The 144,179-nt window shown below is 39.0% G+C and overlaps 2 protein-coding genes and 1 long non-coding RNA gene across 3 annotated transcripts in view; 2 read left to right on the forward strand and 1 right to left on the reverse strand.

Moving 5' to 3' along the window:
- The window catches only part of TLX1 (T cell leukemia homeobox 1), a 111,457-nt gene extending 108,574 nt beyond the window's left edge, over positions 1-2,883 (forward strand). Inside the window, exon 4 of the mRNA XM_075216268.1 lies at positions 2,688-2,883. Coding sequence (XP_075072369.1) covers positions 2,688-2,829 — 142 coding nt within the window. The 3' untranslated portion in view covers positions 2,830-2,883. The remainder of the gene's footprint in view (positions 1-2,687) is intronic.
- Positions 2,884-32,909: 30,026 nt separating this feature from the next.
- On the reverse strand, positions 32,910-34,163 carry LBX1 (ladybird homeobox 1). Its single transcript, XM_075215167.1, has 2 exons — positions 33,801-34,163; positions 32,910-33,379 (listed from the first exon to the last, which is right to left on the reverse strand). Exons 1-2 carry the CDS (start codon positions 34,123-34,125, stop codon positions 32,910-32,912), a joined length of 795 nt encoding a protein of 264 aa, XP_075071268.1. The 5' UTR covers positions 34,126-34,163.
- A 1,437-nt stretch (positions 34,164-35,600) lies between these two features.
- Positions 35,601-99,426, forward strand: LOC142160229 (uncharacterized). The gene is made up of 3 exons (XR_012693106.1): positions 35,601-35,665; positions 37,006-37,078; positions 99,284-99,426. It is a non-coding gene; the product is annotated as an uncharacterized LOC142160229 (long non-coding RNA).
- The last annotated feature ends 44,753 nt before the right edge of the window (positions 99,427-144,179 follow it).

Genomic DNA, 144,179 nt, shown 5'->3' on the forward strand with positions numbered 1-144,179 from the left:
CAAAGGGACCAACCATTCTATCCAGTTATATCTCTTTTTATCATTTTTGCTGGATGCAAATTCTTACTTCCCTTTGTTGAAAGGAAATCCTAAACCATTCTGAAAACCATGAAGCAGTAATTCTGCCCCCATCTGTGGACCTTCTGCAGCTTAAACCACATAAATAGGAAGTGATTGTTGCCCCTTCAGTTACAACATTCAGACCTAAATTTGCAAGAAGTCCCCCACCTACACTGGATATAATTGAAAAGCCAGCATATGCCCCTCATATGGTGACAAAATTTATTAAACAGGTTGGTTGCTGTCTGAAAGAGGATAAATGACAACCTCACCAAGATTCCTCTGTTTTTATCTTTTGGAACAGACATCAACCCCATCCATAGGTCAATGTCCTTGTCATCCTTTTCAGCCAAGTGTTACCACCATAATCACTGTATGCTACCCAGATAGTATCCACATAAAAAAATTTTTTTTTCTTTTTTGCTACCAAACTACCCATCATGGTAAAGACTTAGAACCAATTGCAAAACCTATACCATAGCCTATCTTCATTTTTCTTCCTCTTATGCTCTTTCCATTTTCCTATTTCTTAATGCTAAACTTAACCAATGGCAGCAGGGTGAAAAGTCTCTGTTTGGATGGTACCACCAGCACTTGCCCCTTTGATAAATTACCAACCAGGCTCCAGACAGCTATGGCTATGATCACCCTGACCAGTTTTCTCTCCCTATTTCAATGTCCTTTAAGCCTGCTACAAATAACCATATGTCAGTGTCTGTCATAATATTTACCTTATCTAATTTACCCGTGTATGTACTAAATAAATTTATCCATGTGCTAATAAATGATCATCTGAAAGCTCTATGCAGCCCACTAACCATATAGCCATTATCCCTGTCTCCCTGCTAATCTAGTAGTCCTGTATCTTGGACTTGGACTGTTAATCCCACAGTAGCATTAATTAAAGTTCCCTTATTGTTCTGTGCATCATTATCCATGCTGACGAGCAATATAACCCAAAAACTCAAAAATAGGAGGGGTTAGGTCCACTCTAGGGAATGGACTCCTCACCTAATGTTTGCACCAAATTGTGCATTTCTACACACATTATAAGTGACATAATGTGAGGGGGTGCTCTCCCAACTAAACATACAGATACAAAAATGATCATGTGGTATTGGCCACAAGATTAAGGTTGGTTTTTGAGGCACTCCAGTCCAATGACAGTTATAAAAACCATTTTTATTATTAATCTATTAAAAAAAAACAAATCAGTTTTTATATAGGTCTCTGAAGGCAAAATATTAAACTCAAGAAGGTGAAACGAATATTAGAAAACTAGTGAAAATAAATCCTGTAAAAAACACCAACCCCTCTATTGAAGTCAGTATGGGATAGGTGTAAATGTTATTACTTAAGAATAACGTTAGTATCCTAAAAGTGGAGGAGATCGATGAATAAGCAAATCTGACAAATCTTTATTAATTTAAGCTTTCACAATTTCTTAGATCTCCTTATATTCCAGTATCACTCCCCTATTTATAACAGTAGGTTTGTGTATCCTGGAATATATACTAAACACTTCTATATCAAATTGGAGTTACTAAATAACACACATATTCCCAAACATGCATATAGAGGCTATGTGGATATCCTGGGGGCTGAGAAAGGGGATCTATGTATACCAATAATCTAAACAATTGTAAATAAACTGGATCTAGTAGCTCGCTAATTTTGTGTGCGTAAACAATTATTACAAGGAACTTTCAATCTGTCCCAATATCAGTTAGATATGGACCAATAATATTCCTTATGTTAAAATAAGACCAAGTGAAAAAATAATAATAATGAATTGTGATTCACAAATTTTAATAATATTTATATGTATTAATGATTTTATTATTTCTATTTATTTCTTTAGCTTAATTATTGTTTCAATAGTAGTACATCTATGCCCATGTAATACTAGGTCCTTTAATGAATGACACTACTTAAGTTATATATTATGCTGTCCATCGACAATGTTGATCTAGTTCACACCGTGGCCACAAACAGCAAGAAGAATCCGTTCTGGCCCTGGGCCTTTGGTTCGGTGATCCTTAATCCCCGCAACTTCCTCTGCCCGGGATCCCGTTAGAAGGATCAGCCTCTAGCAGCCTCTATCACACGGCCCCAAGATTCACCACACCCAGATCTGCATTAGATTTGCATACCACATTTTTAAGTCACTGACTTGAATTAATAAATAAACTGTACAATTATTAGTATGTTATTAGTATTATTTTAAAATAGCACATACAAATTGGACAAAAGGAACTTCAGCCTTCTCCCTATCATACAAGCTTACAGTTTTTTTACCCTCAATATACAGGATATAGCATAGAACTGTCCACTTTCAGACAGGTCATAATGATACTACTGACATAAAAAGTATAGACTTTTTCAGGTTCTACATCGCTTCCTCTGTTGGGGATCACTTGCCCTTGGAGGGATCGCAGACCACTGTAGGATGCCCAGAACATTCCCTGGTATCCCCAGAAGTCCTCTAGTTAATGCCATGATTGGTCAATCCTGCTGTGATTAAAATCAGCCTCTAATTTATATCTAGGGAGGAGGGACTATATCTTGCCTCCACCATTGACTGACCTTCACTTATTAATCTACAATTTTATTTTTATTTTTTACAGGTCACCCCAAGTCATCATAAGGTCTGCAACACCTCAAGCATCAAATTTCACCTCACCGCCTGTGAAATTCACATCATCGATCAATAACATCTTCACACCTGCGATACCAACCAAAGTTCTAAATTCCGCTGGTGCTTTTTAGAATGAACTACCAAAACAACGGATACTGCCATCCTGACATTGGCGAGATACATTTCATTTTACACGTCACGCGTATTTTAAAGTGTATAAAATATATATTCAGCATAGCCTGTGGTTTTATATTTTGTGGATTTCCATTCATTGTGTGACATACTTAGTTGTCAAATAATGTTGATAGTTTTTTTGCCCAAATTTTCAGCAGCATAATTTTAGTTATAAAACTGTAAATTCAAATTAGGTTATTGAGAGTGTACAGTATACTTCCAAAAAATACATGGGTTTGTGAAGCAAAAAGGCTGTTTTGAGATTGTAAATGTTTGTATCTTTCATGGTGGATTTTTTTGTTTATGAATTTTTAGCACCATGATGTTCAGGGGTTGCTGTAAATATATGCTAACTATGTGCTTAATAGAGAGGAGGGTCTAGCATTTTAAAATCTACACTACTTTTTAACAGTTTATAAACTTTTTGCACGTATTGAGCAAAAAAGGCCAAAACATTATTTTTTGCTTCATTTATGATAACATGGAGTATATTTACTAAGCGAGATTCCGACAAACCACCGATTCTTGGCGGCTTGCCGTCATTTTTTTTAAATGGCAATTAAATGAAAGACAAGGCTCACTGTTTTAATAAAATGACTGCAAACCGTAGAGGCGCCGCTTGGTAAATATACCCAGATGAGTTTAGACAAGGTATGAAATTTATCATCATCATCATCTTTATTTATATGGCGCAACAGAATCCACAGAGCAGTACAATCAGCAAAAAAATGAACTGAATAAAAATACAGATAAGTAAGGGACAAGAGAAACAATAAAACTCAATACCCAAAGAGAAAGCAACTACATAAGAAGACAAGACTAGAACAAAGGAAACATTACAAAGAGGATGAGGATCTAGGAGGTAGAGAGGTCCAAACTTGTGAGAATTACCATTAAGAGGATTCAGGTAGTAAATGGAGAGGAATGATTTGTCTTAGGATGGGGCCAGGTAGGCAAGTTTGAAAAAGTGAGTTTTGAGGGATTAATTCAGTTGACTTAATATAAAGCAGAACATTTTCTAAAATATACTTACACTTAGGTTCACAGTAATAATGCCGAAACTGCTGCATATCAAGATTTTGAAACTTGACCTGGGTTGCCAGATACACAAGTATTTTTAGTAGTAGTAGTAGTAGTAGTATTAATTACTCATCTTCTACTGATTTCAAAGATCCCAAATCTTCATATACTCCTGGTGCTGGCTCCGGTATGTGTTTTCTGGGGGGAGGAAGGGGCAGATTAATATAGTTAGGGGACTCATGTGTGAGGGGTATTAATGATATGTGGGAGGTATGGAGACTGTGTTTAAGAATTGCCCACAGCACCTAGTAACCGTGCACTAGTTCTGTTCCGTCCTCGTGATGGGTTTAGGTGTGTCTTAGCCTGGCTGTGATCTCTTACATGTTTTAACCTCTGTGTCTTAAACGTATGTGTCAAGGCAAAGGGTCTTGCCTCGACCCTTGATCTGCGATTGTTTCTTTCATAGTCCGATTCATCATTACTTTAGAGCACATTACCATACTATACTGTTATTTAGAAGGTGAGCCATTCTCACATTTCATAGTATCATTTTCCATATCGGGCCAAAAGTTATTTTTTAGGTAAATTGATTCATGATTTATTTTTTACTACTGGTTTAATCAAAAACAGTTGTTTGGAAGGTTGTTAAGGATTTTTTTAAAGGATTTTAAGCTTGTGTGAACCAACTTGAATGTGGTTGAGTTTAATTAGTACAGTGAACTTCCAGCAGAGTAGTGTTTGTAATTTGAATTAAAAATAAAATGACAATTCTTTTTTGTTATTTCAAAATCTTATTCAAATAGAGTTTCAAAATAAAGATATTTAAAAATAATAATTTTATCATGAACTGCAAAGGCAAACAGCACAGTACAAACGCAAACCGGTTTGATATTTTTCTAAGGTCTGTAATACAGGTGCACAGAGAACATAAAACTCTACTAAGAATATCAGAGTCACTATAAGAGAGAAACCACGTTTCCAGTTCTTAGAGCAATAGCACTATTTGCTGTAATTGTGGTTACATTCTTGGCCCAAATCAGGGTAATTCTGCCGTGTGTATTCACAAATTAAATAGTTCTTTTCTCAGCCCATACACAAACTGACATAAATATTAATACTAATTTAATGTACATTACAAAAGACAAATATTGTGAATCACTATTAGATTACTTACAAAGTAGAAGTTCCTTATATTTTTGTAGCAAGAACATTTGCATTTTGTTGTTATTAATTCCATAGAATTGTCCCAAAATTCTGCTGCCAGTGACAATTTTCACAGTTTTCCCTTATTGCTCCCCCAATTGACTTTGATATTCTGTTGGGTGTATCTGATTATTATGTACATGTTCTTATGGTGACCTTTTATAAATGTTTATTAAGTTGTTATTTATAATGATGATGCTGACTACATATGTAGTACTGTGGTAATGTTTTGTATAGTGTACGGAGTGGAGGTAATTGTTTGATGGGGTCTTGGCAATTTTTATTGGCGTAGTGCTTTGCAGTTACATCACAGTGTAGATTTGCTTTCAGTATTTTTCATAGAGTACTTTTTATAATGTTCTAAAGGTTGGCAGTCAGTGGGCAGTGGACTAGTGGTAGAGGACACAGTTATGCTCAAGTCTTTTTCCATTATTATTATTATTATTATTATTGTAGATTTGTAAGGTGCCACAGTGCTCCGCAGCACCATACAGTAGGGAAAACGGTACATACATAAAACAGGGACATACAAGGTAGACAAAATAAACAGAGACATGAAAACAAAGGGTATGAAGGACCTGCTCATTAGAGAGCTTACATTCTAAGTGAAAAAGGGCACAGCTATAACAAGAGGAGCAAATGTGGTTCAGAGTGGAGATTGGGACAGTTGTGAGGGTGTATTAATGTGAATAGTGTTATTGGGGATAAGGTCACCTCTAAAAAAGAGATGGGTTTTCAAAGAGCATCTAAAGATTTGAAGGTTGTTCATAATTATCATCAGGGGCAAACACAGGATTTGTAGGGGGGGGGGGGTTCCACATCACGCCAGTGGGCGTGACAAGCATGCATGGGGGTGTGGCTATAATTTTAGATAGTGCTTGGCTGCTCTCCAACTCTTCCTATCCCTATAATATAAATGGGCAATGCTGCGTGCACTACTGTTAGGTGCACACAACTCTCCCTTTTCAAGCAGAGCCGTGTGAAGCGGGGGCAGGTTCAAGCCATCTCAATTATACAGTACCCCAGGCTTGGTGGGGGTTTCTGGGTACTAAGAACCCCCCCTCCTCGGTTTGCCTATGATCATGATGTATGTATATGGGCAGTACTATGACTACAGGTGGCTTTGTATTTTTGCTCATTTGAAAGATAATGATGATTTTTACAACTGGGTGTATTTTTTTTAGTAACACACGGTACTCATATTCAGGGGCATAGGAACGAAAATTTTCATGTGGGGGCAGAAGGCCAATAACTACTATTGGGCTTGGAGCCCCTTTTTCTTACTTTTGGTATCTTGTTTTACAACAGTTATAACAGTGACTGTAGAGATAGAAAGACTCTCTATGCTAATTTTTGTCAGTGTTTAAGGGGTTAACCCCAGTTACATTGATTATTTTACTATAAAAATGTATTCATACATTATTAAATATTATTATTAATATTAACTACCAATTAGTACAATAGTTGTTAGAAAGGTAGATAAATTCAATTGTTCATCTTAAAAACTTACATTTTTCAGAGTCATTAACCTAGTTCTTATTCAGATTTCATTAACAGCCTAATCTCATTGATTGGAAGTGTTTTTAAATCTTTAGTTACTGCCTTCTGGTTATGGTATGTTCTATAAATTTAAATTGCTATAAATTACTATATCTCGTGTGTGTTACTGGACGCACCACACAAAATTTAGGGTAAAAGTAAAGTTAATAGCTGTTCATCATCAATACAGGTTATTTATTAAATGTTTATAAACGGAACACTTAGGGCTAGATTTACTAAGCTGTGGGTTTGAAAAAGTGGGGATGTTGCCTATAGCAACCAATCAGATTCTAGCTTTCATTAATTTAGTACCTTCAACAAAATGATAGCTAGAATCTGATTGGTTGCTATAGGCAACATCCCCACTTTTTCAAACCCGCAGCTTAGTAAATCTAGCCCTTAGAGTTTTTTAAATAGACAAATCAATCAATCTGTATTAAGTCTATATTAAGGCAATCTATATTAAAGAACATTTGGTAGTTGTAATAAGACAATCTATATTTTAAAAAACTTTCACATGTTTAGAAAAGATACCATGACTTCACCCCCATTTTCATTTCATTCATCCCCATTCGCTTTTGTGTAGAAGTTCATGGGGGGGGGGTTTAAAACACAGTCTTTGTCCACCCAAAAGAAATCAAGTGGGGGCAACTGCCCCCTTTGCCCTCTCCCCCCCCCCCCCCCCCTCCGGTTCCTGCACCCCTGCTCATTTTACAGCTATGGTCACGGGAGAGGGAAGTTGGAGGCAGGATTTTGCGTGAATCAAACAGGCCATGTCGCTGAAAATACCGGTGATGCAATTTTCACATTTTGATTTGCTGATCCACAGAATGTCCACTTTGCACTGTACAGTATTTGTATTAATGTATAAAAATATAAAATATATAAAAGAAAACTGACTCCGACTACACCATGATAGGCACATCCCTATCTTTAAGCAGAGAAAATACGGAAAGTTGCACATTAATGATGGTGTGACCATGTTCTGCTCATTAATGATTGTGTATTACATTTTTATCACCATCTTTTGACATATTCTAATTTGCTTTGCAGTAAAAATATTTTTACAGATTTACAAACACAATATTCACAGTAAATAGGCTAAAACGCGATGTGCCAGACCCAAAAGGAAGGACGGAACAAGGAATGGGAGGGGGATCTGACAAATGGCCGGGTGGGCTCTATTCAATTTTCATGTTCACATAGCTTCTGTCAATGAAATCCATTAATACAGTGTTTCCCAAATCCAGTCCTAAGGGAGACCTAACAGTGCAGGTTTTTCAAAGATACTGTGGATCTTTTACAGTGTGTCCGTCAGTGATGAACTACACCTGTGCTCCAGCAAGGAGATGCTGTAAACATGCACTGTTAGGGGTCCCTGAGGACTGGATTTAGGAAACACTGATCTAGTGTATTTATTGTGATATTAGGTGTTTATATCGGTATGCTGTCAGGAATTCCAGCTGTGTTGCCCATATGAAATAAAACCTTCCCAATGTATTTCTTTGTAAATGTGTGAGTTCTATGTACGATTTCAGGGCAGCTTCATTGTCATTTTTGTTGTATTGTCTTTGCAAAAATAACCTGAATTATAAGTACCAAAAAGTGAATAATTGGTGTACTATTGTGTATTTTTTCTAAAGTTTGAATTCTCAGTAACGAAGCAGAGTTTGTTGCAGTGACAAGCGCACCATGGCACAGAATGTGGCTCATGCCAGTTGAGAGCATAGGTGCCCAAAGTAAATCTTAAGCTGTAAAAAGTATTTACGCCCATATGCTGAGTCGGAGGGATCTGTAGATATATCCAGCTCTGTACCAGTAGCCTATGTTCCCAACATTACATCAGACGTACTTACACCCAGATACACTGACACCCAACCAGATTGTAAGCACAAGAAAAGTTTTTTAAAAAATTTGTTTTGATAGCAAAAAGCAAATCCATTTTTGGGTTTTATTTATTTTTTAAAAAATAACTCTTTTATAGAGCAGGTATAATGTTCCTTCTCATGTAGGAATGAACGTAGCAAAAACTGATGCTAAAATATGCCCACAAATTCACATAATATAGACACAAGCAATGAAGAAAGCTTCAGAGATGAATTTGCAATCAGCCAATCAGAAGCAGCTAGCTAGTGCTGACGGTCATTATTATCATCCGCGTGTATTTGCACCAGCCCCCAGGATCCTGCAATTGATATGGCTACTGACAAGCAAACATGCATCTCTATATGGGACTACCATAGTTCACAATTACACAAACACGCCCTTACTTTGGTCTCCTTTCCTCCCCCCGTCTCTTTCTCAAATTGCATACAAATGTAGGTTTTTTTTGTGAGCATGCTCATTACAAATTTGCATATTTTATGCTAAGCAAACCGTCATACGCCCTACTCAGCATGAGACACAATGTCTTTTGCACATAGTTGCCTACTCTCCCGGAGTAGCGGTGAGACTCCCGAATTTCTGGGCGTTCTCCCAGGACTCCCGGGAGAGCAGGTCAACCTCCCGGTTCCTAATAATCTAAATATTAATGAGGTAGGGGCGGGGCTTAGGATGCGAATCGAGCTCCAATGTGGTCCCATCCCCTGCTACGATTGGTCAGAACGGGTGATTGCTGTTTAGGGGGCGGGGCCAGATGAAGCGACACACCGAACATGCCTACCTCCCCCTGATCTCCCAGAGCCCTCCTTGTGATAGTTGGCAAGTGTGCTTTTGCAATTAAATCAAATTTCCTGGGCTGCTCATGGCTAAAGTATGAAAAGGTCTGTCCGAAAATGGCTTTAGTTCTTAACTTGATCCTTAGCCATGGTGCATTATTCACTGCAATAAACTCTATCCCATCTGTAGGTCAATATTACATTATCTTGGTTGGTTTCAGTGTGGTTATTTTCCTCCGGTGCTTGGATATGACTAGATTTAAGAATGTGTTATGAGAAAAGGCTTGGGACTTCCAAATCTAAAGCACAAGTCTGCATTGTTTTTACATTAACGTATTAAGACATATGTAATTATGGAAGACTTGCTGCTATTTTAACATTGTGTGCGTGAAATATTGTTGACACATCGTTATATTTCATGTTCTTGATAATTTTGTAATTAAAACAGACTTGTGTGTAATTTTCATAATTAGTGATAAGTATGTTAATTAAACTAATGTATAAATCTGTACGTTATGTTAACACAATACTATAGCAATGTAAGCATTTTAAATTCCATACCAGCAATACAAACAGACATTTGAAGGTTTACGCTCCATTAAAACGTGGCTTATAATCGTTCCTTGATTTTGGTTATATTTGCAATACATGAATATATTATTTTAGATGCTGTCACTTAAAGGGAAATATACCTTTTACATCAGTTTAGTTACTTTATATAATATATTTTTATGTGTGGTCTATAAAACATATGGGCATCAACAACTGCTCCCAATAAATCTTACTTACAAAATGAATGAAATATACCATATTGGTTGTACTGCAGTTGGGCAGCACGGTGGCTCAGTGGTTAGCACTTCTGCCTCACAGCACTGGGGTCAAGAGTTCAATTCCCAACCATGGCCTTAACTGTGTGGAGTTTGTATGTTCTTCCCGTGGTTTGCGTGGGTTTCCTCCGGGTGCTCCGGCTTCCTCCCACACTCCAAAAATATACTAGTAGGTTAATTGGCTGCTATCAAAATTGACCCTAGTCTGTCTCTCCATCTGTCTGTGTGTGTGTGTATGATCATCATCATCATCACCATTTATTTATATAGCGCCACTAATTCCGCAGCGCTGTACAGAGAACCCATTCACATCAGTCCCTGCCCCATTGGAGCTTACAGTCTAAATTCCCTAACATACACACACACACATACAGACAGAGAGATAGACTAGGGTCAGTTTTGATAGCAGCCAATTAACCTACTAGTATGCTTTTGGAGTGTGGGAGGAAACCGGAGCACCCAGAGGAAACCCACGGGAATTAAGACTGTAAGCTTCCATGGGGCAGGGACTGATGTGAATTATTTCTCTGTACAGCGCTGCGGAATTTGTGGCGCTATATAAATAGATGATTATGATGATGCAATAAAGGTCATTTATAGTGCAAAGCATTAGGGCGCAATGTGTTTTTCAATTTGCGCAAATGCCCCTATTTATCCACTGTTACATAAGTGCACGTCCACATTGATATTTTGAGAACCGAACCACCCTTGGAGAAACAATCTGCACCACCTTTTTTCGGGAAATCTGCATTGTAGAAAGAGTGAACATGTCACTTTAAAGTCCATTCTATCACTTTAGGATCACAGCTCCAATAACTTTCCCTTTTTGTCTCTAAAATGCTGCTTAGTGAGGCGATATTGAAGCTGTATTATTACATGTATCATGTTTGTGTCTTTGAATGTTTTTATGAAATGTGCCAAAAAATGTGTTCCTCTGTGAAGCGCACCTGAATGGTTTCCACCCTCTCTGGTGACATGCAAACATACGTGCCCAGGGCCTGTGTGAAGCAGTAAGTGTGGCAGGCAAGCACTCTATTTCAGGGGCACAACACCAAATGCTTGCGCAGAAAGAATATTGCTTCTTTTGAGCATGTGCATGGCTGGCACATGTGCAGTGAAGCCCTGAGCGACAAGTCAAGGAGCACGCGCTGGGCACCGAGCAGGGGTGTCGAACATTCCAGCATCGGCCCTTCTAAAAACACAACACTCCCAGAAATGCACTTTCTCCACTCCTTGAATTTAATTGAAATAATTTAATTGAAATATTTTAATCTCACAAAATATATATATATATATATATATATATATATATATATATATATATATTTACAACAAGTAATACCCCAATCCATCCAGCTTATCCTGTCAGGGGATGAATATTATTGCAACATGTACACACTATTATTGTTACACGTCAAACTATGCATGTTGCATAAAGCTGGGTGCATTTTCACAAAAACAGGTACAAAGGGCACCCAACAGAGACAGCTGTGTAAAACTAATTCTAGTAATAACCATTTAAGATATATACTCACTTTCTCTCCACCAACTCTCTACTCGACTCTCTCCAATCCGGCTTCTCTCTTTTCCAATGTGACCAATTGCCTCTCTGCCATCTGGTTGTATAGTGAAATCCCATTTGTGTACTTAAAATTTTGGCACTTTATGTGTTCTGGGATGGAATGCATATTGTTTGGCGTATCTCATAGAGAATACATGGGAGCCATTGCCTCATATATTTTGCAATGGGAATTTAGACTCTGCTCCCTTTTTTTAACTTCTAACGGTGGGCTGCCTGCGGCTGCACACTATGTGCAGATCAGTGTCACTGTCAGCACAGGCAGTCAGAGTATGCTTCCCGGCCACTCTGACTGTGTTTAAAACAGTGGAACACTGGATCCGCCACTGTACTTTAGAGTATGTAGCTACACAATGACCATATCAGAACATTTATAAAACATGTTTTTTTTAGAGATGCTTGGGCTCAGTTTGCCGAAAAATGAGCCCACCCGAACATCGCAGATCTGAGTACCGAGCTGAGCCGGCTCGGTACTTTCGCGCGCCCTCAGAACTGAAGACGAGGCAAAACATCATTGTTGCATCGTCGGATCTTGTGAGTTTTGGATTCTATAAGTACCGCCCTCCACGGAGATCCAGCCCCATTGCTCACACAGAAACCCTGGTAGCAGTGTTCTTGTCACTCTCCATTCTCCAGTGATATTGCTCAGTGCCATTGCTCACAGAGAAACAGGGGTAGCAGTGTTCTTGTCACTTTCCATTCTCCAGTGACATTGCTCAGTGCCATTGCTCACAGAGAAACAGGAGGGTAGCAGTGTTCTTGTCACTCTCCATTCTCCAGTGACATTGCTCAGTGCCATTGCTCACAGAGAAACAGGGGTAGCAGTGTTCTTGTCACTCTCCATTCTCCAGTGACATTGCTCAGTGCCATTGCTCACAGAGAAACAGGAGGGTAGCAGTGTTCTTGTCACTCTTCAGTCTCCAGTGCCATTGCTCACACAGAAGCAGGAGGGGTAGCAGTGTTCTTGTCCCTTGACAAGAATTGACTGGAAATGACTGGAAATTTATGTTATTGAGGTTAATTATAATGTCGGAACAAAAAAAGAGCCAAGTTATGTGATTTTAGAATTTTTTAGTAATTTAAAAAAAGCAAAAAAGTAAACAACCCAGATCCAAAACTAAAACCAAAACCCGTGAGAATGGTTTTGCCAAAACCAAAACCAAAACACGAAGTTAATACAGATCCCCAACCAAAACCAAAACCAAAACACGGGGGTCAGTGAACATCTCTAGCTTGTTTTTAATATCTTTCTTTTCTGTTGTTCTCTGTGGTTGTCTTGACAAAGGTCCAAGTGTAGGACAGAAATGTCGTCTTATAATGTGAGATATGGAATTGAATTAAAAGAAAATTGAAGCAGAAATGGTGATAGTGTCTTTTAGTAAACTGCCATGTATTTTTGCGGCCACTCGGTAACTAATTGTAGCCAGCCAGCTCGCTGCAGACTTTTGCCAAAATTACTGAAAATGTGGTCAGTTGTGAAGAGATCATTAGAAAATAGACTGTAAATACTGTACATGAATGTTACTGCTATAAATAGTAATACAAGAACAAAATCAGGTCAAAATCACATCATTTTAACTATTTTTAATTAAATCCAAATCCAACACCAAAACCTTTCATGTTTTTGGGGCAAAACCATAACAAAAGTAAAATACGAAGATGTTTTAGAACCACAACCACATCCAAAACACGGGGGTTAATGCACAGTTCTACTCAATACTCCCCAGCTACAAATGGATTATTAAGAGTGGCCTCCCTCCACCAAACTCCTCCCATCAGCCCCTGCAAATATTGGTGGAAAAGTAGACGCACAAGCAAACATTGATGTTTATACCATCTCTGAAAGAGGATTTTTCCCTGTACCCTTGTAGTTTTGCAAATTTAATATTTGTGGGCAGATTTAGAGTTGGGACGGGTGTCTCCTAGTTTATCTCTAAACTGCAGTGTAAAATAAAGCCATAACTATGCCCAGTATTTGTGTACTACATGCAAAACCAGGCAGTATTTCCCTGCATGCAAGAAAAAATAGCATTTGCGTCCCAGCATTGCAACAAGCAGATTTGCACCATTTAGTTGGATTTCATCATCATCATCATCACCATTTATTTATATAGCGCCACTAATTCTGCAGCGCTGTACAGAGAACTCATTCACATCACTCCCTGCCCCATTGGAGCTTACAGTCTAAATTCCCTAATATAGACACACACTCACACAGACAGACAGAGAGGGAGGATTTCTAAATGAGGCCTTTATTGTGACTGCAAAGACCCTTCTTAGATTGCCAGAAATACACTTAGAATATACCAATCTTTAAAAAGTATAGTCTGAGCCCGGTCTGGTACAGTGTAAGTAAAAGCAAGTAGCCCTTGTATGATTCGCCTGGGTCAGTGTATACTTTAATTGTGTTCACAAGCTGTCTACTCAGTATTGTGTGTACCCTGTTCATGGTCATGTGTCAGTAGATTCCCCAATTGGATTCGAAAGTCAGGCCTCCATATCCGTGTCTGTACTATTGAGGGCAGAATAGGTTAGGATAGAGTCTTTCAGTACAGTAAGCAATTGTAGGATCCCTGGTACTCTTTCCCCTGGATGCGGCTTGTCCCTTAGATCCCTGAGACATGAACGGTGGTTCAGGTACAGCAGATTGATCCCCCACTGGCAGTGCAGCATCACCCTTTTGAGTTCCAGCACTGCAAGCTACTGGTCCCAACTGGGTGTCTGGTTCTGAGTTCCAGGGGGTTTTCCTGATGGTTCCAGTTCAGGCAGTGTATGCTACAGAGCGCCGTGAGTGTTCAGCATGAGTTGCGGCAGTGACCACTGATGGTTACAGGTTGAGGCGCCTCACTCTGTAAGGTGCTGCTCCAGAAAGCCCCGGCCAGGCGTGAGTAAAGTTGGGCCTGAGTACTAAGTTCACTTCTCGTAGTCGGTGGTGCAAGGCCAGATTAATAGCAGCTGTCGTCCGCGGAGGTGACTGCTTTGTCTCCCTCCTGGTGAACAGCTGGTACAAGACTAATTTTAGTTGTATCCTGTAGGTCAGGAGTGGTTTAGTTCAGGTTCGTTCGGTAGTAGAGGCATCCCTTGGGATCAGGTGAGCACCGGGGCTGTCCAAGCAGGAGTGACTGGATGTTTTATCCCCTAGGTACCCCCAACATATATACACGGTGGCATTTGAAAATGTATGTAAACCACATTAATCTACTAGGTTAATATGCGTTTAGTCATCGATTTATATATATTTAAATCTGCAAGGATGTAGTCATGGCAGGGCTGCTAAGTCACAGAAGGGTATTGGCCAGAACCAGGGTTGATAAAAATGAGAGCAGAAAAGGATGTAGAGCCAAGTGTAAGAAATGTGGGCATGAGTTGGAAAGCCAAGTCCACAGAATGAAGAATCATTTAGAAAAATACAAAGAAGATCATGCGGTGATCATGAAGGCACGACATTAATTTTTAATATTTTGATGATATTTTAGCATTAGCAGTTTCTTGTTTTCCCCACATAAACTGTTGTTCTAAGATAAATTTTACAGTTTATATCATTCACTGCAGTTCTTGTGCATAAAAAAGAACTATAGATATTTGTTCTTGGCTTTTTTTCCAGACACTGTCTCACTTAGAAGCAGCAAATCAACCAGTGCTGGAATATTACCAGAGCACCCTCCAAGCAAGAGAAAGAAAGTTACTTAAACTTCAATTTTGTCAGATTTGTTTGTTGGGAAAACTACATCTAAAATGAAAGATTCATTACTTTTGTGTATGTTACTAATACTGCCCTCCGCAAGAACTGTACATGCGCACAAAGATCCCCTTTATGTCTCTGCAACTATCGTTGCAGAGAGAGAGCTGTGATTGACAGGGAGGGATCACATGATCCCTCCACACATGCGCTGTTCAGCTCTGCTCTTCGGAGCAGAGCTGACAGCACTGAGATTTCTCATATATGATAATGTACACCAGCTCCAGCTGGCGTACATTATCAAGACAAGTTCCCGAAAAAACTATTTTTCGGAACTTGTTAGATTGCAAAAGGGAGCAGTCACCATACTATTGAATGGTGACTGCTCCCCAAAACGAAGCAGAATGCAAAGCAGCAGATATCCACGATATCTGCTGCGATGCATCTTTAATAAATATGCGGGGGACACATCGGGGCATGAATTGTATGTTAAGTGCACGTTAGTGCACCATCACACTTTGTTAAATATACCCCTTAGTGGATTGTCTGGATGGTTACATTAACGGCTGCTCTACACTTCTAAAAGTCTGCGAAGATAATCGGAAACAAAGTTGATGGAAATGTGCATGTAAATGTCGCCAATGTCAGGCATAAGAGGAATGTCCAAGATATGATTTGCATTTTGAAACCTATCGCTGAGACTCTTGAAGAAGCACAAAAAAACTTATGTTCCGTTGCTCATGCTGTGTATCTATGGAAACAACTTAAAAAAACATATATGGGATGTGACAGAAGATATGAATATTAAGAAGAGATTTGTAAACAGATATAGCATAGCTTTAACCTCTGCTCGTTTTCTTGTTTACATGCTTAATCCAAAGCAAATCAATAACACTGAACTCTAAGTGAAGACAAGAAAAAATTGGGACTTGATGTTGTAAGCTCAAACTATGAGTCAAGTTTGCTCCTACCACTAATAGTGAAGTTCCAGGCACAAGCTCCATCGGTCCAGGAATCATTTTTCAATGTATCTGTGGTATCGCAAGTGACATTTTACGAATGGTGGAAGAGCCAAAAAGTGCAATTGAAAAAGTTAATCCTAATGTATTCCCTATTATTGAACAACTTCTGACTGCTCAAAGCATCCTGAGCTAGTGTAGAAAGAACTTTTTCTTCCTTTGGTTTAGTTCATTCGAAGATTCCAAAAAAACTGAGAACTGAAAAAGCCTCTAAACTAGTTTTTTTGCTTTCAAAATGTTTAATGCCACTAGCATGCCCAGTGCTAAGGCTTAACTCCTTTTTGTGTGTCTGTGTGTTTTGCTGAAAAGTGCTTTTGCATTTCCATTTTGTATTACTATTCAGATTTATTTAATTATAAGTAATAAGTAGGACTAATGCTTAACATTAACTTATTCTTATTTTCAATTTCATCTATCTCTGAGTGTACTTTGTATGTTTTAATAAGTTTAGTCTATCTACACATATTGCGATGTAATAGGAATAATAAATAATAAATAATAATAATAATAATAATTGTCGAAGTCGTATAATTGGATGAACAAAGGTATATTGGTTAATATTGTTTTACCGCGCGATTGCGTTCAGTATGCACGTAACACGTGGCACGGCGTCATCGCACAATAAAATACGCACGCATACACTCGCACTCTCACATTCATTTATTTATATATTTCATATTTATAATGGTTCCATTCCACAGTGATTTATGAGCAGATGGTATTTAGGTTATAGTTATATATACATTAAGATTATATGTACACTCTAGTGATATTTAAGGTTCAGGTTACGGGAAATATGTCATGTTTAGTATCATTTTAATCCCCGATTCGTCAGTAGTTGTCCGGTTCATACGCCGAAGAGATCACACAATGCATACTCTAGTTATCGATGTTAGGGAATAAATGTTTAAAGTGATGCTGACTGTATAATGCAAATAGAGTAGTTGAAACTGGATCCTTGGCGGGAAAGTCGGAGTGCATCCCCTGGAGAGATGACCCCCACCTTTGGATATTTTGGTTTGAACTGGCCTATGACCTGCAGTACACTGGACCTTCCTGAAGCCTGGACCAATAGAAGCAAGCCACATCATCTGCATTGTTTTCTCTGTAACACTGAGTGTATATAATACAGCTTTGCTGGTACTAGCCCAGTCATACTCTGACCACAGTATTTTGGAGTGAAGTACTGTAGCTGGTACCAGCGGAGCGCAGCTAGCGCAGGCGGGCGCGGCGGTATGTATGTATCTTTGGTATCTGCTGTACTGTATTATAATTATGCATTGAACTGCTAAAACATTTGCATCTGCTAAATAAATTGTTTGTGCTTTGGAAACACAAGAAATCGCTTAGACAATGCTTATTGGAAAACGATAAAATTACTTAACATAATATTTAAAATAAATAAACACAGACAGAGAGAGAGACTAAGGTCAATTTAATAGCAGCCAATTAACCTACTAGTATATTTTTGGAGTGTGGGAGGAAACCGGAGCACCCGGAGGAAACCCACACAAACACGGGAGAACATACAAACTCCACACAGATAAGGCCAGGGACAGGAATCAAACTCATGGCCCCAGTGCTGTGAGGCAGAAGTGCTAACCACTGAAACTTGCGGATACTCAATCATTAGTGATAGTGACGATGATCGACTTAAATGCATCCAACTCAACATACAAATGTAAAATGCGTCTTGTTTGTTGTATGTAATTTCCATCTATGTGTTAGATGGAAATCGCATCCAACTCTACATGAGGCCCTTAAATGATAAATACTATAGTCCTGAATCCGCAGCTACATAAACTGCTTGTAGTTCCACCACTAAATACACACTCAGGGGAAAATATAAATGAAAAGTGCGGCTGTGAAAATAATAAGTTCTTTGGCGATTTTAAGTGCGGTTTGTAAACCATTGGATCACTGACAGCCAAGCCACACTGTAACACTGAAACCAAAGGAGTTTGAAATCATCGGTCACATTTTTTAAGATGACAAGTATACAAACCATGAGATTTATGAATGGGCGGTTTGAGCTATCTACAAAATTAGCCTTTTATTTGGCGGTTTGATCAAAACCACAAATGCAATTGGGGAATTTTTAAACCGCCACACATCTCGGATGGTTTCAGCTTGCACCTTCCAAATTGCTGGTTTGTAAATGAAAACATGAAATCCTCCTGCAATGTATGGCATTTGCAAACCGACGAAAATATGCTTAGTAAAATCCCTCTTGGGGGTAAATGTATCAAGCTGAGAGTTTTCTGGCGGGTTTGAAAAGTGGAGATGTTGCCTATAGCAACCAATCATGTTCTAGCTATCATTTTGTAGAATGTACTTAATAAATGATAGCTAGAATCTGATTGGTTTTTCAAACCTGCCGGAAAACTCTCAGCTTGATACATTTACCCCTTGGACTTAATTATGATAAAACTAGACCATCATAAAGACCAAACAGTGATTTTCTATTACAGATTCACATGTATATCTCTTTACAACTGAGAATCCTAAAGTAATTATAACACTTCATCCCATTGTTATGATTTCAACTAAAAAAACAAAAACAGGTGCATATAGTTCCTTGAGTGGTCCACTTTTTTTAACCCCAATTATGTGGTTAATATGTGATAATAATAATAATAATAATAATAATAATAAAAATAATCATAATAATAGAAATAATAATAAGTGCAGGAACTTACACCCACCCATACGTACATCTATTCCAAATATTGCCCAGTAGACACATATTCTAAGTTTATTTAATCAATCGCATTACATCCTGGTGCATTAAATAGGTCTTGCCTCAATAGGTTTGTCTTTTCTTCTGTAATATTGAATGGAAAATTTCCCAAGTGTTCCCAATAATGTGTGACAGGCAAGGTTGCTATGACCAGCAATGTGATTAACATTCTACTGCATTTTGTGCCTTTACTACTAGGTGTTGTCAGGAGTGAGTTCAAAATTGAGGTGTATAAAATATGCCAACTAAACCTCTAGGCATATTAGCATACAGAAGGCAGCCTACTTTCCCATTTGAAATGCAGGTAAATATATATAGCTTTGCCACCTTAATTTGATCTTTATGTCAGTTAAGTTTCCTGAATAGGGCACAGATTTGAGGGTACCCAGTTTCACCATACTGAATACTATGTGGCCATTGAAAAGACCGTGACAGAAGTCATGTAGTGAGGCCAAATATCAGCTTTCAACTCCAGGGTATCTAAGTGTTCTGTATTTGTGTTATTAAACACAAAAGACATCAACATTTTTTGTGCAAAATATCCATTTGCATTCTGTGCATGTGAAAACAAAAATGCACGAGACTTTTGTATGTCGTAGACTTGTTTCCTCTTATGAGAAGAGAGATAGGCAAGCGTAACCTGAGTATTGCAAGGACGTGTTCACTGAAGTATAACATAATTAGAAATGGACGCATCTCCAGATACGCCTCTTATGAGAACTGGAGGTCTGGTGCAAAGGTACGGGATGACAATGATGACCATTAACGCCACTGTTTCTACTCTTCTGATTGGTTGATTCTCCAGCTAAGATATGTTTGCATTACTCATTTATGATAACAGTGTAGACTACTGTAGCAAAGAAGATTGCCATTGGATTATTAAAGGTGTAAACAATGGATGTGGAGTTGCTTGTATTCCATAAGAATGTTTTGACTTAAGCAACTGACGCACTTTTTAATTATTGTTAATTGTTATGTGATAGCATAATGCATTTACAACTCACTGTTAGTTCTTGATCTGGAGATATGTTTGACTCAACATAACTTAGTTTGATTTATTTTTGCTTACGTCTTATTCTGCGTCCATTCGAAGCACAAACGCGGCCAACTCTCTAAATGAGGTCCTAAGACTCATCATCATCATCATCATCATCTTCTATTTATTTATATAGCGCCACTAATTCCACAGTGCTGTACAGAGAACTCATTCACATCAGTTCCTGCCCCATTGGAGCTTACCCAACACACACACAGACACACAGAGACTAAGGGCAATTTAATATCAACCAATTAACCTACCAGTATGTTTTTGGAGTGTGGGAGGAAACTGAAGCACCCGGAGGAAACCCATGCAAACACGGGGAGAACATACAGGGCCTCATTTAGAGTCGGACGCAAAGTCCGTCTAAGACGTGTAGGAGTGGGAGTGTGCCATAGCTTGGTAGAGTATTATGAGTGGCATGCAACCCCAGTTGCATCCCACTGGCAGCTAGCTAACTGCTTGCGCCACCTATTTCCTGCCGCACATTTTTAGCCCTTTTTGATGTGTGTTGCGTCTCCGCCTCACTGCGTCTAGAATTTACTTACAGGGTCACACCTTCACAATTACGCGTTCCGCCCTTTCCCTCGTAGTAAGCCGCAAACTGTCGCAAGTGTAAATTGCATCCAAGATGCAGGCGGATATGGTGCTTGTTGCACATGCGTGATAGTGTTTTGTTTGGTCCACGCGCCTAAAATAGACTTTGCGTCCGACTCTAAATGAGGCCCCCAAACTCCACACATATAAGGCCATGGTCGGGAATCGAACTCATGACCCCAGTGCTCCTACAATAGTGCACTTTATTCTAATTAACTGGGCCATATGATTGTTATTAAAGATAAGGACCAGCTTGTCAGGCCATTTGAGTGTGGTTATTATAATTGTGTTATGTGAATGTCCTTTGTTTTGTACCAATACTATGAACCTGGATGTGCGATTTAATAAGGTTTAAGTTTTCATCTAGTTTGGTGGATCTGTATTTACAGTCATCCAGGCAAAAAAAACATTTTTAAAAATATTGTATTAATTTTCTCTAACCTGATTGGCTGTTGTACCATGATCACACAGGAAAGGCGATTTTAACTTCATTTGCAGAAACAGGGTTTACATTAATAGCAGTGAAAACATAGGGGGGAATTCAATTGGCCGCGCTACTTGAAAAAGTAATGCGGCCTGCGCACTATACCGTAAATACCGTTATTACGGTAGTTTTAATGACGGCTTTTTGATTGCAGCTCCCTGAGCTACGAGCAGAAAGCCGGGTTAAGATTACCGTAATAACGGTAATACGTTTAACACGGCGGGACTTCGGGCAGAATTGATTCCCCCCATTGATTCAGTTACCAGATGTTACTATTGGGGCTAAGGTAGTAGTTAAGAAGAAGAAGGGTAAGTTGTTATATAAATGTATATCCATTACAAATAGAGGAGAACACTAACAAGTTTATTATAGCCACCATCCATATACGAAAATATCTAATATACCTCATTTAAAAACAAATTTAAGGAAACAACAAAAGCAGAGATTTGTTTACATAGTTCCATAAATTCGCCAATACATGTGTAAACTATCTACCACTGTCAAGGTGCTGCTGCCAACATAAATAGCCAATGAGAGTACTAAAATGCCTGGTCCTGGTACATTAAGGAGCGTGAATGGCGATACGCTATGTATTATGCGCACACTTACTCTGCGCATGCTGAGGAACCGGACCGTACAGCGCAAAGGAACCTTACGACAGTCTGCGGTTCAAAGGACGGAACCGGGTGGGAGATGGGTAGATGCACGTAGTCAATGCACAGTAAGGACGTGCCAAGATTCAAGCTTTGGGCTTCTCAAAGTACTTGATCTTCAGTTGTAACACTTACACCAGCTACAGGTCTGCCAATTACTAGTGGTTTGTATATATGCCAGAATATGTGTTTGCAATCAGGAGCAACTGTAACATTTTATTTTATGTACAGTAGACATTAAGAACATCCTAATATTGTATTTATGGGGAAAACATATAACAAATTATATTTTTAGTTTTTTAATGTTTTGCCATTAATTACTTTATTATTAACAGATGACAATAATTGAATACTTTTTTTATCTGTGTCTTCTTTTGGGACTTTATATTCCACATATGTATTATGCATATCCTGCAGTGTCTTGTCTCTTAGAGCAGAGCAGAGTGTACCTAGACCCTTATTTATCAACAGACGAGTCTTCAGATTCCCTTATTTTTGAATACGGACGTGCCTATGCCCGATGCATGTGGGATTTTAAAAAAATAACGCACATTGCATCTGTATTGCATGCCTTAATGAAGCAGGCCCAGAGCATGTTCATGGTATTTGCAGTTGACAATGACTATAAGTCCTGTGAGAGCTACTTCTACTTAGTGAAAAATAAAGAACTAAAGGTCATGTGATATATTAAGAATCATTTGCAAAGAGACAAACATAAGACCCCCACAGTTGCATTTTTGCAATGTTATAATTACCGTTATTGTATCCATTAAAGTGGACTTAAATATACAATGGCATATATGCAAACTATGCATCCATATGTGCACCAAGTAGTGATCAGTTTGCTCTTGTAGACACTTCGGTGTTTATCGAGAACTCTGTATATGCAAGAAGAGAAGTTAGGGCCTGATTCATTAAGGTTCTTAAATGAAGAGGATTCTCATTTCAGTCTCCTGGACAAAACCATGTTACAATGGAAGGAGTGCAAATAAGTGTTCTGTTTTGCACATAAGTTAAATACTGCCTGTTTTTTCATGTAACACACAAATATCAACTTTAAATTTCAGTGTACAAATAAGCTATCAAATATTTGTGTGTTACATGAAAAAACAGGCAGTATTTAACTTATGTGCAAAACAGAACACTTATTTGCACCCCTTCCATTGTAACATGGTTTTGTCCAGGAGACTGAAATGAGAATCCTCTTCATTTAAGAACCTTAATGAATCAGGCCCTTAGTTTCAATATCAGTCAAGCAAAATATGTCATATTGGCAATAGAGCAAGTAGAAGTCTAGTCGTGGTTCCTTACCATTACTTACTATCACACTCATGGCACAACCTAGCAATGTGAAAATTCATAAATACCACTATCTTGCTCACAAAAGATCATATTACATTGGCACATATGAAAAGTGATTTGCAATGATGTAGTACTAAGTCAGTCAGTTGTAAAAAAGATATTGTCATTTACAAGCCGCAAAGCCTGCAGACGCATAATGCTTCTTTATGTGCCTAAGTGCATCTACATGTCCTCCAAGCGCATTTCAAGGTGAATGCCCACTTAGTGATCTTTGGAAACACGGAAGTAATATCAATCTGCTACTAGTTATGTAGGTTGGTGGAAGCTCCAGAAAATGTGTTTGGTGGGAACAATAAATACAACACATCAAAGTCCAAGCTACTGTCAATTTACCAACACTCCCTAGTTCATTAAAGCTTAATTTTTTCTCTAAAATAAGGATCGGCTTAGTTTCATTTAAAGCTTAAATGAATCATGAGTGTAAGAGGACATTCAGGGGTAAATTTACTAAAGTGCAGATTTGCAAAATCCTACGCGTTTGTTGGATTTTATGTACGGTGTACAAACCATGAGATTTATTAAACCACATATAAAAGTGCCGGTATGAAACCCCGATCCCGTTTTTTTCAAACTGTAAGTATATAAACCATGCGAATTATGGAGCTGCAGATTGCAAAACTGCAAGCAATGCTACCAGAAGAAAGGCATACAGCATAGACCTGCTTATGATAGGCCAGATAGTTATCATTTTATTTAGGGAGTAATATTAATATATAAGTATATGAAGGGTTCAATATTAATATATAAATATATTTAGGGACAATACTATTTGATTGATAACAGAGCAGTAAATATTTATGCTGGGGCAGCACTTAAATAAACCTATTACTATACCAGTATACAGTGAGGAAGCAGGGGTTATCTTACCATCATGTGATTTGGAGTATACAGAGATAGTGTGGCAGCACAGGCAAAAATTAATTGTCAAAGAATTGACATTTAAGTGATGAGTAATTTTTATTTACTTTTACTTAACTATTCTGTACAGAGATACAAACCAAAATAATATTTTTTTTTCCCCTTACAAATATTTTTGCTTTTGTATTTTTGGCTCAGCTGGTAGGTGGCTACTGTGACCTCTATATATGCAACCCCTGGTGCACACTCACCTTGGAGGAGTGGTGGATATTGAAATTGATGGAATGGCTGCAAGACTACTCTCTGTCTATTTGGTTGGAGCTGGTAATTGTGCCAACAGGTCACAGTGTAATTGTGAAACAGCAACTACACAATTTATGTTGAATTCCTTCACAGACTCAATTCAACAAGACAGTTGTGGATGTGCTCCTTTGTATATGCAATGCACTTGTGGGTATGTACCCACATTTTGCTGCGGCACACTCAGGCTCTTGTGTTGCCTTGATGTTCTTGTAAATAAAAACATATGTTTAATCTTTTTGTTTTCTGGGCTCACCTGCTACCTCCTCATGTGAGAATCTTGTGTCTTGCAGGTGGGAGTCCTTGTCTGCGTGAGGAACCTGTTAATTGAAACACGGGACAAGAGGGGTAGACTTCTCTCCCAGGAGGACTCCCCCAAATTCAGGACACTCCTGTTTCAGGAGAGTTAGACGTTATATTGGACACTAAACATTTTGAATGTGAGGGCTTCCGTATCTGTTAATTAAGTAAATAACATCTCTGCTTAGTCAGAGTGCTGCTCTGGTTGCCCATGCTTAGGGGTAGCATGCAAGGCCTGGTTAGGGGTTCAGGCCACCCCAAGCTGATTAGCTCATAGCACCTCCTCACCTTCCACACCAGGCTAATACACGGTAGGTAAAAATGAACCCGTCCTTAATTTAAAATCTGGCTTCCTTTATCCCCCCACCAATTTTTATGTTCCCATGTTTTCGAAACTCAATCCCCGTGGCTTTTTAAAGAAAGGTCACGTCAATCTTTGCCACTCATTTAGCTTTCATTAATATCATAAGTGTATAACAGAACGGAGACATGAACAAGCTCTGCTGAGGGTGAAGATATGAAGATGGAGGGGACTGTCACGCCTGAGCCTGTCCCCATCCTTGTCTCTCCAATTCGCTAATCCTCAAGAACCTTCCCAAGTATGACTCATTGTCTTCAGTCTTTACAAACCTTATTACATTTTGTTTTCATATTTTCTGTTTACTTTTAAGAACAGCTATGCCAGTTTATACCTCTACGTGTAACAATTTTGCTGGATAATCAGGCCCTGGTAGGATGGCTGCAAGTGGACACCTCCGCTACTATGCCAAAAAGGTGATTGCTGGAGAACATTTAACTGGGGCTTTATTAACCAAGACAGAACTACTTGCTAATGTTTTACAAGTAGCTCATGTTATTTATATTTTTTGGCATTGTCAGCCACCAGATTATAACATTGTCAAACATGTATGGAATGTTCTTGAATGATGCCTGAGACAGCATCTTCTACAATTATCAACCAGGTGTTAGTTAATACCACTTTCAGATTACCACCCCGGTTATATCCCGGGTATATGATCCTGGGATATTGCCGGGGGACAGTGCAGGACACACGGGCAAATACCTTGGTAGACTGTGTTCACACTGAACACGGTTCTGCCTGGGTCTCCATGGCAACATTACAGGAGGGGCTCTGATTGGCTCCTCTTGTGATGGTGATTTTTTTTTTTTACTTCACAATGGTGTTCGGTGAGTCTCAGGTTTTTCAACCTGGGTCTCACCGTTCACACTGGCGGTTACCCAGGTCGGACATGGGAATAACCCTCCAAAAGACCCAGGACTAATTTCTGGTTCTTCTGACCCGGGTAGATGCCTCGGTACCCATTCACACCGAGCCCGGGTTGTCTGGGTTCGCCCCGGCATAAACCCAGGTCTTTTAGGCAGTATGAATGGGGCATAAGTAAGCTTTATGTAGAGGAATGGAGCTGCATCCTTCCTGCACAGTTCCAGGTATTGGTAGACCCCCACCATGGTGCATACAGGCCATGCTGTCTGCATGTGGAATACAATGCTCTATTAAATTACTTTATATTTGTATCTCCATGTTATTTTTACAAGATAGATAGATAGAAAAATATTATTATTATTATTATTATTATTATTATTATTATTATTATTATTATTATTTATACGGTATCACAAAAGGTCTGCAGTGCCTAGTAAAGGCAAAACAGTAAAATATACAGAAAACTTAAATCTCAACCATCAGGAATTGAAGTAATAGGAATAGTTTCTTACTATGACTTGAGGATAAAGCCATGAGAAATAGGGGAGAATATTAGCAGAATCTGAAACAGTACCCAGCAATGTGGGTGCAGTAAACATGAGGGAAGAGGGCGCTGCACGTCAGAGCTTACGATATAGATGGGAGGGGGAGACAAATGGGGTGACACAGAAGGAATAGGAAAGTGTGAAGGAGGTGAGCAGTCTAGATTAGGAGGAGAGCTGGTAAGTTTTGATGATGAAATGAGTTTTGAGAGAAGTGAAAAACCTGATTATAAAAGGAAGTGAGCTTCAGAGAAGAGCAGTAAGGAACAAGTTTTGGAGGTGGGATTGAGAGGAGGTACTGAGGATGAGAGGAGGTACTGAGGATGAGAGGAGGAACTGAGGATGAGAGGAGGTACTGAGGATGAGAGGAGATACTGATGATGAGAGGAGGTACTGAGGATGAGAGGAGGTACTGAGAATGAGAGGAGGAACTGAGGATGAGAGGAGGTACTGAGGATGAGAGGAGGTACTGAGGATGAGAGGAGATACTGATGATGAGAGGAGGTACTGAGGATGAGAGGAGGTACTGAGGATGAGAGGAAGTACTGAGGATGAGAGGAGGTACTGAGGATGACAGGAGGTACTGAGGATGACAGGAGGTACTGAGGATAAGAGGAGGTACTGAGGATGAGAGGAGGTACTGAGGATGAGAGGAGGAAATGAGGATGAGAGGAGGTACTGAGGAGGAAATGAGGTACTGAGGATGACAGGAGGTACTAAGGATGAGAGGAGGTACTGAGGATGAGAGGAGGTACTGAAGATGAGAGGAGGTACTGAGGATGACAGGAGGTACTGAGAATGAGAGGAGGTACTGAGGATAAGAGTAGGTACTGAAGATGAGAGGAGGAACTGAGGATGAGAGGAGGAACTAAGGATGAGAGGAGGTGGTCATTGGAAGGACGCAGAGGGCAGGTTGGAGTGTGTAGGGAGATGGGACTGGAGATGTAGGGTGGGAGCATTGACTGAGGGCTTTATAGGTGAGGGTAAGGAGTTGGGACTGGGATAGATAGATAGATAGATAGATAGATAGATAGATAGATAGATAGATAGATAATATACATATATATATATATATATATATATATATATATATTTGTTTTTATTTATTTATTCCATAGCTATCACATTTCTATATGTAGATAATATAAACTTGCAATGATATAAACTTATTGAGAGGTTTTTGTTTTTTTTAAATATGCACAGTTTGGCAAGCATATATGTAGGAATTTTGCTGAGAGAACTTAAGGGAACATATTGATCTATAGTGTGAGATCATCGTAACAGAACAGTATGTAATGTGGGTAAGCTCTTTCCACTTGAATGAATTGGCAAAACAATTCTAAGACCTTGTGTATAAAGCCCTTCACTAGATAAAGGGGTGTGAATCTTACTAAGTATTTCTCAAACTGATATCTTATTTTAAGCAGTTTATTTACAAGATAATGTAATGCAAGCTGAGACCTTTAATCTGAAAATATGGCAATTAAATAACATCCTTTCAATCATAACATTAAATTAAAAATGCTCCACAAAGTCTCCCAACAGCCAAAGGGGGAAATATGTATTATATATTCACTTATATGGTCATGAGAAGGTCAACTATGCTGCATTAAAAGGCAAACACTAATATGATCACATCCATTTAAACATAATCTATATCAAATATAGAATCCATAGTGAATTAATATAATGTAATACATCCACTGGTGTAAGGTGTTTCTAGAGTGGCACATAATAAGCTTAATATGCCAAAGATATTTTCTACAAATAAGGGCACTTATTTAATATCAGTTATTGGAGGCTGCGCACATTACACACACATACATGCGTACACACAGTGTATATGTGCGTGTATATATACATATCTATCTATATATATATATATATATATATATATATATATATGTACATACACAGTATATCTATCTGAATTCCTGATATGAATGTGAATATGACAGATAAGTACTTCATCAGCAGCAGCAGCAACAGCTATTTATATAGCGCTACTAATTCCGCAGTGTTGTACAGAGAACTCACTCACATCAGTCCCTGCCCCATTGGAGCTTACAGTCTAAATTCTCTAACATACACACACTTGAGGTATATTTGGGTATTTTATATGGACAGAATGTCCCTGATAATAATAATAATAACATGAATAATCTCTACTGAGATAAATCTATCCAGTTTTCGATGAATCAGCAGTTGCGATCTGTCTGGGGGGAGATATATTTTTAAGCAATTAGTCCCCACTAGTGTCTTGTTATGCAATACAGATAGTACCATAACACATTTTAAATATTTACATATAAAAGGATCCATTTTGATATATGCCAGCAGATGTAAAAGTAACATCACGTAACCCCGACATCTGGTTTAATACACCAACCATATCGGTTCATGATGTCACCTTTAAGCGTGTGGTAAATGGGGGGGGCATGAATATGCAGTGGGGCTGAGTGATTGGATGTGTTGGGAAGGGATGTAGAAATGTAATGTGATCATTGCAGCCCCATCCAGGATTCAGAAGAGAGAAGAGAACTCCCCTTCCAGCAGGGACTCATGCATCAAACTTCAATTTTCCGGACGATTGAATTAGTGATTTTTTTTCTCCTGAACTAAAATACACTTAAGTCTTTGGGATTAATTACTACGTTCTGGTCCCTCAGACTGTAGTATTACTTATCGTTGCCACGTTTGACATCCTCCCTGACACCTCATAAAATAAGGAACTGAATTCCACTGACTCAACCTGCAGAAGCCCCGTTGGATCATTCAGAGACGGGGGGTACACTACTTTGGGGAGGGTTTGATAAGTGAACAAGGTAAAACAAGGGCCGCATGTCACCTTCCAGGTAGACTGTGGGAGGAAAACAGTAGCGTGCAAGATCTAGCAGTGGCTGCATTTATACACCTACTATATACATTAAACCATGGATGTGTGTAAAGAGCAAAAAAAAGAAGTAGTAGAGACAGAGACAGGAGCTAGACACTGACTTCCAGGATGGAAACAAACGGGCATTTGTGTACTGGGTATTATGCCAACACTTAAGTGTTTACTTGGCAAGACTCTCTAGACATCCCGTAATGCCAGAGGTAATCTTATACATTTATGAGTCTCAAATCCCAATGCAAATGCTGAACATGCTACGCGCCAGGGATGAGTTAAGATCTGAAGCAGAGATACATTCACATCACTGAGCTTAAACACTGGAACACCTGCTTGTTACATACACTGCACGTTTATATGTGCTCTAGAACTTAGTCCCAACCCACAGCCCCACAAACCTCAGCTATTGCACCAGACAGGCAGAAATTTAATTACAAGTGCACTCTTGGGTCGTCCACATGGGTAGACTTTATGATCCACCAGAATAAATGCATGCTTGGCGCATTAAACTCTACTGACATGGCAATCTGATCAATACTGGGAAATCTTCAGATGTCTGGCAAATCAGTCTCATTTCTCCCCATCTTACTCCATACAACACAAATCGATTGTATATAAAGTGAAAAGGGTGTCTCACCAAGAACATTTCTATGTATCGACTGTTCTGTCAACCGGTGAAGCTTCTGTCCAAATATCAAGGGTGTTTGCGTACATTAGCATTAGGGTTAGACGTGGGAACCATGCACTGTGGCGTACATATATAGAAATATAAATATATATATATATATATATATATATATATATATATATATATATATATATATATTATAATACAGCGAGCTATCTTTTATTGAACTTTAAATCTTAAAGGGACACTAGTTCTATTTCAACTAGCCTGAAAACCTCACTGCAAATATGATTTGAAGTACAACGTAGGAGTACAAGAGGTATTGTGTCAATATCAGCAGTAATATTTGTCCCAATATCTAATTGGTAAATTACTGTAGATTTAAGCGGTGGTAGCATTACTTATACATTACATACAAATAATTTGTCACGAGCAATTGGCATGCTTTGCATTTCTATGCAGCCTTATATCAAACATTTATTTGCACCATGCCCGAAACCTGCTTAACAGATAGTACCGTTTTGTTTTGTTTTTTTGCTGAATGGATATTTTGCCAGCCTTTGCCACGTGTGGTAAACTTCACTGCCCTCTTTGTATGATCCATTCAACCATTTATCTCTCAGCACATTTCAGACAAAAGCTCTAACCCAAATTAACTCTACTCCTTTCTCCCTTTCTACTCTTTTGACTCCATTGAATTGTAGTGTTTTCAGCCTCATTAAACCCCTCTAAAACAAAGGGATAAAAGCAAAAGAGGGAGAGAAAATAAAAGGAAAAGAAAACAAATAAAAAAGACTTTAACTAGATCCTTGCATAACTGTCACAGTGGATAACATTTACGAGTTGCCTATTTAGCATAAAACACTTAAGTTGAAGATTGAAGGCTGTGTAGGGAGAGAGAAAAAAAAACATCTTATCTGGACAAAAGTCAAACCTATCATTCCCACCCCAAAAAAAGGGAGAGCCGTGTTCACCAAGACAGAGAGAGGGGGTAAAGTGGATTTCATTGTAATTCATAGACTTGCTCAGAATGCCAGTAAACACAGAATTGCACAGATGCCCTTCGTGAAGAGAGAGCGATGTATTCATTATTGCTTTTGTAAAGTGGAGTTAAACAGTCTCAAGGAGGGTTAACCCAATCCATCAAATTGTCTAAAAATTGTGAAGAAAATTCAGAAACCATATGGCCTCCAAACGCTCTTCTCTTTTACTATGAAGGGCCACGCTTGTCTCAGCATTGAGAGCTGCAGGAGGCTGTGCACGGACCATTGTCACTTGTCACATCAGGGAAGGAGACTCATTTGTCCCCAGTTTTCATGCTTTACGCTAAAATTATAGCCCCATCCATTTTCAAAGAGAGAGAGAGAGAGATTTATATAGCCTCGGAGAAACTGGCCCAAAACTCAATGTTTTTTTAGACCGTTCTCCCCCCTCCTTTTTCACTCCGCCAGATTTGAGCTTCTCACATAAATTTTGCAAAGAAAAGCAAAACATGGGTTGTTGGGTCAAAAAGGCAAGACACACTTTGGAAATAAAATCACCATTATACTAAGTTTTAAGCTCAAAATGCTCAGATAGGGTAGATGTTGCCGTATGCAGCACGTTGATGGCACACGTAGGTGCTGATTATCGCTATTTAAAGGAATGTCCACATGTGGAACAGAAGGGGAATGTTATAGAACTTAGCATACCTTATAAGCGTTTTATTCCTTTCAATCATTGATATAGTTTAGCAAATTAAAAACCGTATTTAGTTATCTACACTGCAATAAATTATGCAATCTTATGATAAATATATAGACAATCAGTAATATATATATATATATATATATATATATATATATATATATATACACATATATATATATATATATCTGTGTGTGTGTGTGTGTGTGTGTGTGTGTGTGTGTGTGTGTGTGTGTGTGTGTGTGTGTGTGGCAGAGATACGATGTACATTTGAAATATTATTAAAATGTAATTTATTTTTATTGGATTTGAAAAAAAAAATCTCTGTACAATTTCAAAATAAAGTAAACAAACCAGCTTTGCTTCTGGTGCTTAAACTTAAATAGCAGGCCTTTACAATGTTCTTTTTTACAATTCTAACAAACCTTTTGTACATTTAATATTTATAGAACTTTTTTTTCTGTAGTATTATTTTATTGTATTTCATTGTATCATGCAAATTTTTAGAAACAAGTAAAAAATAATTCTCTCGACCTCCTCCGTATTAATATTATGAAAGGTAGGAATTTTTTTTTTAAAAAAAAAAAGAACAAGAGAAAAAAATAAGTGATAAAATATAAATTGTAAATGGTATAGCGAGATAGAAATGACATTCAAAGAAAATGTATTTTGAGATTAGAAAATGACATCCACTGGCAAATGCCATGTAGTGACATCAAAAATAAACTCCAATAAAAAGAAAATAGCGATATAAAGAAAGCCCCCAAAAAATCGTGCATTTTTATATGCAATAGAATCATGACAATAACTAGCAGATAAATTGAAAAGAGTTAAATTGTTGTGTCGCAAAATACTCATTGGGATTTATCCAGAGCTACGTGATGTGTAAATTATTTATAGATTAAAAATCAAAGCTTAAAAAAATATGTTTAAATATTTGTACAGAAGCCATACACAATTGCACCATTCCAAAAAATAATAATAATAATTAAAAAATAAAGAAAGAAAGAAAGAAAACTACCTGATCGGGCAGCCGTAGTAATGCAAGTCTTTTTTTTATATTACTTATTGCTTTAATTGAAAAGAAACTGCCTTGGGTGTAAGGTATGATTTAGTTTTGAGATATGTTTTATGAAACAAGCGCAGCACACAAACACTGTCCATACTTGCTTTCATTTAAGTCTTTTTGTGTGTTTTAGATTTAAAAAAGTCAGTCATCTACGTCTATCTCCACGTCTTCTTCATCTTCTGAGCACTCTTTGCTTGTGTGATCTGTAAGAGGGGATGAAGGTGACAACTGGAGGTGGCTGTCTAATACTCGATGCGGGGACCTGGATCTACTTTTAACACTGCCTATAGATTCTGAGTCCTCCAGCTCTGATATTGTAAGCACGGCTTCCACTGAGGATGGGCTGAGTTTTTTGGTTGACTCCACGTCTTGTTTCATTTCTTCCAGGTCTCTTTTCAGCTTGGCTCTGCGGTTTTGAAACCAGGTGATTACCTGGGCATTGGTTAGTCCCAATTGCTGTGCGATTTGGTCTCTATCCGCCGGGGACAAATATTTCTGGTATAAAAATCGTTTTTCGAGCTCATAGATCTGGTGGTTTGTAAAAGCTGTTCTTGATTTTCTTCTCTTTTTAGGGGTCTGTCTCTGGCCAAAAATGGTCATCCCATCTCGTCCTGAAAGTAGAAAATTACGCCGTCAGTATTTGAAATATGCTGCTGGAATAGAACCCTGAAGAACGCTTTAAACCGCTATAATATGCCTCTATTTATCATTATTATTATTATTATAATACTGTATGTTTAAAAATAGTCAAAAGTATATTAGAACTCATTTTTATCAAAGTCTACATGTAAACTACCTAAAAAAAATAACAATGTTCAATATTATTATTGTTAATCCTAGTTTAACAATAAAATAGTTGAACCGTGTTTTTTTTTTCGCTTTGAAAAATATTATAATATTTATTTTTATTAGTTGTAGAAAAATAAATTTCATTTAAAAAAAAAATCTAGGATAATACAGGCAATAATCTTTAATATTCTTGTGGCTTTTAGATTTGACTCAGTAAGAAGATAAAAAAAATTTGCACCCTACCTTCAGCAGCTTGCAGGACACTGACTTCCAGACCCTTGAAGGTTTTGCTGGCCAGTTCTTCCAGGGCACAGAGGGGTGAAGTTTGGGAGAGAAGAGCTCTGCTGGACAGAGGTAACCCCGCAGGAGGGGGTTTCTCAGAAGTGGACAGTAGGTGAGCTGTTCCACAAATTGTGTAACTTCTCCTGACTGAGGGTTTATTCAGGATGTCCTCAATGCTGAAGGGAGTCAGTGGCTTGTTAGAATTTGCGGGAGGTGGCAAATGGTCCAAAGCGTTTCTTCTCCTCTCTTCCGCAGAAGATGATTTCGCTTCTTCCTTTGAAGTCATTTTGAGCTTCACAAAGACGAGCGCCTCTCCAAATAAAAAGTTCTCTCCAGTAGTCCAAGGTCTCTCCTTTCTGTCTTCTTAAAGGCGTGCGAGGCAGACTGCAAGGTTAAAATGAATTTAAACGGGGGGAGGGAGTTCAAATGAGCAGTTAAGGATTCCACAACCGTGATTCGAAGATTACTTTTTTGCACTATTGTCCAAGAATCTCTCTTGCTGATTATAATCTACCCTCTTCCTTCTTGAGTCAGTTCAGACTACTTCCAACTAAATTCATCCTTCAACCGGGGAGAGAGACAAAAAAACCTGAGAGACTGATACATTGACTATGGCTAACAAGTTATTGTTGATTGGGATGTAATCAATTATCTCCAATGGCATGTCTCTCTCTCTCTCTCTCGCTGCCTCTTCCTGCCTAATGCAGGCGTTTTCAGGCTGGGAGCTCCATTAATTACCAGGCATGGCTGGTAGGTGGAGCCCAGTTGAATTATAATGCCTAATGCACTTGTCACTTTCTCCCCCCTAACATTTGTTTGGCCATATATATTTTTAAATTACATTACACACAGTACATCCAGCCTTTATTCAATAAGGATAATACGATAGGAATGAAAAACTAAAAAACAGAATGTCTCTTTGTTTTTCTGTATTTATTTTTTCTCATCCTACAAAATAGAGAGATGATTTTATCGCTACCATCGCTCAAAAAAGAAGGACATAATTGCGGATGGCAGGTAAGACAATGGTTCGCCTAATATATATATATATATATATATATATATATATACACACATTTATATAGGTGTGTGCCTATATATATATATATATATATATATATATATATATATAGCTGCGCTTGCAGTTCTTAAAATAATTTAATATGTTATCTTTATTACGTTGGTTTTACTTATATGTCCAGCGCTGTGTTTTAAATGTGTGTAGATTATGCATTTGTGTATTTTTGTATTGTCGCATCATGGCGATCTTGACTATATTGCATTGGTGGTGATATTAAAACCTTAGGGTCCCTGAAGCATATTTCAGTATTAATTTCCTTGCTTTACTTAACTGCTAAACTTCTTTTACTAGTCTATTTGTAATGTGTTGTTGTTATTATCGGAATTATTCATATTTTTTACTTTTGTCAGCGGTATTTTATGTATGTATTAAGCAGAGCTGGGGAGATAATGCTTCTCAATATTTGTTATTTCAAACTATACATTTCAATGGCTTTAAAACTCCAGATACTTCCGATGTGGTTATCAAGTATAAAATGTAAGCGAATTATTGCTGTGTCCATGCCCTGACATGGGATTCTTAGAGCAGCGAGAGAAGCATTGAGTGGCTTCAGATAGACAGACAGACGGACGGACAGACAGGCGGGAGTGTATATAATCCCAGTGCCCCTCTCTGAGCACCGTGAGACTTATAAATCCCGCTTCGTTCCAGAGTCTGCAAAATAACTCCTCATCTGATACAAAATATTGGATCTCATTAAAGCCATCGTATATCTTGTAAAAACACACATAGGATGGAGACTACAGTAAGTAAGAAAGGCCTGGGCTTCGGATATGACTCGCATCTCTTGAACTATTTATTTATGTTTCAATAGAATGAGACAGAAGAACCGAATCACAAACTGAATCAGTTAGAGCTATTTTTAGTAATAATCGCGATATTTTTAGGGTGCCCGCTTAAAAATGGTGGGTAATTTAAATCGGTGTGACATTTGTTGGCATTAATATTTCTCCTCCTGTCCTCAAGCAACAGCAAAACTGTACACCTACAGACACACACACAACTATATAGAGCATTGTTACACAGGAACACACACACACACACACACATATATATATATATATATATAAATATATATATATATATATATATATATATATATATATATATATATATATATATATATATATTATTTTATCCTCCCTGATTCCTTGGGGTGAAATATCCAGCAGAGGCAACTGGCTCCATCTCTTAAAGGGGCCTGCGCCTCTTTTAGCACGTTAGTGACTGTTGTGTTTTGTTTACCACGCTGTAATGGTGTTGTCAGAATGAAGGCTTAAGGGATAGATATGGAGGAGTACATTGTGGCCGCTCTATGATGCCATGGGTTTCATCTAATTGGCGGTGTAATGATTGGTATCTTCTAATGGTCTACCCCTCCTTTTAAATCTTCTGGTTTTATAATGAAGGTTTTGATGGCGTTTATGAGTAGAGCTTTTCTGAATATATGAGTTTATGATCAGCACTAAATTACTAATTTCACTCCCCTTTTCCACTGATACTTGTAAAAATATATGTGTTAAGTGTCCAGGTAAAAACAATTTACAACGGACGCCATAAATTTCTGTGTCCTTATTTTTATTAAAAGTAGCTGGATTTTCGGTCTGAATAAAATATCGTTATTACATGTCTATTTGTGTGTTCAGCCATTTCTCATAACCAGAGGGAATCTAAATATACCCCTAGGTCTAGATTATAAAACATATAGTACATTTTATTTTATCTGCAATTCTTCATTATAGTGTGCTAGGCGATTTTGACTCTTGCAATTTTTCTGTTGGTGGATTAATTATCCACCTTCACAGGGACAAGAGAATAATTATATGCATTTCACTCCTTTCCCTACTTGAGCTCCTATCTGGCTGTCCCAGTAAGTGGAGGTAGGTGTGTATTATGCCTTCTAGTCACGTGGAGCTATCTGACCAATGCACTTTCTCCATTTCTCTTTGGCAATCTATGGATAAAAGAATAACAGCAAACAGGGAAAGTTTGAACTTGGTAACAAATAGTGAGGTTGTACAGACTGACTGCTGCTAGGGAGGGTCATTATTAATGTTTGTGTTTTACCTTTAATTACTTACACAGGTATTGGCCAGACACAGAAGAAGGCATCATTGTAATGAGTGACAGGAGCAGAAGGGAAGCAGGAGAATAGGAGGTAACTCTTAGTAAGAAGTGATATAACAACTGTATCTAGTATTCTTTAGCTGGTCATCTCTATGAAATAAACACAAACGCTAAGGTCTTATACTATGACCTTATACTATGACCTACTTCGAAAGTTATAGCATCTAAAGTACCCAAGTTTGATCATGACATCTTCAAAGCAATTACATAAATATGTGTCACTTATATTAATTTTTTCTGTATGTCTCATAGGTAATTAAAAGACACAAGTACACTCACAGATAAAGTTACTTTTCTTAGGGAAACAGAGGTGGATACTTGACTACCATGTTATGAAGAAAGATCATGTCAATGTTTATAAAAAGGCGATGGTGTTCTTCCCTATTTCTGATAAACTAACAAGCCTTATTGAGATTCTTCTAACGTAAGACTCGTGTTTCTGTATTTTACTCAGCAATCATTCTTGTCACATGGTAAAAATAATCTAAAAGAATGTTTACTTTAATATATACAGGTAAACACATTTTGGATTGTTGCATTATTGCAAATACCCATTCAAAAACATCACAATTGAGTTATTGGGTTGTTGTTTTGTGAGAAAATCAAGGCATCAGTTTATAATTAGCACCTTTCAATGCGTTAGATGACGTTCTCCTCCTGGTGCACACATGACGTAGTGGCAGATTTCACGGTCTGTGACGTCACTGGGCGGAGTCTATTTTTGAGTACATAAGGACAGCTAGACAGGCAGGTCAGGAAAGTAGAGTAAATGATCTTTACCCTAAAAATGCTTGGATAATTGCCACAGTCTTGACAAGATCGGTTCTCTGGTGAAGGTCATCTAGAGGGGAAGTAATGCGTGATTTCTCAAAGCATTTTTGGGGGTTTAATGGGTATCCTTATTTTTATAGTGCATCTTTTTTCGTGAAAATTATATTTGCATGTTGGTTTAGAATGGAGAAGCACTTGAATATAAAGCGGTATTAAGTGATCATTTAGCTTAGAATCATTATCATTTAGGTTTACACAGTAAAAAGAGCTCAAAGGTCTAGTGCTCAGTCCTAGCCTTTTAACATGTGTCACCGAATTAACTGCCATGATATATTTATTTTTGCCCAAGACTCGTAAATTCACAGACATAAAATAATTTCCGGGCTAATATACACTACAAATCCCCAGATTAATGAAAATAACGATACAGATTGAGATCAGCGGTTGATATGCTCCTAAGCATTAAGGACTCTACTTGCAGCGTTTCAAAACAAAGAAAGGGGGGCACTTTAAATCTGCCATGTGGGCAAACACAATCAATACTCGAGAAGCCAATATCAGTTCAAACATTAACACATTACCTACCCATTAACTAAAAATATAACGATTATTACATACGCTGTAGAACGGTGTGGGGGCGAGGGTTCTGACCGAACTATATTCTGTAGTGAATGTATCAATTCCATTGAAAGCATTAAAGTATTTACAAAAATGTTACACATGTAATTTGAAACATCTCTCTGGTTTTTACACCACATACATTAGCAAATGCAGATTAGCAATAATTTGATTCACTGTTTTGTGCCAAAGTTAGTGTGTGTGTGTGTGTGTGTGTGTGTGTGTGTGTGTGTGTTATACAGAAACATCTGCCTGAAATGACAGTGCAGTATTATGAAGAAATGTAGGTGTTCATTACAGTATTCATTACAAGTTTCTAATACAATAGTACATGTCATGCTACCTATGTAATCTATAATATCTATAATACATTTTGTATTTCTAAGAGAAGCACTTTTATCAATAATGTTTACTGTTTGGATTTTCTTCATTTCATTTATCAGTGGCGTTGTGTGCAAACGATAAGTGATGGACAGATTCAGCAGAAATTCTAGTAGTTTAAAAAGGTTCACTCTGCCATAATAGCTTCAGGAATTTGAAAGGGAAACTTACTACATATATTTATTTAGGATTTCTTTTAAAGACTCGGTTGTGTCTATTCTTATTAGTCTGGTTACCCAGTACTTGGGTTCCTACAACATCATGCTAGCCAGCCCAGGCAGGTTGGTGCATGAACTGATTCTAATTATTTAGGAAGGTCAATGCTGCAATTTTGTACATTAAAATGTATAGTTCTGTCACACTAATGACATTGAACTGTCATTTAAAAACAGAAAAACATTAAATATATAAAGTATGTATGTGTAATGTAATCCTAAATTATTTAATCCAACAACGTTAAAGTCACGTATTGCGATACAGGAAAATAAGCAGAAGTTTACCTTAGGATTGAAGTTGGGGGGTCGAGCAGGTCTCCCAGTACATTGCTACCTGGTCAACAACCTTAAGAGCTGATTGACTACTTCTCCACTTAGATATAGGCAGCAAGAGCTAAATATAGACTGCGCATTTTGCAGTCTAGCTATATTTCATGTTGGGTCGAAGGAGAAGAGTCGAAATGTGGCAACTTTGCTAATTGATCAAAACTTTTCTACAAAATATTTTACATTAAATTGAAATTCACTCACTTTGTTTCTAATTCGTTTCACCAAATGACCAGATGGGTTTTAAATATTTGATGTTTTTTTTTACTGCTTTATGGTTAAAGTAAACCACATTTGAATGCTGTTTAAAATGATATATATTTCTAAAGCTCAAACTCTCCGTCCTACTAGCTCAGACTCATCTCTGCAACAGAACATGGGAGGCTGCCAGTTATCATTCAAAGATGTCAGAGTAGCTTCTAAATAGAACGTGATTAACACTTAAATCTGTAGTGAATGTAAGTTCTGTTTTTCTACCATAAGGCAGCACAACAATAATAAAATTATTTTCAAAACAAAAATGGGTCTTCATTATCTAGTATTTTTTTTATAGCGCCTACCTTACTATTAATATGTTCCAAACACCTGAAAAAGTTGAACCTACTTTTATTATGCAATACCAAGTATTTGCTGTAGGCTTTTATGTAATCAAAATGTAATGATATAAGGATGAGTAGACTGTTATTTTTTTATTTCTGTAAACAAATATATTTGTATCTCGATTTTCTAGGCAGGACACTATCTGTGACATACAAGAAATAGTAAGGATATCAATAGCTAACTGATAAGTGTCAAACGCTCCGGTCTGAGTCATTAAGGAGAGCAAAGCATAAAAAAGAGTAACTTTGAACCTGGGCAAAACCATGTTGCATTGGAAGGGGAGGTAAATTTAAAATGTAGGGACAGATTTATAGTTGGGGTAGGGCATGTCCTAGTTCAACTTTAAATTTGAGTGTAAAAATAAAGCTATCAAGTATTTGTGTGGTAGATGGAAAAACAACCAGTATTTATCTTATGTGCAAAATAATAAATTCATTTGCACCCCTTGCATTGTGAGATGGTTTGTCCCAGAGAGCATTTACTCCTTTTTTTTGCCTTACTTTCCTTAATGACTCGGGACCTCCATGTCTAAGCTGGTTATGTCACAAGGCGTCCATTCACAAAACGGAGCTCTGATTACCACCAGACACCATATGATTGTCGTATTTTCTTGTCAAAGCCAGGCTCCCTCATGAAGATAAATGAACGCACACATTCTAGATCACTAAAACCAAACATGACACTTTTATTTGCCATAATTTTGCATTATAAGGTGCAGACATTTTGCAATGGTAATTTCCTATTAAACGTCTCTAAACCACAATATGGAGGTTTTTGAACGTCAAAGGGAAATAGAAGAGCCAGAACGTCCCTTAATTGTCAATTTGCATAGTTTATATCTTCTGTGGCGCTCACTGTGAATTCTTATTGTATTATCACACATGTAGCCGCTCACTTATGACACATGTGGAAATTAATTTCAAATTATCCGTGCAGTTTCAGGCAATCTCCAAACTCCTCCCCTGTAATAATCAACAATTATGAGACAAAATATCTTAACGCACCAGTTTTCATTTAAAGGACTATAAATCAGACCCTCACCTTGTCACTGTCTATTTGCATCAAAACTATGTTTAGTAGATACTGGAATGTATGGGATTATAGTATTAGTTGGTCTATCAGCTCACATGTAGCAATGTTAACGTAACATGTAGTAATGTTAACGTAACTAATGTTACTTTTAAATAGGTGCAATATCAATATACATAACATATGACTCTGTGTGGCGAGCTATGTTAATTTTCCTAGACTGCAGATCCGGCTCTCCTGCCAAAATTGAAAAATATTGAAATAGGTTTGAGGATATTTTTTTATAAAGTTTAAAAATACACTGTTTGTTGTGTGAGTCCTTTAAATTGCTTCTCTGATCCCCCATTCCCCACCTCACTCCTCCACAACATAATTGTGCAGAACAGTAAAAATCCGCTTTATATATTTTATATTTATTAATATCAAGGCTAGTCAATGAGGAATATAAACTTTATTTTAGTTTATGACTCTGACATAATGTACTATTTATACGATGTTTTAATCTATATTGATATCCTTAACTGGTTTAGGAATTAATAATATGGGAATAGACAGTCCTCTCTCATGTGCCAAAGTGTCACTACTGATATGATCATTTCATAATCGTGTACAGTGCAATACAGACAGCTTTATTTATTTATTTATTTATGTGTATCTTTTTATTTATTATATTAAACCCCTTCTCTGATATGCAGATCTAAAACGTGCCTACATTGGATGATGTATATTAATGTCACTTATCACCATAACAAAACTTCAGTTTAAAAAACTGTACTAAAACCTAGTAAACAGATGACAAGCTCCCCAAAATAAATGTGAATTGCATTTATTTGACTAACATGTTTCAATTAATACAGTCTGTATAAATGATCAAGTCACCCAGAGCATCACTCACAGATAACTTTGATTTATTGGTTTCTACATGCACTCCTGCAACTTTTACTAAATACATGAATTCATATTTTTTTGGCTTCCTACCCATGCTTTCTAGCAATGCATTTATATTATCAGACAGAATGACTTATTTTTTTTTTAATTGCCCTGTTCTCTGCATTCATTGCAAATAGCACACAGTTGTATTCAGAGGGCCTGAGTCATTAAGGAGAGCAAAGCATATAAAAGGAGTAACATTTGCACCTGGGCAAAACCATGTTGCATTGGAGGGGGAGGTAAATTTAAAATGTAGGGACAGATTTATAGTTGGGGTAGGGCATGATCTAGATCAACTTTAAATTTCAGTGTAATAATACAGCTATTAAGTATTTGTGTGCTAGATGAAAAAACAGCCAGTATTTAACTTATGTGCAAAATAATAAACTAATTTGCACCCCTTGTATTGTAACATGGTTTGTCCCAGAGAACATTTACTCCTTTTTTGCCTTAATGACTCAGGCCCAGAGAGTATATCTCTGTGTCCCATTCCATAGCGGTAAAAATGAATAAACTCTACCTGATGATACAAATACATTGCTAGAAAGCACAGAATGAAGCTAACATTTTTAAAAAGATAATGTAGTTAGCAAAAGTTGCAAGAAGGCACACAGGCCAATACATTAAAGTCATCCAAAGGTAGAAAAAACAGTATAAATTATTAAAACTACCCATCCCTGCATAAGGATGTCCCCAGAAATTATGATGGTAATAATAAACACCCAACATTTGAAGCTAAGATACAAAGTAACTGTCATCCTGATGTTTAGTCTTTATTGAGTGATGCAGCTACATAATGAACTTGTTTGTTATCAGGGAAACATTCTGTAAGCTATTCCTGTGGAAAGGGTTGATGGAGGACTGCACCTATCTACCTGGAATAACAATGTTCACTCATTTAGAAAATAGACTCACTTAAAACAATGTTTTTACCCCCCTGAACATTTTCTAGCAGAAAAGTCACAAAAATGCGCAGTGATTTATGTCTGTGTTTTATGTTCTGTGCTGTATGACGCCTTCACTGCCAAATTCAGGGCACTTAGATTTAGCAGCTGTTTAATTGCCTCTGATTCTGTCTTTGAGCTCATTGACTAAAATGTCAGTTTTCATACGGTTTTGCTACACCACTTCACAGTTTTTTAACCCCGTGTTTGCTGATAAGTAATAGGCTAAATAAGGAACCAGATGAATGAGTAGAGCATATGGACTTCACAATCTTCCAGCTTCAGGTTAACAAGAGCCTGGGGTCACTGTTCTGTGCTATAGTTAAAGTTTAGGTTCTTGGAATGGCTGCATGCTGGCCTGGTTCTTCTCACTTCACAGTTGTCTATGCATGGATAGGGGAGCTGAAATACTCTGTGCTGCTGTTAACATTCAAATGCCAGGGCTCTAGGGTGTTTTAACTCTACCCAGTTCACCTCTTGCTTGTAGGTGTGCATAGAGCTTAAGGAATGATTACAATAGGCACTTTGACCTGATTCAAGCACACTTGCAATTTCATATAAAACATATTCTAAAAGCTTCTATTGGAATGGCACCTAGCCTCATTGGTGGTAGCAGAGCTGAGTCAACTTGTAGTAATGGTATAATAATGCATTTATTTTATGGCCTTTTATAACATTGTGTAAATGTTTTCCTAACAACCTGTGTGTTTTTTAAACCTGGTTGGAGGGATAGAGATGCACATAGATGAAGCTATGGAGAAAAGTGACTAATTTAGAGAAATTCTTAGGGGACTTAGGGCTTAACTACTTAGGGACTTATTAACTAAAAGATATACATCTGCCCCGTCTGAATATTCACCCCCACAGGTGAGCTGTATTGTGGGAGGGGAAAAGCGACTGGGGGGACCAATATCTTCCTATTGGTCCCCACGGTCCCCCCATCCCAGGTTGCTCACAAAGCACTGGCTTTTGTAGAGGTTGTGCACACAGATATACACAAGTAGGCAAAGGAGACACAGTTTTGTAATGCACTTGCCCATCTTAAATGGGCCACATATATACTTGCCAGGATGTTTTCAAATATGAAAGCTTAGAAATCAAAGTTCTTTGCACTTATTAAATGTAGCCAGTGTACATATGTATTTAATAAAACTGATGAGAATTATTTGTCCAAAAATGTCATATTCCCAGGACTGATTTTAGTTGCAAATTTGCACTAGGCCATAGCAACAATAAGATATCTGCTTTTATTGTCCCTTTGTACTAGACAGGTAAACTCTAATGACTGATTTGTTGCTGTGGGTCAGTCCAAATCTTGCATCTAAACGCAATGTTAGCAAACTGTCCCTTAAGATCTGTTGTGGGGTTCACGCAATATCTCAATGTCACTGATTGTTAATAAATGCTCTGTCTGGATCTGTAATTCATGCGCCCTATAATACCTCTCAGGTCAACAATCTATTTCTACAGGCGGTTTAACCTCAGTAGTGTTGGGTGTATGAGGGTACCGTACCCATGGGACAGGGACATGATGTCCCGTAGGCTGTGCAGTGTATGGGACAAGGCGGTTTTTCCTAGAACTCCTCCTCATCACTTATTTATATAGCGCCAACATATTCTGTAGCTGTCTACCTTTGGGAACAAACACAGTAATAAAATAATACTGGGTAATACAGACAGATAGGTAGGGCATACTTTTTGAGGTGTCCTTCCAGGAGTTCCCAGAGGAAGTATGGGCGGAGGGGCCAGGGTTTGATTAAACGCATAATTTTGGCCCCACCCCATTGATGTAATGACGCATACGTGTTATTTTACATGGAGCAGCACGGTGGCTAAGTGGTTAGCACTTCTGCCTCACAGCGCTGGGGTCATGAGTTTAATTCCCGACCATGGCCTTATCTGTATGGAGTTTGTATGTTCTCCCCGTGTTTGCGTGGGTTTCCTCCGGGTGCTCCGGTTTCCTCCCACACTCCAAAAACATACTAGTAGGTTAATCGGCTGCAAAATTGACCCTAGTCTGTGTGTCTGTCTGTCTGTGTGTATGTTAGGGAATTTAGACTGTGAGCTCCATTGGGGCACGGACTGATGTGAGTGAGTTCTCTGTGCAGCGCTGCGGAATCAGTGGCGCTATATAAATAAATGGTGAGATGATGATGATGATGGGGCCAAAAGGATATGAATTATTGCGGCTCTAATTCTGCACACTTCCCTAGGAATTAGGCAGATGCTGGAAGATTCCCTACTCCCCCGTGAGTCCGAGAGACCTACCCGGAATTAAGGAGTCTCCCGGACATTCCGGGAGAGTTGGCACGTATGAGGTAGGGTGAGCAAAACATATACAGTTTCTGGACCATAATACTTACCAACATTTGACAGTAACTTTAACACAGGATGACAAAAATAATTGGATTCTATAAGATTGGGATTTATTGTGTTAAATAGAAAAACAAGTGGAACAGTGATCCTCACCAGCTGGCATGTCATCATTAAACCTGTAGGCCCACATGATGCCCACATGTCCAAATTGCATCTTGATGGTTGCTTGGTAGTTGTGGTGAATGGCAATATCCTGGCATATGTGGGCACAATTACATAGGAACTATGGCACACATTTGTTATGACTTCCCCTCAGCCCATGTACAAGGTAAAGTACATGTAAGAAAACAGCTGTGTACAATTCCCTTCACAATATCAGAAGATGGAAACACACATTATAGATTCATAGTGGGGAATTCAATTCTCTGCGTTGTTCTGTGCGCACAATTACCGTCAGTACGGCAATTGCTGCCCATTATTACCGTTACTACGGTAATTTAAACAATGATTTTTTTTTTTGCAGCTTCCTGAGCTGCGAGCAGAAATCTGCGTTGAAATGACTGTACTAACGGTAATAATGCGCACACCGCATTGTTCTTTAAGGGGTAGATCTACTTAAACTTCTAAAAAAGGAAATGTGGAGGTGTTGCCCAGAGTAACCAATCAGATTGTAGCTATCATTCATCTAATACATTCTAGAAAATGATAGCTGGAATCTGATTGGCCAAAATCACCAATGTTCCTTTTTAGAGGTTTTATTAATTCTGCCCCCAAGTTTTACATCGCAGTGGTTCAAATAGTTTCATTTCTGTCCTTATAAAAAGAGATTTTATATGGAAAACTATTATGAAAATAATATATAACTTTTATGAATGTTTCTTTCTGGGTCAAATTAAAGAAATCGAGGAGGATTATTCAAGAACAAAGTGTAAAAGTTTAAACGTGCAGTAACCCAATGCAAAAAATTATTTTTTATAATTTGTTCTAAGTGGTTAGCAATTCTGCTTTACAGCACTGGAATCATGAGTTCAATTCCCGACCATGGACTTATCTGTGAGGAGTTTGTATGTTCTCCCCGTGTTTGCGTGGGTTTCCTCCAGGTGCTCTGGTTTCCTCCCACACTCCAAAAACATACTACTAGGTTAATTGGCTACTATCAAATTTACCTTAGTCTCTCTCAGTCTGTGTGTGTATATGTTAGAGAATGTAGACTGTAAGTTCCAATGGAGCAGGGACTGATGTGAGTGAGTTCTCTGTACAGCGCTGCGGAGTTAGTACAGTGTTAGTGTATAAATAAATGATGATGATGATGGTTTGTTATATATGCACTAAATCGAACAATACTAATGTCTGGTTGCTATGGGCAACTGCACATTTATACTGTTACACTCTGCTAGTAAATATAACTTAGTAAATACATGTAGCACATATTTTGCTGCCCCTAAACAGTTCCCAATTGGTCACTGAGGTCCGTGGCTCCAACCTCCACCAAACCGTATCTGTATAAAAGAGAGACCTGTATTTTACAAATAATTAAAAACCATCATTGTCTTTTGAATGCATTTCAGTAGATCATGTATTGTATTAATTGTACAGGATATGAAGTGGACAGGGCTAGAACAAACTGTAGCCACTCAGAGCATTAGAATGTAAACAACAGCACAAAGTATTTAAGACCAGATAATTCCTAGATGGCCAAGTGTAGGCAACTTTGAAGAGGGAGGGACAAGGCCAAAGTGTCGCCAATCTGAACAAAGTAGTTACGAGAGGTCTACATCGAAGTAATGTAGAAAGTCTGTTGTGTTAAATGCACCTCTAAATGAAGCAAAATTCATTCATATACATAGTTTATGCTGGGAGCGATTCATAAGGGACATATGATATTACGATAAAACAGGGCCACCTCAGCAATAGGCTTATATGACCTTTCTAACAATCCAGGGCTGAAAAGAGCATAGTTGGATCACACTGAGATTTGTGTGATCCTCCATTCAGGGATTTAATAAATAACACAAAGAGAACTCACCCGTCTGATGTCAGGACATCATCCAGTGATAATACTTGTGGCACTGAGATCACAATGTGCAGGAAGACATGAGATCTCATGATACATAATAATGACACTTTTACTGAAGAGGTAGTTTAGTGAAGAGGTTTTCATTTAAAGATTATGTCATTGTTCTCTAGAGGGGTAATGAGCAGCAGCTACACTTATTCAGAAAATATTTATGTAAGTGTTTTGGCTGTTTGATATTTTGTTTAAAAAAGTGACACTTTGTTGCATTTTTATTAATTTCAGTGAACAAGAGTTAAAAACACTGTCCAAATAGGACAATGGCATTGACTTAATGTAATCTGTAGCGAGAGCATTGTCAGTATTACATGGGTGAAATGATAGAGGTATTTGAAACTAGGAACATTCTAATGCATATTTCTTTCAATGCCATAGCAAGGCAACAATGTATTCTAAATAAATCTGTGTCCATATAGGACCTCATTTAGAGTCAGACGTAATGTGTGTCTAAGACATGCAGGAGTGGGAGTGTGCCGCAGCTTGGTAGGGTATTACGAGTGGCATGCAACCGGAGTTGCATTCCACTCGTAATACCCTACCTAGCTGCAAAAAATTCCTGCAGCTAGGTAACTACTTGCGCCACCTAATTCCTGGCGCACATGTTTAGCCCTTTTTTGATGTGTGTTGCGCCTGTGCCTTACTGCGTCTAGGATTTACTTACGGGGTCACGCCTTCACAATTCCGCGTTCCGCCCTTTTACTCATAGTAAGCCGCAAGTTGTCGCAAGTGTAAATTGCGTCCATGATGCAGGCGGATATGGTGCTAGCTTCACATGCGTGATAGTGGTTTTTTAGTCAATGCGCCTAAAACTGACTTTGCGTCCGACTCTAAATGAGGTCCATAAAGTGCAAGATTGCAGGTCAGGTGCTTTTACACAGATCATAGAATTCTGAATTGTGACTTCTAATATCCGTTATACTAACCCATACCTCTTAGATTGTAAACTCCTTTGGTCAGAGCCATCTTTATATTCTGTTTCATATCATTGTGAGTGATTTGAGTGTGTCATTGTACAGTGCTACCTAATACTACATAATATGTTGGTGCTTTATAAGTAATAGATAATAATAATAATAATAATTATTATTATTTACTTTAGTGGTGGTAATATCCCTTAGAATACACAAGTTTTCCTAATAAACACTAAAGTGGTGAACAAGTATTGTCAAATTGAATGAACCATCCCTGGCACCCTATGCTGAAGAGAGTATATTGTTTGCAGACAATTTAAGAGATATTCTGTGACATAATGATGTGAAACTTCCTATAGTCATATTAATGGTAGTTATCCGTACAGTGGGTGGGTGAATGCAAGTTGTGTTCTTGACGTATAATACACACTTTTACTTCTCGGCAAGCGCATAAGGCACTATTTCCAAAACTAGTGCTTTGTATGTATGCTCAGATGTACTATATGCCAAGTACGCTATCTCTGTTCAACGATAACATAAGCCCCCCAATCGACGGTATGTAACATTTTACTCTTCATATTTTCATACTTATATCTACAATTGGTAACTATGTGTATAAATTATTGAGCCTTAATTGATTATATCTATATATGTGTGTGTGTGTGTGTGTGTGTGTGTGTTCCCATGCATGAATACATTTTTGTCTGTTTTTTTTCTGCAGTTGTCTCTGTCAACTTTTGTACTGTGGATGTTCTAATGCTTTGATTGGCTATGTTTGTCTATTCCTGTGACCATTCTGCTGCTGATTGGTTGCAGTTTGGTCTGGTTCTGAGAATGTTTTAATCATTTGATTGGCTACAATTTAGTCCAGCCCTGTGAGCTAAGTTGCTTCAGGGAATCTGGGAATGTTCTGATTGTTTTACTAGCTACATGTTGTTTATAAACTCTCCCACATCAGTCACTTACACACAGACATCGCTAGGAAAAAAAGCCGCCACAATAGATACTAACACCTGAGTAAAACAAGAATAACAATATAATATCACTATTTTGAGGGGGTGCTGTATTCAATGTTAACAAAGTATTTTCAAGTCAATGAAATCAGCTTCTAGACCCAAGCTGCAATACACTACCATTCTACTCTAGTTTTGTCTCCACTTTTACTGGATGTTTCTATCTAGCTTATGAAGTACCAGTGGTCCTCTATGGAAGCAGAGCTTGAGAATCACTGCATTAATCAATGATTAATTAATCCTGTTCACTTAGATGGTCATGTTCCAAAACTGTAGAAACATTTCAGAGGGACAAAGTTGTATTATATAATTAGTAAGGCTGTTTCCTGTGTTATGTATGTTTTACATTACCCTCTTCAATGTTAGATGCCCTCTCTCCAAAATAATCTTAAGTGTAGGGATGGATACTACACCTTTTTTCTCAATCTGGGTCAAAGGGTGATTGAGCAACTTTCCAAACATCTCTCTGCTATTACAGAACGCTTCATGTGCTGTATGATACATACCGGTATATATTATGTTTCTACAGCAATCAATGGTTGTTTGCCATATATTTTCTTTTTGTATAGACTTCTGAAAACTTTCATTATTCAATGTATATCATCATCATCATCATCAACATTTATTTATATAGCGGCAACAAATTCCGAAGTGCTTTACATTTGGGGACAAACACAGCAACAGACAATACTGGGTAAAACAGATAAAGAGTTAAGAAGGCTCTGCTGGCAAGCTTACAATATATAGTTATATGATGATTACATTGCATCATTATAAACTTAAAGTAAAAATATCACCTAAAACTAGCTTTTTTCTGCACCAACATATTACTCATATATGTACATTGAGGGGATCATGACAAATTATAAACAAAGACATGAATCAGAGTCTATAGGTTGTTCTGTCCAAGTGATTTTACAATATAAGAAGTGTGGGGAACACTTACATATAAGGTAGCAGAATAACAATTGTAGTTGATGGTGGTGTGAGGAAGGTATGTGCGGCAGAAGCATTATTGGCTCCCGATATTAAAGCAGCCACTGGCGACTGGCATTTTTGCATCGCCTCCGGTGGTGCGGTACCTTTGGAACAAGGAGAGACAGTGCGAGGTGGAGATATGAAACAGGGACCAGTCATTGTAGATATCTTAAAACAGACAGCTGCTGGCAGCCATAACTGTCCTTCATCATTTTCATAACAGAACCTTCTGGTTCTAGAGAAGACAGTCACTTTCCTGCTGCACCGAGTGCTAATATACCTTCTATGGAGCAATATCCAATGACATCATTCCTTCTTGAATACTGTATCAGATTAATTATTATGTCAGGGTTTATAAACATGATAGTTTATATTTTCTGTGCTTTTCAGATTTAATATTATTAAGATAAACACATGCAAGATTCATGGACATAAAGACAACCCAAGATTACATATTTCTAGCACCAACACCTATGACCTGTCTGAAGCATAGGCAGGAATCTGTGGCTCTATGTCTGGAATTTGTAGTTCTACAACAGCTGGAGAGCCACAAGTTTCCATAAAGTAACAGATGTTTCCACTCAAGAGATCTATAGGAGATCTAATATATTGAACACCTTTATTACCTTTTATCAAAGTCATTCTGACATTTTAGGGTTCATTTAGTAACACTGTATTTAGGTACACACTGTGCAGTGAGCCACACCAACCAATCTACAATTAGATTTCATCTGTCTGGTGATAGTATGAAAGAGAGTGTCTGATTGGTTTAGAGCATCATTTTAGCACCTAAATGCAATATTAATTAATGAGACCTATTGGTTACCCCCGTGGATATCGACACTTAAATAACAGTACTGATTTCAGATAAGGGTTATTACACAGGTATAAATTTATGCAACTAGATGATCTTTAAGGACAATCATTCTATCTGGATCTGCACTCACCTATTAGTCCAATGTATTATATAAATATAACACACTGTTTCCACATCGACTGAACGATTAATTGACTAAAACGTTCATTACAGAATAAGCCGTTCTTTGATGTCAGATTGCTGATACAAGCCCGAAGTTGTGTCGGTAAAATCAGGAATTACCACTCCCTCCACTCACTTCTTGTTATAATGCTGGGAGTCTATAGTTTCTTCTTATGTGGCTGAAAACATATCGTTGGGGTTGGCATGTACGTCAAATTTTATAACAAAATTTACAACTCTCCCAATTAATTACCGATGTGTAACTTCCTTATTAAACAAGTTTTAACTGTTTAGTGACTGACCTCGCAATTATAAGCATTGCGACTGCATGTAAACGTCTTATTTTATAAACCTATTTAATAAAGTGTGTTAACACAAACCTGAAACAAACTGCAGAGGGTTAAAAGTTATTTAATGATATTTCTTACAATGAATACATTTGAGTCCTTTGTTTTGAATCCTGATTTGCACCGAATAATTTATTAAAAACAAGACATGTTTGGAGTGTTTTCAGCGAAAATGTATATTTATTATTACCAGTGTGTGTGTGTGTGTGTGTGTGTGTGATTTATTTATTATTATTATTACTACTATATATCTAAATCTATCTATCTATCTATCTATCTATCTATCTATGTTCAAGTCTTAAAAGCTAAGAGATATCAGCAATGAAACACATATCTACATATTACTTGAAGAGTAACTCAATTTGGAAAACAAGTTCAGAAATTTAAAGGCAGACTTATAGAAATTGCATCTGAAGTTGCATAGTTGTGTACCCAACATTAGATTAGGACCTTTATGCTATAAACCATACACTACTATCAAAGGCAGTCTCTTGGACACTATATACAGTCGAATGTCTTTCTGGTCTCCTAGGAAACCAACGTGTTAAACTTTATTATTTTTAAAACCTTATCCTGAAACTTGAATGCATTAATTTAAGGCACCTACAATAAATGTTATAATCATCAACAACACCAACTTTTTTGTTTGTTTTTCCACGGTTTTTCTGTATCACAGGCAAAAACATTTGGGTACAATAATATTCAATCTGGTGCTTTGGAGAATAAGTTCGTTTTAACTCAAATTGAAAGTAGGGCTACTGAGTATCCCACTAAACTCTTGTCAATCCAACTGTCCCTTAAATATCAAGTTCACCTTTTATTATGATAAGTGTATAGTGCAGGCTTGTGAAATATGTGAACCTTAAACTGTGGAACTACAAATCCCAGTATGACCTGATGCTTACAGGCTTGCAGGGAAATTGTAGGACTTTTTCTACCGCTGGTGTAGAAACAATGCCTCGTTCTTCTACGTAGCAACATACAGGGGCAAATAAGACTTTATTCAAAGTTTATGGAATTGTTAAATAAATTTGGAACTAGATTTGATGTATGCAAAAGTATATATTCCTCTTGTTTTACAAAAGCAGACAGAACAAAATGCGTTTGTTAAAAATCTGGGCACTAAATTTAAAATCGACGTAATAATAAATGTTTTCTTACCAAAACAACTGGAAACAAATAAAGTAACAAAAGTTATACGTTTCAGGTATGTAGCAAAAAAACAAAACATAGAGCTAGTGAATGTGTACGACTCTTGCCGTTTGGGGTGATGGAATCAACTTAATAGAACATTTCACTTTGAAAGCTTTAATATCGTAGTTCTGTTCAGCTCAGCATTTATTAATAATGTATTTTGTATTAGTGACAGAAGCAACACATCAAATAAAACTGAGGGCTGGCCTGGAAGTTGAAATGCTCATTTTGCGGTGTTAATGAGATGTATTTCAGATCGATGGAAAGTTAATAAACATGGGGCGACTTACAAAAGTAACCAGGGCTCTTCCAATTACGAACTGAGCGTGTTAATAATTTATACTACAGGGATGGGATCATTGTATTATTGAGTGAAAGGAAATTGATGCATTTCGTTGAGAATCAAGATAGACAACCAAATAACATATTTTTTTTTCCACAAATACATTATAGTAGCAAAAGTTCTACCGAAGCTGTGAATTTGGAAGAGTAAAATGTTCTTTTATTATTTAATTTGTGCAGAGGCAGCACAAAAAAATAATTAAAGTCTAATATTTTTTTCATTTCTCCCCCCCCCCCCCACTCCCCAATAAAGCTTATAGCGAGGAAGAGCAAATGAAAAGCTGTCAAGATGTTCTAGAATTTAATAATAGTTCTTTTCTCTTCCAGGACAGGTAAATATATAAAAGAAATAATTTTATTTACATTATATTCTATTTAGACATGCTCATTGCAGCTTGTACAGCTTCCTTGCCTGTACAATACATATTCTGCTGGCTTTGTGTATGGTATATTTTTCCCTAAATGTTTGTACAAATCATTGTAAAATATGAAAGACTAGGAAAGTTTCATCAACTACGTTACCCTACGTTACCAGTGTAAACTTTTAAAACTCACATTATTAAAACGATTTACGTAAATAATGTTTAAGCACACCCATCTACAAATTTAGTATACTATCTTCATTATAATTTACAGGATTAAATATATTTTATTTTGCTTTCGTACACATAACCCAAACATTATTATTTCTTGATACAGAACGCATATAACTGCAATCAGTTTTTATTTATTTCGCAACAGGGGTCATAGACAAAAATACATCCTTCGAAATATAAAATAGTTATATATTATATAAAGTATATTTATAGTAACCATGGTATTACATGACAGTTATAGGTGGTTTGGTTGTTGTATTCTAGCATATTATTTCGTTTTGTTGATAAAGACAAGTAGCGAGCATTAAACAACATGCATTTAATCTTTATTAATGAGTCCTCCAGTTAACAGAGTTAACAGATTAAAGTGTGTTTTGTTTCTTAATGGGTAGTGGGACAATGAAAACCTATGAAAAACACAGCTGTTCATAATCCTAGCACCTACAACAGCATAGATTTCTGTTTACTTTAGATGCAGGCAATATTGACACGGATTTGGGCTATGAAAGATATGTCAGGAAAAGAATGCATGAAAATGTCCATTACTAGCAGCTGGACACACCCTGTTTCATTCGGGTAACTCAAGTGTAGCGGGTCCCTTCCGTTAGAATATACCTGTTTGGTCAGAATACCCAATCCACAATATTCTGTCTCCTCGCACCCTCGATCATAGTTGGAAGCTCTCTCAAGCAGCGTCCCATATAAACATATACATCTTTAATTGGCATGTTTGGGTTGTTGCTGGTATTATTATTATTATTATTATTATTATTATTATTATTAATAATAATAATAATAATAATAATAATAATAATGCTGATAACAATAAATATGCATTCATAAATACCCGTTGACTTGAGTTAATTCGTCATACTGACTCTGGCAAAGCACTTGTCTGCATTAAACAGATAGAAAGGTCTTTCAACCCTCGCCTACACACTCTGTTGGTCATTCCGCACAACTGTATAAAGACATTCTGTACAAAGTCTGTATTTTACTAATTAGGATTGTTTATAATAACAAAAGAAATTCTGACACACCAGTTTACGATTAAATTAAGCGATAAATAACGTTCGTTGGAACCGGTAACGCCTCTTATTATTTCCCATGTAAAAATGTGAAGCATCTATTTGTATTAGTAATTGTGATAAATGGGATTTAGTCTATTTTAACAGTACTTTCAAGTTTTACTACAAGTAGTCAATTGATCTCGAGATGTGCTACAATTAAACATTCTCATTAATATTTTACATAGTTTTGCATATTGCAATAAGTCTCAGTTAAGGTAAGAACACTTGTTAAGAATTAACATACTGTTTTGCTAGTAGATTGTGTTAGTTTGTGGTGCAGTATTTAGTAACATCGTTTTGTTTGTACAGAACTTTAGACTGTAACTTAGGAATTGCTGGGGGTTCCCGAACAATTCTAATCAGCAGCTATTAAATTATAGACAGAGCAGGGAATCCCTGGCTGAGGTTAATTAGGGATCACGAGTTATGCTACGTCTGAAAGGCTGATTCCTAGATCAGACTGTGGTGTTACCATTTGTATCAAGTGGCAAATACTCAAAGGGAAACAAAGTGAATCCGTTTCACTGTACAAGCAGCAGGAAGTGTTCGCCTCCCATGTATACATGGCATTTGTAATTCTTCTAGGGAAGATGCAAATCATTGTTTTTTGTCTCAGGTAGGCGGCAGCATGTGCTTCTCAAGCCGTTGTGGAACTACAAGACCCAGCAAGTAGTGTCAGATAGAAGTTAGGAGGGCCTGATGTGTCCTGTACTTTCACGGCGTCTGAAAAGTCAAAAGTTGCCTCTTACAGGTTTAGGCTACCTGTGTTTCTCCAATTGTTGTGGGACTATAAGTCCCAGCTTTATCTCTTTCTGGGACTTGTAGTTCCACAGTAGCTGGAGAGGCATAGGTTACCTTAGCTTGATGCAGTTGATAAATTAACATTTCATTACATTAAAATTGAATTATTATTACATTAAAAAAGTTATAATCAATTCGTATGTAAAACAAATGTATGCTATGCACCATATCAAAGTATATTTATTTGTTTAAAAAATACGTATAGTGGAATGTTATACATTCATTTCCATTACTAACATATGCCTCATTTTGTGGTTTAGTTCTGCCATTGGCATTTTTACAGAAGTGTCTGTCAACATCCTTTGGGTGCTCATTGTATCAGTCTTATTGGCTGCTAGTAATCAGCAATCAGCACTAAAGCGCATGTTTCTTGTCAGCTAATGCTAATGTACTCAATTGTCTTAGGAACAATCGCATTATGGGGTTTATTTAATGAGACCCGCCATTAAAGTGAACTTTATATTGTTGCTGAAAGTGGCGATAGAAAATCTTCTTTTGCCTAATTTACCATAAAAATATCGCTGGACAGTTGATCTTATCGCAATATCTGTCGATAGCTGCCGCCGGCCCAGGGCATTGTTAAATAGACCCCCTAGGTGGAAACAAGATAGAAATCGAACTGTAAGGAAAATGTCATATTTACCTCTTAAATAAAAAGGAAAAAGTCACAATAAAGTTCCAACTTCTCTGTTTGGTAAATAGACCATTACGTGCACAGTGTGAGTGAAGATTTAAGTATATTGTTTCAATAATAATATATTTAATAATGTTCTATAAAATGAGTAAAAGTCCCAGCTGTAACAATGTTCTCTGCAAACAATAGTTTCATGATTATAGTGAATTTTGAACTAGAACAGTGTACATGGTAACACTACTATTAATACAAATGAAAATGGTATACAAGTAATAAACACTAATCATCTAAACAATTCTATGGAAAATAAGCAGATGTTCTTAACCTTTCCTCTGAATAATATGGCAGGTCAAAGCATAAGTATATAATAACACAAATCTAGAGTTACAATTATAGCAGTATTTGATTTTTCCTGGGACATTCTGTTCTCAGTAGCCCCCAAAATATGTCAGCCCAAGGGAAATGCCTTCTGTGCCCTGTCATTTATTATCATAGCACATATGTATTCTGAGCAATACGGATCTCATGTACAGCAGGATGGAAATACTGTCTAAAACGCAGACATATATTGTGTCATAAAAAGCCCACACATTTTAGAAAGTTATGTTGAGCCGCACACATCTCTGCTGACCGTCATCACTATCAGTCCATAACTTACACCAGCGATCGGGCACTCGCAAGCTTCTACTTTCCTGGCAGGCACATCTCATCTCAATCTGTATAAAATGTATTTGCACCAACACACCCATAATGTATTTTGGCTACATTTACACCCCCCCCCTCTGTTTCCAGCTCCATCTTTTCAATTGTAAGGGTCTGCAAGAGCTTATAAGTGCAAGATGCGATGCAGTCTTTACAAGACCGCAGCCGTAAGTAGTGCTTTGTGTGAATGCACAGAAGTAAGAAGTGTATTATACACAGGAACTTTGGGCCTAAAGTACAGTCAGAGGCAATTTACACCATACTTGCCAACTCTCCCGGAATGTCTGGGAGACTCCTGAAATTCGTGTTGGTCTCACGGACTCCAGGGAGAGCTGGCAAATCTCCCGCATCCCGCCAATTGCAGGGCTAAAATGACGCGATTCGCGGTGGATCACGTCATTTTGGCCCCGCCCCCACGACAAAACTGCATATTTGATGCAGGGGCTGGGCCAAAATGTCACAATTCACCGTGCTCCGCCCCCTCCCACCCTCTAGACACGCCCCTCTCCCGGATACAACTTGCCAGAGGTAGGCAAGTATGATTTACACTTAACTCGTAAATTGCATCCCGTAATTTACACAGTATTCCAAGTCACACGCATCTTTACATCCGTGCGACTCAGAATACTTTGCAAAACACACCTGTTTATCTGCTTTATAGGCCGATGTGCATGACACACTTAAGTGTATCAGTCACAGCCACCCTGTAAAGTCGATTTACTGAATAAATAAATGAATGGAAAAAAATAAAATTGTGCTTCTTCCCCCAAAGAGCACAATGGTTGGTTTTAGCTGTTTGGGAAGGGGTGCACAACTTTTTTTTAAATTTATTCATATTTTTGAATTCTTTTTTTTAATACCGCAAGGTCGGTTGCACCAGCACAAAGCACCCACAAAGGATACGTCTCCGAGAGACCTATCTGCGGCTGCTTACAACTCAGCATAGCACGTAAACTGCGTGATCGCTCCTTTACATTGCTAGGGTCACCCACTAACCTCCCCGTTCCTCCTCTTCTGAGAGAAGTGCAAGAGGGAGATCCGCCTCAGTCTGAATGCAAACTGAGATGGATCCTTGGCTAAAAGTGCTTTTAGCACTGCTCAGTTGGACTTGCGTCCAACTCTACATGAGGCCCTTTGCGTGCACCCCCTACATCACCCCCTATATTTTTGTGTCAGAGCAGTGGTAAGAAGTGGGAGTGGGACAGAGGTTGGGATTGCTTCATCTGCTTCCTGTACTTTATGCTCATGAAATCAGGACTTTGGAGCACATGCTGCTGATCTGTGCAGAACTGACACAGGAATTAGAACGTAAACATATGATGGCAACAGAGAAATATGTTAACAAGCAGCCGTGCCTAGGCCGCTAGAAGGCTGCCATTCTGCAAGGTCAGTGTGATGAAAGGCTAAGATAAATTTGGGAAGATGGGTTATAATTAAGCCATGTGGTGTGGATGGTTTTAAGTCGTGATTAATGAGCTCCTGCCATATGATCTAGACACACAAGCTGAGCTGTTTAGACTTTACCTCTGAGCACAGTAAGGGGTTGTACACACGAGTGCTAAAAGCATAGATAAAACCTTGTACTTTGTTCTCACTTTTACCAATGCATTGCCAAAGTTTCCCTGCAACATAATGTACTATGAATAAGCCTTCCCATAGAACAGCATTAAATCTCACCGACTGTCATTGCTTCTGAATGCTGTAGAACATGTTGAAATTGCTGAAAAGTAAATCAAAGTACACAGTTGTCAGTGTGTCTACTGGATCATTCGCTTACATTTATTTTGTTAACTCAAACTCAAAGCTCAATTAATAGGCTTTACGGAGGTGTGTTAAATGTTTAAATGAACACCTAAAAATAACACCTTTTGTGTTAGGTGTAATAACAATGAGGCAGAAGAAAACATTGCGTTTAAGGAAGGTCTATTGTTGCAATCGTTGTGGTGCAAATACATCTCATAAGGAACTGTGTTCTATGCAGATTTGTTATCAGTCTATTCTGTATCCGTACAATAAAATTACATTTTGCTTTTATGTGAAATATAACTTTGCAGCACTCACAACCATACCTGCAACATTCACAACTTATATAAAATTTCTTCTGCAGAGCGGATTCAGAAACCACAGTGTTAGTTATGTAGAGTTGGATGCAATTTCCATCTAAAATGCAGGAGTAAATTGCGTCCGGAAAAAAAAAGATATTCTATGTAGCATGAGGAGTCTGACACATCTTAGCTGATCATCAGTGTTATCTGTTTGCAGGTGCGGGCTGGGAGAGGGAATCCCGGGGGGCACACAGATGGCCGCATCACATGAGACGGGATGCGGCCGCGTCATTGATGACGCGGCCGCATCCCCTGTCATGTGATGCGGCCGCCTGTGCGCTGATGCGGCCGCATCTCATGTCATCAGATGCGGCCGCGGGTAAAAAGGAGATATATTGCATCCGGGGGGGCGGCCGGCCGGCCGGCCTACCCCCCGGCCCTAATAGCAGTCTGACAGAGCAGCCGTTGCCCCCCGGGTCAGCCCGCCCCTGTCTGTTTGTATCTTACACCATGTCAGGCGTATCTGCATCTGCATACAGGTCTACTTTGGACACATTATCTGAGCACGCCCTTATTTTACTTTGTCTACACTTACACGCTCCTTGCCTCTACCGATCCACCTCTATAAGCGCAAAGAGTGCTTTGCATAAGATGCGACTGACTCTGCATAAGTCTTTTTTTGTGGGCATGGAGAGTAGTGAAATTCACATTTTACACTACGCAAATGGACTGGCATCCAACTCTCTATGAGGCCCTTAATACAGATTCTATAGTTACAATATTAAGCTCTTTATCAGATGTTCAATCAATTATTGACCTCTACATCAATGGTTTTCAAACTGTGAGGTATCTTTTAATATAGACAGGTCCAATAATGTAAGTTAGATAGCCATACACAGGCTAACAGGGAAATCAAATGTGAGATGCTCAAACTGCTGGATGGATAAAGACATTTGTGATAAAGAAATATTGTGTTAAATAAGTTTATGAGTATATGCCACTAGTAAGATGTGCTAAGATAATATTACTGCTTGCAGACCAGTGTATCTGTCATAGGAACAACTATGGCACTTGTACGCTACTCTCAGCGAATACAATGATGATAGATACAGATTAGGTAGTTATGAAAGTGTGAGGGTCCATTGGAAAAAAGTTTGGGAAACAGCAGCCGTCTGTAGGATTCAGAACTGAGGTATTGCAGAGAGCTATACTTATAAAGTGATTAGTGCAAAAGAAAATTGTCTTTCCTGAGTAGCTACAAAAGGGGCACTCAAAAGTATCACAAGCTTATCGATCCTTGAGATATTTGAGATAAGATGTGTTTGTGGAGAAACATTTTTTTATACACATGATAAACAGCTTACGGTGGACATCTTACCTTTACCATATTTTACCCTTACAAGAGTTAACTTATTGACATAAAATAACGACACAGAGACTTGAATTGGCGATTGAAAGGTCAGGAATTTATTAAAAGGTAAATATGCTGGAAAAAATTGGTGGCAAATCTAAGCAGACCAATCAGCCTCCAGGCCACACCTGTAAGTTGTAAATTCCGTTCAAACTAATTTGGACCAGTCTGGGCGTTAAAATGCCAAACTCCCCCATTTGGCACATTAGCTGAGGCCCGCCCGCCTAAGCGGAGCCCCCTAACCCCGGAGGGCTATTCTGACTAATTGCCCAATCCCTTTAAGGGGAGAGTGCCTACCACGCCTTAAATGTAACCAAATTGGCCGCTGATTGGGCTGCTTACCGCCCCCTTTAAAATAAATGAATGGAAATCACTTAAATGACAACTAACAAATACTCACTCCTATACCGAAATAGGGAACGGGTGGGTGGGTAAACTCTCCAGATGGTAAGAGGAAGTTGAATCCTCTTCCTATATGTTATAAGCCTCTCTGAAAGCTAAGTCCTCCACCTCAGTCCTTTCCGATTGGCCGACTCACTTTTCACTACCACCCATATAAATTAACTCTTGCTATGCCTGAACTTTTTCATCTACATGCCCCCGCAGCGTTTATATCACCTCGGGCTAATTCCATCCCTCTGTTATATGACTGATGAAGAGGTCTGCAAGAATCCCTTTATGTATCTAACATAGCTGAGAGGAGAAAATATCTTACAAATTGATTTGTTCTATCAAGGAGTTTTGTATATAGAAGACCTAGACATTCACACATGTAAATATTATAAACTGCCTGGTGATAATAAGTCAGCTTGTGATCTATATTCAGAGACCCTTTCAGAGGAATAATTTTCCATTCCAGGATTGTCTTTACTTGCAGTATGCATTCCACGTTGCTGTTAGCAGGGCCATCTTAACAACATTATGGGCCCCCGGGCAAAGCAATGCAGCGGGGCCCCTACATCTATATATGTGTTTTATTTTTAAATATATATATATATATATATATATATATATATATATATATATATATAAATAGATATAGATATATTTGCAGGATTTTTTTATTTTTTTTTGCAGGATTATTTATTTTACTTAAGAGCCCTGCCTATGGGGCCCCTTTGCCTGTGGGCCCCCCGGGCACCTGCCCATCGTGCCCAATGGAAAAGATGGCCCTGGCTGTTAGTGTGCCTTATAATATGATATGTATAATGAGATATCCCTATGATATAGATTGTGTTTTATGAAACCCTGGTGATTTTTTACTAAAAGTGTTTATTTTATACCAGCTTAGTGGATCTGAAGCTCAAACATTTTTAAAATAGACAATTTTTTCCAAACCTGATTGAGTGTTGGAAGCAAACAAATATCCACCAACCTAGAAACATATTATCTATTAAAGTCCTAACCATAGCAATATGTTGATCACATGCGTTCTTCAATTCGTTCACTATGAGCTCGGGTAAAGCTTACGCCTTTAGTAAATTATCCCATGACTTTTTGCCGCTATGGCTCCACTCCTAGATCTGCTGGATATAGCTGTATGCATCATAGTTAATACATGTGTTTTCCTCAATCATTGACAATGATAAGTAAACAACCCATGATATTTTATTAAAAAAAGTAATTTTATGTTTTAAATTGAAATGTCAGTAATTTTACCTTGATCCCTTGAACTCTGTGCCTTACATCTTAGTATTAAGTGAGCGGTATCAGGTGAAATGTAAAGTGGTAAAATTTGGGCCCTTCCTCTAAGCCCTCTTATCACCCTCACATTGCCATTCACACACTTTACCTACTTAAGTTAAAGGTAGCAGGAATGGTAATAGAGCGGCAGGGGAGCTGTCTAAGCTGCCTCTGCTATGACTCAGTCCTGTTAAGTAGTTATTTTAAATTACAGTTAATTCTTGATCTACTCATCCATTTTAGCAAACCTCCCAACCTTTGTTTTAGACGGCATCGGGCCAGGGGCGTGGTTACAACTTGAGGGCGTGTAGCTAGCGCTTTTAAACCATTAGACTGCCCTGTTTTCTCCTCCCAGCCCCTTCAAACACCTTCAATACCGCTGCTCTGACCAGAATACTTTCCAACTTTCCCACCCGATCGGGATAGAGGGACAGAGTCCTCAAATTGGGACTGCCCCTCCTAAATTGGAAGGGTTGTGAGGTATGTTTTGAGGGTAGACTTATCAAACCTTCTAAAAAGGACAAGTGGAGGTGTTGCCCATAGCAACCAATCACATTCTAGTTATCCTTTATCTAGCACATTCTGTTAGGTTTCTACACCTCCACTTTTCTCTTTTAGGTTTCATAAATCTAGTCCTTAATAATGAACTGAGATTTATTAATAGTGATATTAGATACCACAGCATTTCTAGAATACTAAAACAAAGCTGTAGTGTCCAAAACATAGCAGGAGATGGATAGAGACCTGAACACACACCCTTCCTCCAGACACACAGATGCATTATTCTACCATAGATCTTAGGACTGACCATAGGGCTTAGGACTCCCACCAGGTAAGTAGTTCCTGCTCTAAAAACCTATCATGCTTCCCTGTCTTCTCTGGGTGGTAAAGAAGAGAGGCAGTGTCCATAGGTCTGGGCCACTGAACAAAAGGGGTCCGCATAACAAATGGTGGAGGGTATCTGTTTGCCAAGGGGATTGTTTTGTGTGCCAAGGGAAGGAGGAGTTATGTGTGCCATTGGGGGGTAGTCTGTGTGCTAATAGAAAGGTGGGCTGTGTACCTCGGTGTGGCTGCACTTGCCAAAGGGCAGCCACATGTACGGTCCGGTGTTAGGGGCCTGTTTTCAAGGCACTAAAGGCGGCAGGTTATTTGAGCATTGCACTATAATATTTAATGCAAAATTGCATACCTATTCTATGAACAGTTATTTAGTTTGATCATTTGAAACTAAATAAAATGACTGATTTCTACGTAATAAATATCAGTGAATTTGTAAGCAAACATCCGAATTTAATTTATTTTTGGCACCATATCATCATACCATATATCCATACATACCACAAATGCTTTCCACAAGCATTTGTGGTATGTAATAGAACTGTGCATGTCGCCAAAAGCAAATGCACTATTTCTAAATCCTGATATTACTGTTGGAGGCCCCCTTAAATAATTTCAACTTTGCCATTAATTTCATTTAATGACACTTCACCATTCCACAGCAAAAAAAAATCAATTTTTTGCATTTGAGCATAATATGTAGATAAACCACTAATTTAATCGAGGTGATCCAAATATGATATAGGAAAATTATATAAATAATTTAACAATGATATAAAAAACAAAAAAACCTTTATGTTCTAAAATCCCCATTGTATTGTTAAGGCACAAAATCAGCTTTTATATTATTTTTAAAAAACTTGTGCAAAAAGATTGTGTAAAAATGTTGCAGGTTACATGCGATTTGAAGAGGCAAGTGCAGGATTTTGATTGGCAGATTCCAACTGTAGACTGAGTCACTTCCCAGAATGCATCTCAATTGTACCTTTTAAAAGGGATCATTGATCCTTATGATCCCTATTGTATTCTCTTCTAGTACTCCCTGCAAATATCTGCATAGTTTTGTTTTGCAATTAAGTACCCACTTAGAGGGTCATGTTGAGTTGTACACAAATTGCGTTTTCGCCGTATAAAATGTTTTGTTTTTTTTTATTTCTTGAGCACAGCTCAACAAAACCTCCTTAATGAGTAAGTCCTACAGTCTCAGTTAGTTTACTCACTCGTGATCCGCTTTCGTCTAAAGGCAATATACAGTAGTGTCCTGCTTTCTTGCCACTAACAGATTCCTTCCTTGTGATTACTGCTTATCTTGAGGATTGCCACTTATCCTATTAAAAAAGTTAGAATCTCACACTTCTGCAAACATATTCTGCAACTGCCCCTGGTAAGATTAGTTAGGACAGCTGTAGCATTCTTGGTTTCGATTTCCCAACATCCTGCACTCTAACATTCGGAGCTCTTCTTTTCTCAATAGGTAATGCAGGAAATGTAAAGAAAACCCAGACTGATTTGTGTTCTGAAGCTGTAACCATGGATATGTTTCATGAAAAGAAGTGAGATTGATGGCTGCAGATGGGGACGGGAAGGCTGGGTTATAGATGCTGGATCTCACATGGTCGTCGATCTAAATGGAAAGACTAGACACAGAAGGGAGGGTCTCTCTGTCCCCCTCATATACTCACCAAACTTGTATTCCTATAATGCAGCAGCAGAGAGTGAAGGAAGATTATTTAATATGTGTAAATGCAGGGTTTATCTGCTGAAGTGCTCTATCGCTCCAGTTGTATGCAAAATTTGGACTCCCCTGGTCAAATGGCATGTGCCACTGAATCTTCATGGGGTCTATTTAAGACCCTTCGTTTTTTTGACTTGATACTTTTCAATCCTTATCTCCTTGATAAGGATTGAAAAGTAACGGCTATGTATTAAAAAACTTCTTAGGGACAGCAGTGCCGAAACCTGCTGTCCCTGAGAAGTGACTCACCTGATCATCGCAGTCTTTTCTCATTTTTCAAGGCTGCGATGATCTTCTCTTTTTTTTTTTTTTGTCTTTTTTTGTCTTTTTTTGTTAGTACGCATGCACCGACTGAATAGTTGGTGCATGCGCAGTAACATCCTGGCCGGCAAACTGCAGGATGATTGACAGGGAGGGATCACATGATCCCTCCACACATGCGCTGTCCAGCTCTGCTCTTCAGAGCAGGACAGCGCAAAAGTTTTCAGATATGTTAATGTACGCCAGCTTCAGATGGAGTACATTAACATGTAAAAAAAGAGAAAAGTTTCTCTAATTAAACTTTAATACATAGCGGTTCTGAGCACTTCCCATACACTGTTATGGGGAGTGCCCAGAAAAACGATAGGAAATGCAAAGCAGCAGATATCTGAGATATCTGCTGCGATGATTCAATGGTACATAGTGATTTCACGGTAAACCCCCAAAAACTGTTGTTTTCGGGGGTTTACCACAGGAAAAATGCTTGTTAAATAGACCCCCAAGTGTGAGTGAAAAGACGTTAACACAACTTCTGCAAGGTACACGCTTAAACATTACATATTTTGCACTATTCTTTTCACAATTACTATTTATTTGCTGAATATAACAGGTTGAAAAAAATTAAATTGTGAAGACGTCACGGGCAAATGTTTGAGCACACTGGCCATACTTGTCTCCTGGAATGTCTGGGAGACTCCCGAATTCCGGGCAGGTCTCCCAGATTTCCGGGAGAGCAGGGCAACCTTTCGCATCTGCCCACTTTCTAGTGAAGTGGGCAGAATTAGAGCCGCAATGAGGCGATTCTTAGAGATTCACTGAGCCCGCCCCATTTGACCATAGTTCTCCCGGGAACTTCCGGAGGGGCTCTTGATAAAGTTGGCAAGTATGACACTGACATCAGTATTTAGTAGCAATTCCAAGTGTTTCTTGTAGTCAGTTAAGACTTCTTGCCCAACTCTTTCTTGCAGAACTCATCCAGCTTAGGTCTTCTTGTATGTGCTTCATCTCTCAGATATTCAAACATATTAAAATCTGGAGGCCGTGAAGGCCAATTGCAAAGCCTTCATCTTTCATTCCTGTAAGTACCTAATGGTTAAACAAATGATGATGATGAGGATGATGATGATGATGATGATGATGGTTGGTCAACCTCTCGCATCTGCCCACTTTCTAGTGAAGTGGGCAGAATTAGAGCCGCAATGAGGCGATTCTTAGAGATTCACTGAGCCCGCCCCATTTGACCATAGTTCTCCCGGGAACTTCCAGAGGGGCTCTTGATAAAGTTGGCAAGTATGACACTGACAGTCAGTATTTAGTAGCAATTCCAAATGTTTCTTGTAGTCAGTTAAGACTTCTTGCCCAACTCTTTCTTGCAGAACTCATCCAGCTTAGGTCTTCTTGTATGTGCTTCATCTCTCAGATATTCAAACATATTAAAATCTGGAGGCCGTGAAGGCCAATTGCAAAACCTTCATCTTTCATTCCTGTAAGTACCTAATGGTTAAACAAATGATGATGATGATGATGATGATGATGATGATGGTTGGTCGTTTTGGTAGTTGTCAAGCCTCAATTTCTTTACTGATTCCAGGACATTAGCTTCTAGAAGTTGTTAATATTTAGTTTAATGCCTTCTTCCCAGAAAACATTTATTGTGCCACTGGCTGCCACACAACACCAAAGCACAATTGATGTGACCCACGATTAAGGGGGCACTGTGTTTCTTTTCCACAAATGCTTCACCTGATTTTCCCCAACTGTGTATTCTGTAGTTGTGACCAAAAAAGTTCAATTTATATTTCATCAGTTACTGCACTTTGTTTCAGGACATTTCTGGCTTATCTAATTGTTATCATACTTCAGATGCTGAATTTTGTGATGGGTTCATAGGAAAGTTTTCCATCTGATAATCATTCATGCAGATCATTTATGTGTGCTGTGGATCACTATTCCAGGGTCAGCTAAACCTTTCTGCAGGTCTATTGTAGATATGTGTGAATTCTGCATTGCATATCATCATCATCACCACCATCAACATTTATTTATATAGCGCCAGCAAATTCCGCAGCGCTTTACAATTGGGAATATCTGACCAGTTTAATCAGAATCAGCGCTACCAGAAATTGATCTAGGTCTTTCAGATCTTCCTTAGGCTGGGTACACACTGCAAAAACTTTCAACCAATTTGTTATTACTAGTGATTTTACAAACGACTGAAGTTACAATGAGTCTGCTGATTCATGTGTACACACTGTACACCATTTACCTTCAGATCTGTGCTCTTACTCTGGTCCAAGAGCTGTGTAGTCGGTCATTGCTGTCACACTGATTATAGCACACAAAATAAGACTTTTTCTCAATGTCATTATAAATGTTGTTATCTTCTGTGACTCTGAAACTAAATATTCAATCTCAGAACGAACGGACAAATTAATCCACCTACAGCACTCTCTACATTTCACGACACAAACCCAGTGAGAGGTTCCTATTCTGTCTCTTGGCCGACAGTCGTGTGAGTGCATACTATACACACTGCCGGATCGGAAGGCGGTTGGAACAAGATTTTTAAACAGAGTGAGCACTGAAATGAAAGGACTATCGGTTCTTTGGAACGACTATCATTCATCATGTAAGCATACACACTAATGTGATATCAGGCTAAACGGTCGTTTATTGGGTGTTTGGCCCGATACTTGGCTGAAAAACCTCTAGCGTGTCAATAGCCTTAGGCTGGGTACACACTGAAGAATTTTCCGACCGACGTGTTATCTCAAACAATTATTTCTACGACTGAAGATCCGATCAGTCTGGAGATTCATGTCTACACACTGACACGATTTACCTTCAGATCTGTGCTCTTCATCTGGTCCTTCATCTGGTCCTCTAGTCCGGAGAATGACAGCACAATATTCATTCATTCAGTCTTGTCACATTGTCACACTGATTAAAACCGCCTTGTTATAGCTATACACATGTCCTAACGAATTTCGTTAGCATCTGTGACTCTCAAACGAAACATTCTGTCTCAGAACAAACTAATAAATTATTCCATAAATGGTGATGATGATGATGATGATTCCTTCTACAGCACTCTCTACATTTATTCAACGGGACATTCATCGCTGGCATCGGCTCTGAGTTTACAGAGCCCGACTCTGTAAACTCTATGAAGATTGTGAGCATGAGTACATACACACTACATGATCGGTCGGTGATTGGCCGGAAAATATTAAACAATACGACCAACCAAATGAAACGATGATCGGCACTTTGAGACTACTTTAGATCATCGTGTCACTATACACACTCACACGATGGGGAAAATGTATCAAGCTGAGAGTTTTCCGGCGGGTTTGAAAAGTGGAGATGTTGCCTATAGCAACCAATCAGATTCTAGCTTTCATTTTGTAGAATGCACTAAAAAAATGGTAGCTACAATCTGACTGGTTTTTCAAACCCGCCGGAAAACTCTCAGCTTGATACATTTACCCCGATATCTGACCACACGGTCGAATATCGGCTGATTGGAGGTTTTTCGTGCAATCATCGGGCCAGTGTGTACCTAGCCCTACTAAACTCTAGATCCCAGTGTAAATATAAAGCTGCCCGGTGTTTGCATGCTACATGCAAAATCAGCCAGTATTTACCCTACATGCAAAAAATTCATTTGCACCACTTTACATCTCAGCGTGGTTTGTCCAGGTGCAAATCTGCCCCCTTTAACTCTAAATGACGCCCATGGTATATATTGCTGCTTTACACGCTTTATACACTGATTATAAAAGTGTTTTTAAAGAACTATATAAAACCAAAAGCTCTGTATATTTCTACTGTTTCAGTTTAAAAAGAATAAACAAAATCTTATGTATTTAATATTGTACATAAGTGATGGGCATAGCGACAAATCAGATATTGGCCTTGATTAGTTGAGTGCAAGTTGCACTAAGGAAATGTTCAATTTGTTTCAATAAGATTCCAGAACATTTCTCATATTTGCTCAATGTTTTTAAGCAAGACTGTAAGGCTCATATGGAAAAATGCCAAAGCAATGTGCGAATACTGTTTTGTAACATCAAGTACCTAATTGTACATCAATTGACCCATTTCTATGGTACAGAGCTGTATTGTCGAATCTGGTAGGGTTTATCACCCCCCTCCCCCCTCGATGGTGAGTTGGGCAGATCAGGAGCATTATTGCTGAGTGCGGATTAGGTAAATGAGAGTGTCTACTTTTGTACCCAATTGTAAAAACAAGCTTTGTATTGTGGGATAAGATTATTGGGCAGCACGGTGGCTCAGTGGTTAGCACTTCTGCCTCACAGCACTGGGGTCATGAGTTCAAATTCCAACCATGGCCTTATCTGTGTGGAGTTTGTATGTTCTCCCTGTGTTTGCGTGGGTTTCCTCCAGGTGCTCCGGTTCCCTCCCACACTCCAAAAAAAACATACTGGTAGGTTAATTGGCTGCTATCAAAATTGACCCTAGACTCTCCCTTCCTATCTGTGTGTGTATATTAAGGAATGTAGACTGTAAGCTCCAATGGGGCATGGAGTGATGTGAAAGAGTTCTCTGTACAGCGCTGTGGAATTAGTGGCGCTATATAAATAAATGATGATGATGATTATTTAAATGATATGAAGGGGTGGAGAAGGCACGTTTAGGGTGTGTTGTCTGTTTTACGGGAGGGCACACTGCCTTCTCTTCCAGAGAAAAGACCTGATTTATCCCTCACCTCTCACGTGTCAGAGATTGAGTCTGATCCTATACTTTCAATAAGAGACATTTTACACCTTCCTGTGCACTTTTGCAGGAGACACATTTCTTGGTGCACTGTAACACAAACAGTATATTAAAAACTTTCTCAACATTGAGTCAGGCAGAACTGCAGGGGCAGGCTGGGCTAGGGGTCCGGTCCGGTCACATATTGGGCTACCTTGGGCTGGGTCACTGGGCCATCTGTAATTTTTTCCCTTTAAAATGTTCTTAATAAGATGCAGAGCCAAGTCTTGCCCCCCAGGCTAAAATTTTCCAGCCCTCCCCTGCAGAACTGAGATATGCAGAAGTCCCACCCAATACGCCCAAACCCCACCCAGATCTTCCTCAAAACTCCCACTTTTGGATGGAGCTAAGATTGCACAAGCTCCGCCCCTCCAAGTTCCACGATTCGGGATTGTCCCACCAAAATCAGGACAATTGGGAGGCATGTATAAATGTACCTTAAACAAAACAAAAAAGGAAACTATTGGAAGAATAGTCCTAAAATGTTAGCAGGTTGAACGCTGAAGTAACCTTTTCACACTTTCTGCCATGAGCATTTTCTGGTGGTTTTACAAAACTGGGTGCAGATGAGTTTGCTGGGGGCAATTTCACAGATCCAAAGTGGGCTATCTCCTTAAAATACACATGTAGACACATACTTACCCAAATAAAGAAGAAGAGAAGTTGAGGTTCAGAAGAGAACTGCTCCAACCAATACTAATAGTAGGATATATAAAACTAAAATAAATGTATTTATATAGCATCTGCAAATATATATGTAAAAGTTTCAGGAGCTTATTAAAATGTTTAGTATATGTAGTATTGGAGATTATGTTGTATTCCTGGGGCGAGATCCTAATTTCAGACATATCAGACTTCCTGTCAGTAATCTGCACCTATTGCAGAAAATATTACATAAAGGAATAGTAAGTTTTACATATATATTCCTGAATGTTATTACAAAACCTCTTTCATTCAAGGCAACTTATTTTTTACATCTAGTGGTCCTTTAAATACATTGTTAAATGAATTCATTAGTTTATACTTAATTACTTTGCTGAGTACTTAACTAGAATTCTGCTGTACACTATAGTGAAGAGGATTGTCAGTGCACACTAGCGACTTCCTGAAGCTTGACCGACCATGAATGCAGATTGTAGTGTTCATGGTCGCTCAAGCGTTTGGGAAATTGTCGGTGTGTACTGACAATCTTATTCGCTATAGAAACCAATGATCATTACTGTGCTAGCTGTTCAAGCTGTGGTGACAGAATAGACACCTGTGTGTATCTGCCCTGAGAGCTAATACATTGGCTATGACAGGTAAAAGAGAACTAGAAAACGACAAGATGATAACAGTGAGAAAAAGTTACCATTTGTTTGTATAACTCTATTAATATTTGGTTTATGAGATCTCCTCACTGGTATTGCCTGTGTTGCTCAGTCCTGGTTTAAGGTATCACCAATCAGGGCCGTAACTTAGAATTCTAGCGCCTGGGGCGAGAAAGACAAATGCCGCCCCCCTAGCCCTCAATTTTAACCAAATGAACCTAAAATATTCCGAAATTTCACCCCCCTACAGCGTTGCGCCCTGGGCGGTCGCCCCCTATTGCACAGACATAGTTACGGCCCTGTCACCAATAATGCATATTTTAGGGTTTCCGCTTTAAGGTGAATTAAACAGTGGTGCAACCAATATAATGTATTTACCTGTGCTAATAATTAATCCACCTGAACTACGGTGAGCAGTTTGTCTAATCATCTTCCAACTGACGACCTTGCACAGTGCCATTTCCATTGCTGCACCTACCTGTTGAGGGATTGGTATTCATTATAAATACTGTTCCCAGTGCATTAATTAATTATAGTAGTCCACCCTCATATTCAATTACAAGATCATGGAAGCTGAGGTGCAAATTTGGGTATGTACTTCCCAAACTGGGGGAGGGGGGATAACGAGACATGAACCTCTCCACGGTGAGGAGTGTACATTTTTGCATGAGGGTTACGTTTATTATTATTATTATTACCATTTATTTATATAGCGCCACTAATTCCGCAGCGCTGTACAGAGAACTCACTCACATCAGTCCCTGCCCCATTGGGGCTTACAGTCTGAATTCCCCAACACACACACACACACACACACATAGACAGACTAGGGTCAATTTGTTAGCAGCCAATTAACCTGCCAGTATATTTTTGGAGTGTGGGAGGAAACCGGAGCATCCGGAGGAAACCCACGCAAACACAGGGAGAACATACAAACTCCTCACAGATAAGGCCATGGTCGGGAATTGAACTCATGACCCCAGTGCTGTGAGGCAGAAGTGCTAACAACTGAGACACCGTGCTGCCATCGAGGAAGAAACTTAACAAAATACAGCAATATATTAGGGAACGTTTGAACAGTTGTATTCCATATGTATGCTTCTTTCCTTCAGTTATTTTATATACAAATAGTAATTTAGCTGTAGCTCTCCTTTAATTACTACTGTTCCATAGATGTTTGTGATAAGTATAGCATTACATATGGAACCAGGGGGCGAGGGTGTGATTAAGGGAGCATTTTTGTGCCTCTGAAATGCAACAAAAACTACAACCGGCTACTATATAAAACTGTTCCTGTGGTCTGTAAAATAAAAGATTTAATTCCATCTGCTAGTAAAGAGCTGAATTGTAGAATAAATATGTTTTCCATCTAAGTAGAGCTCTTGCTTCTGTTTTCTCTTATTGGCCCTACCATGACGTGGTCTGCTGCCAAGTGAGACAGAGCAATGTTTAGTATATGTAGTATCAGGGGTGGTATTGTCTATATGAAATGCTCAACTTTATGTTCTTTTAACTAGAGGTGTAACAGATGGTTACATTGGCATCCAAGTAGCAGAGAGCAGTGCCCAATCCGAGTGTAGCCAATCAATCCAGCCACTCTGGGGGGGAGGGGGAGCTACAAGCTGGGCTCAGAGACGAGCTGCCAGCAATCCAGTGTAGACTTCAACTGGATAACGTGGTGTGCACAGGAAACTATGTGTGCAGAGATGTGTTGTTGTGTGACACCAGCGCACCATGTTCGTGTGTGGCAGACAATGCTCAGTACACTGTTATTATGCTGCCTAGTTACTGTTCAAAGACACAAAGATTTTCTCTCCATTTGGACTATGACGGATCAAGAAAGAAGAGATTTTTATTTTATAGTTAATAAAGGGGTGGATGAAAATCTTTTATTCAATTGACGTTTCTTTTAAAATTGTGTACATATATATATATATATATATATATACATTTTTTTTACTCTTTCAGTTATTAGCCTTAGGGATCTGCTCTCCATGTTTGTCTGACAAATATACATGATGGCACACAGAGGCTGGCAGGGCAGGGGGGCCGGGGGTCAGGCTGATCCCATAGTGGGTTACCTTGGTTTGGGTCACTGAGTCACCTGCATTCCTTTCCCTTTAAAATAGGCCGCTGAGTTGAGTCTTGCCCCCTGGGCTTATATTTGTCAGCCCTTCCCTGATCCCACATATGACCTTTTCCCCCTGTATGTAAATGTAAGTTATGGTAATAAACGGTAATTGGATGATATCATGAAAAATACTATCAGCATGGAATCATCTCTCCTCATCGAGGAAGAAACATAACAAAACACAGCAATATATTAGGGGACGTGTAAATGTATAGATGATATACTGGTTCGTAGACTTGTATCTGATGTTTCCAGCGTGTACATTACTAGAGCCATGCAGAGTCACAAAAGGATTTATGTTCGCTTTAGACTGAGATCAAAGCAACCTTAAAGGCAGGATTAGATTTACATCAGCGGAGTCTGTAGACACACAGTATTTGGTGTCCTAAGCTTCAACCAATCAAATGCCTTGCTGGTCCTGTCAGAGAGCAGAATATAGAGTCACTACCCTATGCAATTCATCGCTCCATGAATAAAAAGAGTTACCCAGGGAGCCCCTTGCGCCGTTTTCTCTACAAAGTTACTGACACTGATAAATCCACATAGGTTGATATTTGTCATCAGTTTATCTTCTGTGTTCATGAAAGAGTAAAGAAAAAAAAGGTTGATTTGCGAAAGCTGCCCCTCAAACTCTGCCACAACTAATCACAGACCCGTTGTACCTACTTCTAAGTCCGTGGTACTATACAGCTTAACAGGCCCCCAACTTCACTTGACTACACTCCTATGATTGTGATGTGCCATGGGACAATGCTGGCATGAGTTAATGATTAACAGCATAGCACAATGGGTCAAAAAATCTCCAATAGCAAAAGATAGTACAAACTTAGAAATTTGAAACAACATTGTGCAACTCACAGGTATCAGTTGTATGATATTATCACAATGTAATGATTTGATTGGAGCACGATAATGATTGTATTACACTAATTTTGGAAATAATTTATTGATTATATATAATTATTCATAAATGGTCATTTGGTGATTTGACAATCTACTCCATAAGGAACTATTAGTGATTTCTACATTTATGTTTAAATCTCTGCCGTCATTTTTTTATTATCTTATCATCTTAACAGTTCATTTATTGGTCAATTTTAAGTAGTTAATAAATTTGGTAATTAATGTAAAATTTGCGAACTTAATGTCAAATATTTATTTAGCTATTTAACTAAGAGCCCACACATTTCTGTATGTGTTGTTTTATAATTTCTGGTGGGTATTTATATTGTATGTATATATCCTCCTCATTTGTATCCTCCATAAATGAAGATCTATTTCTTTATGACTTCTGTAGTTGTTGAGTTCTTTTTTATAGCATGGGATTCAAGGGCGTAGAATTCGTCACATTCTACGTGTTTGGTGGACCCAAATTAACTTCTGAACCAAATCACTTGTTTATTTCATTAAAATGTAATTTTACCACAAAACAATGAAAATGAACTGACTAATTTACATGATACATGATGCCCCTTTCAACCTAAAACTGCCTAAGATTTGTCTGCTTAAAAAATAAAAGATTTGTGAATCAATTAGTTGAAAAACATTCTGCCAATATCACAAATAAATTAGTGAATTAAACTGTTAGAGATTAGCTCAGCGATAACTTCAAGTTGCAAACTGGACAATGTTTCTGAGCACTGCGATTGAGAAGATGTGTTTGTGGGAATGGAAGTGATAAGATAGTTGTCTATAATCACAAGATATACATTATTTCAGTTGTAAGGTAATTTGCCCCTAAAGCTGCTTTTTGTCTCAATACTCCCACCCAGCATCTGTAAATGAATCATCCCAGCTATTTCAGGAGATTAGCCTATGTGTATTTGTAAATATATAAACCAGATTTCCAATAAGTTAATTTAAAAGTAGACAACTCTGTCTATTAACCCATGCATTTGGTAGACTACAGAAATTCCCAAATTCTGGATAACTCAAAGTCTTCTACAGTAAATCGAGCATTGACTTAATTTTGCCCATTTTGTCAGCATGGCTGCCATATGATTGGACGTGAGGCTAAAGGTGGCCACTGAACTGTGGGCAGGGTAAATGAATGGATCACAAATGTGTCAGCTGATGGCAGCACTCACAGGTGAATACATTCATTATACAAAGGTGCAGAAGCACACTAAGTATTAAAAGCATACTAAGCACAAGAGGTAGTATACATTTCATAAACTCTGCAATATTGTTTAGTATCTGTGATAAAGATAAGGGGCCTGATTCATTATGGATCTTAACTTAAGAAACTTCTTATTTAAGTCTCCTGGACAAAACCATGAAAAAACAGTCAGTATTTAACTTATGTGCAAAACAGAATACTAATTTGCACCCCTTGCATTGTAACATGGTTGTGTCCAGGAGACTTAAATAAGAAGTTTCTTAAGTTAAGATCCTTAAGGAATCAGGCCCAAGATTCTTACACACATTTCCCGTTACCACAACATCATGGATTTCACTTCGCACCCCATAGGGTTGGTCCCATATTGGCACTTTATGTGCGCAGCTGCGCGTAACCGCAACCTCCCGTCTTAATTGAATGTGCCCCTTAGTGCACAATTTAATCAAATTGTCAATGCTCACCTACGATCACTAGGTGACCTCACTCAGCAGGGGATTTATTTTAGCAGTCTATTTCTGGAACATGAAACTTACCATCCTTAGGTGGCGCACATTGCCGGTCATTACGGTAGGAGTCTTCTTTTACTTTTCCCCTCACCTCTATGAGGTGTGAGGAAAAATGAGTAGAGACTCCAGCCATAACATCAGCACGAGATGTCCCCGCAGACGTTTCGGAGACTCCTCATGTTAAATTAAATCTCCCCCTTAGTGACATCTTCCTATATACATCACATAATGTTGGTAGGAACCTGGCTATATTCTGCATCCATGGATAGATGGGTGGGTGATGGGCCAAAACTACAGCAGTCACAACCCTTAAAATAAAACATTAACAGGTAAATTTATAATGAGCCACCAGAATCTACTGGCAATCCAAGTTTTTTAATCCAATCAGACTTTGATGGGACTGATGAATGATTTTGACCTAGGTGTGTGGCTGATTTGATCCAATTCCATCTAAAACAACCAAATTGGCCATCAGATTACTTTGTGTGTTCTAGTAAGCTACTCATACAGCTTTTCCTTCAGCAGTACATTATTCTGAGAAACAAACAGGTCACATATTCTAAGGCTAGATACACACTGGAAAATTTTCCGACCCACGTGTTATCTGCAACGACCTTACATTTGACTGAAGGTCCGATCGCTCGGATGATTAATGTGCACACACTAGTCATGTTTTAAACTATTAACGAAAGACCGACCATCCAGGCTGCGACTTTTCCCCGCCATATTGTCGTGAGCAAAGATTTGAATTTTGTACACACTGGAACGACATATAAGGGTCCATCTAACCATATCGGCAAGAAATTTAAATAAAAGGCAGAGCATGTTCAATAGTAACCGCATTCAGATCTGTGCTCTTCATCTGGTCCAAGAGCTGTGTAGTCGTCATTCCTGCCACACTAATAAACTTTGACTTTTCCACAATGTCATTATATATTTCGTTAGCTTCTGTGACTGAAACAAAATATTCAGTCTCAGAATGAATGGACAAATTAATCCACTTACAACACAGACACAGTGACAGGTTTCTACTCTGAGAGTTGTGTGAGTGCATACTGTACACACTGCAGGATCGGAAGGTGGTAAGAATGAGATTTTTAAACAGAATGAGCCATTAAATGAAACGACTATCAGTACTTTGCAATATCGGGCTAAACTTTCGTTTATTGGGTGTTTGGCCTGATAATTGGCTGAAAAACTACTAGTGTGTACCTAGCCTACGATTCAGAGGCAAGACAGTCAAAGCAATAACTCCAAAATAATAGGTCTGGACAAACAAACCACTTGAAAGTGGTTTAAATGCCAGAACAGATCTTACAAATGGAACAGAAACACATTTTATAGCCCCCCTATCCTCTATTATTATTATTATTATTATTATTATTATTTGTACCATCATTATCAATAACATATTATTCAGCACTTTACATGATGACAAACAATGGTACAATGATGGCGCGTAACTTAATTTTGAATAGTAATGTCCGTATAGTCTTAATTTACATTTTCCAATGTGCAAGCGGCCACCAATCCCCAAAGACCAGAAGGTGTCACTGGAAAATACCTATAAATGCAAAGAAAGGGATAGGGCACACAATAGTGTAGTATTTAAGGATATCATTTAGAAATCCTTTAGGTGAAATAGATGCATACCAGACTGCTAGGTTTTTCAGACACTTCAGAACCTCTTTCCCAAATATTCAGGATTATTAGATTTTTTTATCAGATGCTTTAAATAGATGTATTTGTAAAATGTCTTTCAGCTGTTATTATCTATATACGCTATGTTATTAAGTTGTTATTTATCGTTTATATATGCATGCTTTTGCATGTTAATGAGGGCTGATAGCGATCTTTGCCTCTGGTTTTAGATATATGCACAAGCACTTTTTGGATACTTTATCCGATAATGGTTGTTTACATTTGGGGAACTTATGAATGAAATCTATTAAACACGCTAGCGTACTATTCAATGACGCAAGCGTGATATTATGGGAAACAATGCGTATACGCATGCGCAAGATGGCGGACAATCCGTGGAATACACATGCGCAAAATGACACGGCACAGTATACTATTTATTTTCTCCTAAGGAAGTCTTAAATATTCAATAGACGAAACGCATTGAAATTTAGATTTATCCCCGGTTATTATGCTTGTTGTGTTGGAGTCACTATTGAGACTGATGGAATTCACTTGGGGGTCTGACAGATTCAGGATTCAGCATAGTGTGGAACCAACTTTTCAGATAAGATAATTTTTTACAATGTGAGTGTATTACTATCTGTTCATGTGAATTAAAATCTGTGTGTTTTAAAATACTACACAATATGGGTCTGTACTGATTCCGTATGAGGTATACAACTGGTGTGTGGATACAAGGAACAGTGGACCCTGCACAGACTACTGGGTCATATACAGATAAGCTTGTGCAGATTTTTTTCTGGTCCGCATTTACTCACTGGAGTGGAAACGGTGTACACTGCTTTACTAAAAGATAAAACACTATCTCTGGTTTATTCTGAGTGGAACCTAGTTCTGGATGATCCTGAATGTTTGTAAGAGAGGTTTTGAAGTGTCTGAACCTAGCAGTCTGGTATGCATACATCTATTTCACCTAAATGATTTCCAAATTATATCCTTAAATACTACACTATTGTGCGCCCTTTCAATTTCTTTGCATATATATATATATATATATATATATATATATATCATATATCATCACCATCTCTGAGAAAGACTATGGTCAATTCAATAGAATAAAAAGGTAGCGCTGCACGACTGTGGTATGAGAAGCAGCCAGAGGGAAATAGGGAATCGCTATCCCTAAATAAATATTCATATGTTGAAAATACCTCGGCGCTGTGACATTAAGTATAATCTGATATTTATTGAAAACAACAAAGGTTAATGGTTCTGGCTAGAACAATATAACAAAATTCAGATGAGTTCAACACAATGAACACAGTAGGGATATAAAATCACAATAGTAACAATCTCATGATATGCAGTCTGCACAATAGCAGGTGATTTCGCAATAGTCCACTTAGAGCAATGGCTGATGCAAACAGCTGGGTCATAGAGGAGGGTTAGAAAGTCCTCCACCCATTTTGGACCCTGCGTGGTATTCTGAGATAAATCCAATTCGTAAATGTAACAAGTTCCTTCACAACGGGTGGGTTCAATATCAATTGGAAACGGACAACAATTGACATTGATATGTTGAAAATACCTTGGCGCTGTGAAATGAAGTATAAATGTGAAATGAAGTATAATCTGCTACATGAAAAAACAGTAAATATTTAACTTATGTGCTAAACAGAATACTAATTTGCACCCCTTGCATTGTAACATGGTTTTGTCCAGGAGACTGAAATAAGAAGTTTCTTAAGTTAAGATCCTTAATGAATCAGGCACAACATCATTTTTGCCTACTGCATATTAGTCTGGCGTGAAAGGTGATGGGTCACTATGAGGGTCGCATTGAGTGTATTAGCCTAGAACAGTCTGAACCCTTAATCAGGTCCTGTGCTTGATGCCATATTATTCTCAGTATATTTATATTTACCACCTTCCCTGCATTAAAATATTCAGAGCACAAGAAGGTCACCTCGAAGGTAAAACAAGATACAGTGTAAATTGCCAATAAGAGTTTACAGTCTATGCAGGATAAAGTCCTCACTTTCATCTTTGTTTGCACCAAATCATACTGGTCACATACATTAAACTTTATGTACACATTTCTCACCTAAACATTTGTGGTACATAAACGGCATCCCATTATTTATCTTAATGCAAATGATAGGATTTGTTCTCCGTGAATTCAGTTCAACATAATTGTCCAAAACCAGAAGACTATTATATTTTGGTTCAAAAGGAAGTTTTCATAAGAAATTAATTATTTTACTTTCTTTCTTTTTTTTCAATATACAGTATGTGCATAAAAAGCCCATCAGCATGCAAGGTCGTACTTAGATAGACACATGGCGTAGGGGGGGATTTATGAACCCTAGAAATTCGCTTCACCACTATTTGACTGAATTTCATCTCACAAGGCGGGGACTTTTGTTTGAGCTCAAAATAATAAAATAACGCCGTCTGACCTTATTAATGGTTCTGATTTCACATTGTTTAAATAAGTACATTTCTAAAAGGATTAATATTTTAATGGGACTTGTAGAGTAGATTTGCAGGTGCACTCATCACCTGTAATAAAACAAGGTGCAGTGCACTGCTTACAATTAAAAAAATACATAACTAAAAACCAGGTGGTATCTCATCAAATCCTGATTATGATACTGGGGTCAATCTTTGTTTGTAAAGATTGACATTTTGATCTTTTATTTACATTGATTTATGGCGCATAAGGACACACTTGCGCCTACAGGGCGACAATTGTAGCTCTGTAAAAATTATAAATGTTACCTCCCCACTGCATTACATGGAGGTCCTCTCACATATTTAGGACAGTGCCACGATGGGATACATGTATAAAAGCTAAGACTGTACAAGGGGGCAGAATATGGCATTACCAGGCCAATTGTATTTGGTGGTTTCCAGTTATGCCCCTCCACTTTCCAGCTGTAGCTCCCCATTAAATTTGTTATTTATACATAATGTTTTCCCAATAAATTGTTGTTGTACTTACAAAAAGGGAATAAGGGAAAGTAGACTATAGTTTCCTGCTGTCTCCGCTTCTTCATTCATCTAGCTAAGACACCTATGTGCACAGCTCCCAGTCTCTTCATAGAGATCAATGACCTCTATATGAACCTTTGTCTGTCCTCTTTTCCGTTTCCGAGAGGTGAACATATTTAAATAACACTCGGCTATATAAGCTCTATAACTAATTTATTACATTTTTAATCCACTTCTAGAAATCAGAGTTTGCTCCGCTTATTTATGTTGAGATAAATGTTTTAAAAAAATGTACAAGAACAAGACAAAAATAGTGGTATTTATTTGTTTAACCTACAATTTGTTAGTCACAGTTTAGCAAAGAATAGTTCTTAAATAATTTCAGTTCTGATGGAAAATGGAAGTAATATTATCACATTAAAGGATCTGTAATTTTAGGGAATAGTGAATTTACAGCATTAAGAAAATCCCGGGCCTGAACGGAAGTCCCACTGCTGCCGTAGTTTGTGTAAAATTGCTCTGTGAGTGCTCAGGAACAGACTATATGCCAGTGAGCGCAAGTGCGTGCAATTCGTCTGTGAACGCAAATGACACTTGACACATGACACAAATGAGACTGCATCTCAATTTGAAGAGTAGAACGGAGGAAGGAAGGGGAGTATGCAATTAAGCAATGTACAGTAATGACATGTTGAACCAGCTTGAACATACTAAAACCGACTTTCTTAAATTGCTTGTTTTTTTTTTTTAAGTCAATCAATCTGGTGAATTTTCATCATTTTTTTGATTTTTTGCTCTGATTTGATGAACCTGTTCATGAAACAAAATGCTGCCAGTTCGAGAAACTCTTATAGTTACTTCTACAAAATTAGAGGAGGATTTACTAAAGGCTTAAGAACTACAACAGCTTAATTTTTTAATGTCAGGCTAAACATTTTTTGGCTTGCACATATTAAGATTGGGCTGATGTAAAACTTACACTTATAGTGAATCACCTCATAGACAGAATTAGTACAGACAATCACCACAAAAAGTAACCAGCTAGTTCTCCCAAGCACCAAAAATAAATTAAAATGATATAACCAATTATAGGATCCAGAAACAAAGGTACAGATGTTTAAAGTGTAAAGTTTTTAACAATCTTTTTAACATTTTTAACCTTAACTAAGGGAGACTGTCATAACCTGTTTAGTACACTAGTCGCCAAACTCAGCCATGTTTTGTACACTAGCCAATAGATTCAACCCTACTATATACACTAGCCGCTAGAAAGGGGACTACATTTTACATTAGCTGTTATACTCAGCTATACTTTGTTTATTAGCCACAAGATTGGGTCCTACTTTGTATACTACCATCAGATTCAAATATGAAAAATAAATATAAAAGGTCTGACAAAAGGCAATAGAGAATTAAAATGGCTAGAGAAACAAGTAATAAGTGGGGAACTAGCTATGTGCACAATTGAATCAGTTAACTAGAAGCTACTTAGTCATTGTCATCAGCAAAGATCCCGATTCCAAAGCTAAATTGGAAACACCCACATCCTCACCCTGGACAGCGGCCTGTTTGGTAGGTACGGGAGCTGCTATATTTCTTAATTCTTATTGGAGGACTGTGCACAGTGCTGCCAGTTCAGGAAGCTTCCTATAAAGTCTAAACAGGCCATACCGGTATTTCTAAAAGCGACACAAACATGGAAAAAAAACAACAAAGCCCTAAGCTCAAGTGCGTATTGGGGTCACACAGAGGCTGCCAACACATTTCATGTCTTAAATATTTTTCACACCAACAGACAACAGGGCGAAGTCTTAATATACGTCTTAGAGAAGAGCGCAGCTTCTAGGAAGCATCCTTTAGCTATGGTTTCATGCTTAGAGCTTAGAATATGTGATTTCTGGTTAGGCCACACAAAAACCAAGGTCAATGAACAGCATTCATATTAATTATTGCCTCTGGAAAGATTTGCGGACTACAAGTGATGGCACACAGCAAGAGGAATTTGCTGGCAGACCCCGAAGTATGGTTCACAAGCTGACTGTGGTATCCCATGTTGATAATCCTATTTCCAGCTTTTCAACAGTGCCATTAAACCCAATAATAACAGCTGCAGTAGCAGCTTCTCACTACTCCTGTTAGATGCTGTTAAAATTTTTCATTTACTTTAAAAAAAACAAAAAAAAAAACAGCTCATGGAACAAGCGGAAAGAAACCACTTTTTTTTTAATTTAATTTTATTTAACACAACTTGAGGGTTAAAACGTACAACTGTCCATTTTGGATTTACTTGGCCGGGCTTGAATGTATTTGGCAGAGTTGAATTTGCACACTGTGAAATCTCATCATTTTCCAATTAATGAATCTCTTCTATCAGACTTCCCTGTGGACTGAAGATGTGTACAATGCATGGACAAAACATAGATTTTAATCTCTACGCTAGAAAATTCTTACAGAGGCATTGTTGTATTGCAGTGTTTCTCAACCTGTTATTTTAACATGTACCCCGTGGCATTATAAGTGTTTACCAAGTACCCCTATGCCTAATGTCTGTAAGTGTATTCATAGTACACTCTTAGCTGAGTAAACATATACCAAGACAATACTTATGCCTTTAAATTATTTAACATGTTTTAAAATACTCCTGATTAATTTTGTGCACAATTTACTAATACATTTTATACTATTTGAGTTATAATTAGCCAACTACACTACCCCTTACATCTATCTGAGGCTCACCCTGTGGTACATGTACTACAGGTTGAGAACTCAGGTTATATCATCATCACTATTTATTTATATAGCGCCACTAATTCAACAGCACTGTACAGAGAACTCACTCATATCAGTCCCTGCCCCATTGGGGCTTACAGTCTAAATTGCCTAACACACACACACACACACACACACACACAGACTAGGGTCAATTTTTTTTTTATAGCAGCCAATTTACCTACCAGTATGTTTTTGGAGTGTGGGAGGAAAGCGGAGCACCCGGAGGAAACCCACGCAAACACGGGGAGAACATACAAACTCCTCCCATATACGGCAATGGTCGGGAATTGAACTCATGACCCAGTGCTGTAAGGCAGATGTGCTAACCACTTAGTCACCGTGCACCGTGTGCTATTTATTAAAGAGCCGCAGGGCATGTCCTGGACACCTTGTCACGATACCTCAGGCCTTTGCATGGGGAAGTCTATTTATCAAGAATTGCTGTAATTCTTGTCTCACACTGATGCTTTATATTTAAACTAATAAAATAAAAATGGTTAATTATAACTAAAAAGTGTTTTTAATATAAATATTTATATATAAAAAAATGAAATGTGTTTTAATACTTTATATGTTTTTTTCGTTTGTTTTTTAAGTTAGCTCAACTAAAATGTCAAATCTGGCTGTCACTTCCACTGTGCAGGAGCGAGCAAGACAGCAAGATGACATAAGAGTACAACTACCAAGACTGGAATAGTGCTCAGCTGCCGTGATTATATTTTTTTGATAAATGCAGGTGATTAGTGATATTTTTATCGTTGCAATAAGCAGCCATACAAAAAAAAAATCAAACTTATTGCAGCAATGGGAGTTATAATTATAAATAGGCCCTCATAGAGTCTGTTGTAATGTGTTTAAATGTAATGATATGTAGCTTTCTTCTATATCTGTAGTAGGATTCATTTTAATTTGAACATAAATAAGACAGTTTTTCTTTTGCAATAATTTACAATAACCTTATTTTCAAGGTACTATTGTTGTGTCATAAATTAACTAAACAAAAGTGGGTGTTAAATTAGGATATCTGCCCAAATGCAAATATAAGCATTTCGCCCTTGAAATTCCTCATTTATGTTCAACTGTATGATTAAAAAGTGGTCACCAATAGCATATGTGGCCCTCCAGTTGTTATGGAACCACAAGACCCAGCTTTTCCATGTGGCCAAACAGTAGTTTGCAGGAATCTAGGACCTGCAAACTGGATTTGCTCTAGGGACCAGGATTGCCACCTAGCAACAGCAGTGAAATAATTATTACTTCCCCTGCTAGAATGGGAGAGGTACGCGAAAGGAAAAGTGTAAAAAAAAAAGGTAACCTTTAAGCCTGACAGTTCTGGCGCCTTTAAATTGTGGAGGAAGACCGAAGACTCATATGTTCTTTAACCATGAATCAACAATTTATTGAACTTTAACTTACAACTTATGGTAACAGTTTATATGCTGCTGTTAGAACTAGGAGAGAGAGAGAGAGGCTGGAAAAAACAAATTTGGCTCCAAAATTTAGGAAAGAATTGTCATGCTGGCTTAGATCACTTCTATTCCTTAGTGCCTTGATCTTCTTTTGGTCCCTTGCTGCACCTAGAGGGATGACAGAAGGAAAGAGTATTAATACCAAAATGCAGAGTCTCCAGAGGAAGCAATAGTCCTTACAAAAGGAGAAAGGGTGGGTAGGGTGGGAGCTGTTGCTAGGTGGCAATCCTGTTCCCTAGATCAAATCCAGTTTGCAGGTCATAGATTCCTGCAACCTAGTCCTTTGTTTGTCGGGGGGCTTGCCACCTTGCAAACACAGGTGGGCAGACTACCACATACCTTGTGGTTGCTCTAGGAACTCGATCTTTTTTAAATTTGGTTGGTCTCCAATAATTCCTAGCAAAGGTATGAACTGAGGGCCATGTAGTGTCTAGCATAATTGTTTGCAATGATATGCCTTTAGTTGCCATTATTGCGGCTGCTGCCCCCCGTAGGGAGCGGCTTCTAAACTGGTTTGTATCTATTCCTGCATCTTTCATGTTTGCTGTCAGAGGTAAGTAGGAGGATAGGCACAAAGCCACACAAAGGTTAGGCTCTGAAGAGTCATATATAACATCAAATTCAACTAGGTGTTTATTGAATGAGGAAACCTTAGTGTGACCTTTTAGAATGATATAGTACCTCATACGAGTCTGTGATAACCATGGGCCTGATGTGTGTATGAAGGTCAGCTCAGCTCCTCTAGCTGCTATGGCTAGAGCCAATGTAGATGCCAACCTACGGGATAAATAGACAATTTTGGAGACCGTCTCCCATGAAGCCAGGAAGGAGAGGAAAGGCTCCATATCTCTAGTGTGGGAGTATTTCGATAAGGTTGGTCTTAGAAGGTATATATCTCATAACAAACAGAGATATAGTTTGTTATCCATTGAGTTTGGGATTAAGACAGCTAAAGCAGAACCATATGATCTGATGGCAGCTGACGCTAGGCCTGACTCTTATGTAGAAACTAAGAAGTCCAATGCTAAAAAATGAATTATGCCTGGTGAGAGGGATTCCCTTGAGATTGCCAGAGGTCGAATTCCTTAATATCCCCAGGAAGCAGTCCTTGGATAGCCATACAGGGTACACCACCACTATTTGAGGTACCCAGTCCCACACTGATTTTCTATAGGACCCTTAGGAGAAGGCTAGGTGGAGGGAATGCATAGGAGTGAGTCAGTTCTGTCCAAGGGAAAGACATTGAATTCAACCTCCATACTCCTGTTATCCATATTCTGGATATGAAGCTTGGAATCTGAGCATTCATGGGGCTGGAAAAGAGGTCTCTTTCTAGGTTACTGAAGGTGTGAACTATTTTCTGCAAGTCTTGTCTTTTTAGTGCCACTGAGTCTAGGGACATTCTGCTAGTTCGTTCAGTTACCCTGGAATGTAAGTTGCAGTCGGGATTATGTCTCTCTGAACTGCCCAGTCCCAGAATTCTAATGCTTTGCATAGGGATATTGACATGGTTCCTCCCATTCTGTTTATATATGATACTGCAGTTGCAGTTGTGTTTTCCAAGCACAGCTGGACAGAGACCCCTTTTAAGTAGCTGGGGACAAGTGTTTTCAGAACCAATTTCGATGATAGTTTCAGTACATATATGAACAACAGGGATTCTTCAGTTGACCAGGGGCCTCTTACTGCTTTCTTGTGTGAGAAACCTCCCCAGTCTGTCAGGGACGCATCTGTGATAATTGTCATGAATGGAGGAGTGTCTAGGAGGGGGCGAGGAGGAGTTCTGGGGAGACTGTCCAATTTGGACAGCTCTCTTTTTACTCTCCCGGAGAGATGTATGATGTATGATCAGGAATAGCGGACATGAATTAAAATACTCAGAAGACCTTGCGACTCTCTGCATAACAAGAGTAAGTGTCGAAAGCCAAGGGACATTGCAATCATCTTCCCAATAATTTTTGCTAAGGTGCGGAGAGAGTCTGAACTTTTTTGAAGTTTTAGGAAGCCTTTGTAGCAAGCCATTTTCTGGTGGTACTGCTAGAGAAAAGAATGGGTATGTAGGTCGAACCCGAGAAATGTGATGGTCTTGGAAGGGATCAGTACCGACTTTGGGATGTTTGCAAGGTACATCAGGTTTGCTAACAGAGAAAGGATTAAATCCCTGTGTCTCAAAAGGGTATCTATGTCTGAGTGCACTAATAGCATGTCGTCCAGGTAAATTATACATTGGACACACTGCTGACACAGATGTGACACCACTGCTTTCATGACTCATGTAAAAGTGTAGGGGGCGTTAGGCCAAAAGCCATAACTGTCCACTGAAATAAGTGGTCTCTCCAATAGAATCTGAGAATGCACCTGTGATTGGGGTGAATCAATATAGAGTGGAAAGCTTCTTTTAGGTCTATTTGTATACAGATGCAAACCCTTGTGAGAAGGTAAGGAGGAGTGTCTGAGATACCTTCTATATGAAACCACTTTGATATTTAATATTGAATCAAAGCTTTGACATTCAGGACTGGTGTTATTGAACCATCTTGCTTTCTTATGGGAAATAAGTGGCTGAAGCAGCCTTTGGCAGCCTGGTCCGCCAATTCTAGTTTTCCCTTCCATAGAGCCAGTGCCACTACTTTGTCTAATTGAGGACTGCAGGAATATGAAATGTCTGGCGTGGGAAACAAATTGAAGGGAGGTTTAACTCGGAATGGATTGTTTTTAACACCCACCTGTCTATGGTAATATGCTGCCACTCCGAATATGACTCTCTTGAGAGTTTTCTGATGAGGAGAATATATGAGGGAACTTTCTGTAACTTTGACCTCTCTTATTATTGACCCATGTATTTGTAGCTGATCCTCTGGTAGCATCTTGGTATCTGTGCAATAAGCCTTCTCTTTAGGCTCTTTGTGTGCCTTGGAAGTCTCTGGCCAGACCCGTGATTCTCGAAATTAGATCCCTTTGAAGAAAGGGCTTCCTGAAAGGCTCATTGGCTTTCTTGATATCTAAGAAGGATTTTCTGGCTTTATAAACTGCTCTTCTATAATCTGAGGCCAAAAAAATCTCTGCATCCATTAGATTTGGGAACTCAAGAGATTTGGGTCAAGGTCTGCTAAACCTGTTCTGGTCAGCCATCTAGACCTAACGGTACTGGTGATGTATTTAAATGATTGGCCTATTATAAGAGTTGCTCTGCTAATGGCTTTAAATAGGGCTAGCTTAGACGCCACTAGAAAATACAGGGAACATCCGGACTCCACGCCATTTCTCTCTCTTGTCTTGCCTTGTCTAACACAAATAGCAGGGGCCCAGCTGCATCTGCTAAATTGCATTGGATCTTCCGTAATGTGCAGTCTTTAGGGTCATTGTGGCTTTTTCCCCCCACAATAGAGGCTAAGGCTGGGTCAATATCAGGGGCAAATAATGATGGTACATCTGGTAACCGTCTATAGGTACACAGTACCAACTCATCCTCCGTGATGAGTGTTGCTCTACAGGTCAGCTGTGCAAATTTCTGGACCTCTGAATTGCGTTTTAGGGCCCAGTGTGTGGCGTATAATCTTGTTATTGCCACCCTGGCCATTTGTATCTCACTAAATTCCCCCGCACTGGGATGAGGCAGAGGTTCTTGAAATCTCTGATTCCCAATCTACAGAGGGAAACTGATCAATGTCCTTTGGAGAAAGAGTAGTGGCTGTCTGGTAGGTGACCCCATATACTGACTACTGGTCCCTTCATGCTGCCAGCTATGGACTGAGATATGGTGCCTGCTACGGGCAGTTCCAGTGAAAGGGGGAACATCACCTGGGCAGGGTTCCCTGGGTTTAATTTTGCTTTTATTTTTCTTTGGTGTCTGTGGACTCCCCGAACATAAAGAGGACTTGACTCTCTTATGAGGAATATTTTCCACCTCAGAATCTGAAGAATGAGTAGTTCTAAATTTCCTGACAGGAATATTTTTTTTTTATAAATTAACTCCTCAGGTGAAGTAGAGGAAGAGGAAGATACTGCCCTTTTATGGACTCTCTTCCCCTTTTTACTGCCAGCAATGGAGGACATTTGTAAAGAATCTGTCACTGAGACAGAAACCGTCTTCCTCCATCACAGTGCTGGCAAAAAAACCTGACCAGCAGCGCTCTGACGCATGCCAACGTGACCTAACGTGCATGCGATTTGGTGGAGCACGTGCGCACCACTCTGTTTCTGGCAGGGAAAGTGAAAATTCTTTCACTTTTCTGTGCCTCAGAGTATTCGGGAGGCTTGCTGCCTAATCTACCTGCTGTTCCCAACGAACAAATAGAATTATGCATAGTGTGACCAAAAGTGGTCGGTGGTAGTCATTTATTCGGCTGCAAGAATTGCGATTAGTATAAGGCCGACAAGGAGTAAATAGAGACTTGCCATATAACAGACATCCAACATTCCTCCCACGCTTAATTGCCGACAAATGTAAAATGCGACTTTCTAAAATGTCTCCAGCAAGAAATGACGTTGGTTACAATGGCTGGAATGAGACTGCCGGTTTTTAAGCAGCAATGGGCGGACTCACCACCTGGATTATATTATGCAGGCGGCTGGTCCGCCCATTGCCGCCTGTATAATGTCGGCCTGATACTAATCACAGTTTTTACATTACTCTAACTTTTGTCGGCATTATTAAAGCTGGGAAAACCTACCCACTCAAAGCGGTAGTGTTTATACACAAGGCAGTGTTCAAAGAGCTAAATCAGTGAAACATTAGCAGCCCTATATGATCTCTATACTTCATAACCTGAATTTTCATGAGACACACACATACAACTATATATATCTTCGTATATCTATATCTATCTATCTATCTATCTATCTATCTATCTATCTATCTATCTATCTATATATAGTGGTATGTGTGTGTCTCCTGAGAATTGGGGTGTCACGGGCACTAGGAGTCTTTACCCAGGGATCACCAGGTGATAGGCTTACCAGAGCAGTATAGGTGGTAATATGGTACTCTGGTAGCAGGGTGATCACGGAACAGGAAATAGCAGATGATGAGATGCTCAGGAAAGTCTATGACTAGCAGCACTGGCAATATGGAGGTAGTAATACACGAGGAACTGTATGGACAAAGGACACGTGAAGGTAGTCAGTGGTCTGCGGTAGCAAGTTGTACCACTGCTATAGTGAGGAGGAATGTCCAACAGAAACGAGGAGGTGATGAGAGTCAGCGGTCTGCGGATAGCAAGTTGTACCGCTGTCTGAGTGAAGGAATGGAATCCAAGTGGAGGTATCCGGGGAGTCAGTGGTCTGCGTTAGCAAGTTGTACCACTGCTATGTGAGAGGATACTGGAACAGGTGAAACTGTAAACAGGAGTCAGTGGTCTGCCACTAGCAAGTTGTACTACTGAATATATATGTGAGGAGGTGCACGGGGAGAGACTGCAACACAATATATACACGGGCACCTTGACTTTGATCCACAGTAATATGCACAATATAAATGTATAAATGACTGAACAACACTGCCAATATAGAAAGTCTCTTGAAGTAATCCGGCATGAGATAACACAGTCAATGATGGCAGTAGAGTCAGCAGATAGTACACTCCAGAGGAGAACCAACACAGTCAATGATGGCAATAGACTCAGCGGATCGTACACTCCAGAGGAGAACCAACACAGTCCAGCAAGGTATGCAATACACAGCACAGTCAATGGGAAGTATGCATACCGTGGTTCAGGAGAAGGCAGTCAGACAGGAGTGCAGAGATACCTGAAGGGCAGGAGGCCAGCAGGATACAAGTCCCTGGATGGGTGAAGCAGGGGTCTAGCAGGTGCAGCGCACAGGTAGGTAGACCAGCAGGGAACACAGGAAGGCGTGGAGAGCGGATCAGCAGTGGATGGATGAGTAGCGCTGAGAAGTAACAGCAGCGGGTCTCTGCGGGAACACGGAGGTAACCAATAGCAACCAGCAGGTGCAGTAACGATGGGACACAGGAGCAGAGTTGAACTGGAACAGATGATCACGGAGAGTAGCGGGTAGCAATAGTGGCAGCAGACTCAAGGAAACACGGTAGAGTAGACAAGGACTGAAGACTGAAGCGCACAGAGGCAGCGGATAGGAATCAGCTAAACAGTCACGATGAAACACAGACGGGTTGCAGGTTGAAGACTGTAGTGCACGGAGGCAGCGGATAGGAATCAGCTAGCAGTCACGATGATGAAACACAGACGAGTTGCAGGTTGAAGCCTGTAGTGCACGGAGGCAGCGGATAGGAATCAGCTGGCAGTCACAATCATGAACAGGTGAGTGGATGTGGTTGAAGCCTGTAATGCACGGAGGCAGCGGATAGGCATCAGCTAACAGTCCCAATGATACATGGTAGAGTTGAAGTGATTAGAAGACTGTAGTGCACGGAGGCAGCGGATAGGAATCAGCTCACAGTCACGATGATATAGTAGATGGTAGAAGTGGTATGGGAACCACAGTAGCAGAAGTGGTTTGGAAACCACAGAGGTAGAAGTGGTTTGGAAACCACAGGAATCAGCAGGGCTGAATGAACAAGGAAACACAGGAACACCTTCAGAGACTCATGGGGAATGAGACTCCAAGATCAGGCAACGTGGTGTTGACCACAGGTGCTTAATATAGGGAGGTTGCCTGATCTGCCAATTAAGTTAAAGGAACATACACTGAAGGTTTGGAAAGGGCTGCGCATGCGCAGTCCCTCAGGATAGAGGACGTCCACGGTTCCTAATAGTCCGGGAAGAAGCACTCACAGTCCGGTGAGTGACAGTACCCCCCCTTTTAAAGGTGGGCACAGAACGCCTGGAACCGGGCTTGTCCGGATTTTTGGAATAAAACTTCTTCAGAAGGGCAGGAGCATTAAGATCTTCAGCTTTGATCCATGAACGCTCTTCAGGACCAAAGCCCTTCCAATGAACGAGGAAACGGAGGACTCCTCGCGAAATTTTTGCATCCAATACCTCAGTAATCTCGAAATCCTCCTCCTGATGAACTTGAACTGGCTGCGGTGCTGAGGGAGGAGTCGAGAAACGATTGATAATAAGAGGTTTGAGTAAGGACACATGGAAGGCATTGGAAATCCGAAGATTCTTAGGAAGAAGAAGTTTAACACATACTGGATTGATAACTTGAATGATCCTATATGGACCAATGAAACGAGGGGCGAATTTCATAGATGGAACCTTCAAACGAATATTTTTGGTAGATAACCAGACACGATCTCCAATTTTTAGTGGTGGAATAGCCCGCCTCTTCTTATCTGCGAAAGACTTATATTTGTTAGATGTCTTCTTTAAACAGGTTTTGACCTGAGACCAGATATTTTTGAAGGTCTGACAAGCAGTCTCCACAGCAGGAACTTGGGTGGGCGGGAGGGCAGGAAATTCCGGAAAAGACGGATGGTGACCGTAGACCACAAAGAATGGAGTTTTGGATGATGACTCATGGTACATGTTGTTATGGGCGAATTCAGCCCAAGGGAGCAATTCTACCCAGTTGTCTTGGTTGGCTGAAGAGAACATCCTAATAAAAGTCTCAAGATCTTGATTGACTCGTTCCGTTTGTCCGTTAGATTGCGGATGGTAAGACGATGAGAGTGCTAATCGTATGCCCAAGGTTTTACAAAGGGCCCGCCAGAATCTGGAAACGAATTGTACTCCTCTATCTGACACAATCTCAGACGGACATCCATGGATGCGGAAGATTTCTTTAATGAAATGTTCAGCCAAAGTAGACGAGGAAGGTAAACCGGACAGAGGGACGAAATGAGCCATCTTCGAAAATCTGTCTACCACTACCCAAATAGTATTGTGATTCTTACTTGGTGGCAAATCAGTAACGAAATCCATACTAATATGGGTCCAAGGCTTGGACGGAATGGGTAGTGGTCGCAGCAACCCTGCTGGAGTTCTGCGGGAGGATTTGAACTGAGAACATAAATCACAGGAAGCAATAAACTCTTTGACGTCTCTCCTCATTGAAGGCCACCAGTAACTACGAGAGAGAATCTCAAAGGTCTTATGTTCACCGGCGTGTCCAGAAAAACGAGAGGCATGGAACCACGAAAGGATTTTCCTCCTCAGAGTAGGAGGCACGAGGGTCTTCCCAAATGGTAGCATTTTGGTGGATGACGCAGCCAGAGAAATACATTTGGGGTCTAGAATAGCATGGTTGGGAACCTCTTCTACATCAGAGGACGTCACAAAAGCTCGAGATAGAGCGTCAGCTTTCTTGTTCTTAGCAGCTGGTTTGAAGGTTATAATTAATTCAAAACGGGAAAAGAAAAGAGACCATCTTGCTTGACGAGGGTTCAAGCATTGAGCAGATTGCAAATATGACAAGTTCTTATGATCCGTGAAGATCGTCACAGGATGGCGAGCTCCTTCCAACAAGTATCTCCATTCCTCTAATGCAGCTTTGATGGCCAGCAACTCCTTGTCCCCGATAGTATAGTTTTTCTCTGCGGGCAGAAGACCCCGAGAGTAGAAGGCACAAGGATGTAATTTTTGTTGCTCCGAGCGTTGGGAGAGAATAGCTCCTAAGCCCACATTAGAGGCATCTACTTCTAGGAAGAAGGGGAGTGTCACATCAGGTTGTCGCAGAATGGGAGCAGACGAGAAGGACTCTTTGAGGATTTGAAAGGCTTGGAGAGCCTCAGATGACCATTGCTTAGTATTAGCCCCTTTCCGAGTTAAGGCCACAATGGGAGATGCAATGGATGAGAAGTCTTGAATGAAGCGTCTATAGTAATTGGCAAAACCTAAAAAACGCTGGATGGCACGAAGAGTAGTTGGCTGAGGCCAATGTAGTACAGCATTTACTTTGTCTGGATCCATCTTCAGGCCAACTCCGGAAACTATATACCCCAAGAATGGAATCTGGGGTAACTCGAATGAACATTTTTCCAATTTACAGAACAATGAGTTTTTCCGTAGTCTGGAGAGGACCTCTGCCACATGTTGGTGATGAGAAGGCAGGTCCTGTGAGAAGATCAATATGTCGTCCAGGTAGACAACGACACATACATATAATAAGTCCCGAAAGATCTCATTGATGAAACCCTGGAAAACCGCGGGGGCATTACACAGCCCGAAGGGCATTACTAAATATTCGTAATGCCCATCTCTGGTGTTAAACGCGGTCTTCCATTCGTCACCGGAACGGATTCTAATTAAATTGTAGGCACCACGAAGATCCAACTTAGTAAATATCCGAGCTCCCTTGATGCGATCAAATAGCTCAGTGATCAGCGGAATGAGATACCGATTCTTGATAGTAATGGCGTTGAGTCCACGAAAATCTATACAAGGGCGTAATGATCCATCCTTCTTTTTGACGAAGAAGAACCCAGCTCCAGCGGGAGAGGTGGAAGGTCGAATGAACCCACGCTGGAGATTCTCCTGTATGTACTCAGATGTGGCTTGAGTTTCAGGTAACGAGAGAGGATAGACCCGACCCCTGGGAGGAGTCTTGCCAGGTAGAAGGTCGATCGGACAATCCCAAGAACGATGAGGAGGAAGACGTTCAGACTGAGCTTTATCAAACACATCGGCAAATGAAGCATACTGAGGAGGGAGTCCCGGGGAGGACGATGAGATGGAAGATTGCTGTACTTTAAGAGGAATAACTTGAGAGAGACAACGATGGTGACATTCAGGCCCCCAAGACGTAACTTGAGGGGTGCGCCAGTCAATCTGGGGAGAGTGACATTGAAGCCATGGAAGGCCTAAGACAATCGGACTTGTCGTAACAGGAAGAATTAAAAACGAAATTTCTTCATGGTGTAGTACACCAATCTGAAGGGTTACTGGAGACGTACTCTGGGTGATGAGACCATTGATGAGACGTGATCCATCTATAGCCGTCACAGTAATGGGTGTTTTTAAAGTGATCACTGGTAGGGACCATTGATTCACTAGTGATTTAGAAATGAAATTTCCTGCTGCTCCGGAATCAATCAATGCCTGTGACTCAAAGGATTTGGTAGCAAAGGAAATCGTAACATCGAAAGCGCAGACTTTAGATTTCATAGACAATGGAGAGGACTCCAGGGACCCTAACTTCACCTCTCCAGAACTAGTTAGGGCCTGGCATTTCCCGATTTCTTAGGGCAAGAACTGAGCATATGTGTGGAATCAGCACAATAGATACAGAGTCTATTCTTTACTCTTCGTTTCCTCTCTTCTAAAGATAATTTGGAACGTCCTATCTCCATGGGAATCACAGAAGGTGAAACTGGACGAAATTGAGGGTTTAAACGAAGAGGTGCTTTAGCAGAAGTTGTTTTCTCAGATTCTCTTTCACGAAATCTCATGTCTACACGATGGCAAAGAGAGATCAAATCTTCTAGTGACGAAGGAAGCTCTTGGGTAGTCAGTGCATCTTTAATTTTATCGGAGAGCCCCTGCCAGAAGGCGGCAACTAATGCTTCAGTGTTCCACTGAAGTTCAGAGGCTAAGATCCTAAATTGAATGACATACTGTCCTACTGTATGGGAGCCTTGTCGCAAACGAAGAATGCTGGAAGCAGCGGAGGTCACACGACCTGGTTCATCGAACACACTTCGGAACGTGGAAATGAATTTGGCACTATCTTGTAGAATTGGATCGTTTCTCTCCCACAGAGGGGAGGCCCAAGCCAGGGCTTGTCCAGAAAACAATGAGATAAGATAGGCCACTCTGGAACGATGGGTAGAAAAATTTTGAGGTTGGAGTTCAAAATGGACTGAACATTGGTTAAGGAAACCTCTACAAGTTTTGGGGTCCCCGTCATATTTTGACGGAGTAGGCAGGTGAAGCGTAGGAGCTGTAGACACCTGGGATGGCACTGGGGAAACGGAGGAAAGCACAGGAGCTTCAATACTAGCTGTAACAGTCTGTCCAGATGTTCCTTGGGAGGTTAACGATTGGTAACATTGAAGTAACAGCTGTTGGCGAGCATCCTGTTGCTCCACACGGCTGACCAGATGCTGCAGCATCTCTTTAGCAGTAGGTTCCGTATCTGGGTCTGTCATGGCCTGATCTTACTGTCACGGGCACTAGGAGTCTTTACCCAGGGATCACCAGGTGATAGGCTTACCAGAGCAGTATAGGTGGTAATATGGTACTCTGGTAGCAGGGTGATCACGGAACAGGAAATAGCAGATGATGAGATGCTCAGGAAAGTCTATGACTAGCAGCACTGGCAATATGGAGGTAGTAATACACGAGGAACTGTATGGACAAAGGACACGTGAAGGTAGTCAGTGGTCTGCGGTAGCAAGTTGTACCACTGCTATAGTGAGGAGGAATGTCCAACAGAAACGAGGAGGTGATGAGAGTCAGCGGTCTGCGGATAGCAAGTTGTACCGCTGTCTGAGTGAAGGAATGGAATCCAAGTGGAGGTATCCGGGGAGTCAGTGGTCTGCGTTAGCAAGTTGTACCACTGCTATGTGAGAGGATACTGGAACAGGTGAAACTGTAAACAGGAGTCAGTGGTCTGCCACTAGCAAGTTGTACTACTGAATATATATGTGAGGAGGTGCACGGGGAGAGACTGCAACACAATATATACACGGGCACCTTGACTTTGATCCACAGTAATATGCACAATATAAATGTATAAATGACTGAACAACACTGCCAATATAGAAAGTCTCTTGAAGTAATCCGGCATGAGATAACACAGTCAATGATGGCAGTAGAGTCAGCAGATAGTACACTCCAGAGGAGAACCAACACAGTCAATGATGGCAATAGACTCAGCGGATCGTACACTCCAGAGGAGAACCAACACAGTCCAGCAAGGTATGCAATACACAGCACAGTCAATGGGAAGTATGCATACCGTGGTTCAGGAGAAGGCAGTCAGACAGGAGTGCAGAGATACCTGAAGGGCAGGAGGCCAGCAGGATACAAGTCCCTGGATGGGTGAAGCAGGGGTCTAGCAGGTGCAGCGCACAGGTAGGTAGACCAGCAGGGAACACAGGAAGGCGTGGAGAGCGGATCAGCAGTGGATGGATGAGTAGCGCTGAGAAGTAACAGCAGCGGGTCTCTGCGGGAACACGGAGGTAACCAATAGCAACCAGCAGGTGCAGTAACGATGGGACACAGGAGCAGAGTTGAACTGGAACAGATGATCACGGAGAGTAGCGGGTAGCAATAGTGGCAGCAGACTCAAGGAAACACGGTAGAGTAGACAAGGACTGAAGACTGAAGCGCACAGAGGCAGCGGATAGGAATCAGCTAAACAGTCACGATGAAACACAGACGGGTTGCAGGTTGAAGACTGTAGTGCACGGAGGCAGCGGATAGGAATCAGCTAGCAGTCACGATGATGAAACACAGACGAGTTGCAGGTTGAAGCCTGTAGTGCACGGAGGCAGCGGATAGGAATCAGCTGGCAGTCACAATCATGAACAGGTGAGTGGATGTGGTTGAAGCCTGTAATGCACGGAGGCAGCGGATAGGCATCAGCTAACAGTCCCAATGATACATGGTAGAGTTGAAGTGATTAGAAGACTGTAGTGCACGGAGGCAGCGGATAGGAATCAGCTCACAGTCACGATGATATAGTAGATGGTAGAAGTGGTATGGGAACCACAGTAGCAGAAGTGGTTTGGAAACCACAGAGGTAGAAGTGGTTTGGAAACCACAGGAATCAGCAGGGCTGAATGAACAAGGAAACACAGGAACACCTTCAGAGACTCATGGGGAATGAGACTCCAAGATCAGGCAACGTGGTGTTGACCACAGGTGCTTAATATAGGGAGGTTGCCTGATCTGCCAATTAAGTTAAAGGAACATACACTGAAGGTTTGGAAAGGGCTGCGCATGCGCAGTCCCTCAGGATAGAGGACGTCCACGGTTCCTAATAGTCCGGGAAGAAGCACTCACAGTCCGGTGAGTGACATGGGGTTATGAAGTATAGAGATCATATAGGGCTGCTAATGTTTCACTGATTTAGCTCTTTGAACACTGCCTTGTGTATAAACACTACCGCTTTCAGTGGGAAGGTTTTCCCAGCTCCAATAATGCCAACAAAGGTTAGAGAAACTTAATATTTACCTATTCTCCTTTCCAACATATATATATAATAATCCAGACTTCTCTCTGGCTTACAGTAATAGTAAACATTCCTCACTACTAAGATTTAACAAAGATGTTGCCTTTAGGGACACTCTTTCCCAATGCTCAGAAGTGGCCTTTGAACACTGTTGCAGACAGGGCCCTAGGGAGAATGGGTTGATCTCAGCGTTGCAATTACAATATTCAAAATAAAAGTACCAGTGTCTCACTTCTTATATGAGAGCATTGGTATCAGTTTGTAAACCCCCTGAACCTGGAATGTGGAATTGCTTATACTGCCTGCCCTACTAAATAGCTCAATTTGGAGCTTAACAAATCACATCGAAATGTAACCCTTATATCATGGGTGAAATGCGTTACTGCTCTCCCTGGCAAGTTGTTGACTATTCCATTACCTGAGGTAAAAGACATTAAACAGAATAAACATTTTCTTGGCATTTTTAATATGGTGGTTTTTAAGGGTATATTGGAATTTTTGACTATTGCCTCATAACTAAATCATTTTCTTGTGTTATCCCCAAAACTCCTTTATGACTTATAACAGACATATATTTTTAATTAGAGAGGGTTCATTATTCTCATTATAATCAGTAATTCACACATAAGAACTCACTGCTATTTTTCACAGGATTTTACAGGTATAATATTTACAGAAGTTTACTCATCTAGTAATGTGTTTTCACTCGTTTGATAAGCTCACAGCAAATATCAAATATGGTCCCCACTTAGGTCCCCAATTTCTGAATAGAGCAGTGTCGACACCTCTTCTGAGCATACACATGTTCAACACACTGGTTCTGATTTACTAAGGAAGCTAAAGCAAAAAAAAGAGTAACTTTAAACTCTGCCAAAACCATGGTGCATTGGAGCGGGAGGTAAATTTAAAATGTGGGGACAGATTTATAATTGGGGTAAAGCATGTGCTAGATCAACGTTTAATGTCTGTGTAAAAATAAAGCTATTAAGTATTTATGTCCTACATGAAAAAACAGACAGCATTTTCCTTATGTGCAAAATAATAAACTCATTTGAACCCCTTGCATTGTAACATGGTTTTGCCAAGGTTCAAAGTTACTGATTTTTTTTTTGCTTTACTTTCCTTAATGAAACGTGCCCATCCTCTTTAACCTTTTTTTCTATCTTGGTATCTTATTTGTTTCAAATGTCAGTTTACGTTCCAGTATAGTAATTAAACAGCGCTAGGTATTGTGTTGGTGTTTCATGAATGCTAAACAATAATACAAATATTAACATACCTTATGCTAACATTAACATATTACCACATATATTAACATCCCCCATCACATAACTTATCATTTATGCATTATGTTATAAATTAATTTCCATATAAAATATTTTGTATTGTTTTTTTATGGGCATTATGAAAAACGTTTGCTCGGCAATATGATTAACTTAGCGATTTTTAGTATAGCAGAGATGGTCTAAATGTTGTATGACAAGGCACTGAAGGACACTCAGTTGACACTTAAATGTGACCAGAGTGTTAATAGACCTATTAACATCTTCAAGGTGAAAAGCATTCCAGCAAAGCACTGTTTATGAGTTTTACAGTACACACATTTCTCATGTCTGTTTGAGACCTTCAGAGAATTTGCATTACATGTTTAAGCATCACTAATAAAAAAAATAATTATAATGAATTTTACATGTCTTAATTTAATTGTATTTTATTTACAGATCACAGATGACATGTTGCAGAAATTGTGCTAATATTGGAATGTGATCTGGAGACCGCCACCATTTTCTTGTAGCCTAGTGTGTATACTTCATCTCTGAAGAAAGAATCAACGCTCCATTTACCCAACGTTTCTGTATACAGTCCTGAGGCATCAGATTTTTTTTTCAAATAATTTTATTTGCCTTTTTATCTTTTATTTTAGTTATATAAGTAGACTGTGTCATCCAAAGGTTTATCCTATTAAAACTGTGGAGTAGGCATTGACAAGGGCAGCACAATCCTCAAGTCGAGAACCTGAAATAACCAGGATGAAGAAGGAACACTGGTGACTGCTCTAGAACAGATTGAATTGGATGCACTGAAACATAACATATGCTAAGTGTTTCCCATAATGCAACAGCAATGTTAATGTCACCAGAGCATGAACTCAGCTGTGTACACAAGGTGGAACATTTTCACTCCCTAGGCATTTGCCTAGGTTTCAGTGTGGATAACCCAAGCCTGATTTCATAACTGTTTACACCCGACAATAAAAATAATAAAACGCTTAAATAGTATCATCTTTTGTATTGTTGTTGATTCTGGCAACACAGAATTTAATAGATTATAAAACAGATTTTTACCCTACTTAAACATTTGCTAAAGCAAGTTTGAACATCTATTTGCATACTAACATATTTCCATATGGTGTTTTCTTCTAAACAAAGATGTTTGCGAATTCTTAGTGTTCAGAATGTTTTATATTTAAGGACAATGTCATGTATCAAAATTAATAACTGGGGAAGTTATACTGGATTACAGGTGACAAAATGTAACCTTTAGGGTTTGTAATGTTACCTGACAGCTCACAAAAAAGAGTATACTGTATAATGTATGCTTAGTGTAATGTATACTTAGTATAATGTATGCTTAGTATAATGTTTGCTTAGTATAATATATGCTTAGTATAATGTTTACTTAGTATAATGTATGCTTAGTATAATGTATGCTTAGTATAATGTTTGCTTAGTATAATATATGCTTAGTATAATGTATAATTAGTATAATGTATGCTTAGTATAATGTATACTTAGTATAATGTATGCTTAGTATAATGTATACTTAGTATAATGTATTCTTAGTATAATGTATACTTAGTATAATGTATGCTTAGTATAATGTTTACTTAGTATAATGTATACTAAGTATAATCTTTACTTAGTATAATGTATGCTTAGTATAATGTATGCTTAGTATAATGTATACTTAGTATAATTTAGAATAATGTATACTTAGTATAATGTATGCTTCGTATAATGTATGCTTAGTATAATGTATACTTAGTATAATGTATTCTTAGTATAATGTATACTTAGTATAATGTATGCTTAGTATAATGTTTACTTAGTATAATGTATACTTAGTATAATCATACTTGCCTACTCTCCCAGAATTTCCGGGAGGCTCATGAATTTCAGGGATTCCTCCTGGACTCCCAGAAGAGTAGGCAAACCTCCTGGAACCCTGTAAAATGCAGAAATTCTCAGTATTGAATATCAGGGGCGGGACTAAATGACGCGATTAAGCCACACCCCCACTATTCAATGCCGATAATTTTCTGTATTTTATAGTAGGGGCGGGGTTATAGTGACGTATCAACGTCATCACAACCCCTCCTACCCTCTGTCACATAATCTGTACTCCGATCTCCCGGAGTACAGACTTATAAAGTAGGCAAGTATAAGTATAATGTATACCTAGAATAATGTATGCTGCTTAGTATAATGTATTTAACAGAATATAAGAACCCCACTGTCCACAAACAATATTTACAACGGATATCCACACTGCTACTGAACCCCCATGAGATGCTACTAAGATGAAATGCTACTGAGTATGTTCATAATTACTTATAAAATGTGATATGGAATTGAATTAAACTGGTGTTGTGTTGTCAAAGCTCTCTGCCCTTTTTCCTCCCAACCCCCACCCCCACCCCCCTGAAAATCCCATGTATCTGAGTACAGTACAGAGTGGGAGGAACTGTGTTGTAGAGAATGATAGCTAATTGGACAGGTGGCCCTCCCATGCTCTTTGACACATATTCCCAGATGTAGAGTTAGCTGCAAAATAGGTGCAAATTGTGCTCAAAGAAGCTGTACATAGAAATAGCATATTTATGCCCACATGCTGAGCCATATGCATCTAAAGATCTGTGCAGGTCTGCACTAGTAGTATATGCACTAGGCACATATGCTGCAGACTCTTACATCCCACCAGTGGCAGATTCAGGGGGGGAGGCGATCGAGGCAATCATCCCCCCCTAGCACCAGAAGCATAAAAGTTAAAATGTCAAGATGCCGAGCAAAGGGGGCGGTGCCCATCAGGAACAGGGGTTGGGGCCAACCGGGACTAGCCAATCAGACTGAATGGGGGGCATGACAATGCTAAATCGTCCCACCCTAAAAACAAGTCTAGGTTCACCCCTGCATTCCACTTGCCCCCATGATTTTATCCACTTGTTTTATGTGCAACAAACGCCTTAGCTATAAGGGATCAATAAAATATAATACTTCTCTAACACAGCAGAAACTACTCCCTGTCCAATCAGAATCAGTGGTGCAATCGCAAGTAGCCAATCACAAGCGGTTCACTTGTGCTGGAGACCATCATCATTATCATCCACTATTTGCTCCTGCCCCTAATACTTCTCTCTCAGGAATACATGCTTCTTTTACCCGCTCTACGTCTGTTGACAATTGTGCTGCATTGTCCTTACTGTACTCTGCCTACATTAGAACACCCCTGTCCCGTGACGTAAGTTGCAGAATCACACAAATCTGCATGGCTCGTATACCAGCACCCACTTTTCTGGACCATGTACAAACTACTGGCGTAGTGCTCACTCGGTTTCAACCCCATAATCTTCACACCTCTGCAAAGTCTCTAGGAAAATGTGTCATATTTATAATGGTGGAGGTTCCAGGGAAAGGACATGACAGGAGGACAGTTGTAGGGGTAAAAAGTCCTTAGCAGACATATCCTTTTACTACCTATGAAAGGTGCTATACACATGAATGCTGACCACTGCCTCTGACAACAGTCGGCTAGGAAAGCTTTGAAGAAAGGGCGGCATTCAGAGGGTGGCATCTGAAAGGAGGTGAGGTGCTGACAAGCAATCACATAACACCCTCTATGACACAAAGCTCCCCTCTCGTCAGATCTTCCCAAGCAAAATGCAAAACCAATCATTGGCATTTAGTGCCAATTATATGTACAACTGTGTAGAAGAAGTTGTTTTCAGAGGCTATAGATAGTATAATAGCTAATCTTATGACCTGATCACGTTACAATACATGAGTTGTCAGGGTACCGGTGAGATAAGCATGGAATTATAAGTATTACTTAGATCAGTGAATTGTTAGTTCATGCAACTCTTGAGAGTAAGGGAACATTAGAGTCGTCTTTATTACCAGGTACAAATAATTCAATTTATTTTATTAAATATATTGTTTGACATGCAAAATCAGGAACATATTCATATATTTGCAATCTTCACCCACACTATTATTATTTAAATATCTCTTGCAATACAAAGTGGGCCTGATTCATTAAGGAAAGGAAAGCGAAAAAAATTAGTAACTTTGAACCTTGGCAAAACCATGTTGCATTGGATGGGGAGGTATATTTAAAATTTGAAGGCAGATTTATAATTGGGGTAGAACATGATCTAGATTGACTTTTAATGTCAGTGTGAAAATAAAGCTATCAAGTATTTGTGTCCTACATTAGAAAAACAGCCAGTATTTTCCTTATGTGCAAAATAATAAACTCATTTGCACCCCTTGCATTGCAGCATAGTTTTGTCAAGGTTCAAAGTTACTCATTTTTTGCTTTACTTTCCTTGTTTTCATGCAAAAAGCTCATAGTGAGGTGCATCATTGTACCTATCGCCCAGTGGTCCCCTGGGGCCCAGCGGTTCCCTAGGGGCCCGGCTGGTGGTGGGGGCCAGCAAAGAAAAAAATAATATTGTGTCCGAGGGAGGTAAAAAAAAAAAAAAAAATCACAATATTTAACCACAATATTAAGACAGGTGATGTGTTTGATGTATTTATAAGTTAGGGCAGCTTCATACAGTTTCTGAAATAACCCCCCCCTCCTCCATATGTTTCCAGTGGAGTGGTGATAGAGTGACAAAGCTCTGACCAGCCCGACTGCCAAGTGATTAGCATATGATAGTTGAGCTTTGTCTCCCCATTGCTGCTGACCTCCTTTATTTCATTGGTGCTCCATGAGTGCTGATATGATTAAAAGGGTTTGATTGGCTGTTGTTCAGTTCACGCATCAGTCTTATATGCACATTAATTACTTCACTTCTTCCCAAGTAAATCTAGATGGGAAACTTTTTCACCCATGAACCTTCCTGTTAACCTCTACTAAATCATTTGATGATAATAATAATAATAATAATAATAATAATAATAATAATACCACCTTAAACTAACATATACACATATAGCAAAGAAATATTTGGTGTCAATTTAAAAAGCATCCACTGCTTCTGAATAATCTATGTAAATAATATAATTATTCCATAATAGTTAAGCAATTTGTTTTACTTGATTAGTCTTATCCATTATATAATAGCTGCCCGCTGCACTTTCTGTATATATCTGCCCATCTTCCCCCTTAGAGAAGGATTGTACAATAAAAGCTCAGCAAAATGTTAAATGTTTCAGCTATTCAAGTGCCTTTGGTTTGGTTATAGCTGTGCGACCCGTCCTGACTGGCTATTATGTGGATATGACATGCATGTGAAGCAGCAGCAGCAGTCTACCCATCGATTTTTAAATAGAGCCTCTGCTGAACAACGGTGGGATATAGAACCTAATACACTGGCATCTTGGTCTGTTCATAAATCAACTTCACAGCATGTGGCAGAGCAATGGCGGATGTTTCAGTGTGGAAATGAAACGTCAGGCACATGTTACTTAAAAATGCATCAGCCACTGACACAAGACAGCAGAGTCCTCTTTTGATCAAACTGAGCTCCTGAATGATTTAATTTGTAGATTTGACAGTAAGTGTAAGCAGTATTGAATTGAACAGGGAAGACAAATAGACAAGGAGAGACCAAGGGGACGCGAAATGATGGCTGAATAGAATATATAATGATGGGAGAGGTGAAGTGATATTGTAAACTAAATTATTTCGGGACAGCAACCAGCTTGACTTTATCTAATTATTTATCAGATTGTGTCACAGAGAAAAGATTATGACACAAACAGAAATCTATATGCTAAAGTTGTTATGTTGTAGAATAGTGTTAAGTGGAGATCATGGATAATTGCATCTCTGTTTTATATGGTGGGGGGTGGGAGAGCTTGTGAGATCAACAATATAAAACAGAAAAACAAATGATATCTACAGAACAATATAAATATGCTTACATAGAGACAAACATAATACAAAACATTTTGTTTTTCTAAATGTCTATTTTTGTAAAACATAAATAAATAAACTCGGGGAATGCATGGGAAATGCAAGACAGAGAAAACAATAGGAACAATACAAATATAATATATTATCAATGTACGAAGAAAATATAATCCTGTCTGAAAAAAAACAAGGGAACCTGTACATATTTGAGTAAGACATAAAGGGACTTAACAAGACACAAGAAGTAATTTATAATGGAAAGGCACAGTGCGTTGGAGTGCAAATGACATTTTGGGCTAGATTTACTAAGCTGCGGGTTTGAAAAAGTGGGGATGTTGCCTATAGCAACCAATCAGATTCTAGTTGTCATTTTGTAGAAAGTACTAAATAAATGAAAGCTAGAATCTGATTGGTTGCTATAGGCAACATCCCCACTTTTTCAAACCCGCAGCTTAGTAAATCTAGCCCTTTCTCTCTTTTGTGAGGTCATTTGTTTGCCTTTCCTACAGTGCACCTGACTTTGCAAGTCAAGACAGTGATTTTTTTCCAGTGGTGCACAAGATTGCTGCGGTTGAAGGGCTGATTGAGGTGTTATGCAAACATAATGGTATAATCATTCCGGCTTCGATTTACCAAAAATATTTGGCGGCTTTGCAAACTGCTGCACTTTGGCGGCGGTTTAGTACTCCAATCCGCTGCATTTACTATAAAGCGTGTGGAGGCTGAGATGTTAAACCTCCAGCGATGTGTGGCGGATTTTAAACAACCTAAACCACCGGCAGTTTGGTGAAAACCACCAGAAAAAAAAGATGGTTTCCTGCTTTTGATAGGCAAGATAGCTCAAACAGCATGCTCGCCCATGGACACAGCCATATATCGGACAAATGACCCAAACAAATTGCCAGCAATACATTGCACAGAAAGAGCTCCCATGGCCATCCATATATTGCAGTTAAATACGTTGTTGCAAGCCACATGTTACAAAGAAATACTACCGTTTCCACAGTTGCATAAATACCCTTAACTGTGGCAATATATATTGCATAGATAAAGGCAGTCATGTGTCACAAGAATCCCCCCTGCCCCAGGCACTTGTCTTGTACAGGGTTGGTACTTTTCATATCCTTCTAGTACCTCCACATCACTGTTTGAGTTGTCCTGGGGTAGTTAGGACTATGAGCAGGTGCTTGGGTGACCTTGGAACATATGTGCTAATAAAGGGAAGTTGGTGGAAGTAAATGCCGCTCTTGTGGACGTTCAGGTCTTGATGACCATGGGGCAGTGTACGTTCACCCGTCACTTCCGCTGACACCAGACAGAGGAAAGTGTGCGGTTCCTTTGACCCCAAATCTTAGGAACATAGAGACAGGTGTTCCCCATTAGGTTATACAGGGAACTGAATAAAGAGTAGTGTCTCAAAACAGTCCAAGGCCACACCATCATGATGAAGAAAAGAAGATACCAAAGTGAAGAGAAATTGAAGAAACAACCATGAGCTTTAATTTCCTATCTGTTCATGTATAGGTGCATAGTCCACATGTCCATGTATACTTATAAATATATATATATATATATATATATATATATATATATATATATATAGATATATATATATATATATATATATATATATATATATACAAGTTAACCCGTGCATGATACTCATGCATTCTACTCAAATCAAGCTACTTAAGGTGCTAAAAAGGTTCTTGTCATGCATTTGGGCCATAGCCCAGGCCTCAACCACCAACCACTCCCCACTGTCACCCCCGGCAACCACCAACCACTCCCAACTGTCACTTCTCCTTCAAGAAATATATATATATTTTTTTTAAATCTTTATAAACACTTAACAATTAACAAATTAAATTAACAAATTAAAAACATCTTAGTATACCAAATTTCAGCCCTTTCTGAATTTTTTTTCCACACACACTAAGAATTTAGTAGGTCAGTGTATAACTCCGCCCAGCAGGTGGCGCTGCAGCTTGGTTTTATTTTTTCCACACACACACACACACACACACACACACACACACACACACACACACACACACACAGACAGACTAACACACGCCACTAAGCATTTATATTATAGATATGGTAATGCTTTTCCACTTAATTTGGAGGTTGTGTCTATAACCTTTTGTTTTGTGAATGTTCTAATGCTCTTATTGGCTACAGTTGTTCCAGCACTATGAATCTTGTAATGCTCTGAATATATATATATTTTTTTTAAATTGTTTATTTTAGATGGTCAGTCAATACAAAGCGTATACAATATGAGGTAGAACATTTACAATGTATACATAGAAAGACATTTACATTATAGTAAATTCCAGTAAGGGTGCTTTTCAATAACTCGAAACGTAGATTGACCATATTTTCATTTTTATTTTTTTTTGCTTTCGTTAAAGTATAAGAACCAATAATGCAAAAGGTAAAGTGGGGGGGAGGGGTAAAGGAGACTCATTAAGGGAAAGGATAGAGGGGGGGGGGGGGGAGACCACAAAAGCTAATGCAGGAGTGTCTTGAGAAGAAGGTGAGATGTAAATGTTGGAGGATCAAAAGATGGTGGGACAGGAGTAGGGTCCTGATCGCCGCACACGGATCATGACAGAGTTGTTAAGGGCCAGAGGGAGCCCACACTTGGTTGAAATTGTAACCCCTATCGTGTAGGTAATAAGTGATCTCCTCCATGGCTGCCACATGCCAAATTTGCTTTTTGAGTGCGGATAGAGATGGAGGAGAACTGCATTTCCAGTTAAGGGCTATAAGGGATTTGGCGGCTGTAAAGATGTGTGCAGTTAGTTTTTTAGAGAATTTGTCAAGGTCGGGGGGGGGGGGGGGGTAGCAGAGGAGAAATATCCAAGGATCCTTCACCACGGGGGCTTCAAACAATGTGTTGATAAAGCCATGGATCGCGTCCCAGAAGGGAGTGATAACTGGACATGTCCACCAGATGTGTAGCATTGATTCCCTATGGCCACAACCCCGCCAGCAGTCAGGTGACGAGGAGAGGAACATTGTATTAAGTCGAGTGGGGGTATAGTACCAACGATAATAAATTTTATAGGATGTTTCTTTTAGTTTGGTCGATATGGAGCTTTTGGCTATCCCCAGTTTCATGTCTTCCCAGGCCTCCTCACCCGGGGGAGGGCCAAGATCCCTCTCCCAGTTGGCCTCATGTGAGAGTTGCGGATGAATAGTGGCATCAAGAAAGATACTGTAAAGTTGTGATATCATACCTTTATCCATGGGGTGGAGTTTGCAAAGGTTCTCAAATGGGGTAAGGCGGCGTAGTAAATATTTGGGTGGTAGGGATCATAAAAAATGGGTGATTTGAAAGAACTCAAAAGGGTTAAGCAGTCGAGCCAGGGGGTGAGGCTGAAATTCAGCTAGGGTGAGCCATTGGCCTTGTTTCGAGAAGTCTGACGGGAATTTGAGGCCAGCCTGACTCCAAAGGCGGAATCTTATCTTGGAGAGGCCAGGAGGGAATATAGGATTAAACTATATTTTAATTGCTATTTATGTTTTTGCCACAGGTACATGGTATATACCACCTTGTATAGGTTATTTAGGTCTGTCACGTGCCCACCAGTATCATTTTGCCATTTCTATGGACTAGAAGCATTCTCTCCAATCATTCCTACTTAGAGATAACATGAAGAATGAGGGGACTTATGGTAAATACATTAGTCTTTGAAGTGCTGGAAATACTATTAATTTTCCCAGTGACAATCTATGTGACCTACAAAAAGCTATCTCCTTACTTAAATAGCGATATATGTAACTACATTATATATTAAATATACAATATATGTAACTACATTTGTTTTCAGCCTTATTTCTTATTTTGCATTTAATAAATAAGATTACATTTTTAGATAACAAATTCTCCTGAATGTAATCAGGATGTAATGCCTTTAAACAGCACTTTAGGTGCTAGAATAATTAGATCATACACCTAGCTTACAATCTCATATTTATATTGCTATGTATTGGAGTCATCCACTTTTTAACTTGTGTTTAACTCTACATTATAATGCAAGTTTTGGCATTGCGTCCATCCATTTACAATTTCTTTTCACCCAACCTTCTCTTTAAATCCCAAAACGCAGACATTTGAACTCAACATATCCTCCTTCTTACAACAGGTAACACACACTACAGAAATTTCCTCCCAATGTATAACGATTTTACCAACAACTGATAATAAAAAAAAAAATTCCCGAACAGCATGCCGATTCCTGTGCACACACGTTTAACAAGATTTACCTTCAGATCTGTGCTCCTCATCTGTCATAACCATCGGCTGAAAAGATGGTGACTCTGTAAACTCTATGGAGATCCTGATTGTGAGTGCATACACACTGCAGGATTGGAACGACAGTATTCCATCATTGAATGAGATTTTTAGTCCGGTTTAAAAATGAAACGATACGATGAGCTTTGGAACAATAATCGCTCACAGGGCCACCTTAACTACATTATGGGCCCCCTGGGCAATGCAGTGCACCGGGGCCCCTATATATATATATATATATATAATCACTTTTTTTAACATATATATATATATATATATATATATATATATAGGGCCCCCCTTAACTTACCTTAAGTCCGATCCCCTTCACTTCTTTTTTCCATGCTGAGTCTCTCTGTTCTGCACTCCTCCGTGCTGTGCTTGCAGTGAATGTTGGGCATGACATCACACCCAGCATTTCACTGCGAGCACAGCACGGAAGAGGGGACAAGGGAGGGAGCCGGATCTCCAGCTGACATGACCGCAAGGTAAGTATTTTCTTTTTTTTTTGCAGGAATTTTTTTCAGCACTGCCTCAGACGGGCCCCTTTGCCCGCAGGGCCCCCCGGCACCTGCCCATTGTGCCCGATGAAAGAGATGGCCCTGATCGCTCATCGTTGCAGTGTACACACTAGTGCAATATCGGCAAATAGTTGTTTATCGGGTGATTGGCCCAATAATCCACTGAAAACAATGCAGTGTGTACCCAGCCTTATTTATACTGCACTCTACATTGAACAATGTCAGAGAACCTGTAATCATGCTGCCTGAGTTGGCAACTGAAATAGAGTATTTCCCATTCTAGTCATAGACATCAGTCGTGTGCACTTTAATAGACACATATTGTAATTTATAGATATCATTATGTAAAGAAATCTAAATAAGAATAAGAATTGCAACAAGAAAAGTTAAATTATTTAATTAATTCACTTAATTTTGTTGCCTCGGTTACCTCATTATAGGCAGGTCCATATTTATATTTTTCCACCCCTAGCCCAACTCATACTTTCCCTCGTACTCCATGGTTCCAACCTCCACTGCATCAGTCTATAAGAAAGAAATAGAAATATTTTCAGCTCTAAATGAGCCAATTGCTAGTCAGTTATAGTATCATCATCATCATAATTTATTTATATAGCGCCAACATATTCCGTAGCGCTCCACAATTGGGGACAGATATAATAAACTAATAAACAAACTGGGTAACACAGACAAAGAGGTGAGAAGGCAAATAGTATGCAAATAATCAGTTATTAATATACATAACTAAAAACAACAATAACATGCGACGTAAGCAGAGTTTTGCCACCACCACTCTGCCCTTTAAGCCTTGTATAGGTTTCCACAAATCCAGGCCTGATTGCCGGGACACCTCTACTGGAAGATGAACAAGGATGTTTAATACGTAGGGAGGAGCAAACTTGCTGAGTTTTATGTTGCTAATTAGAGTCATTAACATATTTGTGGCTTGTTTATCAAATCATTAACTAAATTACGTAACTCACTTTGTTCACACTATGTGCCAGCAATTGTGGAGGAATTTGACAACCGTTAAACAGACCTGCCCCATGTTAGCAACAGTGTGCATTAGGTTCTCCAAGTAGTAGTAAGATACAATCTGGTTACTGGTCTCTATAAGTGAACTTCATTTCTTGAATTGAATCAAGACCCACAAACTAGACAAAATCTGTGAGTTAATCCCTTATATCTATGTTCATGGAGTATATACACTGATCAGCCACAACATTAAAACCATCTGCCTAATATTGTGTAGGCCCCCCTCATGCTGCCAAAACAGCTCAGACCCCGCTAGGCATTGACTCCACAAGTCCTCTGAAGGTGTACTGTGGTATCTGGCACCAAGACGTTAGCAGCAGATCCTTTAAGTCCTGTAAGTTGTGAGGTGGGGCCTCCGTAGCTCAGACTTGTCTTTTTAGCACATCTCACAGATGCTCGATAGGATTGAGATCTGGAGAATTTGGTAGCCAAGTCAACACCTTGAAACTGTTTGTCATGTTCCTCAATTGTTTCTGAAATTTTTTTTGCAGTGTGGCAGGGTGCATTATCCTGCTGAAAGAGGCTACTGCTATCAGGGAATAATGTTAACATGAAGGAGTGTACTTGGTCTGCAACAATGTTTAAGTAGGTGGTACATGTCAAAGTAACATCCACATAAATGCCAGGACCCAAGGTTTCGCAGCTGAACATTGCCCTGAGCATCACACTGCCTCCGCTGGCTTGCTTCTTCTCGCAGTGCATCCTGGTGCCATCTCTTCCCCAGGTAAAGGATGCAAACGCACCTGGCCATCCACATAATGTAACAGAAAACATGATTCATCAGCCAGGCCACCTTCTTTCGTTGCTCCATGGTCCAGTTCTGGTCCTCACGTGCCCATTGTAGGTAATTTCGGCAGTTGACAGGGGTCAGCATGGGCACTCTGACCGGTCTGCAGCTACGCAGCAAGCTGCGATGTACTGTGTAAACAGAGTTTCCCTGTGCGCTCACTGGCTAAATGAATCAATTACTAATATGTGATATATGGTATACCTGGTGCACGACTCCAATACCTTCCACTAATCGAACAAGGCTATATGACATAAAATAATCTCATTTATTAATCCCTATACACAGGAAACTAAAATAGGATAAAAGGCAACTTCTGATGATAAAACAGATCTAAAACGCATAAATATAATTCTACACACATATACTTGTGATAGGCTAAAATGTCCAATGCCAGAATTGATGTTAAAACACAACCATGATATATACAGGTATTGTCAAAATCACACAGTTTATGGTTCCAGATCCAATAGATGAATGTTCAAATAGTAGATTATATTCACGTCTAGTGAATGGTCACGTTCTGGTTGTAGCCATAGTAACAGTCAACCAGAACGTGACCATCCACGTCATCAGTAACAGTAAGATCCTATAAGAGACATCATACATCTGCAACCAATATCATTGTTCGATTAGTGGAAGGTATTGGAGTCGTGCACCAGGTATACCATATATTACATATTAGTAATTGATTCATTTAGCCAGTGAGCGCACAGGGAAACTCTGTTTGCTGTTGTACCACTAGGGAGGGATCCCTAGTCCTGACTGCAGCTCCTGCAACCATCAGGGGGTGAGCGCATAATCTTCACCTTTCTCTTGCTGATGTACTGTGTTGCAGCATTAACGTTTTCAGCAATTTGTGCTGCAGTAGCTCTTCTGTGGGATTGGACCAGACTTGCTAGCCTTCGGTGTCTACCCACATGAATGAATATTGGGCACCCATGACCCTGTCGCTGGTTAACTGGTTGTCCTTCCTTGGACCACTTTTGGTAGGTACTAACCACTGCATACCGGGAACACCCCACAAGACCAGTCATTTTGGAGGTGCCCCCACCCAGGTGTCTAGCTATGACAAATTGGCCCTTGTCAAAGTCGCTCAGATCCTTATTCTTGCCCATTTCTCCGGCTTCCAACACATCAACTGACTTTTCACTTACTGCCTAATATATCTCACCCCTTAATAGGGTATAATCCATATTATTCACTTCACTTGTCTGTGGCTTTAATGTTGTGGCTGGTCAGTGTATAGCACTTATATGGCAAACAAGTATGTAGTAAACAGAAACACTTGCTCTAGTGCTGATATTCTGTATTTAGAGTAATTGTATATATAATTCAGATGATCAGTCAGAAATAATTTAAGACTAGAATTCAAATTACATATAACGGGAGGGTGATGATGATTTCACACTTCACTAACTGCTCACTCCAGAAAAATTATCCTTCCCTTATAGTAGGCCCAGGTAACAAGCTTTCTTCTACAGGATAGGTTGTGGCTGTCCTTTACTTTGGCAGGAGGCCCAGACTCTACTCCTAACTTTTGATACGTAAAATACATCTCAGAGAGTGGTGGGATTACCTGGCTGTTAACAGTAGCAGGTAACAATCACCTGTAGAACACATCAAGGAATGTGAGTGAGATAAGAAGTAGTATCTTATCATTTTCATGAGGCCCCGATAATACTGTTCAAACTCAAGTTAAGTCATGGATATTCCTTACTTTGGCAGGTGACCCAGATGCCTCTGCCTCTTTCCAAACAAGATCATAGTTATCCTTAACGTTGGCAAGATTCCCAGGTAGTAAGTTTCTTCTGCAGAGCAGGTTGTGGCAGTTCTCCACTAGGAAACACGTTCAGACTCTCCTTTAACTTCTTGATATGCTTAGCTCTACTTGGTCTGTTTTAGAGTTGTACAGAAGGGCATTTGCATAAAGTAAAGATGCTTCTTTGTGCCAAATTATTACGCTCTGCAAGCATGTAAGATTGGATGTATCTCTTTCTAAATCTTGCACAACTCAAAGTACAGAAATGAAAGTGCAAGTGTGTAGATGCAGCGTTGCTCATACAGAAATTAAACAACTTTATGTTCAACTCTAAATCAAGTAATTTGTTTGCAGCTCAGTATTGGAACATATCATAACCATCAACATTATAGAGTGGACAGTACACAAATAAGCTATTTCCCTGATTTGCAAACCACGACTTCCATCTACCCAGCCATACCCACATTTTACCCTTTAGTTCAATCAAAATCTGGGTATATATTTACTAAAATGTGGGTTTGAAAAAGTGGAGATGTTGCCTATAGCAGCCAATAAGATTCTAGGGCCTGATTTATTAAGGATCTTAATTTGAGAAACTTCTTATTTCAGTCTCCTGGACAAAACCATGTTACAATGCAAGGGGTGCAAATTAGTATTCTGTTTTGCACAGTTAAATACTGACTGTTTTTTCATGTAGCACACAAATACTTGATAGCTTATTTGTACATTGAAATTTAAAGTTAATATTTGTATGCAACATGAAAAAAACAGGCATAAGTATTTAACTTATGTGCAAAACAGAATACCAATTTGCACCCCTTGCATTGTAACATGGTATTGTCCAGGAGACTGAAATAAGAAGTTTCTCAAGTTAAGATCCTTAATGAATTAGGCCCCTAGTTCTCATTTATTTAGTACAGTCTACAAAATGACAGCTAGAATCTGGTTGGTTGCTATAGGCAACATCCCCACATTTTCAAACCCATAGTTTAGTAAATATACCCCCTGAACTGTCCTGCAAAAATTAGTACTGTTGAGGGATACGGTGCACACAATAAATAAGCTACTTTCCACTATGGTTAGGACAAGACGAAGCCATTCCCTTGTGGACATGAAGCTAGGCGGCAGTGGCACCCCTCCCTTTGCTCAAGCGAATCATTTCAAAGTAATAAACAAAGCAATTCTTGTAAGTAATGTTTTAATATATTGAGGGTTATTGAGTAACATTGTTCAAAAGTGCAGATCTGCATTAAACCATAGCGTCCAATCAGACTTTTGCTTTCATTTTCTAAATTGCACCAGGCAGATCAAAACTAGCTGTCAATAGGTTGCTATGGTTTTAGTTCAGATTTGCACCTTTGAGCTATTAGTAAATAACCCTCAATGTCATTTTAACTATTGTTATCCCACCATGCGGCATTGTTATCCATGTTTTCTATAACGTCAGGAAGGATCTAGAATAACAGAAATCCTTCATAACTTTCCCCTTACAGAGACGGTTGACTTGTCTGAATGGCATGTAATTATACTCTGACTATCCTGCATTACATTTCTGTATTAGGCAGTCACTAAGTCTCATCAATCAACCAACTTGTCTAATGAAGGCCTTGGAGCTGAGGATGAAGGGAGAGTGGACAGCCATTTGAACCTTATGTGAAAGTTGAGAAGTGAGGCTAAACGGATATTTGAGGAGGACATTAGGACATCAGATGAATGAGCAGAAAATAACCTTGCTGGGACGCATGCTCCGGTTCAAGCATTGGGCATTACAGGATGAAATATCTCTAAGTAACAATTCATCTGTAACTGGAAAGAGAAGGAGCTGCTGACATTTAGCTGTGATGGGCATTCGGGATATCTGTCTTGCAAATGCTTAAATGAACAAGGCATGTGGATGAAAGTGATTAATCACTCTCATACATCTCCAGCTTTTGAATATACAGCTTGTTCTTTTGCATTTTTGCATGATACTGATTACAGCTATGGGATATTCCCTAAGGAAATATTTGTGTTCCTTTGTTTTAGAATATGTTTTATTCTTAGAAGGAAAAAAAACAGTGGACTATGTGACTGCTCTTGTGTGAGTTTAAGCATCCTTCTATAACATGGGACAAGCGTCCTTCTATAACATGGGACAAGATTCCTTCTATAATATGTATCAGGACATGACTTTTCCCAATCTTATTTTTTTCCACTGAAAACCTTTGGAGAACACATTTTGGACTTTTATAGGACCAAAGGGTTAGTTTTTCCAATATAAGTTCCTGCCTAGTGTATTTTGCTGGTTAAAAATATCTCCAATCTTACATTCAATGGGCGGAGAATGGTGTCCAGTCTTCGTCATATGCCTTGAATACGACATCCAGCTTATCTGGCTATTTGAGAGCTGTTGAAATCCTCAGCACAAAAAGTTGTTCACTACAGGGATAAAAAACCACCAATGTCAGCAGATGATACAATGGAGCTTGCAGGATGTATGCAGAAAACGGCACACAATACCCTCCCATTGAAGTAAGAAATCTTTATATTGAGCTAATGTTAGATACATTCTGGTAGAGAGTGTATCAAACCACCAATTAGGCAGGGACTTATGTTGGCAAAATTAACCATTTGATTCTACTAAACCTAATAATAATAATTGTATTTAATATTCCTGACAACAGGCAGCAACAGAATTATTGAGAATATAGTCCAAAACATGTTTTATTTTATTTGGAAAATAAACCAGTGTAAGGTATAGACTAAGAACATTTAAATGGGTTCTCAACCTTCATAGAATTGTTTATTTAATTATTGACCCCCATAGGTCTGTCATGTGGGAGATCTCCAGTATTGTACCTATATTCAAATAATCTCCGATGGAAGCCGCAGCTATTTAATGACAAATAGCATATTAGTCACTAATGTTGGCATTAGGGATCCCAAATACTAACAGTGGGATCCCATAGGGTAGAAGAAATATGCCTGCTACCAGAAAGGCAAAAAGTAGAAGGATGGGTTTGGTAAAGGTGGAGAGCCCCTTTAATATTACAGATGCATGGGTGTTCTGTTTAAACAATATATGATTCCTAAATTTGTGGAATCTATTCATTCTATGAGCCACATACGAACTATATTTTCTGTCAGTGAGTAAGAGAGACTAGGGGGTAGATGTATCAAGCTGAGAGTTTTCCAGCGGGTTTGAAAAGTGGAGCTGTTGCCCATAGCAACCAATCAGATTCTAGCTGTCATTTCGTAGAATGTACTAAATAAATGATATCTAGAATCTGATTGGTTTTTCAAACCCGCCCACAAAACTCTCAGCTTGATACATTTACCCCCTAGGTGGTCACAGCTATAGTTTTCTATTACAAAGACATTTTTAAAAATCTTCTTAACTATTTAAAACTGCCAACTGGTATCAAAGTTTAGCAGTAAACCTCCCAAACATCCCCTGTTTGACCTCAAAGTATTTAATGACCATGATAATTTTATAAATGACAATAACTGTTAGTCAATACCACAAGTCATCTGACACCATGGTACACTGTGTGACCCTGTGCTGCTTTTTTTATATATAAGATCCGAGTAACTAATATTATATCTGATAAAGGAAATGTCCGGTGGTAAATTTTCATCCTTCCGTCCATCGTAAAAAGTCTTTGATATCCTCTCTGTAGAAACGGCACTGTTACCAATGACTTTAGCCGTGGCAGTATTGTATCATTAGGTGTTTGGTATCCTTACCAACAGAAAATCTAATTGCGAATTAGTTTAGTTGATAGATACATTACACACTGAGTTAAATAATTTCAAGCATGTTAAATCAAACAGCAGGTATCAATTATATTTCTGTGACCTATTATAATTTGAGGTGAAGAATAAAAATAAAAAAACAATTACAGCTGTGTTTCTCTAGTTAGATGGATGAAAGTTGACTCACAGCAGATAAACAATTTATTTCTGAAAATATACCCCCACCCAAGAGAGAAGGAGATCAGTTGGCAGCTCATGGACATGTATGAAAAGTCTACAAGACATTGTTAAAGGGACAAACAGTATTGTGTACAGCAGCAAAATGTGTATTTTATCTTTCTGAATTTTGTAATACATTGGTCTCAGACTGCTCCAAAGCACCACAAGAGACCATCTAAATTGGAGTAAAGGTTTTATTAGGAGTAAAACTTAAAAAAAAAAAATATTTTTTCTATCATTGTATTTTCATATTGATTAACAAGATGCTTTTATATGATTTACAGAATATTATGATATTATGATAAATAAAGCCCTAATTGACAAAAAATGACTTATCATAAGCATACAATGAACTAAATAAAATATACATGAACTGAAAAGTACTTGATTTTTGTTTAATATACGGCTACTTTTGAGAACAACCCTTCATGTCCATTTGCTACTTTTAGGTCAGTGCTGGAAAATCACACATTTGAACCTTTAATAATAATCCTGGAGAAGCTTGCAGGACAGTTGCTCCATTTCAGGGCTATTCCTCTAATGTGGAGAGGTGAGAATTTTACCTCAAGTGGCAGGTTCTGGCTGCAGCAGAGACAAGGGGCCTGATTTATTAAGGATCTTAACTTGAGAAACTTCTTATTTCAGTCTCCTGGACAAAACCATGTTACAATGCAAGGGGTGCAAATTAGTATTCTGTTTTGCACATAAGTTAAATACTGCCTGTTTTTTCATGTAGCACACAAATATCAACTTTAAATTTCAGTGTACAAGTAAGCTATCAAGTATTTGTGTGCTACATGAAAAAACAGTCAGTATTTAACTTATGTGCAAAACAGAATACTAATTTGCACCCCTTGCATTGTAACATGGTTTTGTCCAGGAGACTTAAATAAGAAGTTTCTCAAGTTAGGATCCTTAATGAATCATGCCCAAGGTTCTTACCCGGACTGTAAGCCTACTGGTCTCCTCCCCCTGGTGCCACCTGTACTCAGTGATCGGAGGACTGAAAACTATGTGACACCAATCCCCTGCAGTTATTGGCAGAATATGTCTACTCACCACACTGCTGATATCACTGTAGGCATACCTCCCAACATTTATGTTTTGGGAATCGGGACAAAGTGCGAACACATGAGATGAGGGAGTCATCATGCTACAAGGGGGGCAAGCCACATCACACTGGGGGCATGTCCCCCAAAAGTGCTAGGCTAGCTCACATCCACCTTAGCATCCCATTCAGAGCGGCCGCTGGTACATGTGGCATTCAAGGGGCATCACTCAATGGCAAATACTGTTCCTGAATCGGGAAAAAAGTCCTGATACTTGGGACAGTCCCCTCAAATTGGGTATGTCCCGTCTAAATGTGACATTTGAGAGGTATGCTGTAGAAGAAGGCGCAGTGATCGCTGTCACACTGCATCCAATCCTGCAGTGACTGGGGATGTCCTGGTAGACTTCATTGTGTGGAAGGTGAGGGGTTGGCGTGGGTACAGGGCTGTAAATGGCATATCACGTGGCTTAACCTGGTGGGACATCCTTGTTCCTGTTAAAGGCAAAATATCCCTGACTCCTCAATGTAAAGTTGACTAATTTCTTCTTCTTATGTACTGTTACCTGTTCTATATTATACAACAGAGATAGTGGCTGTGGATCTTTAGCTGTTGTAGAACAACATAACCCAGCATTCCCTACCTGAAGCTGGCAGAGCAAACTGGTATATCTATTTCCACAACAGCTGGAGAACCATTGGTTGCCTAAGTCTGCTCTACATGGACAACTTAACAGTTGATTTCTCAGCATCCCAATGGCTCTAAACTACATGAAACACATTCTTCACTACGCTCCACTGTGCAATATTGTTTGGGCCATACAAACTGGCAATATTTATTCTTCTTATTATTATTATTACCATTTATTTACATAGCACCAGCGTATTCCTTAGCATTTTACAATTTGGAAAAAACACAGTAATAAAAGGAAGCTGGGTATTACAGACAGACAAACAAGTAAGAGGACCTGCTCACAAGCTTACAATCGATAGGATTGTGAAAACACAAACGACAAGACAAGTTGGAGAGGGAACACAATACGGACAACAGTACAGTGGGATATTGCACCCTAGTTCTCAAAGCCTTGGATGTATAAGAGAGATGGTCATGGCATGGTACAAAGGGGAGTGGCCTAACATTAGGCAAAGGGGAAGGGTGTAATTGCAAAACTATGTGTCCAAGGTGTAATACATCTTACTTATTCCTCTCTGTTCTCAGAAAGGCTCTTTATAAATGGTACATAAAGATATATGGTACCCCAAAGACTCACTGATCACCTGCCATTATATTTTAAATGATCAATTTTATTTTATTTTTATTTTTATTATTATTTAATTATAATTTATTGAAGGTTTTTGCAGATACAAAAATATTCAATAAAAAGTCAGATGAAATCGAAGGGAATGGGGTGAAGGGGAGAACAAAAGTTACAAAGGCACAACAAAGGGTAGGGAAAAGGATACTGAGAGTCAAGGAATTGCTTAAAACATAACAGGATGCTAAATCCACCAAAAATCACTGCCTAGTGGAACGTGTGCATCAAATGGTCAGATTCACAGACATCAGAACCATAAAACATCTACAAAACAGTAAATAATTGAGGAGCAGTATGTTAGAGAAGGGAAGTTAGTAAGGGAAAGGAGGAGGAGGGGGTGAATCTCTAAATCAGCCGGTTCCGTCAACAAACAGAGCTAAGTGCTCACCTTGCAGGGAGAGTATAAAAGCAAAAATGTAGCATAAATAGCGACCTTGTAATAAGATTGTCAGGGATGCCAGGCAGCCTGAAATTTAACAGGACGATCGTGAATGATACTGGTGAGAAACTTGCAGCTATAAGTTTACCAAAGTCTCTAAATAACTGCGGGGAGAGCGGGGAGATCAGGTTGTTTCCAACGAGCAGCTACCGTGCATTTGGTGGCACTAAGAATGTGACCAATCAGAACCGACATATATTTGTCAGTGTCCGGAATGGAACGGTGTAGAAGAGAGTAAGAGGGACAGCCATGGAGAGCGTCTGTTTCGTGAGAGTGCGGACCAAATCGTGGGAACAGCACCAGAATCAAATTAATATGACTAAAAGAGCCAGCTTGACCGTAGTTTCTCCAACAATGTTGATAGATTGAGTGTAGACGAGTGGGGACCAAGTACCATCTATAGAGCACTTTAAATGCATTCTCTATAGTATAAACACAAATAGAACTCCTGGAGATTCATTCTCTAATATTAGACCAGTCCTCAAGCTCAAGAGTCTCCCCATATACTCCTCCCATTTCAGTTCATATCTATCTCTCTGATTGGCCTTGATCTATAAGGAGTCAATAAAATGTAGAGAAAAGACCACCTGGGTGTGATTTACACTTACAGAATGTCTCTAATGGAACAAGCTGATAGAGTGTTATGAGCTCCAGGATGTGGTGGAATAGATGTCTGATTTGTAGGAATTGGAAAAAGTGTTTGTGTAGCATGTGAAACTGACATTGAATGTCTGCGAATTCAGGGTAGAACCTTCAGGGGACAATGTCAAATAGAAATTTTATATTGTGCCGGGACCAAGTCGCAAAAGAGCCGTGATCCTTGCAAGGGTGGAAGGCAGGGTTATTCCACTAAGGTGTCATTATAGGAAGACTGCGGATAAGTTGGTAAGCCTGCATGCGATAGTCGAGTGAGAAGTACAAAGTAGAGGATAAGAACAGTGGAGGGGGGTCTCTGTGTAATGGAAATTCATAGGAGTGTGTACGGAGAAAGCACATATTCAAGAGATTAGCTTCAATCATCATCATCATCATCATCATCACCATTTATTTATATAGCGCCACTGATTCTGCAGAGCTGTACAGAGAGCTCATTTACATCAGTCCCTGCCCCATTTGAGCTTTCAGTCTAAATTCCTTAACATACACAGACAGACAGAGAGAGAGAGAGACTAGGGTCAATTTTGATAGCAGCCAATTAACCTACCAGTATGTTTTTGGAGTGTGGGAGGAAACCGGAGCACCCGGAGGAAACCCACGCAAACACGGGGAGAACATACAAACTCCACACATATAAGGCCATAGTTCTGGAATTGAACTCATGACCCCATCGCTGTGAGGCAGTAGTGCTAACCACTAAGCCACCGTGCTGCCCCATATGACATCTGCTCTGATGGTGTCTCTTTCACATTTCTTGCCATTTAAAATGGCATTAAATAAGGAGAGTAGCATAGGCATTAGGGTAGAGGTAATTTTTTATAATATATGTCAGTGAAGCCGTCTGGTCCTGGGTTAGCAGAATTCCTAAGTGACTTAATGGTCTGAGAGATTTCTTCCTCAATGATGTTCCCATTTAAAGTAGTGCACAATGGGCATATTTAAGTAACTGCCACCTAACTTGGCCAGGCGCACATGTGTATAAAATTCAATATTTTGTTATGGTGAAGCTCGGTTGCAATCTAGGGGGTGGTAGGTTATACAATAAAGTTTTATAGGTCCGAAACCTATCGGCAATTTTTTGTGGAACATATCAAGGACATTAGGAAGAGGTTTTATAATCCTGTTACAGGCGCAGTTATTTTGTAGTTTAGGGGCTATAAACGTGTCCGCTTTATCCACAGTCTCGTAGAAACGTTGTTCTAACCACTGGAGAGTCTTGGTCGTCTTGAAGGCAAGCAATTTTTCAAACTGTTCTTGGAGAGCAAGAAGCCTAGTAAATATTTTTCACTTTGTATATTTTTGATGGAGAGTAGTAAAGGACTGGATTTAAGTCTCAAAGGTCTTAACTGAAGTAATAAAGTGTTTTCGTTTGTGTGAAGTTAGACTGATAAGGTGTCATCTAATAGTGGCCTTGTGAGCTTCCCAAAGAATCATAAAGGTGGTGTTAGCATGACTGTTATCAGTTTGAACGTCCGTAAGGGCCTGTTGTATCTTCTGAATGTTGTACTTTGACCATCTTCAGATGGTCATTCCGTCTCCAGTTACGATGCAGAGTGAAGGGGGTAGTCTGCAAGTGGTGAAAGGCTCTGTTAGAAACATATCGGGCCTGATTCATTAAACAACCATGTTACAATGCAAGGGGTGCAAATTAGTTTATTAGTTTTCCCACAAGATCAATAATGTCTGTTTTGTCATGTAGCACATAAATACGTGATAGCTTTATTTGTACACTGAAATTTAAAGTTGATCTAGGACATGCCCTACCCTAACTATAAATCAGCCATCACATTTTAAATTTACCTCCCCCTCCAACACAACATGGTTTTGCCAAGGTGCAAAGTTACTAATTTTTTCCCCTTTTCTTTCCTTAATGAATCAGGCCCTTTCGAGTCTACAATATGTCCCATGTGGGGCTGAATAATGAGCGTAAGTTCTATCATTAGAATACAGGACATGCCAAGAGTCATATGAGTTGTTCTGAGAGCTCAAGGACTGCAGCTTACAACTTTCATGGGCAACATGGCTACTATGCGTAGTAGGTTGCGAGCAGTTCAGTTTAAGATTCAAGATGCCGTTGAAATCCCCACCCACCAACACTCGACCCACTGCAGATTGCGAGAGTCTGGCTAAGAAGTGTGTAAAAAACGCACCTTGCCCGGTATTAGGAGCATAAAACGTTGCTTAAGTTATGGAATGTTGCGCTAGAGAGCCAGTCAGAATGATAAATCGACCATGGGGATCTAGATAATATGTATTAACCATAAAGGGGACAGAGTGATATATAAGAATCGCCGTGCCTTTGTTTTTTTTATAGGATGTGGCGAAGAAGGTACAAGGTAAAGCCTTACATTTCAGATCTGGATGGACGTATCTAAAATGGGTTTCTTGGAGCATCCCAATATGTGCGTCCATACGTTTGAGATATTGGAGTAGAATCATGTGTTTTTGAGGACTATTGAGGCTATTAACGTTTAAGGAGAGGATTTTCACAGTCATGGTGGTGTACAGAGGTACAGATAATATTGTAGCTCAAAGAAAACTAGATAATGAAAACAGAAACCGATCCAGACAAAAAAGGGAAGGACATAGAATTTAAATATTTATCATGTTAAACATCCTTTGCAATGTGAAACTGACATTCTAGTTTGACACCCAGTTATTTGTATAATAAAATGGTTCTTTGAACTAATTTGTAGTTTCGCCAAATGAAACCAATCAAAAATGGGCATATTTAAACTATTATTTCTCAACACATTTCCATGTATTAATATAAAGTGAAATTGATGCTGCTAAGTTAAAATAAAATATAAATATTCTAATAAATGAATATATAACTAATACAATTTTTAAATATTATTAATAAGATAAGAAAAGATGGTGGTCGTGGGCAGCACGGTGGCGTAGTGGTTAGCACATCTGCCTTGCAGCACTGGGGTCATGAGTTCAATTCCCAACCATGGCCTTATCTGTGAGGAGTTTGTATGTTCTCCCCGTGTTTGCGTGGGTTTCCTCCGGGTGCTCCGGTTTCCTCCCACACTCCAGTAAAAAAAACATACTGGTAGGTTAATTGGCTGTTAACAAATTGACGCTAGTCTGTGTCTGTGTTAGGGATTTTAGACTGTAAGCTCCAATGGGGCAGGGACTGATGTGAATGAGTTCTCTGTACAGCGCTGCGGAATTAGTGGCGCTATATAAATAAATGATGATGATGATGATGATGATGGTCTTTGACTATCTGAGAACAGGCATAAAACAGTGCTTGTACATGTGTTTTCACTAATAAAATGTTCCTGTGCATTCTATGTAAGAATATAGTAATGACATGTTTTTTTTCATAAGACTCAAAGCAACTTGTATAAATTACTGAACAATTATTTACTATCCATATAAACCATCAAAGTTAAAGCCTGCTTTATTCCTCATTCCACTAGCACAACAAAATCTTTATCATAAGGAGCTTAAAATGTGATTTGTTAGCAATGTGGAGGAAGACTGTGATTACACCATTTGCACATTCCCTAACAAAGCGTTGTAGGTCGGTTTGGTTTCCCTGACGCACCATAATACTACTTTGGTGCTCTGCTTCAGCGCACCCACGACAGAGTTTGTGTAAATTTAAATGACTGTGAAGACTACAGAGGGTAGAGAAGTAATTTCATTGCCCTCTAGAGCATTTCCAGGAATGGGGCATTTATCATTGTCTAGTACCTGCAAAAGAGAGTGAAAAGGCTGAACACCATCTATCAAGTATTCTCACAGGAAACAAAAACATTTCTTGAGTCTAGTTTTATATATGTTTGAATTACAAAACAGCCTGTAAGGGAACTTTTTGCATTACGTTGTGTATATATCTTTCTCTGTACTTGGAAACACCGCTAAAAATACTGTATTTCCTACAGAAGGTTTTGTGGAATGTATATTCATTTTGAAATTTTATGCCAATTACAGAGTTTCTTTCCTAACTAAGTATACGAATCCAGAACTATGATGTATCAAATTCTTGTTCTTTCTGTTGTCAATCATCACATCTTGTATCACCTACTGGATTTTATACATTACCCAGTTGGAAATTATTCAGTAGTAAAAGCATCCTGACGCTATACAGTAGCAGTATTATGTGCTCCATATAATGATAGTGCAAATAAGACCCTAAGAAATAAGAAAGAAGGTGATTTACTAAAGTCAGCAAATTTCACAAAGTTGTCAGTTCCTCTCTTCTGTCCAATCAAGTCTCCAGTAAAAAAAAAAAAGAAAAGGAAAAAAAAGAGAGTCTTCTTTTTTTGTCCCACCCTTGGTTGAACAGGATGGAGGTGACCCAGGTTTAGTATCACGTCTTCATCAAGACAGCACAGTAGCCTAGTGGTTAGCACTTATGCTTCACAGCACTGGGGTCATGAGTTTGATTCCTGACCATGGCCTTATCTGTGTGGAGTTTGTATGTTCTCCCTGTGTTTGCATGGGTTTCCTCCGGGTGCTCCGGTTTCCTCCCACACTCCAAAAACATACTGGCAGGTTAATTGGCTGCTATCAAAAATTGACCCTAGTCTCTCTCCCTCTCTGTCTGTGTCTGTGTGTCTATATTAGGGAATTTAGACTGTAAGCTCCAATGGGGCAGGGACTGATGTGAATGAGTTCTCTGTACAGCGCTGCGGAATTAGTGGCGCTATATAAATAAATGATGATGATGAAGTCTACACATTCTATGGTTTCTTTGAATGGTTTAAATTTAAGTGTAGCCAAATAAAAAACAGATATAAATAACTTAAATTTTTGAATGTAGAGAACAAGATTTTAGTTTAGTTTAGTGTTACTATGTATTACACAGATACACACTAACACACAACCAGCCACAATGTACAAGTGGTTGTCCAATGCTATTCACATAACCACTCCTGCCATGTTTTCATTGGAATCAGGTAAGTTAGAAATACGAGGTTATATCTGGAATAATGTAAGCCCCACTGTCAATTAAAAGGAAATTAGGATTAATTCCGTGACCATGTAAAGGTCACAGATCTCCTAGGTGACTTTTTATATCTGTAATAATTTACAGTAGAGTGTGTGTTATTCTTTATAATGCATATGTTTCCTAATGAACACTGAAGTTTTGAAATCAGAACTCACCACCATTTATATAGATATTATTTGCAGGAGATTAAATATATATTTTTTGCACATTTGCTTTCAAACCTAGCATGAAAATTGTGTTGGTAAATAGACTGCCAATTTACTGGTTCACTGAAACACCTGTGACAGGAATTAATGCAGGTGGGTCTATGTCTTGGCATAAACTGTTTTAAACAAAATCCCCCCCCCCCTCCCTCCTGCCCCTTGTCAGATGGGTAAATAAAGGAGTTTGTTGAAGTAGTAGCCAACTAGGATATAAATGGCCTGAGAGTGGTTTGAGAGCATTCATAGTTTCTTAGAGTTATTAGGCCTGAGTCATTAAGTAGGGCAAAGCATTAAAAAGGAGTAGGGATAGGGCATGTCCAAGTTGAAATTTAAATTTCATTGTAAAAATAAATTAAGTATTTGTGTGCTAGGTGAAAAAGCAACCAGTATTTTCCTTGTGTGCAAAAAAAGAAATCAATTTGTACCCCTTGCATTGTAACATGGTTTGTCCCGAAGAACATTTACTCCTTTTTTTTGCCTTACTTTTCCTAATGACTAAGGCCCATTATGTGTAAATATTTGTCAACCTCCCTATATCAAATTAAGCTCCTTTACTTAAAGATGCCATTGCCTACAGGCATAAGAGGCGGCCATATTGAGATGAACCAGTGACCTTGAGCATGAAGCTTTCCAGTTCAACTAGTGATGTCAGCTGGTCCACAGGCTCCAAAAAAATGTCTGTTCCCACTAAATGTCCCACAAAGTTCTTCAGTCATTTGACGAGTTCCCCATTGAACGGATTGGCTGCATATCTACAAATATTTATTCAGTCCACAAAATGGTTTCCTCCTCTATGTGGAAGCAATGGGTAGACTTTAAAACTTAAATTTTGTTTTATTTTTAAAATTGGCTTCTTCTGTACATATAAAATCCTTTTAACCTGGCAAAATGCTGACAGAATTATGGCCCAAATGCTATTTAAACAATATAAGGACCATTATAAGTGTTCCCTTTAAATGTGATCAAATAATTAGTGATTATTGTTGGAAAGTCTTGATTTTGTAATGGGTACGGACAGCGTATTATTCTTAAGAAGACAATACTTCTGGCACCTACCCCACCTTGTGACCTTTAACCTGCTCTGCAGGGGTCACACGCTGCTTCATCCAAGAGTGATCGCCCTTCCCAGCAACATAAGCAGGAAATATTCCCTGTGTGATGGATCGAGTGGACATAACAGCCATGAAGAACTCAGACAAGCAGACCTTTCACTTTTCATGGAGATAATATTTCACGATATTTTTAAAAGAGAATATAATTAGTAATTTGCGATTAACTATTTTACATGGGTATTTTGTTTCCTTGTTCTGTAAATAATGCTGCCTGGAGCCATTTAAAAAATGACTTAGTGGAAAGAAAATAATTACTCTGTGTAACTAATGACTGTACCAAAAGTTTAAAATCACCAGCGCACTAATGCTGAACAAGATCATTAAATGTGCAGTAACATCAATAGTATCAAGTAATGACAGAAAAGCAGTGGAATCAGGCGGGACATGTTTCCTCTAAACTTTCAAAACAACATAAATAATTTGTCATTTAGTGTGTGCATCCATGTTACAAATGTGTTTGTGTATTGTCAAATGCATTCGTACGACCACTAATAGGGCATGAGCAAATTATTACAAATGGATTCATCATTGAAATATTTTGTTTTTATTAACACCCCCTTCTCTGTAACAAAGCCCCATGGTGCAGAATTATTAAGTCTCCAGAATTCTGGACCACTCAATAGAGCAGGTATACTGGCCACAAGACATGTTACGTGTCCTACCTGCATACTAATAGGTTAATTGGCTGCTATCAAAATTGACCCTAGTCTGTGTTTCTGTCTGTGTGTGTGTGAATGTGTGTGCGTGTTAGGGAATTTAGACTGTAAGCTCCAATAGGGCAAGAACTGATGTGAGTGAGTTCTCTGTACAGGGCTGCGGAATTAGTGGCGCTATATAAATAAATGATGATGATGATGATAAAAAGACTTGGAGAATTCCAATGTCCTGGTCTGTTTTTAGACATTTGGGTGTGGTGGCGGGGGTAGTGATTCTACATTCCGCTGTTATCAAAGAGGGTACTGCGGGAGCCCCGGAGGGGGGAGGCGGCATTCCCCCCCTCACCTACAGGCATACTTGCCAACTCTCCCGCATTTTGCGTGAGTCTCCCGGACTCCCGGGAGAGTGTGGCAAACTCCCCACTTCGAAAGTGGGCAGAATTAGGTCCAATTGGCCCCGTCCCCGCCACGCCTACCTTTCCTGCCAGGCTCCCGGATCATACTTGCCATAAGTTGGCAAGTATGCCTACAGGTCACATTGTGCACCCATGGAAGTTTCGCCACTAGTTTCCACCCTTAGGCAACTTTAACTTATTGGTTTGTACGTATTATACAGCATTTTTACTATAGTACATTGTTTTATGTTTCTGGTTCACTCCTGTTTTTCAGGTATGTACATCTTGCAGGCAGACTTTGTTTTTTTAAAAATATAAAGATACAACACAGCTCAGCCATGCTCTGCTCGTTGGATATAATAGCATCCACAGGGAATGTTTGAGTTGCATCAAAGGGAAACAAAACAAAACAAAAACTTTTACTAGATTTTGTAAAGTTTTTGATGAAATACACAAAGAGGTAAAGCAATAAGCTTAGTCAATAAATGAATGTGGGTTGTAAACACCCTTATACTATTATTAGTGGGGCTGCCCTACCGCTTGCTCACTATGAGGTGCAGTGGACCCAGCCCTAGTCCTTGGACTGTGTAAGCAGAAAGTAACAAGGTTACATTTATGGCAGCTTTATGCAGCTTTGCTTTAAATGACCTTGACAGGTCTGGGTCATAGTGTGAGTAAGCACGGCTGGACTTACCATTGCATGCATGGGGAACGTAATAATATATGTTGTTGGTAAAACGGACACATCATCACAAATTAATGCAACTTTAATCTACTTACATATTTGGCATGCCTCATTTTTTAAACCAAAATCCATGGGACAAGGAGGTTTCTCAAGCCATGAAAGAAAATTACCCCGGCCTTGTGGGTTACACATGAAATAATGCTTATAGACACATATTTTCTATTATTTGCAATGCAGATGTATCACAAACCCGAATTCTAGTGAAAAAACAAACAAACATCAATGATACCAGAACAGTCCTGGAAAAACTAGCACAGATAGGTGTCCTTACTATATATAATTTAACATTGTATAGGGTCTTATTTCTCAGTAGGATCTTTTCTCTGACGTTAAGGCTAAATTTTTATCACCGCTTATTGAGGATATAGAAATCCCCTATTGAGCAGATATGCGCATGCATAATCCTGTGTTAGTGCTTGTGCGCATAGGAAGGTATTTCTCCTGACCTAACATTGTTGTAATTTCTAAATAGTGCGCAGGGGCAAAGAGCCATAGCCCATGGGGCTGCTACACCCTTTGGCGTTGAGTGGGCGGACCTATCACAAGCTGCAATCTTTTGATTGGTCATCCTGCTCACACAACCTTTCCCCTCCAAACCGGTTTTCTTCAGCCGCGGCTGTAAGAGGAATGGAGGGACCTGGGTACAAACAGCTGTAGCAGGGGCTGAACATTTGCACTCTGCCTGTAAATAACTCCCTAATTACAGTACACAACTGAACAATCCCTGCCTGTTGTCATATAAGAATTTCACAAATGCCGTTACAAGCTACAAAAATAAATATCTCTCTACTAAACAAAGTTAATTACCACAATTATCGGCTGCAAAGATTATCGATCAGCACTTATGTTCAAATTAGAAAATATTTACATTAACATAAATAATGATCAATGTCAGACTATTCCCCATGTATATGTTCTCTTCCAGGTTCATAATGACTTTTGTTTCCGCAAGAACAATGTTTTAGTTTCTGGCGTATGTATTGTTTAAAATTCAGAGATTATGAGGTCAAACTCTCACAGCCAATATTTTTGTAATGAAAAATGTAGCTGGGCAGGACTCTAATTTAATCTATAAGTAAGGCGCTCCACACCACACTGATTTTCAGACAGATCTTCAATAAATCTTGTTTTAAGAAAAATGATACGAGGCTGATTCTCCATATTTGCCAGTAAAGTAGATTTTCCCCACCCCGTGTATAGCTGTAGTTATCAGCCCATCGAGCCAGGATTATCAATAGACTCATAGATATTATATTTAATGGTAAAAAGCAGGGGACATGCCATAAATGTATTTATATACAATTGAACTTATGTTATACAGTCCAGATTTAGAGTGCATATACTCTAAGGCTGGATACACATTACAGTGTTTTCAGCTGACTATTTGGTCAATCGAGCGATAAAAGACCATTTGGGCCAAAATCACATTAGTGTGCATACTTAGATTATGAGCGATAGTCGTTCCAAAGTACGGATCATCGTTTCATTTGATTGTTCAGCAGAACTAAAAATCTCATTCCAACGTTCCAATCCAAAGTGTGTACAAAATCATGACCAATTGTTTGACCAACTGCCGATAGCTCAAACAGTGACTCCTTTCTGGGTGTGTGTCTGTAAATTTATGATGTTGTCTCTGTGTCTCACACATGGTGCGGTGTCAAACCGTAAATCAAATGGGAATAATGTGCTTTATTTAAATTTATTTAGCATATTGCCGCCAGGAGGCCATATATCGCTTCAGTGCGTACAGAGTCCCAATGTTTTGAGACGAGGATACGACAGACAAAAAACACAGACCGGACGCTAAATCGTGCAAAAATCGTTTAAAACCTGTATAGTGTGTACGCATGAATCGACCGACTGATCGGAACTTCAGTCGTAGGAACTATCGTTGTAGATAGTACATTGATCGGAAAATTCTGTAGTGTGTACCTGAAGTCTTAGGTAAGGATCATGTTTTACATGTATGTAGAAAATGTACCCTTCAAACTAATAATAATGTACTTAAATTATAAAATGTTAATTGGGATTGCACACGACGATGAGGGAGACACAACTCATAACAGGTCCTGCAGTTGGGACAAAAGTCCAGACTACTGAGGTCTGAAAAACCAGGACTGGTTTGCCAAAGCCGGAACATTTTGGGGATTTGTTACTTAATTATTATCTAAAATGTTTGTACTGGTCCTTGCTTGGTTTGGTAGGTAAATTGGGGCTCTGGCTGTGATACCCTCCCCAAGTATATGGTTGCTAAGATCCTTGATGCCCCATTGTAAAAGCAAATAATTTTTGTCTTGTACGTGACACCATCTGTCTCAACACTCTACTCACTGCTTTAATAAAATAAAAAACAATGTAACAAAACATTACAGCACTGGTATGCCTGATTACATACAGCTAACAATTACGTCATGGAGATAGATTCCAAAGGCAGCCCTGGTAGTAGGTATGATTATTTGGAAAAATTGTTATTTATTTTCTGCTACCTTATTGTCGATAAACAACACTTAAACTCACCAACTTATGCGCAGTACTAACAGTTCATTCACACAGGTGTTAATATTAAACACATGTTCTCAAAGCCCGATAAACATGTTTTAAAGCAGATAGACAATTTTTTTAAGTGAATTGGTTCTGTGCACACCTGCTTTGCTTTACTTTGCATCAAGTACAACGTTGATTTCAGCGATCATGTGTTCATGTAAGAGAACGCTCAGTAAGTACATAGTACACTATCCTGCTGACAAGCATTGAGAACTTACTTCTAGCAATCTTGGAACAGCTAGGACAAAGCACTAGGTCTTGTCTCTGCTTTTAACAGGCATTGATTTTCAATACAAGAGTCTTTGAGCCTTTTGCGTTGTATGCAGTCGACGGCTAGGCATTTATTTGGTCGACATTCAGAAAGTCGACAACATTAGGTTTACAATTCAAATGTTGACAGCACTTTATGGTCAACAATTCACATGGTCAAGAGGTTGACAATTCAAAAGTCGACAGTATCATTAGGTCGACAATTCGAATGTCATCAATATTATTAAGTCGATAATTAAAATGTAGACAATATTATTAGGTTCATAATTCGAATGTAGACAGTATTATTAGGTCAAAAATTCATATGTAGACAGTATTCTATGGTTAGGATTAGGGTAAGGGATAGAGTTAAGAATATTATTGTCAATCCAATAATACTGTCTACATTTCAATTGTCGACCTAATAACACTGTCTACATTTCAATTGTCGACCTAATAACACTGTCTACATTTGAATTGTTGACCTAATAATGCTGTCAAAGTCATTACTGTCAACTTTCCAACCCTGTCTATATTATTGCCTCAACCATATAAATATCGATCATGTAATTGTTAAACATATGTATCACACCCCTAAGAAGTAACTATTAACTGTTTTGCAGAAACAGCAACATTGTTTCTGCCCTCTAGGTTCTGTATTTAATATGAATGGGAGGGGCATGCAAAACTGACTTGTGACAGTATCAAATTTAGGATCCATATCACATACCTATCCCTGTCCACCTCCTCATTAGATAATTGCAGAACAAACTCTTCCATCTACTCTTTAGTATCCATTGCTAGAAGAACAACTCCTTTCACTACAGGCTTAATAGTGAGGCTGCTATTGTCCATCAAGTCTTACAAGGCTTTCATCTCATCTAACCTGATATAAGGTCTGGCTATGCCCCAATTTTTTACCTAACCTTCACACTACATATCTGGAGAGATACAATCCAGATAAAAGTTTTAACAGTTAAATTAGAATCTGGGAGTGAACATAAACTCTAGTTCCTCAAGTTGCACATTAATATCTGAATTGTCAACCTCAGCATCTGAGGCTGAGTTGTTAGGTGCATGGGGCTGCTTTGTTCGTGGTGGGGAGTTTACATGAAGAAAGAGGAAATAGTTAATCCTTGGATCAGCATATGAAGTCATTGAATGCATAAAATATTTTATATAATTCCTGATGTGACATGCATTCCTCATGGATAGAGCTCTCCGTGAATAAAACGTGTATGTGTGAATTATTAATTCACATCTTGTTTAATACCGTTCTGCCTGTGTAGAGGCTGAAGTGAAATATTTACTAAGCCATTGAAGTACGGTGCTATGAAATACCTGGTGAAATGCATTGAAATTGGACCAGTCACCAACATATTCAACACAAGTTATCTGAACAAACTGCTTGTAATAAACATAGTTTACATTTATTGTTTATTGTAGCTTTATATTTCCTTATAATCTCTCTTCTAGGCAGATATTACTGGGAGAGTGAACACCCCGTGTATGGGCAGGAGCATGGTCATTGTACTACTGAGACATCATCAAAGTGAATGAGGTCTACCACTGTACAACCATGGCTCTAAATGTCAAGGGTGTTACTACAGTATGGTGGCTCAGTGGTTAACATATCTGCCTCAGAGCGCTGGGGTCATGAGTTTGATTCCCAACTAGGTTTTGTTGGTTAATTGACTGCTGACAAAATTAATCCTAGTAAGTGTATGAGTGTTAGGGAATTTAGACTGTAAGCTCCAATGGGGCAGGGCTACGGAATTGGTGGTGCTATATGAATAATTGGTGATGATGATGATACCATAGTATATGGGGGGCTGCTATGGGGCCCACAGCTGGTGAGAATCTGTCAAAAACCCCATGTGTATATTTGTTTTTTACCCTTGGGTGGTCCATGGGGTCCTTTACAAATATTTTCTTTGGGCCCACATAGCACATCGTGTTATGCTCATAGGGAATGGTCACGTGTGATTTGTCTTTGTGAATGTTCTTTTTTTTAAATTCGAGAAACTTGATGGGGAGTAGTGAGAGGAAGACACAGGTGGCATGGGCAATGAATCTGTGTACAAAGCATTACCTGGGACACTGATTAGACTCGAACTCTGCCTTTTGAAGTGCTACAGAGTGATGCAAGACAAAGAAGCATCACCCTTGAAAGAAAATCCTGCATTATTTAAAGATGGAACAGACAGCATACTGGTCAGATGTAATTAAGTATAAACACATCACTTACCACAGGTATATTATTTAGCTCATTAATACAAAGGATTTAGACATTTTCAAAAGTGGTTTAATTGCTCTTTAACACATAACACAAAGATAACTTATCAGATGAAAGCTAGAGGATACATGTTATTAAATAATACATTTATCAAGTCCAACAGGGTCCTAGATTCTATTTTGGATAAATAAGTGCGCGTGGTATTTTAAAGGGTATCCGTTTTTCCTTTCTTTTTCAACTAAAATACTGTGTCCTTAAATTGGTGTCTGCAGACTCTGAATAGTGTTTATGTTTAGTTTTATATCAAATGTTGGTGCTTGAAGGGTCATTAAATGCAAGTAAATCCCAAAGTTTTTTGCCTGTAGCTTGAATAATCAAGAATAAACTGAGAACAATCTGGATGTGTGCACGGTTCAAAAGCTGCCTCAAATAATTTCCTTTTGAGATACAGACAAACTGTGTGAACTTAAATCAGCTAAATAGGGATCTTGTTAATTTCAGCTAAATCAAAACTTGTTAGCGCTCCTCTGTTCTTCTAAGGCGATAATTCCCTTTTGATTGTGAAAGACTTTGCTCATCTTTCTAATTTGGACCTGTTGATTTAAAAACGAGCCGGTTCTATAATAAGTAGCTGGTGTAACACCATATCCTGAGACATTAAGTGACACTGAAGCGTCTGAACCTCCAGCCAGATTAGATTTGATATTTTGTTCCATGGCTGCTTGCAGACTGTGCCAATGGGGTAGGAAATATCAACAGATGAAATATAGATGATGTTTTCTATATATCTTTCAGTGGCTTAAAGGGAATCATCCAATACAAGTTCTTCTTCTTCTTATCATTCTTTGTTTAAAAAAACCTAGATATAAGTTATATGTTTCGTAAGCACAGTTGACTTCTGTACATTTAATTTGATTCCAAATAACAAACCTTATCAATAGGATTCCATGATATTTTATTTTTATTAATGCTGGGAAGAAACATGTGATTGCATTACTATCTTCCGGGGTACACAATGGAACTGCAGTAGCACTGGGCTTTACACTAATAAGTAAACATTTTGCATGTATTAATTAAGAATTTTGATTGGTAAAGTGTGGTGTCGCTTTAGCTCCATTGTGTTACCTGTCAGTCAGTCCTTGCTGGTGACCCATGTTGTTACTGACTGTGCTTAAATTTAATGATGGTTGGCAAACCTGCTCACTTCTGAGACATTCATTAACATGTTTCTATAAAGTGATAGCAGATTCTGCAGCACTGGGTATTAGAGCTGCACTACAACCTAGTAGTGATGAAGTGTGGCTCCTCCCCCTCTCTTGAGAGCAGCTTGTGATTGGTCTCCGTGTTCCCACCCTCCAAGTTTATCAGCTGGGGCTGTAAGAGGAGTGGAAAACAGGTTGATTTGGGGGCCCACACTACCACCTTTTACTAGGTGGCAATGCTGCTTTAACTATCAGACAAGGAGGTAAGAGGGTCTACTCTCAAGTTTACAGTCTATAGAGACATTATGTTTGCTGTACATTATCACATTATACATGTTTAAATTATACAAAACATTTTATTAAATAAAGGACACAAACCAGTTAATATCATATTGCCTCCTCTCCTGGAATGTCTGGGAGACTCCGGACTAGGGGTAGACATACCCCTGTAAAATGTGTCCAGAGTGTCAAGTTTTACTATGGTAGGGTTTAGGGGTACTGATGGCCTGCCCACTTGATGATGCTAATTACAGCCCCATTTTCCTATCACACCTCCAGTATCTCCCAGAAGTGCTGTAGGAAATGTAGGTAACTCTGGGTAAAATATTTTATTGTAAGATATGGATTTCTGTACAAGACACATACATGGTACATGAGATATTCAAACTGCACTGCACTTTGCTGATTCTTCGGCTCCATGGCTGGAGGTTTTACTAGGTAAGCACACAGCAAAACAGTCTGGATGTAAATTAACTGCATTGTAGAATGTAGTATGTATTTCATGTGTGCGGTAGTGCAATTAAAGTCCTCCATTGATATGAATGAAATATCACGTATTCCTCTTTGTCTGTCTTTTAAATTTGACAAACAAATACAATATACCTCTCAATATTGAGGCATTTCAAATCAGGACAAAATACGCCCCGCCACCAATCTCCGAAAACCCTGCACAGATCCTCTGTAAAACACCCACTTTTGTGTGAAACGCTGCTGATTTTTGCATAGGCTCCACCCCTTACAGGACTGTCCTGCCAGATTGGGGACAGTTGGGATGTATGATGAAATATGAAATACACACGCTGTGCAACTGCTTTGGAATCACTACAGGCACCTGCCTTATGCATGTTTACCATATGACTTGTAAATTCTGACACATATGAAATCATAGTTGCCAACTGTCTCTAAATTCTGGGGACTGACCTATGTTTTATAGGTTTGTCTCTGGAAATTTTTGTTCCTTGTAATGTCCCTATTTTTCAGTGTTAACAAACAATATAGTTTAATACCTAATAACCTTTACAAAGAAGGCAAATCTCGCTGCTTGCAAGAATTATCTTGGCTTTATAAATTAAAGCAGCAAGCCCACATAGCATATTTTTAATAGCAAGCTAAGCACTTTTTAAGAACTTATCTGATAGTCATATATCTTAGATATCCTCCTGCAAACCAATATGTCCTTTTCAAAAGCTCTCTGGCAAGGAAAAATAGGTGTAAGGCACAGATATAGTCAGTCTGCTACACAGACAAAGGCTCCCAGCTCCCAGCATTTGTAAGTAATGGTAGAAGGAGGAGAAAGAGGGTGTCACAGTGCAGATAGAGCCCAGAGGGGCGTTCCAAAGCCTCTCTGGTCACTACATCAACTGTCATGTGACTGTGGTTGCCATGGTAGTCCAGAATCATTAATCAATAAAGGAAAAAAAAGTGAACTGGTAAATGCCAACATTTTTCTTATAGACTGCTATTATATCTGTAAAAAAAACCACATCCTGTAATTTCATGATGATCATGAAGATGATAATGTTTTAGATAATTAAGAGTATTTATATATATATATATATATATATATATATATATATATATATATATATATACACATATATATATATATATGTGTGTGTGTGTATATATATATATATATATATATATATAAAGAACATGTCATTATAACCAAGCTCAGTAAACCTATCATAATGGAGATTTTAGCGCTTTGATGTCCAAACAGATTGCACCACATATGACATTATCAGATGCACATGCTCAACATCAAGAGTCCTTTGATACTATTTATAAGTGTTGGTAAGTACATGAAGTACATAGGCTGCATAGTTGCATTGCAATTGGTGTACACCAGAAATACGCAAACCTGTTCCTCATAATTTTCACTGCATCTGTCTGTGGCATTTGCCACGTTACTCTGGTAGAATTTGGTCTTACGTTTCCCATGCAGAATACGCCCATAATTAAAATCGCTAATTTAAAAATACAGGTGTCCTATTTTTCAATAGACACCTTTGTCCAGCAATAGGAATGTTTTTATATGTCTGCTAATCATGATGATAAAAAATCATTTACTGCCATAATTTAGCAAATAAATACCTTTGGGTCAGCTCAGCATTATTAGTGGTAATCCTTTATTTTATAGAGCTAATAGGGCTTTTTGATTAATTAGCCCAACAGTGCCGTTGACATCTTTTACCTTTTCCATAGTTACCTCTACAAGAGTTATCTTACCAACATCAAATAAAGACACAGAGACTTGTTTTGGCAAAATGAAAGGTTAGAAATTTTTTGAAAGATAAATATACTGAAAAGAGGTGGCAAATATAAGCAGACCAATCAGCCCCCGGGCCACACCTGTAAGTTGTAATCTCTGTCCAAAATTATTTGGACAAGTCTTAGCGCTAAATGCTAATCTTCCGCATTTGGCACATTAGCTGAGGCCTGCCTGCCTAAGCGGAGCCCCATAACCCCTAAGGGTTATTTTGACTAATTGCCCAATCAGTTTAGGGGAGAGTGCCTACCATGCCTAGAATGTGACCAAATTGGCTGCTGATTGGGCTGCTTACCGCCACTATGAAACCTTTATTGATAAAAATCACTCAACTGACAAGACAAACAAATATGCAACCTAAAACTGAAAATAGTGGGCAGGAGGGTAAACTCTCCAGATGGCAAGAGGAAGTTAAGCTCTTCCCATACATTATAAGCCTTCCTAGATATAAGCCTTCCCCGTACATCCCTTCTGACTCACTACACCCAGCTAAATTAACTCTTGCTATACCTCATACTTTTCACCTACATGCACCCTCAGCATTTATATCACTTCGGGCTAATTCCAGCACTGTTATTCTTACTCTGCAAACAAAGTCAGTTATTTATGCGGAAATCCCTTATATTTGATGAACAAAAATTATGATGGAAGGCAATATTGATTTAGCATGTCACTGGTGTGCATCTGGAAAATAATGGATTTTTTTGGGCTGGATTATATATGTGACATATATGTATGTATATATATATATATATATATATATATATATATATATACATATATATATATATATATATATATTATTATTATATTATTATATTATTAACAGATAAACAAATAACTATTTATCGATATTAAAAGATGATTTTCTGTTAAATCATGCTTTACAGTTATTTAATATAATTGGTTTCGTATTACAAGATAATACTTTATTAATTTGCTTTTACATAAGCTTGATAACACACATTTAATGCCGAAAATAATTTTTTGAGTTCCAAAATAGTTCTCTATACCTATTTGTACACATTTGTTTGACAAAGCAAATTTTGTGCTACAAAATTGATTTAATGTCCCAACCTCAAATTTTGTGAACACAGTTAACAAAATTGTTTATGAAAGTATACAATTTAAATGGCCTACCTGCCACAATATGTTTTGTTCATATAATTGATTTTATAGCCAGACTATAATGTTGACAAATGGCAGCTCATACACTAGCTACAGCTGCATTAACACTAATAAATTGATGGTACTGTCTGTGGTTTATTTAATCTGAAGTAGGTGACTTCGATGGTGCACGATATATCACCAAGTGAGGCCTAACTGCTGTGCAGTAGATACAGAGGACCATCGTGCACTGTACATAAACAGGATATCCATGATTAGAGGACACTACCCCAGAACTGTTTCCACTTTTTCATAAGTCACCTCTGTTTACTGCTGACATTTCCTGACAAGTGCTGGTGGTTTTAGTATACAAAAGAAAGAGAGGTGACAGATTCTGCCACATCGTAGTGTTGGAGACAACAGAAAAGTGATTACAGTGACTTTGTGCACACATCAATGGCTAGACAAGGTGGATCTCATGTATGAAGCACAAAACAGCCGGGACACAGTGCAGATTCCCATTTGTTGATGTGATGTGCTGCAATTTGCACTCATGCACTTGGATTTCAAAATGCATGAGTTTGTGGCGTAGAAGAAATCTGCACAGGCCGATGGGGGTAGTAGTGGGGGTAGTAGTGTGTCTAATTTTGCAGCTCAGCGCAAAAGCGAGATTTCATTTTGCAATGCATGATTATTGAACTGAGATAAATGGCTGGATAGGATGCATTTTTAGGGACGTTCCTCGCTTTGCAGAAAGGCGCATTGCCATTCCTAAATTTTGAACAGAGCTGACAGAGGTCAGGGTTCATCCAATGCTTTTAATGGAATGTGTTTTGAACCTCCCAGATGCATCTCAGCAGAGAAGAACACTTTGCCCAATGTAAAAAAATATATTCAAAGAAGCAAAAATGGCATAAAAACAGTTCAGATGTCCACTCACTCTCATGATTCATCTAAACCATAAATGAGTTTAAACCAAGTAGTATTTTAGGAGATAAATTGAAAAGTTATTAATATAATTAGTGTTTATTTAGAGGGTGCCAAACACTCCCGCAGCACCGCACATGGTGCTACTATAAACAAGGTAGACATAGGTTATATAAACAAATATTAGTTCATACATAGCACAAGTACAACTGAAAAGTGAGGACAACAATACAAGTAGTATTACAAAAAGAGTGACATAATTCATAAGTCATATTACAAAAGGGCAACTACTGGGCAATCACAAGGATGGCAAAGGTAACTGAAGGCAACAAAGGAAGTGTAGGAAGCAAGTGGGGAAGAGTGGGGAGGGCCATGCTCATGAGAGCTTACAGTCTGTATAGAGTAGGGGTTGGAGTGGATGAATAAGAGCCACACTGGAGTGGGTCACGGAGGTAGTTGTCATAGAGGAAGGTGGCAAGGTGGAAGAATAAGAGCCTCTAATTTGGTGAAGTTTGATCGGTACATTGAGAGTGAGGTGGGGTCAAGAGAGGATAATGGGAGAGACAAGGGCATGTTTGAAGATAGAGGGGAAGATGTTGGTGGAATGGAAAAGGATGAAGAACTGTGGAGGTGGAAATAGAGGGAGCAGAGAAGGTGAGAGGGGATGGGATGAAGAGGGCAGGTTATGGGGGGAGAAGATGAGAGAAGAACATGAACTTTAATCACTATGGTGAAGAAGAAGGAGTACAAGGTAGGGCAGCTAAGGGGGTTAGGTGGGGGGGGTTAAAGGGGCAGGAGGGGCCTGGCTAGAAGAAACATTTAGTTTCATGGATTACATTTGGGAAGAAGGTGAAAGAGTAGTGCTGGGGGGTTGAATATTGTTTGGCAAGGGATTGAGAAGAACTGTAGTAGGAAAGGATGAATTTAAAGTGAAGGAAGCGAGAGAGAGAGAGAGAGAGAGAGAGTTATTACACTTGTGTTTGGCAGTGCAAGACCTTCTTTGTAGGGCCCTAGTTAGTTTGCAGTGCCATGGGTGAGTTTTGAAGCCCCAGAGGCTCACTGACGTGGCATGGGCAGCTGAGTCAGGAGCAGAGATGAGAGTACAGTTGTACAAGGTGACAGCCTGGTCAGGGCAGGCCAGGTAGTAATAGGAGAGAAGAATGTTTCAAGTGAAGAAGAGAAGCTAGTGAGGTGGGGGTGAGGGTGCAGGAGGTGAGGACAGGGTGAAGGAAAGGAGGTGGTCAGAGAGTGGGGAAGGAGAGTTACAGATTGCATAGGTTAGAGACGACAAGGTCTAGGGAGTGAATGAGGAATTTTTCCACCTGCCCGCAAACCCAAGCACACCCAAGCACAGCCACCTGCCTGCAAACCCAAGCACACCTAGCTTTTGCAGGAGTCTCCAAAATCCAGAAAGTAAACATGCATCTTGAAATATGCATGGCAGTCAGCCAAATCTATTTGCAGTGCACATACTATGCACTTTGTAGCCATGTTGAGCGTTGGACCAGTATTGAAAAGAATACCACCTCCAAGTCACCAGCAAAAGTGCCTCAGTGCTGTAACGGGCTCCATGTGAGTTTAATAGACTGCATTCCCATGAATATTGCATCAGCTCACAAAATGGCAGCCTCCACTGGATGTAGACGACAGATAATCTTTAGCACAGAGTCAACTTAACAAATCCCTGTTTTAAACACCCTAATGTATTATATGGGCTTAATCAGTGGTTGAAGTGGGCTGAGATATGGTGGTATGTCATACCACCCCTTCTACTTTAATTGCATAACTATCAAATTCCATTTACCTACATTTTTTGTACTGCCACTTCTAAATATCTATACCACCACTTCTAAATGTACACTTCGACCACAGGACTTGATAGCAATACTCTAAATAATTTTATCACAATCTGCACAGAAGGAGAAAATCAAATATATGATATGTGGAAATAAAATAACATATTCAAATGATTCTGCTCTTATAGCTCCTTTTTTTCCCCAAACAGAAATATACTTTTGCCACTAATATCAGGTATAAGTAATTATCAAAGTTATTAGAGCAAGCAAAGTCTTTATTATTTTGTATAATTTACTCTTGTCCCATTGGTACCTCAGCATGTGCAAACAAGAAATCATGTGGAACTAAACCAAATAGGGGATTACGGAGCTTCAAATGGAATGGAAGCGAAGGGCAGCCAAGTAGAGAACACCAAAAGTGACAGACTCAGTGAAAATGTCTCCCATTAACCCCTTCTCCGCTCCAGCTCGGCTACAAGTTATTGTTACCCCCACTCATCCGTTGGCAACGAAGCATTTTAAATGCTGATGATGGATGAGTATCATCTTGTAATGAAAAAAAAAAAAAAAAAGAAGAAAAAAAAATTACCAAGCTTAAGAATAAAGGGAAGCTGGGATGTATGGACAAAATCACCAGTGAACCTCATCCATTTTTTATGATTCATTGACAGGAGACAGAGTTTAATCTGATTGTGTGTACCAGCCAACCATTTTATGCATGGGGAAATTAAATCACAATAAGCTACTGGCAAACATTTCTCCAGGCTTTTCCAAGGACACCTCATTAAAACAGACAATGCACGCAGCCTCTCGTGTTATATTTTCCCTTGCTCAGATTTCTCACTGGTTAAAATCTTTGATTTACTTGTTGGTTTTATGACCGTTCTATTTAAATATATTAAACATGTACATTGATATATCTTTTCCATTTATCCAACAGACAATCACATACAGACATGCGGCCTTGATGTTATGAGTGGTCAACCTTGCAGTAGATCACGGAGTCCAGATAAAAGATAGGCAGGTTATAACTGGCTCTTAATGTTAATTTAGTTACAGTATGTCTTAGATTGCTCTCTGATCTCACAAACTCGTTACCTTAATAGGTCCATATTGTAGACTGTGTATTTATGATATAAATAAGAATGATGCATTCAAAATATAAATGTTTTCAAATCTAGGACCATTGTACCTGGATTTTTAAGTAGATTCGGCTTAGCCCTGTCTGACAGTTAGTATCTGGAATATGGTTTTATACATGTAAGTATTGTCTCTAAGACGGGGCCATATTTCTTACATATGGTAGGGAAACCATCAACACTAGTATTGGTTAATAACCATATTAATAACCAGCCACCACTGGATAGCATTTGGATGGGGGTCCTTCACCCCCATTGTGAACAATTTGTTTTTTACTTTGGAAGTAATGGTTTTTCCAAATTTTTCTATTCTATTAGCATCCTATGAGGTGCCACATTTAGTACACACCATCCTTCTTGGCAGACTTGAATTGCCCACCCAGTGGTAAAGTGGACAACCGCTGTCAGTGCGCCCTCAATGAATTTTTATTTAAAGTGGCAATGTCTGGACCCCTCTCTTAACAGTTAACCTGCAGGGTCCCGACATTGCTGCTTTAAATAAAAATTAATTGAGGGCGCACTGACGTCAGGCACTACTGCGCCGGACACCTGTGCATTCGGAAGAAGCTGCTGTCAGTGTTCTGGTACGATCGGATATCTGGACAGTCGCTGATCAGGTAAGTCTGTGTATATTCTTGTCGTTGTCTTCTCAAATCGGTTTTCTTTTGTAGGTGTCCTCAGTGTTGGATTTAACAGCATCGGTGAAAAGACTACCACCGATGCAAACATGATTCTCATATGAGTGTAGTAGCATGTTCTTATCATGACTCCATATCCTGCTCTAGTCATCTCTTTATACCAAGTCTGAGTAAGCGGAAATACCAGAGGTTGTGTTGTGTGGTTGACATGTGCTAACTGCATTGCATGTTTTAAAAATGTAATATGTATTGTGTTTGTCTTTTCAGGTGATCCAGGATATGGATGTTACACCTCTATTGAATCTACATCAGGGGCGGATCTAGGAAATTGTTATACCGGGGGCGATTTAGGGGGGCGATTTAGGCCCCACCCCCTTTCTGACTTCCGATGCTGCCGGCGGCTGCACAGTATGTGCAGGTCCGTTCGGCAGTGACAGGTAGGGACAGTGTGCTGCCTGCCCGCTCTGATTGTGTTTTAAACACAATCAGAACGGGCAGGCGGGCAGCACATTGTCCCTGCCTGTCACTGCCGAGCGGACCTGCACATACTGTGCAGCCACCGGCAGCAAGCCCCTACTAGGGGGGGCGATTGCCCTGATCGCCCCCCCCCCCCTGTATCCGCCACTGATCTACATACCCCTGCTGTGCACAAATTTCATGCTGCACTTCTTACCACCTGGGGGTAAATGTATCAATCTGCGGGTTCTTCAACACCCGCGTGTTCAGCCTCTTCCGCGATTAAATTTCAAGCGGCGCTGCATTGTAAAGGGAAGTTAACCCTTTACAATGCAGCGCCGCTTGAAATTTAATCGCGAAAGAGGCTGAACACGCAGGTGTTGAAGAACCCGCAGATTGATACATTTACCCCCTGGTCTGTGATGTAACTTATGAAGAGAAGGTTTAGTGCTTTGATGCCTAATGTTGCACCAAAACACAGCACAAAATCAGGGGGATGGGCTGTTACAAGCGGATGAGGTGGATAATACACAGGGCTATGTGTTCTTCAAAATGATCTTACTTATTAATAGTGTAAAAAAGATATCCACAAAACTACATTTTTATAGGATAGGTCAATTTGGATTTCCATTGTTTGGCGTCTAACTCAACCATCCCTGGTGTGGAAATCAGAGATTTCTCCTGCATTAACCTACATTTCACGGGTTAACACAGTCACCATAGAAAT

Source organism: Mixophyes fleayi, chromosome 6, assembly GCF_038048845.1.
Source record: "Mixophyes fleayi isolate aMixFle1 chromosome 6, aMixFle1.hap1, whole genome shotgun sequence".
NCBI classification, from domain to species: Eukaryota; Metazoa; Chordata; class Amphibia; order Anura; family Limnodynastidae; genus Mixophyes; species Mixophyes fleayi.

Bases quoted from the DNA above. Each gene is read 5' to 3' on its own strand.
- LBX1 (XM_075215167.1), bottom strand. From the start codon at position 34,125: ATGACTTCAAAGGAAGAAGCGAAATCATCTTCTGCGGAAGAGAGGAGA. The intron at 33,380-33,800 runs GTAGGGTGCAAA...TTCTACTTTCAG, and splicing joins TGTCCTGCAAGCTGCTGAAG to GACGAGATGGGATGACCATT.